Here is a 128,292-nt window from a genome sequence, read left to right as displayed (position 1 = left end):
TCAATGTGGTTCAGTTGGGGCCAACGTGTGATGGATTCAATTTTGCTAGGTCCACTGTCACCCCTGTCCCTGTGATGATATGACCCTGATAGGCCACCTGAGATCTTCCAAAAAAACACTTGGAGCGTTTCAAATAAAGATGATGTGTACGAAGAAGTTGGAAGACTAGGTGTAATAAGAGTGTTTCATCTTATGATATTGTGGATATGAATGTCTCTCAATCTAGAAGAAGCTATCAAAGTAGTTTTGTCGGTTTGGAATTTCTGTTAACCGAGACCTGTCCATGATTAGATTGTTGAAAAAAAAATCGTGGGAACAAGATTTCCCTAATATATAAGATTGATATTTAGTCTATTATGAGTGGTTATTTGCTCATAAAAAATCAAAATAATGATTGTTTAGCGTCAATGCTAAATTTCTCCATGTACCAAGTTGTTTGAAGAATACTTGGATATTTTGATTATAATTTTTTGGAGATTATTTTCGTTGAAGTGCCTATTATGGCTAAAGAAAATGTGAGTAGCAAATGTGGTATACTCAGAATTACCACAATACCCTTACAAAGGGTATCAAATTTTATGAGTTGGTCCACATCGATTAGGAGGTTTCTTAAAACAAAGGACCTACTTGGTCATCTCACCAACCGTGGACCACCTATTGATCAAGAAGACATTTTTTATAACAAGTAGTTAAAAAATGATACCATTGTGATTAGTTGGCTAATCAAAAGCATACAATTTTTTTGAAAGAATGCACTCATTGTGGGAAATATAGCCATACTATCGATACATGCTTTTACAAGGAAAGGAGTTACTATGGAAAAAATGGTCACTATAGAGAAATATGTTATAATGCCAATGACAACTCAGACTTGAAAATGGCTTATCAAGCCTTGGTAGGTGATACAAAGGAGGATCAACGCACAAAATCAACTAAAAAGAAAAATTTTACTGATGAAGAATTTGAGTTGTTTCAGAAAATGATGAGTTCTTCTCCAGGTTCCTCATTAAATGCTGCTATCACCACTGCCTCAGGTATGCTATCTGCCTCATCTTCATCCTGGATAATTGACTCAGAAGCCTCCGAGCATCTTATAGGTAACAGACATTTATTACATTATGTATCTCTGTGTCTTTCACATAAGTTTGTTACCGTAGCTGACGGTTCTCAAACCAAGGTTCAAGGCAAAGGATCCACTTCCGTTACACCATCTTTTCCGCTCACTGATATTCTATTTGTTCTGACCTTCCCTTTGAATCTGTTATCTGTTAGTCAGCTGAAAAATTATTTTAATTTCTCTATCACTTCTCACCCACTTTGTGTGCATTTCAGGATCTTATAATGAACCAGGTGATTGGTGGAGGTCATGAACAAGGGGGACTATACTACCTGGATGTGTCAAAAATAAATATTATTTCCACCAATGAAAATGAGACAAGGCTATAGCACAACCGGTTGGGACATCCATCTTCACAATCTCTTCATTATATGTTTCCTACTCTTAAAGTCAGGTCTGAGTTTAATTGTGAAGTTTTTCAACTATGTAAACATCAAAGGAGTACATACTTACCTCGTCCAAAAGTCAAAAGTATTACTCCATTTTCATTAATTCATACTAATGTATGGGGACCCTTGACCATCTCAAATATTTCTCAAGTCGGGTATTTTTATTACATTTATTTATGACTTCAATCGTACCACTTGGTTGTTTCTATATAAGGAGCGTTCTAAGATACCATTGATTTTTAAGTCTTTTCATGCTATGGTACTCACTCAATTTGGTCAGAACATAAAAATACCTCGATATGATAATGCCAAAGAATACATTTCCAAAAAACTTGACTCTTTTTTTCAAGAAAATGACATTATCCATTAAACATCATGTGCCTACAATCCTCAACAAAAAGGTGTAGTCGAACGAAAAAATCATCATATTCTTGAGGTAGTTCGAGGTTTATTGTATGCCAAAAAAGTTTCATACTTCTATTGGCCTCATGCAGTCCTTACCGCATGCATTCTTATAAATTGTCTACCATCTTCCGTTCTTGGTAATAAATCTCCTTACTCTATATTATTACCAAATGATGATCCATTTTCACTGCCCTTGAAAATCTTCGGTTGTCAATGTTTTGTCCATATTTCCTCCCCAAAACACAGTAAAATTGATCCTAAATCTATCAAGTGTATCTTTCTAGGATACTATCGTACACAAAAGGGTTATATTTGTTATAATCCCACTCTTCAGCGTTTACTCGTATCCAGGGATATCACATTTTTTGAAGACTCTCCATACTATTCTGACAATACTCCTCCAGGTTTATCTTCAGTACCAGGTTCTCCTCGACCGGTTGCGCCCCGTGCTACAGAAACTTCTCAGCCCCCAGAAACACCGGCTAACACCACACGTGTTGAGTTTATAGATCCCACCGAGGTAAGTCCATCTTCTCCAGTTATTTTTGTCCCACAATATGATACTCGTCCAATCGCACAAAGAAAAGTACCCAGATCATACACCATACCCTCTACATCTCATCCCATATCAAATTTTGTGTCTCATCATTGTTTGTCCCCTGCATGCTGTCAATTTCTCTCTTCTATTGGTTCCATATCTATACCACAGTCCTATCAGGAGGCTCTCAAACATCCAAGGTGGAAGGTAGCAATGGATGAAGAAATGCAGGCACTTTATGAAAATCAGACATGGGCACTAATCCCACTTCCATCAGATAAGAAACCCGTCAGTTGCAAATGGGTGTTTACTGTGAAACACAATCCAGATGGGTCTATGGCTCGATTGAAGGCTCGCCTCGTGGCTAAGGGCTATACACAATGTTATAGAATTGATTATGAGGAAACTTTCTCTCCAGTGGAAAAAATGAACTTGGTACATGTATTATTATCTCTGGCAACTAACTCTTCCTAGCAAGTATATCAACTTGATGTGAAAAATGCCTTACTGAATGGGGACATCAAAGAAGAAATTTATATGCAACAACCACCTGGGTATGTGGTTGAAGGGGAGTCAGTATGTCGACCAAAAAAAAAATTTGTATGGTCTAAGACAGTCCCCTCGTGCATGGTTTGAAAAATTTAGTCAAGCCCTCAGACGAGTAGGATTTTACAGATGCTCTGGAGATCACTAAGTTTTTATTAAAAACAAAACCTTGAGGCAAGGTAATTCTGGCAGTATATGTTGATGATATTATTTTAACTGGTAGTGATTCCAAAGGGATCCAGGAAACAAAAGAAAAGATTGTGCTAGATTCAAGACAAAGGATCTTGGACTACTCAAATATTTTCTAAGTATTGAAGTATTACAATCCAGACTTGGGATTGTGCTATCCCAAAGAAAGTATGCCCTTGATCTACTGGAGGACACTGGAATGCTGGGATGCAAACCAGCAGACACTTCTATGGACTCAAATACAAAATTATGTGCAGGTACTAGAGAAGATGTAGACATCGGGAAATATCAGAGACTAGTGGGAAGACTTATTTACCTGTGTGTAACAAGGCCAAATATATCATATGTTGTAAGTATAGTGAGTCAATATATGCACAAACCACAACTTAGTCATTGGCAAGCACTTGAAAGGATATTACGATATCTGAAAGGAGCTCCAGGAAGAAGACTTCTCTATAAAAATCATGGTCACTTCAACATCGAAGGATTCTCAAATGCAGACTAGGTCGGATCCCCAAATGATAGGAAATCTTATTTGGGATTTTGTACTATGGTTGGAGGGAATTTGGTTGCATGGAGAAGCAAGAAGAAAAATGTACTAGCACGGTCAAGTGTAGAAGCAAAATACAGAGTCATGGCACACACTGTTAGTGAACTCCTATGGATAAGATCTCTTCTCACTAAATTGGGATTCTACAAAGAAGCTTCAATGGATCTATAATGTGATAATCAAGCAGCAATACACATTACATCAAATCCAGTCTTCCATGAAAGAAAAAAGCATGTTGAAGTGGACTGCCATTTTATACGAGAAAGGTTCCAAGCAGGTCGTTTATCTCTAAAGCATATATCATCACAAAGTCAAATTAAAAATATTTTCACCAAACCGGTCACTCACAAGATTATGTCCACCATCTACGGCAAGTTGGGCATCTACGATATTTTCTCACCACCAGCTTGAGGGGGAGCATTACAATGTGGGTCCCACCATGGTGCACGAGCTGGTGTGACCCACCATGAGGACGTGGGATGCCAAGAAGAGTCCTCACCCAAGATAGCACGAGTTAAGAAGATAAGTAGCACAAGCTGAAATGAGTTAGAAGACTTGAAGATCAAGTGGGACCCATAAAGATACCACGAGCCGAAAGATCATGTGGGACCCACAAGGATAAGGCCACAAGCTGGCCTCCTCCCTCATGTCCATGTTCTTGAAGAAGCGTTATAGTTCAACTTGTATTTGAACTCTATTAGATTGTGTTATCCTTTCATGACAGACTTATCTTAGAGAGTTAGAGTTGGAATGTAATTATGAGATTTAAAGGTTAATTGTATAAGGGCTCTATCACTTCCTCTACAAATAGAGGTGTTGTAATTTGGAATTAATCAAGTTCTACAATTTTGTCTTGACTAAATCTCTCTCTCTCTCTCTGCTTGGCGCACACCTTGTTCCTCTTCTCTTCTTCTCTCTACCCAAGAGCCTTCTTCCCCTTTTCTCCTTTTTCTTTCTCTCTTCCCTTGCTTGAAATAATGGAAAAGGGATCCAAAATTCAACAGTTATTAACTCAGTGAGTCATTGTCGCTTCCTTTGGGTGACTCGGTGAGCTATTGAGTCCTCAACATCTACCCTCTAGGGAAAGAGCTTGTCCTCAAGCTCTTAAGTTGGTAGACTTGTTTGAAGTTGGCCACCAGTTCCCATGTAGCAGCCTCTGGTTCGGTATCCTACCATTGGACAAGAATCTCCCACTGGTTATTAAGACGATTGACACGTAATACCGTAGTTGGAGTAAGAATAACCCATCCATTGTCCACCGGAGGAAGTGACGGGATTGCCTGAGGAGGTGGACCCTGAAAGGGTTTAAGAAAGGAGACATGGAACACATCATGAAGTTTGACCATTGAGGAAAGTTGTAGTTGATAGGTGACTGGCCCGACGCGACAAATAATAGAGAAAGGACCAAAGTACTTTGGAGAAAGTTTATGACGGTGTTGGCCCGCTAGTGAGTACTGACGGTAAGGTTGGAATCGTAACCAGACATAGTCTCCTTCCTTGTATGCGATATCCCGATGTCCCTTGTCGTAGAAGTCCTTCATACGAACTTGTGCTTTGAGGAGGTGAGTCGAAATATTTTGTAGCACCTGGTCGCATACAATGAGTACTTGAACAATAGGGTCCACTCGAGTGGAGCCCAAGGAGGATCTCTTCCATATAGAATTTTGAAGGGAGTAGACTGTAATGCACGGTGTGGAAGGAAGTGTTGTAACAATATTCAGCCCACGGTAGCCATTGAACCCAATTTTTAGGAAGAATCGCCAACCAGACATTGGAGATACATTTCCACAGTGAGATTAACTACCCTTGTTTGGCAGTCTGTTTGAGGATGATAGGAGGATGACAATTTCAAATTGGTGCCGCATAGACGAAAAAGTTCATGCCAAAAAGAGCTGGTAAAGACTGCCTCACGATCACTGACAATCGATTCGGGAATACCATGTAACCAAACAATATGCTCGAGTAATATATGTGCCACTTTGGATGTCATATATGGATGTACCATGGGGATAAAGTGAGCATACTTGGAGAACCGAGCCACCACCACAAATAATATCGATTTGTCGGAAGATTGTGGAAGACCTTCGATGCAATCCATAGAAATATTGGCCCACACCTATGTAGGAAGTGCCAAAGGCTGCAGAAGACCCGCTGAACTTAATGTTCGGCCTTGTTATGTTGGTACACAAGACATGATGTTACATATACTGCAATGGAGGTCTACATAGCCTGCCAATAGAAATCCACTCAAATTCGATGCAATGTTTTTTGTATGCCTTCATGAGTGTTGTCATGGTATGCAGAGATGATGGCTGAAACCAAATCTAAAGTGTGTGGTACATATAATTGCAATTTGTAGTAGATAAAGCAAACCTGAATTGCCCATCTAGAGTCTAGTGCCCCCTCTGTAATTTTCTTGTGCATATCGAGAAGAACCAAATTACTGGCATTTTCCTCCTTTACCAAGTATAATAGAATAAAATGAGGCTGGTTGATAGCATAGAGAAGTCGTGGAGTCTCCAAACGTCGTGACAAGGCATCGGCCACCTTGTTTAACCGTCCAGAGCGGTATTCCACTGTAAAGTCAAATTCCATCAATTTACTGATCCAGTGTTGTTGAGAAGAAGTTGTGAGGTGCTACTCCAGCAAACAATTAAGACTGTAATGATCAATGCGAATGAGAAATGCATGGCCCCATAAGTACGGTCTCCAATGTTGGACAGCTTTGGCCAACCCAATTAACTCGCGTTATTACGCTGGAAATTTGTGATGTTGTACTGCCATGAGATCTGAGAAGGATTGTGTGGCCTGATCATTCCAAATAAAGAAATTTTTCGTGAGGAGACCTGTCAATGGAGCTGCTAACGGTCCATAAATCTTAATATTTTTTTTGTAATATCCTACCAATCTCAAAAACTCTCTCAAAGTAGAGGTATTCATAGGTTGAGGACAATCGACAATAGCTTGAATTTTCTCGGAATCAACCGTGACCCCATCATGGGAAATAATATAGCCGAGATAGGCCACATGTGATGTCTCAAATGAACATTTAGATTTCTTTAAATATAATTGATGTGCACACAACTATTGAAATACCAATCTTAAGTGCTCTAAATGCTGAGTTTTGGACTGGTTGTAAATGAGTATGTCATCAAAGAAAACAAGTACAAATTTGCGAAGATAGTTGCGGAATACCTCTTTGATCAACTCCTAGAATGTAGTGCTGCATTGGATAACCCAAATGGCATGATCGCAAATTCAAAGTGGTTGTGATGAATGCAGAAGGCAGTTTTCTCAATGTCATCTGGATGCATACGAACCTGATGATATCCAGAGTGCAAGTCCAAGTTGGTGAATATATATGACCCATGTAATTCATCTAGATGCTCCTCCACCGCCGGAATAGGGAACTTGTATTTCATAGTTTGGGTATTCAAATCTCGATAATCCACACAAAAGCGCCATGTACCATCATGTTTGGTGAATGGCTATTGCGAATAAGGCCTTGCTATAGCATGGTTTGGCACTGTCTTTCGATTTTATCTTTCTGGAGGTGTGGGTACCGATAAGATCTTTCAGAGCCCTGTTTTAAACATATACTAAGGTCACAGTGCCTCAAGGGAGGCAGCCCAGAGAGCTCTTGGAACAAGTCCGAGAATTCATCTAGGAGATGTTTTATATTGCTTTCCAGATTGTCCTATGTATGAACTGTATGAAGGTGATTGGGCTTGTCCACTTGACTGCCTTGTAATAGTACTTGTTGTTCACCCATTTTAAAACTCATCGTTAAAGTAGAAAAATCCAAAAAATTAGGGCCTAAGGTTTGCAACCATTTAATCCCTATACCATATCGAACACAGCTAGAGGTATGGCAAAAATTCTGAATGAAAGAAAGTCGTACCGATTGAGAATTTTACTTTTTTATTGATGTCGTAGCAAGGAAAATTTTCTCCATTGGCAACCGAAACCGTTACTGTTGAGTGTGGAAGTATTTGTAGTTGAAGGTGTTGATCAGCTATGAAACTGAGAAAATTATGTGTACTTCCTGAATCCACAAGGCTGACAAGGTCCTGTTCCATCACCTGAGTCCGGACTTGCATAGTTTTGGCAGAATTCTGGCCTGTAATAGCAGGCAGAGAAATTTCTGGTGGATCTTCATCAGGAGGATCATCAAGTTGTTGTGATTCTATGATTTCATCGACCTCTAACCAGAACAACCTTTTACACTAATGGCCTGCCCTATATGGTTCATCATAGTTGTAACATATGTTCTTTGCCCTGCAGTTTGCCATCTCCAAACTAGTTAATTTTTTAATATACTGGACGCGTGGGTTGTTGGGTCGTGTTTCTGCTGTAGGAGTAGTAATGGGATGATTTCTGACTGTTTCTATGCTAGAAAAGGTATCTGAAGATTAGTGTTGCGCCTCCCTTGCCAACTATTGGAAGTGTTTTGATCCCCTTGCCATGTTGTCCTCTTGTTTTGAAATTTTTGTCGAGTTTCCAGTGCGTGAGCTAGATTCATTGCTCAAGCTAAGTCAGCAGGTGCGTGGAGCTCTACTATTATGGACTCCAAAGCCGATCGAGTGATTAGTAGACATCGGGGGTAAATCATGTTATTTTCCCAGGTTTATAACTTTGTTGGTTTAGATGTAATTCCTCTTAATTTCGTGGGCCTTTGCTTGGCCTTTGCGGTGTACGTCAACCCTATTTCTCTCTTATAAGGAGGACGGGTGCGTGAATGAAAAATTAAGCATTGATCATTAGTTTAATCTTGAGATCGGATTCTCTCTCCCAATGAGGTCCAAGGTGCAAGCTTCCTTCGAAAGCTTGGTTGTTCTCTACAATAGGGCATTCCAAAATCCCAAGTCTTCTTCAAGGTAGTCTCCCAATTCGGAACCAATAGGAGATCGTCGGGTGACTCAATCATGGCTAGGGAGCTTAACAACGTGGTATTAAATAGGACCATCGTCGGTGATTCTTCTTCTCCAAATGAATTGAACAATCAGATGGATGAAGCGCAAATTGAATCACAGACCATCAAAATGGAAGTTATGGAACTTCGGGACACTATTCATCAACTCAGTCAACAAATGCGAGAGTGGATGGCTCGGGATTCAGCTCTTCCAAGTAGCGCCAACCACCCCTCCGACCAACAACCCCCACCTCCTCCATCTACACTGCCTCCTCTGCATCCAGCACATCATAGCCCGAGGGGTCCACGTACCTAGCCACTCCACCATGCCCAGGTACACAAAACTCGATATTCCAAGTTACGATGGCTCTTCCGACCCTTTAATATGGTTACATGGATGTGACCAATTTTTTTTTGAATCAAAGAACACAAGCGGATGATAGGGTTCCTTTAGCCATCTTCCACATGCTCGACGAATCGCTGCTATGGTACCATCAATTTGACTTTGAACACCATATCCAGGAATGGGATATTTTTAAGGACTATTGCACGTTGAGGTTCGGTCTCCCTGTCCGAAGTAATCCTCTGGGAGATTTGGTGAACCAAAAACAAACCAGTTCCATAGAGGTTTATCAAAAACAATTTCAAGAATGACTGGCACGAGCCAGTTGGTATGTGCATCCTACTCAGTATGTTCATTTCTTTACTGCTGGCCTAGTGGAAGCACTTCGCCTGGAAATGGAATTACATGATCCACCGGACTTAGCACAGGCTATGAATTTGGCCCGTACCTTGGATGCCAAGCAGATGGTCTTGAAAGAATCTTTGGGGCGTAGACCTCCATGGCAAGGCTGTGAGACCACTAGTGCACCCCCACACCACTACCCTCCCTCTGCCCCAAGGCCAAAACACCTCTCCAACATCGGAAGCACACAAGTTAACACCACCGGCCCAATTCACTCGCCGCCTTTCACGGCCAAAAATGGAACAGAGGAAAGAAAAAGGGCTTTGTTTCAATTGTCATGAGCAATACCTTCTAGGGCATCTATGCAAACGTTTGTTTTTGTTAGAGGTGGAGGATTCAGAAGACCCAACACCAGTTGAGGAAGAGGAAGAACCAGTAGTGGTCGAACTAGCAATTTCCCTACATGCCATGACAGGGTTGCAAAGTACAAACACTATGCAGGTTCGCGTCATCTCCAACACCTCATATTACTGCCCTTAGTTGATTCGGGCAGCACCCACAACTTCATCAGCCAACCAGCATCACAACAGCTTGGCTTGATGATTCAACAGAATTCTGGCTTTTCAGTTTCGGTAGCCAACGGGGAAAAGATTTCCAATGCGGGAGTTTGTTCAGCAGTCCCTTTTGTTATTGAAGGCCACTCATTTGTGGTGGATTTTTTGGTCATTCCATTGGCAGGATTTGACTTGGTTTTGGGTATTAAATGGCTGCAGTAGTTGGGTCATATTTTATGGGATTTCAAGTCCCTCACTATGAGTTTCACTTCTGCCCAGCAACTCATTATCATTCACGGGACTCATGCATTGTTCCATTGCACTCTCCAGCATCTCCAAGTTATGGACTCTGACTGTTGTAAGTTAAACTCACTTATTAAAGAATTTTCTGATTTATTTCAGGAGCCAGCAGCACTCCCACCTATCTGAGCTTGTGATCATTGGATTCCTTTGAAAGTGGGCACTGAGCCAGTAGTAGTGTGCCCCTACCGCTACCCCCATTTACAAAAAGATGAAATCGAGCGGCAATGTCAAAACATGTTGGCGCATGGCATTATTCAGCCCAACCGGTCACCATTTTTCGTCCCTAGTATTATTAGTTAAAAAACATGACAACACTTGGCATTTTTGTGTGGAATATAGAGAAATGAATGCACATACAATCAAGGATAAATTTCTAATACCAGTGCTGGACGAACTCTTGGATGAATTACATGGGGCATAATTTTTTACTAAAATGGATGAGAGATCTGGGTACCACCAGATTCGGATACACCCTGCAGATGTGGAGAAGACTGCCTTTCGCACACACCATGGCCACTTTGAATTCCTCGTCATGCAATTTGGGCTATCCAATGCCCCATCCACATTTCAGGGCTGTATGAACGAGTATTTCTCCCTCTCTTAAGCAAGTATGTTCTGGTTTTCTTTGATGACATTTTGATCTATAGCAAGTATTGGGACGAGCATATTCTGAATTTGCATCATATATTCAACCTCCTGCGTTCACATCATTTATTCCTCAAGCAATCCAAGTGCTCCTTGGGTACCACCGAGGTGGCATATCTATGACATGTCATATCTGCCTCGGCATGAAGGCAGACAACAGCAAAATTCAAGCAGTCAACTCGATCCATGGCTAGGGAGCTTAACATCCACCTCTAACCTTAATGACTCATTAAGGCCTGCTGTAAATAAATTGACCTGCTGGTCTAGGCGAACCATTTGACTGGCTCGTGCCAATTTTTCTTGGAACTATTTTTTATATAATTCCACTGCGCCAGTTTGTCGTAACAACACCAAATCTCCAAAGGGGTTACAGTGGGTTGGAGGACAAAATCGTATAGTACATAATTCCTTAAACTCTTCCCAATCCAGCACCAATCTGTCCAACTCTACTTGATGAAACCAAAGTTGTGGTTCATCGAGCATGTGGAAGGCGGCCAGTCCCACCATATCAATTTATGATGTTCTTTAATGGGTAAAAAAAAATTTGCACCTATGTAACCAAATCAACGGGTCGTCTGACCCATTAAAAGTAGGAAGTCAACTTTTGTATATCTGGGTGTGGTGCCTCCTCCGTGGTTGAAATTTTGCGTCTGGCCAAGAAAGGCAGTGCGCCTTGTAAACTGGACTCCCCCTCTGTTGTGCGAGTTGTCCTCTTCTAATTTTAGGGTTGAGTTTATTCCAACCGTAATATTTCCCATCATTCTAGAAAGTCTATCAATCTGATGGTGCATATTTTGAAGTTGTTTCAATTTCTCCATGATTATGGCAAACTTTCTTTCATTTTATGCTTGTGTTTCTGCCTGTGCCTACTACCCTCTGATCATCAACTTTTCAAACTCACCATTGTTGGGCTCCCCCTTGTTACCCGCTCTGATACCACGTTGTTATGGCCCCTAGCCATAGATCGAGTAACTCGGCATGGGATTTGAGAATCCAACATGGTAATAGAGTTGTTGCTCTCAGTAAGGGCGAAAAAGAGTATCTTTTCTTGGGTTGATCTCGGTAAGGATGAAAAGGAGTCTCCTTTCTTTGGTTGTTCTCAGTAAGGGTTGAGAACCCTTGCTACTCTCGGCCAAGAAGGGGTTGAACCCTTGGTTTCTCACTACTGAGAGGGATTATGACCCTCTTGGCTAAGTGCTACTATTCACGTTTGAGAGATTAGGTGTCCCTAATCCTGCTCCTTGCTGGATTAGAAGCTGAAGCACCTCACTAGAGGTTGCTCTCGGTTTGGGGTTGGGAAAGCCCTACCCTTGCTCAGAATGAAGGATAGAAGCTCCCTCTTGTTGTTGTGGACGTAGGAGAGGCTATAGCCTTTGATTGAACTCAAAAAAAGGAACAACCCTTCCCCCTTGGCTTCGGTAAGATTAATGCAAACCAGAATTCAAAAGGGAAAGAATAAACCCAAAATCAAGAAGAAACTATACCTAGAGCTTGTCAAGGAGACCTCCCAAACCCAAGAGCTCAACAAGGAGAACTCCAAACCCTGTTTCACCTAATTCAATGTTTGCCTTTCTTCTATTTCTCGTCCCTCTAAATAGGGTTTGACGTCATTAGAGTTTAGGGCTTAAAATTGACAATTCTGCCCTATGACCTGTATCCATACATACTTAATGAAAAACTATACTTAAAAGCAATGTATAATGTGAAAGTAAAAGTAATTAACTCAGTGAGCCATTGTCGCCTCCTTTGGGTGACTCGGTGAACTATTGAGTCCTCAACATGATGTTTTAGGAGCTTCTTCTTACTCATTTCTCAGAGGTAATGGCTCTCACCCTACTATTGATTTTTCTAATTTTAACTCTTACCGTTCTGTTGTGTTTTGTGTTTTAACTGTTTGGTATGAATGTTTTATGTTTGTCTTACATAATCGCATCGTGTGCATATATCAGATGAAAGGGGGTTTCAGTTTGCATAATGTTTAGTATGTGTTTTAGGGCTTTTTAACCATCTACCTGAAGTTTAATCACATCGTGTGCATATATCGTATAAAAGGGGGTTTTAGTTTCAGTCATATATCAGATAAAAGGGGATTTTAGTTTTAGTCATATTTCAGATAAAAGCGGGTTTCAGTGTTTGATTTTTAGCAACATGATGAGAGGTAGAGCTTCATCTGGCCAGGTATAAAACCTCCTGACTCTGGGAATTTTAAAGGTAGAAAACTAGGAGCTTTAATAAAATTAAGAGCCAATTGAAAAGCTATACCAGACAGTTTATCCGGCTCCCTTTGTACAGTTTGAATTGAGTTCCAAAATCCATTGCATTTAAAATCTCCTCTCAGTTCTCTCCTTCAATTGCGTGTACAAAGGGAGTACCAAACATATCATCACCCCAAAATTGTATTGATTAGGGAGTACTAGATAGATTATTCATTGGAATGTCTTGGTCCCCATGGAGAGGAGGTGTTGAGGCCACAAATTTATTAACTGCATTTTTTTCGGTAAATACCCAGTTTGTCAATAAGTTGGTTTATTGGAAGAAGGTCAGGCAACTTATTGGATTTTTTGTTTTGGTGGTGGTGTTTTAGCCTTGGAGATATCGGGGTAGAGGTGGCAGAAGGCAAAAGTTTTTGTTTGTTTTAATTTGCTGGTTGAGGCTTTGAAGCTGAATTACCATTCGCTTGAAGGTACCAACTAAAATTTTAAAAGGATCCTCAGTTTAATGATCAATAATCAAGATTTAGGATAGTGTGTACTTAGGAATTTAAACTAGGAAGAATAACTAGCAGTTTTCAGTCCTGATCGATCTTTTTGTATCTATCCGGTTCAATTGGTGCTTCAACCTAGTTTGCATTGAACTACTAATATTGTTTGGATTTATCTTTGTTGTTTGGATTTTTTTTCTTTATGTTTTTAATCTGTAATTTTATTTTATTTTTTTTAGAAGTAAGAATGTCAACACTTCTTGCTCAATTGACATCAATAGTTAACATTAGTTTTAGTGTGGTCATAGATAATGACCCAACTCCACTAGAGTCATATGCCTCTAGAACTACTAATGTAATAGAAGTGATCCTCAATGAAGGTACCCTAAATGAGGAAGAAGGTGACTCTACCCATAGTTCAAAAAGACAAAAAAGGTCTCATGTGTGGTTGAAATTCAAAGAAACTCACTTATAGATGGTACAAAAAAGGCTCAATGTGTTCATTGTAAAACCAATTTGAGTGTTGTTAGTAGTGGAGTGACCACACATATGGGTCAAAATTTGAAATATTATCATAGTAGAAAAGTGGCAATGACAAAACAAAAAACCATAAACTTTCAACCAATGGAGTCTAATGTTGATCAGAGTCCATCTGGACTTCCTTTTATGGATTTTGGAGGTAAATATGATCAAGCTAAAATGAGAGTACTCATTGCTCATTGGATTCTTATGCATGAGCATCCATTCATGATATTAGAAGAGGAGGGATTTAATTTCGTAATGAAGATGGCAAATGTGAATTATGAAAAAATATCCTATAAGACCATTAAGGAGTGTATGGAGGTGATCAAGGCATAGAAAAAAATTGAAATTTTTATTAATAGATATTAACAATATTAGTCTTACCACGGATCTTTAGAAGTCCCAGAATCAAAAGATTGAATACTGGGTTATTATTGGACATTTTATTGACAGCAATTAGAAGCTGCAAAATCGAGTCTTGAGTTTTGTGCATGTTCCTCTTCCTCCTCGTGGTGTTGACATAGCATATACTATTGATTGAATTTATGGAAAAAAATACTTCATTGACTTCATTAACTTATTATAATCAGAGTACATGAACCTCTATTTATAATAGAGGAAGGTAGTAGAGTCCAATTACAATAAAACTATTTTTGTCCCAATTACACCCAAACTCTAACACTTAAGGATAAGCCGTAGGATAATTAAATAACTCAATATAAATAGAAGGCAAGCATAACTCAAAATAGAACTCTTATATGACATGACCATATGACAAAGATGTCAGCTCGTGGTTATCTTTGTGAGTCCTTCTTGATCTTCCAACCAGCTTGTGGTTATCTTTGTGAGTCCTTCTTGATCTTCCAACTTATGTGATAAGGATACCAGCTAGTGGTAATCATGGGGGATCCTACTTCTTATGGGGATCCTACTTCTTATGTGTTTGGGCCCATCTTGTGGGTCTTCCTTGGTCATGTGGCCCATCTTATGATACTCTTAGATATGTGGACCTTCCTTGGTCATGTGGGCTGGAACCCATCTTCCAACACTATTTACAAGTGTTTGAAAGATTGGGAAATTGAAAATAAAGTATTTATTATCTTAGTTAATAGTGTTGAATATAATAATGTTTGTTTGAGAGTTTTGAAAGAACATTTTTCAAGAAGAAAGAATTAGTTTGTGGTGGGAAGTTATTTCATGTGCGTTGTCATCCTCATATTGTGAACTTATTAGTCCAAGATGGTCATGTTCAAATTAAGGATATCATTGAGAATGTGTGTGAGAGTGTCAAATTCATAAATCTATCTAAGGCTAGACTTTGCACTTTTTCTAAAATTTTACAACAACTACATCTAGGTAAAAAGAGGTTGGTTATTGATTGTTCAACTCGTAGGAACTAAACTTATGACATGTTGTCTTCTGCATTAAAATTCAAAGATGCATTCCCTAGATTTCAAGATAGAGAACCAACTTATAACTCTTTGCCAAGTCTTGATGATTGGGAAAAAGTTGAAATGGTGTGTGCGATTCTATAAGTTTTTAATGTAGTCACTAATATAATTGCTCGAAGTGACTACCTACTTCTAATTTGTACCTTAGTGAGGTATATAAGGTAAAAGAAGTTCTGAATTTTCATTCTACAAATGATAATGTTTTCATTAGGACAATGGTTAGTAAAATGAAAGAGAAATTTGAGAAGTACTGGGGTGAATGCAATTTGTTGATGGTTGTTGCTTCAGTTTTGGATCCAAGGGTCAAATTAAGGTTGATCCAAATATGTTTTCTAGAGATGTTTTCTGAGGAAGAAGCTACAATGAATATAAACTTAGTTCGACAGACCTTATATGAGATTTACGATAAATATGTATCCATATATAATGTGGAAATTAGTAATGAATGGATTGCTTCAAGTATTAGCTCTATGGGTGTTTCCACAAGTCGTAGCTCACTTTCTTCATCAAGTTTAGGTTGGTCAAAGTTAATGACTTATGTGAAACAAGCGGAAGTAGTGAATTCACCAAGGTCAGAATTGGAAAATTATCTTGAAGGTGTGTATATTTGTGATGTTTAAGAATGGTGAAAAGTGAATCATATAAAATTTTGGGTATTATCTAAGATGGCAGCAGACATCCTTATAATTCTCATATCCATAGTAGCTTCAGAGTCTACCTTCAGTGCTGGTGGTAGAGTAATAGACCCATATCATTCTTCCTTGGCACCAAATACAGTTCAAGCTTTGATTTGTGGCAATGATTGGGTTTGGGTTCTTCACAGTGTCAAGAAAATTAAAAGGTGAACGTCTTTTGAATAATTATTTATTATGATTTTTTAAGTATATTTTTAAGTTTTATTTATTAATTTTTGTTTTATGATTACAACCTAAGAAGAAGATTGTGGAGATAATGCTACTAGTTACTTGATTTTTCATGTTTTTCTCATCCTGGTAATTTTAATATTTTTAACTACATTAAGTAGTTTGTAGTGGAAGAGTATTTTTTATCAAACAATAATAAGTTTTATTATTTTTTTTGTCATAGGTGGAGAGTTTGCTCATGTGAAGGGGATTTCTTATATTGTTTCCTTAGTACAAAAAAAAGAGCTAGAGTTTATAAATTTATACTGGATGTATAGTTTTTATTTGGGTGATTGAAAATTGATATTGATATTTCAATGATGTTTTTGTGTTTCATTATTGAATAAATTTTATGCATAATTATGCAACTTTATGAATAATTTTATGCAGAGTGTATAGATAATTTTATATATAATATTTTTACATGTATTTTATGCAAAGATTTAAATATAGGTGGAAGCACAAACTCAGCTTCAGCTCGAACTCAGTTAAAATTATTTGACTCAAGCTCAATTACAATTTTAGGCTCGACTCGAGTTCGAGTTCAAAATATTTAAATCAAGCCTGGCTCGAACATAGGCAAGTTCAAGCTCGGCTCAATTCGATGCCACCCCTAGTCAACATCTTCTATTCATTTGATATCTGTAGCTAACACTAGTTATAGTGTCGCCATAGATAATGACAACTCCATTAGAGTCTTATCCTCCTCAAACTACTAATGCAATGAAATGGATCCTAGATGAAGGTACTTCAAATGAAGAAGAAGGTGATTCTATCCAGAGTAAAAAAAGACAAAAAAAAGTCTCATATGTGGTTGAAATTCAAGAAATCCCACTTCTAAATGGTACAAAAAAGGCTCAATGTGTTTATTGTAAAACCAATTTGAGTATTCATAGTAATAGAGTGGCCTCAAATATGAATTTGCATTTGAAACATTGTTCGAGTAGAAAAATGACAATACGAAAGCAAAAAAATTTAAACTTTCATTCAATGGGGTCTAATTTTGATCATAGTTTATTTGACCTTCTTGTTATAGATTTTAGAGGAAAGTACTCATTACTTATTGGATTCTTATGCATGAGCATCCATTTATGATACTAAAAGCGGAGAGATTTAATTTTTTAATGAAGATGGCAAATGTGAATTGTGAAAAAATATCCCATAAGACCAATAGATACATCTATGCTCGGAAAACCCTTCTAAAATAGGTGATTTATTATAGAAGATAGCCTTATTCAATTGAATAAGACCAATGTGTCAACCTGCATTGTTGTCTATTGCAAGCAACCTAGGTACGAGGGTCGTTCTCCCTCTAGTTCACCACCCCTATAGGCATGGGTTGACAACAAAAATCCCAATAGGTTAAGGTGCCAACCAATTATTTGCCTTTAAAAAGGTTTGCATAGAGATGTATGAGATAGTGAAAAATAAATTAAAGACTCCATTAAAAGAGATTAACAAGATTAGTCTTACCATAGATCTTTGGAAGTCTCAAAACAAAAAAATTGAATACATGTTTATTTTTTTGGCATTTCATTGATAGTAATTGGAAGCTACAAAAATGAGTCTTGAGTTTTGTGCATATTCTTCCTCCTTGTTGTGGTGTTGACATAGCAAATATTATTTGCACGTGTTTGAAATATTGGAAAATTATATTTAGAATCTCAATTGATAATACAATGTTTAATTATGTTTGTTGGAGAGTTTTGAAAGATAGATTTTTCAAGAAATCCGAAATTGGTTTGTGGTGGGAAGTTGTTTCATGTGTATTGTTGTGCTCATATTCTAAATTTATTTTTCCAAGATGTTTCACACTTTTTTCTAAAATTGTGCAACAATTAACAACTAGGTGCAAAAAAATTAGTCATTGATTATCCAATTCTTTGGAACTCCACTTATGACATGATGTCTTGTGCATTAAAATTCAAATATGCATTTTCTAGATTTTGAAATAGAAAGTCAGTTTATGATTTGTTACAAGGTAGGTTCCACCAAGTTTGCATGAGTTGGTGGGACCCACCATGAGGATGAGGGATGACTTGATGAGTCATCACACGAGCTGGCATGAGTTGGAAGAGTTTAAGATCAAGTGGGACTACCACGAGGTGGCTTTCTTATCTCATAAGTTGGAAGATTAAGTGGGACTCACACATGTTGGTTGGAAGATCAAGAAGGACTCCTAAAGATAACCATGAGCTGGTTAGAAGATCTAGTGGGACCCATAAGGATAGCCACGAGTTGGCATCGTATCCTAAAGGTCTCGTCCTCATAAGAAGGAGCTAGAGTTTGAGTTATGTTAGACTTCTAGTTTTACGTTAAGTTATCTTATCATGATAGGCTTATCTTTAAGAGTTAGAGGTTAAATATAATTAGGAGAATGAAGTGTAATTATACATGGACTCTACCACGTTCTCTACTATAAATAGAGGACCTTGTACACGGATTATTATCAAGGAAGTAGTTTTAAACTTTTCTCTTTCACGTGAAGAACTCTTCTCTTGCTTAACCTCTCTCGTTTCTCTTTCTTCGGTTTCTCTCTTCTCCTCCTCACCCAAGAGCACTCTCTCTCCTCTCTTTTTTCTCCCTCTCTCTTCTTGCTCGAGATTTCATAAAAGGGTTCCTAAATTCAACATGATTGTTTTCCAAGTCTTGATGAATTTGAAAATATTGAAACGATGGTAGATTTTAGAAGTTTTTAATATAGTCAGTAATATCATTTCTAGCAGTGATTACCCTACTTTTAATTTGTACCTTAGTGACATATATAGAATAAAATAAAGTTTTGAATCTTCATAATATGAATGAAAATATTTCATTAGGATAATGGTTAGTAAAATGAAAAGAAAATTTGAGAAGTATTGGGGTGAATGCAACTTGTTGATGATTGTTGCTTCAATTTTGGATCCAAGGGTAAAATTAAGATTGATCAAAATGTGTTTTCTAGAGATATATTCCGAGGTGGAAGCTAGAATGAATATAAACTTAATTCATCAAACCTTATTTGAGATTTAATATGAATATGTAGCCATGTGTAATGTGAAAATTAGTAATGAAGAAATTGTTTCAAGTGTTAGCTCTTTAGGTGTATCCACAAGTTATAGGTCATATTCTTCATCAAGTTCAGATTGGTCAAAGTTAATGACTTATGTGAAACAGGTAGAATTAGTGAATTCACCAAAATTTGGATTTAGATAATTATCTTGAAGAAGATAACTTTGTGAGAAAACTTTGCAATATGACTTTGATATTTTAGAATGGTGGACAAATGAATAACTTGAAATTTTGGATATCTTGCAATTCTCATATATACAGTAGCGTTGGAGTTTACTTTTAGTACTAGAGGTAGAGTAATATACCCGTATCGTTATTGGCACCAAATACAGTTCAACTTTGATTTGTGGAGGTGATTGGATTTGGTTTCTTCATGGAGTCAATAAAAATAAAAGGGTGAACTAATATTTAATACTATTCATATGATATTTTCTTGTGAATATTTTAGTTTTATTTATTAAATTTTTATTTGATGAATGCAACCTAAGAAGAAGGCATGTGGAGTTTATGCTACTAGTTACATGAATTTTAAAAATTTTCTTATTTTGGTAATTTTAATATTTTCCATTACATGAAGTAATAGTCAAAAAGTATTTTTTATTAGACAATAATAAATTATTTCTTTTTGTCATAGGTGGAGATTTTACTCGTGCATTTGAGGGAACAAGGAATTGACATATTATTTTCTAGCAAGAAGAGAAAGAATTGGAATTTTATTTCCTTTTGTTTTTTTTTTTCAATTTTGTAATTGTGAACAACAACATTACAAAATTTTGAGCTTAATATTATGTTCATAATTTTGGTCTGGGTCATCCAACTTTATACTTCATTTAAAATTTTATGTTTGATTATTAATAGTATTTATCTAGAGTTTGTATAAAATTTTATGTCGAGTTTATGTATAGTTTATTTAACATGTATTTTATGCAAAAAAAATTATATATAGGTTGGAGTTTGAACTCAATTAAAATTTTTGAGCTCGGCTCGAATCCAATTTAAGGCTCAAGGTTGAGCTCAAGTTTGAAGTATTCAAATCAAACTAAACTCAAACTTGTATAGGTTTGAGCTAGGCTCAACTAGATGTCACCCTATCGAGAGTGATCAATGAATTAAAAAAGAGAAGCCAACAACTACTAGAAATAATGGGACTCAGCAAGGTTTTCAAGGGACAATCAATGGCTTCATTTACTCGATTCTTTAGACGGTTATCGAAAAATGCTTTATAAAGTCCAGAGTTAAGCTCTGAAAAATTATAGAGTTGAGAGGTAGCCTGATTACATTAAGTAAAATGAGTTCAAATTGGGAGAATATTAACTCTTTCATTAAAAGAAAAAGAGAAAGAAAAGAAAAGCCACAACCATACTCTATAAGACTCCACAGACCGGGAGACCCAAAACACAACAGGCATGGAGGAGGGGCAACCGGCATGGGGTCAGTCGTGGGCAGAAGGCGCGGCATTAGTAAACACCAAAACGGCTTTCCCTCTTGACTTCTTCCTCGCGCGACTACTGATGCTGTTTGTGGTGGGCTGGGCTTGACCAAAACAATCCGACGACTCGCGCGCTGGCTCTAGGGCTCCTGCTTTCTCTCTCTATCCATCAATCCAGTCCAGGCTCCCGTCTCTCTACTCTCTATCAGATCAACAAATCGATAACAGCGTGAGAGAGGAAGAAGGAAATAAGGACAAAAAAACACCGTCGTTTTCTTGCTCATTATAGGATTGGATTGCTGATGGAGTTGTCTTAGTGTATAATGACCCTACTCCCGACGCGGCGATGATGGCGATGGAGGAAGCTACTTTTGTTTTCACATTACCTTCAAACCGCATTCTCAAGATACAATGACCTTCACATCGGAGCTTCGAAGAAGAGCATGACTGATTTGGTGGCCCGAACGGGTCGGCATCAGCAGCGTTACGAAGCTGGTTGTCGCCTTGTTGCTGGGTCCGTACTACTTCAGCGCCCACCTCTCTCTCTCTCTCTCTCTCTCTCTCTCTCGCTCGCTCGCTCTCTCACTCACCCTCTCTCTCTCTCTCATTACGTAATAAGACATCTATGATTTTCGACGCATGCCATTCAAAAAAATAAATAAATAAATAAAGAGAAGGAAAGGAAAATCTCAAGGCATATTAATGTCAGTTTTCTTCTCTCATATTTTGAGGCGCTTAGAAGTTATATTGATTTTTAATCTGTACTAGAGAAATATTTATGTTCAATGTGGAATGTGTTTAGTTCTTTCTGTATTTGTGTTTTCCTACGCAGTTTGTTATCTGCGAAAATTTTGTCCAGATTTTACGGTAACCCTATTATGCTTGTTCTTCGTTTTTTACGCTGGTTCCATAGGTCTGGGGACTATTACTTGGCTGAGCAGCTTGTGATTTAGCTATACTTATAATCTTAGAGTTGAGTGTGGGCTATTAATGAAAACCTTAGAGAGAGGTGAATGTGATTGCATTTTTAGATACCTAAATCTCAAAATGACTGAGTAACAGCAAATTATTCTGTTTAAGAGAATGTGGAGCGATTAAGAGCTCTGTGAGAAATTTTGAAGTGGTTGTATGATCTGCTATTGAAAAGACAAATGTTTGTGTTGTTTGCTATTCAAAAAAGAAAGAATAAAAGAAGGAAATTAACTATTTCTGAGGATCCTTCATTGAAGATTGTTATGTCATAAGTTTGAAAGATCTATGATGTGGAATGAGGATTCTATAGAAGTGGGAAGCTCCTTTTAAAAATAAAAATAAAAATAAAAGTAGGAATCTGCTGGTTGTAATGGTGGATTTTGACTGAGGTTTACCTGATTGGAATGTGATTAGGTAAGTTTGCTATTAGATCCATTCATAGAGTTGCCTAGGGTTAGATGGCACTTGAGCAGATAATGATGATGTGCTGAAGGAAAAAACTTCTGGCTACATTACAAATTGGGGCAGTGATGCACCAAGATGAAAGGTATTAGTTACAGCGGAGAGTATGCCAGTGCTTCATGCAATCCTTATGCAGTCAATTTATTCATTTTGTTTCATTCTCAGTTATAAGACATTATGCCATCTTTCATCTTGCTCTGAATTGAGAAACTATCACAAGGGACAGGCATTATCTTGGTTGCCTGATAACACTGTTTTTCTCTTAATTTTTCTCATGAAACCTATATCTAGCCCACATAGTTTATGTACACCTGCATCACCATTTGAGTTTTTTTTTTTTTTTTTTTAATTTTTGGGTTTAAACTTCTAAAATTGTCTAGGTAAGCATTTTGCTTTTATTTATGAAAAGAAAACTTATTCAATTTGCAGCACTATATTATTTCCTAGAAACAGAATCCTTTTTCAAAATGTTTCACACTGTCTATAAAGTTATTTACTTGTGGATATCTTTTTCTTATTATATATAGTGTAGTTCAAAAATTTTGACAAGTCACATGAATTGCCTGTGAAATAAACTTGCACATGCATCAAATAAACTTGGAGTGTATCTGTCAGAATTTTGACTAGTTAATGACATGTAGAGTTTGTGTGGAGGATATAATTCTCTCAGGATGCATGCTTCTGTATACTATCAAGTCTACTTCTTCCATCTTTATTCTACTTTGTATGGTCTGTGTGATAAAACTCATATTGAGTGCTGCCATCATTAGAAAAGTTTTTAATTTACCTTTTAAGCTTGTCTAATCAAGATTGTGCATCTTATGAGCTTGGTCCATCTGCCAGTTCCTTGTGTTTCAACTGTAATGGTTTGATTGTTTCTACATTTGTACTGGACATCACTATTCTCCTCAGTTGTTCTGTTAAAATGATAACTATATGAGCTGAATAAACATGTTTTGTTGCTATTTCACTGTGGGAGCAAATACTTGAATTCTCATTTGATTACCCATTCTCGTCAAGTTAAATGAACATATGCTGACACTTTTGATTTTCAATAGGTGCATACCTTTTAGGTATACAAATGATGATTCTGGTTCTGAGTCCAAGAAGACTGTTGAAGTACTTATGATCAACTCGCAAAGTGGACCAGGGCTTCTGTTTCCAAAGGTATTACATAGCAGATTGTTTCTCATTCTTGCATAGATGATCACATTGTGAAAAAATTTCTTAGTTCATAGTGTTTGAAGTGAAAAACTTCATCCTCTGTGATTTTTCTCAAGTTCTTTGTCATGAGTGTGTACTTGGCTTTGGATTTATAGCTGCTGAATTCTCAACTGGTTTTCTGAGCCATTCAGTATTGAATGGTGGTACTATGAAGGCTCACATGTCAAGGTTTCAGTTTATATATTGACAAAGAAACAATTAATATTTATGTTGTCTCATGTTCTAATTATGCTGTAACGGATAGTGGAAAGGAATCTATATGTGCATGCATAATTACTCTGATGTATGAGAAAGAAAAATTGCTGTAGGCTTATTTATTTTAGTTATTTTTCTTTCAATACACTTGTCTATTTCATTCTATCATTAGCTCTTATTAGGGTACACAATGTGCTTTCGTATTCTTCTTCACCCTGTTAGATTTGTACTAAAAAACATCTTTTGCCAGGGTGGATGGGAAAATGATGAAACAGATAAAGAAGCTGCTGTGCGAGAAGCTTTAGAAGAAGCTGGAGTTCGAGGAGATATAATGGTTAAAGATTTACACAATTTAACTTTTATATCCATAAAATTATGGGGTATTTAAGACATTTTATGGTGTTGTGGTAGTTGATATAGATTATGTTATTGATTCTTTGTAGCCTCTAAAACATGCTTTCTGGTATTTCTGTCTTATATGATAATGCTTTTCCATTTTTCTTGTTTAGTATAGTGGTACTATTTTGTCTTTATGTCACTTAAAACTGTTCAAAATGCTACTGGATATGCTGCTTCATAGATTTGAATCTAGTCTTTTATTAACCTCAGTGTCATCCATAAAAGTAGTATTCCTACTACTCACTTTCTTCCACTTAGTATAAAGAAATGTCATTGGTTTGTTTGCTTAAACATGTTTTGCATGCAGTCTCTAAAAGTTGCTGATCTGTCATGAGCCCCACTTGAACTTGTTGAAGTGGTGTTTTGCCATCTCATAAATATTTTACCTGTTTAAGCATGCCAGCATTGCACAGGTTTCATTACTTGGACATGCAAGTGAAGTGATGATCATGGTTTTCTGACTAGGCAAAGGAAGCTACCAAGTGAACTCAGGGGGTGGATTTGACCCTTCTCTTTTTGGGCAATTTCCCCATGAATCAGTCTTGAGTCCTAACTTGGACTTGGATGACGAGAGCCACTTGGACTGGTCTGACTTGGATTTCTAAATGATCAAGTCAGTTCTTTAGTCCGAGTTGGATGTCCTCTATAGATATTATGTGGAGAGAGTATGTTTTTTTTATTGACACTATTCCTTATATAAGCTCCCTGTTTCTCTTTTGTTGTGTTGTTCTAAGTAGGTATATGATGGAGCAACTAATAATAAGCTTAAAAAGTAACTGTTTACCAACCTTTGTTATTACTCAGTGTTCTGTTAATGGTTGTCTACTATGGCAAGTTGCTTAAGTAGGATTCTTGTACGTAAGCTGTTTTTGTTTGTCATATTAAAATTCAAGCTTCCCTGTTTTGACCAGGGTTTTTTGGGGCACTACAAGTTCAAGAGTAAAACGCACCAAGATGAGTTCAGCCCAGATGGATTATGTAAAGCTGCCATGTTTGCTTTGCACGTCAAGGAAGAGCTTCACTCGTGGCCGGAGCAGGACACGCGCCAAAGAAGATGGCTGACCATTCCTGAAGCAGTACTGCATTGCCGACATGCATGGATGAAAGACGCACTTGAGCAAGGCTTTGCCAAATGGCATGCTGATCACTAGATTGGTAGTTCGGAGACCAGTTTTCTTCCCCAGATTGAAATATGAGATTTCTACAAAGCTCAAAAACACGGTTTAACATCTTTGGTTGGCAATTTTTTTGTTTAGAAGCACCGAATGTTAGCAGTGGATGGGTGCTCTTCTAGTGTCTCGTCGAAATTGCCCCATGTTGCCTTTTTTTTTTTTTCAGTTTTTACTTATGAGACTGTTAAGCAATTTTGTTTCTATGTAAAGAAAAAAATATTTGCAGGGATATGGATGCACCATCTGTGCAGGCAAAATCTCAGGAAATGGGCGTGACCGAGGACATCATCTGGAAGCCCAACAGGCAGCAAATTGAAGAAAAAGTTGATCATTTATTTAACAGGTAATTTCCTATGGGTGTCTAAGGCTGTAAACTACAGACCCAACACCAAATGCTCTATTAATATAACCAAAATTATTTTATTATCAAATTTAGTATTTATTAAAATAAAATTTCCTATAAAATAAATATATATGGTACCTACCAAAATTAGCACTAGGTGCATTCAACGTCATCTTCCGTGAGCCACATTACTTGGTCTATCTTTATTTGCTTGAATCGGCATTTAGCAATTACAAGTCTTTTCACCTTCCAGATGGCACTTGTTAAATTTAAACTACCTAGAATACAGAGATTTTGGGTATATTATAGGGCATGTAGCCATGAATTGAGACCACATTTCGTAGTCGACTTATAGAAGGATTCGATCACCAAAGCAAATGTGCTTAAAATAACAAAAAAAAGTTACAAGATTTTAAGGGATGTGAGATTCAACCTCTACGCAAACTTGATTTGAGCTGACTAACCTCAATCTTGTAGCTAGTGGATTTGTAACGGCTTCAAAGATGATAACAAAGTAGTGAAAAAGATAATTGTTTGTTGCTTCCTTCATTGTAGGAACCCCTCAAGGATTCAATTAGATTTGAGATTTAAGGTTATCTGGAGTACCCTTAGAGCTTTTCTTTTCTCACAAATAGCTGAAACTTGGAGACACTCTCCAACAATTTTTTTCCTTAATTTTTTTCTTCCCGAAAGTCCCCATTAACCCTAGAGGGTCTTCACTTTGTACTGTAGTGGCAGTCATCCATGTCTCTTCCTTATCTTCTCCCTCTCCCTTTGACTAGGTATCTATGCAAAGAGAGAGACATGTGGCAAGACTTCTTCTTTCCATTAAGGTATGACACCTTATTGTATCCATTAGAAATAGTGTCACATCTTTCCTTTAAGTGGAGTATTCCTATTACACCATGTCTTTAATGTGCCCCAACCTTTGCTTAGGTGGAACTTTCTTGCAAAGCCACATGTCACCCATTTGCCACTTCACTTGCTTATGTGCCAATTATGTGGCAATTTTCTCTACTTTGATTTCTACTTCATTTTGATCGTCTATTGGGCTTTGATTTCAAGAATCTATCTGTATTTTGATCAAAACTCTGATTTTGACAATTCATGAGTTGTTTCATAAAATTTATATACTTGGACATTGACCAAGGGTCAACTAGAGATTTGGTTCCTTCAATCTTGGTCATTGATCAATATCGACGATCTGGATCATTGATCCGGGTTCTAATTTTGATGATTAGACTTTTACATCTATGGATGCCCCCCTTCAAGTTTGTTTTTTTAAGTAGATCCCCACCATATTAATCTCCTATTTGCATGTGTCTTCAAAGGTCTCAAATACGAAACACGCCTTGGTCTTTCTTATTTCTTCAGGTTTTTCAATCTTACTTGAAAAATCAACAAGTTCAACACTTCGGAGGGGTTAGTCTAAAATGAACCATAATGAATTACTCCCGCATTACTTAGTTCATTAGATTAAGGTATTAGTGTGGAATGAATTCCACTTCTTTTAAATCACGTCATTTCATTCACTCAGGTAAAAAATGGGGAATCCATATTCGGACCTTTTTTTGCCGAATCATTCACATGTGAAGCTTGTGCGAGATGCACGTTTCTCTCCCCCCCCCCCCCCCCCCCCCCCCCCCCCCCCTCCCCCCTGTTGAAAAATTCCTTGGCTCAGCCTTCCTCCCCTAATTTTTTTTTCTCTTCTCCCTCTCGACTTCCCTCTCCTCTCCCTCTCGACCTCCGTCGTAGAGCATGGGAGGCCGAGCCTTTCGGCCTTTCGGCGTACTGTTGTCGTTGCCCGCTAGCCCGTCATAGTCCCCTGACGTTGAGGCAGATGATGGTTTAATTTTTCCTAAGATAAACCATCGTCATAAAAATAATAATTTATATTTTTTATTTATAAAATAATTAATTTTATTTATTTAATATATTCATTTTATAATTATTGTATTAAATTAGTGATTTAATAGTCATAATTAAAATACATATTTGATAAATTATTTTGGTTTAATTATCCCATTGTTATAATTAATTAAACTAATGGTTTTAAATTTTGTGAGAATATATTATTAATTAATAATACATAAAAATATATATTATGTTATTGATAAATATATATATATATATACATATATTTTATTATTATTGTATTAAATTTGTGGTTTTTAATGTTAAAATATATCTTATGTTATTAAAAAATAATTTATTTATTTATTATATTCACTTATGTTATTTTTTACTTTTATTTATTTATTTTTAATAATTTATTCTAGTCACACGTAATTATTGTATTAATTTATAATAAACTATAATATAATATAGTTTTTCATTAATTAGGATATTAATATATTTTAATATTACACATTAAATCACTTATAAGTGTAGTAACCATGTTTATTTTGGTTAATTATTTGTTTAGGTATATGTTCTATTTAAGTATATTATAAAAGGTTACTCATTCTCTTGTTTATATCATACTTTTCATTTGGGGGCACTAACATGTTATGGTCATAGGGTTAAGTACCTATGTCTTCCGCTCCTAACCGGTCGGTCTTTTGGATAGTATTGGCTAGGTATTTAACATTTGGTATCAAAGTCAGGTTCCCACATTGCAAGTTCGAGTCTCGGGGCGCGCAAAAGTTGGATTAAAATTACTAGTAGGTTCGAAAGGGGTGACCTAGCGAAGGGGGCGACTTAGAGAACTGCGAAGGAGCACTAGGAGTAGGCCGCCGCTAGAGTAGGCCACCGGGTTGGGCTAGTGTCATTGCGCCGCCGTGGTCTTCTGCTCACGAAGGTGGGGTATGATGTTATGGTCCTGGGGTTAAGTACCTATGTCTTTCGCTCCTAACAGGCCGGTCTTTTGGGTAGTATTGGCTAGGTGTTTAACATTTGGTATCAAGATACCAAATGTTAAGCACCTAGCCAATACTACCCAAAAGACCGGCCTGTTAGGAGTGGAAGACAAAGGTATTTAACCCCAGGACCATAACATAACATTGGATCTGTTTTCCAGTGCACTTGAACTTGTCTACAATAACACCCAAGGATGAGTTGAAGTTGAATCAATTCATTTAAGATGAATTGAATTCTTCACTTCATTTCAAGTTCATCGTACACTAATGCACCCCCCCCCCCCCCCCCCCCCCCCCCCCATCTTCTTAAATTTAAACTCTATCTTCAATTGCCAAGATAAATAAAGGAGAAATTCGAACTTAAGTACTACATGGTAAACATTTTTGAGTTGCTCTCGATCTCTTCTAAAATAACAAAGGGAGCTCTAACAAAGGTAGAAATATCTTTGTTGACCTAGGTTAACTCTCATACATATTTTGATGATAATAAAACTTAATTGAACTAGTGATTGTAATTTAAGAATTTAAGATGTTATATGCCTTCAAGAGACACAATTTCAATGCTCTTTGCAAAGGAATAGACAAATTCATCTCAAGACCTCTAATTCAAAGAAGTCTCAAGCCATCTTGAAGAAGCACCTACAAAAAGTTTGAAGACTTGAAGACTAGAGTAAGTCAAGTAGAAATATCTCAATAACTTTAGAATGTATAAAAACAGTCAACAACCTTCAATCCAAAGGTACACTAGAAGTTTTGGAGCTTTACGACAAAATTTTTCAAAATCATGTTTAGTCAATACATACTAATGGTTAAAACTTGCTAGAAAAATTTAGGATAAAATTTATCATGCTTAGAAGCATTTTTAGAATACTAGCAATAGACATGATTGTTCATGCTACTGATCATGATCAATCATTCAAAGTGAAATTTGGCATGCAATATAAACCATGATCATTCAACCTAACTAGATTAATCGATCATCCAGTATCCCGCCAAAGTGAGCTATGAAGCATGATAGATTATCGGAACAGGATTGATAGATCATACTAGGTCCAGGCATAATGAATTATAAGTTTGATCCAACATAACAATTGACTTAATTGATCAAACAAAAGTATGGCATACAGAGACGTAGAGGATTATCAATCATACCCCTTTACTTGATCGATCATACTAACTTCTATATAGCAAAAGCTAAAAAGCATGATCGATTAATCGTGCAGGGTTGATTGATCGTGTTTTTTTTTGAAAGACATGAAAACCTATTGATTTATCAACAAACCTAACGAGTCATAAAAATATACTCGCTACACATAATTAATCAATTATAGCTTTTCATGGATCAATCAATATGTTTGATAACTTTTGCGAATGGCTAAAAACCAAATATTTTTATTGGGAAACTTATAAATAGCCACTACAAAATAAAATTGGCTTTGTCAACAAAACAACTCACCAATGAAATTAAATTCGCTAGCGGCAAGACTTGTACCAACGGACATTAAGATTCATTGGAAGAGATACAAGTTCTCCAAGCGAACTAACAAATTCGAAGGCAAAATCCACTTTATGTCAACGAATTTATTAATTTATTGGGATAAATCAAATTCCAAAATATTCTACCAACGAATCAATAAAATTTGGAGGGAGGCCTAAGGGAGTATATACCCTCTCCTAGCATATTACAAAGATTTGTTGAGAGTTCTTCCTCGTTTATTTTTTTCTTCTCCTCCGATCTTTCTTTTTCCTTTTACTCCTTATTTCCTCGTTTTCCCTTGTAGAGGAGGGCAAAATTGGAAATTTTGGAAATTAGATTTGGGTTTCTCTCAGTGAATTGAGAAATTGACTGGGAGAGCTTTTTTTTTTCACTTTTCCTTTTTTTCCTCTCCTTCCTTCCTCCTCCCCTTCTTTCATTTTCTCTTTTTTCTTCCTTTCTTTCTTTGTCCCTCCTTTTTTCCTTTCTTCCCTTTTTTTCTTATCCTCCTATTTTTTTTTATTTTCTTCCGCCTCCTATTTTCTTTTCTTCTCTCTCTTTTTTTTTTCATTTTCTTCTCCTTTCCTTATTTTTCTTCTTCTCTTTATTTTCTTGTAGAGGAGAAGGGCAAATTTGGAAATTTGGGAAATTAGAGTTGGGGTTTTCTCAACAAATTTGACAAATTTTCTCAGAGAACTTTTTTTCCTTTCTTTTACTTTCCTTCATTTCTCCTTTTTACCTCCTTTCCCTTCTAGAGCTTTTATCCCTTTTTCCCTTTTTTCCTTTCCTTCCTTTCTTCTTTTCCCCCCCTTCTTTCCTTTTCTTCTTTTCTTTCCTTTTCCCTCTTTTCTTATTTTTTATTGACCAAGCATTGACTCCCTTCTTGATTTTGATGATTACAAAACTTAATTGAGCTAACAATTGTAAATCTAGTTTTTCAGATATATTTTCTTCAAGAGACATCAATTTCAAGGTCTAAAGCATTGAATCAAAACAAATTTCTCAAAACCACAAACTCCATAGAATGTCAAAGAACTCTTGAAGAAGCACCCTTAAAAGATGAAGAAAAATTGAAGACTAGAGTTTTAGAATCATTGAATTAAGTTAAAATCTCAATTTATGTAAGAGAGCAATCTACTTCATCCAAAACTGGAGGTAGAATACAAATTTGGAGCTTTAGAACATATTTTGCATTCAAATATGGTTTTACAAATGTATACATACATTTTATACATGCTAGAATCGCTTAAGATCATTAATTCACATGCTTTAAGAATCCACATGATGAACTAGCACTGGAATAATCAATCAACATCTGCCAATGAGCGATCAACCAAAAGTGCACATGCAAAAAATATAAAGCATGATTAATCAACCAAGGTCGATTGATCGATCATCAAGAACAAGACCAAAGACCGATCAACCAAAAGTGCACAACCAAAAAATATAAAGCATGATCAATCAACAAAGGTTGATTGATCAATCATCCAGAACAAGACCAAACTATGCAATAAAGCATGATCGATCAACCCATTTGGACTAATCGATCAATATTGTCCAGGCAAAGCAAATTCATGTTGATTGATCGATAAAACACTAAGACTAATCGATCATACAAAACTTTGCCAATCAGAAACATAAAGCATGATCGATCATAGCAAAGCCATTGATCGATCAACCCATTTGGACTAATCGATCAATATTGTATAGGCAAAGCAAATTCGTGTTGATCAATCAATCAAACTCTGAGACTAATCGATCATACAAAACTTTGCCAATCAGGGACATAAAGCATGATCTATCATAGCAAGGTCATTGATCGATCGTACTTGTAACGCATTGTCAGTGAAATTTTTGATTGATTGATCATACCATGTACATTAATTGATCATACCATCAATCAATAAGTAACCTTTTGACAGAAAATAGTCATCCCACATCGATCATCCACTTCCTTGTAGAGGAGGAGGGTAAAATTGGGATTGATCAACTAATATGTCTGCCAGCCATTTCTTAACAGCTAAATAATGGCAAATTATTAGAAAACTTATAAATAGCAAACCAAACATCTCTTACAACATTGACTGAATATTTATTTGCAAACAAAAGCCTTCAATAGCCATTTACTTGAAATTCTTACTCAAATCCATTTTTAAGAGGAAAGGGTTTGATTTTGAAATTCCTTTTCAAATCTCTCAAAATTTCCTTGTGTCTTAGTTTGCCCAAGCTTCATCAAATTATGTCTTGTCCTCGAAAAGATTAAAGACTTGGATGTTCCAAGGAGAAGGCTGATTCTCCTAACTCAAAGGTGTAACTTTTCTTTTTCTTTTATACTTCCAACTTGAATTTCTATAAAGGTTTTCTAGAACCTCAAATCTAAGAAGGGAAGGATCACAAGAGCTAGGATCTAGTTGTATAACTCTTTGATAGAGTTTGTAATAGTGTAATCGGATATTATACTTGGTTTAAAGAAAGCCAAAATCTTTTTGATATTGTAATTTCTAACTAATAGAGTGATTAGTGGAATTTTCCTGAGCAAGGGTTCTTGAGCGGTGATTACCAATAAAGGAACATCGAGAACAAACATTGTGTATTCTTTTGTGGTGTGTGATTTCTTATTTCATGATTTGAATTAATCTGCATTAAATGCTAAAAAATTATTTTGTATATCTCAATTCGCCCTTTCTTGAGAAGTCACCTGCGCCAAAATATCTTGGTTCTCAAAACTTTGAGCACACGACTAGAACCCATCTCAAAGTGTCATTGGTTGAGTCAAAAGTCAAGTTTTTGGGACCCAGTCCTATAGGCTTTGAGACTGATAACGTGAAAGTATTTTATCATTGATTTTCCCATTAGTTTGACTCAATCTAGAAGTGTTGTCCCTTCTCTTGGAAGAAGGTTGATTAGCATAGAGATTCTTAGTCATCATAGAGAGACTAGACCAACACGAACTATGGAAGTGATAAAGGATAAGCATAATCCTTTCAATTATAGAATAAGATCATATTGGATTTATCCCATGTTGTATTTATCTTATCATATAAAGTTTATCTTCTCTATTCTAAATTGTATAAATACCACCCTAACTCAATTATAAAGGTGTGCTTCGGGTCATCCTCTAATATGGTTCAGTTCAATATCTTACATGGTATCAAAATAAATTGATTTTCTACATTTGTCATCCTCCAAAATTTCTTTTCCGCTTCCTCAGCCTCTCTACCCAGAACTCACTCTCTGCCACACCCTCCCAAGCTGAAACACCTTGACGATTCACTCTCGATTCTGCTTGCCTTGCCCTTGCCCTCTCCCTCTTCACTATTACCTCGCTCTTCGCCGATATAGAGAAAAAAATTCTCTCCCTGATCTCTGCCTCACCCTCTTCCACCATCGCACTGGGCCCGACCTCCACCGGTCGCACCTTCAGAACGATAGTAGGCCACCAAAAGCAGCAGTCGTCACCTATCACCGATGGGCTCTTTCTCTCCCCATCGGGTCATGCCAGTGCCTCAGCCGCCAAATGTCATTTTTTGCTCGCAACACCGCTCTCAATCCCCATCGGGTCTCATCAGTGTCTCTCTGCTTCATCCTATCCCCACCGGCATCCCTGGTCCGACTCCTCTCCCATCGGTTGTCATCATCTTCGCCGCTCCCTATCGCCGATAACGACCATGTGCCCTCTTAAGCTAACTTAAATCCTTGTGAACCAATCACTCACTCTCTCCCACTATCATCAGGGCCCGACCTCCACCCGTCGCACCTCCAGAATCCCTTCCTACCGTCACCCCATGTCTGTCCGACTACTCTCCTGTCACCAAAGACCATCCTCTAACTTCACCGACATTGCCATAGCCATTGAGCTTCACCTCCGTCGTTGTTGTCCACCTTTCCCACTATCACCACCCCCCCCCCCCGACGCATGCGAGTTTCGTACAAGCGAAAAAAAATACTCATTGCAAAACCTCTTCTCCCCATCCAAACGATGTGATTCCGTCTGCCCAGGCCACTACCAATACTGCTGCTCTTCTACCTCTCTTCGCTGGACAATGTGATTTCGTCCACCCCAACCACTACCAATGCGCTGCTCTTCCACAATCTCTTCCCTGAACAATGCAATTCCATCCACCCCGGTCGCTTCCAGTGTTGTTACCCTTCCACATCTCTTCACCGAACGATGCAATTTCGTTTGCCCCACCTGCTACCAAAGTCGTTGCTCTTCCACATCTCTTCATTGGACGATGTGATTCTGTCCGCTATGAGTATTGCTATCCTTCTACATATCTTCATCAGATTATGATATTTTGTCTTCCCAAATCACTACCTATGTTGCTGCTCTTCCTTGCTATCAGTGTTGTTGCACTTTCCGTCCTTTTACTTACAAGAACCTCAAAACAAATCTCCTTACATAGCCAATGCCAAGTTCACAGTTTCAGTTGCTACGAGACAAGATTGACCTCTCTAACAAGTGGCCTATCTGAAGGGGGCATGATAATGGATAAGCATAATCCCTTCAATTATCGGATAAGATCCCATTGGATTTATCCTATGTTGTATTTATCTTCTCATGTAAATCTTATCTTCTCTATTCTAAATTATATAAATACCACCATTACTCAATTGTAAAAGTGTAGTTCAGTTCATGCTCTAATGTGGTTTAATTCAATATCTAACAAGAAGAAGCATCAATAGGTGTCCCTTTTTTAGAGAAAGGAGCACTCTAACTGGCTTGAATAGCGTGGGTAGGTAGCAATCGTATCAAAGGGCCTCATTCTTAGGCGAGTAGAGGTCGAGTAGGTGGCGTAACTCCCTTTCATGTACCATTGCCAAAAGATGTAGAGGGACCCACCAGTTATACCAAAAATGTCAACATATAAATGTATGTGGTCCATGAAGCTGCATGATTGTGAGTATAACAACAACAACAAATTTACAAGATTTTGGGTGATGGGTGTACTAGTAGTATTTGGGCTAACTAGCCTCAATTTTGTAGCTAGTAAGCACTTTGTGCTTAACAAGAAGTTTTGATCTTGTATTGGTTGTAATGGCTCCAGGATAGTAATAAAGTACACCAAATATGATAGTTTGTTGCTATCATTATAGGAATCTAATAGGTCTTTAGGCTGATTTAATATGTGAGGTATCAGAGCATAATTAGAGTTTTTCTTTTCTCATAAACATGCATGAAAACTTGGAGAAATTCTTCAACAATTTTCTCTCACAAATAGTTTTCGTCTTCTCCAAAGGCCCCCCTAACCCCATAGAGGGTGCCTATTTATAGTGTAGTGAGATGTTCAACCACCTCTCCTTTTCTCTCCCTTATCTTCTCCCTCTCTCCTCGACTAGGTACTCATGCAAAGGGAGAGAGATGTGACAAGACTTCTTCTTTTCATGAGAGTATAATACATCATCTTATCCATTTAAAATAGTGCATTTCCTCCCTTTAGGTAGAGCATTTACAACACTACATGTATTTGATGTACTACAAATTTTGCTTGGGTGAGGTCACATGTCACCCATGTGCTACCTCACTTGCTTATGCAGTACTTAAGTAATATTCTTCTCTAATTTGATTTTGGTAGTGGCTCCACTAGAAGTCACTTCATCTTGACTGACGATTAGGCTTTGATCTCAACAAGCAATCCAAATTTTGATTGAACTCCAATTTTGACAATTGATAGTTATTTGACAAAGTCTATATAGTTTGAAACAATAAGATCTTTAACTTTGACCATTGTTCAACTGGCGATCAGGTTCCTTCAATCTCGATGGCTGATCAATGTCGACGATCTAGACTATAGGGATTATAAAGTGGAACTTACAGATTTTTTTAGTGGATTCAAGATGCGTAATCAGGCTATCATTAATGGTATAACTAGTATTCATATACAAGAAATTGTGTGATTTGAGTGTTCATCGAAAAAGTTTTTAAAGCCCTATTTTTAGTCTAAGCTCTATCTACTCTCATAACTTCAACTTTCAATCTGTGAAGTCAAATGTACTACAAAGTGACAAACTAACATTAGTAAAGAAAGATATTTGATTGATTTTTTATCTTGCGTTTTACAATTTGGATTGGGGAGGGTCCAGTCCAAGCATATTGAAAGGTAAATAGGACCAATAGTTTGTCTTCTTCCTATGTAAAAGGTTCACCTTTTTTATATGATTTAAAGGAACCAATCCTCTTACTAGCCCATGATATATTTCAGTTCTTATCCGCTTACTCACTAAGCCAACCTCAACACCAGATGTGTAAAATTTCTGTATTTTTCATCAATATGTGCAATTTGGGATGCTCTATTTTCAAGCTCAAGCAAGAGATAACAGGAATAAAAGTTGGCAAAAAAGAAAGTATAGTAGAGAGGAGGGAATAATACCAATAGAAAGATGGCAAGTAAAAACAAAAGGGGAGAGCAAAGAGCTAAGAAAAAGCAAAAAGTACAGTGCAAACATGTGGAAGAGTAGATTCTATTTTTCACAATAATCTTGCTGAAGCTTGAAAGCGATATCAAACAATAAAATACTGTTAATTTTTTTTTTTTTTCACGTACATCAACAAAGAAAAATATATTTCTCTTTTATTTTCTCTCTCATCCAAGGTCGCATATGTTTATAAGATGTTCAAACCAAACCAGGGTTATCAAACACAGACTGGCCGCTAGATTGTTCTTGTTCTTTTCTAGGTCAGAAAACATGAAAACTTGGGTAGGCGAAAGGTCCAGAAACCATGCTAATCTGCACCAAATCACCTCTTTGCAAGAGAAGGATGAACTCAGGGAAGGATGAAGGATCCCTCCCACGCCACGCACGCATAAAAGAGGCCAAAGCAGAGGACCCTCCCTCCCTAGGTTGCAAGCACGGCAGCTCTCCACCACTGCACAGAGGTATTCACACTAATTTCAGCTTCAGCGTCAGCGCCAGTTGAACCACAGAAATTTTGCAAATCGAGTCCAACCCACCCTTTCGGGTCAAATGACCAATCCAGTGGGAAGAGGGGCTAAAAAGAAAAAAAAAGTCAATATGGCTTATAAAGAAACATGTTTTTCTTCATCTGTACATGGTTGCTAAGAATAATACATAATCATGTGACGTCAACTAAATACACTACTAAAAACACTTTATATGAATACATAGGCCCTGGCAATAAATTTTTTGTCATCCTCTGTTTTGGACTTCATGGCAATGAATTTTTGCGCTACATCTATTATGGTGGGGGACCATCTCTCTTTGGCAGAACCCTTCTTTATACAAGCAAATGAAAGAGATGAGGAAAATGAACCTGAGTAGTAACCCATCTCTTCGCCCAATACGCTCATCAAAAAGAATATGATCCAGGAAAAGTTTGCAGCAACAAATGATTATAGACCATAGGACACCTTTCCTTTTATGATGGGCCTCTGATAATCCTCATCAAGAACAATATCAGCTGGGTCCCCGATCCACCTCCCTTCTCTCCACTTAAATCTGATCCTGAGTTTTCCATTTGCATCAACCCCCACAACCTTTCCTTTACTGGCGTAAGTCTCCATACCCCACCCCCACCTTGGAGTAACCAATCCTGGCTTAATCCTCACCTTGTCACCTACTCTAAATGGCCTCACCTTCTCCATCTCCCATGCCTTACATACCCACAGTCTCTCCATAAAGCAGAAAGCTACCCATAGCTCTCCTTCTTCCATCCGATGTACCACCCCCATACTCGAAGGACTTACTTCTCCCCACTGATGTGTTGGTGTTCCTACCGATGCTTTCACTCTAACCCAGTCCCCTATGTGCATCTCCTCCTCCTCCACTCTTTCTACATCTGCAGGGTCTAACATCCATGCCTTTGACCCGGCTGGTGTATATATTCTCAGTTTTCCATCTGCATCTATCGCCGAAATGGTTCCTAAGCTAACATGGCTGTGGCCAGACCACCCAAACCTTGGCTGCTTCACAGATTTCTTCACTCTCACCCGCTGCCCAATCATCAGAGCATCCGATTTTTCTAAACTGGAAGCAGGCCCCACCCATCTCTCCTGCTCCCCACAGAACCCGACAAGGACATTTCCATCCCAGACATTCTCCTCTGTATAACCAACCCCTTGCACAATTCCTATGCTACCTGGCTTCACTGATTTCCAAACATTTGAGTCATCTTTCAGTTGGACCCACTCACCCACCTCAAACATTTCCTCCTCCTCAAGATCTGCAGGGTCACCCCTCCAAAGTCCAGACATCCCAAAGAATGATATTCTCACTTCCCCATCAGCATGAACACCGGCAATTATTCCTCGAGATTCAGCCTGGGCCTCCCTCCAGCCCCACCGTGGCTCAGCCAACCCAGCTCTGAAACGGACATACTGACCAATCTTCATGGGTGAAACCTTCTCAACATCAGAGTAGTGAATCATCCACCTTCCTTTGCGGAAGCATCCAGCCAGTTCTAAGTAACCACTTTCTTGTACACTAAATACAACCGCTATACTTTCTTTGCCGATACCATTCCAATCATAACTTGGTCTAGTTCCAAGAGTTGGTTTTAGGCGTACCCAGTCACCTACTTCAAATCCAGGTAGCCTTTCTGCATCACCAGGAGCAACTTTCCACAAGGTACTTCTCCCAGCCACCTTCACCTAAGACAATAAACAGACACTAAATTAGATCATTTGCATATGTAATGTACTTCCTTTAACACAAACAGATACCTACGTACATCACTGATATCAATGCAGGTAAGATAACTATTGATATGATAATCTACGAAAAGTATAAATAAATATGTAAAAGACAAAGTAAACAGATATTGTTTCACATATCTCATATATTGCTTTTGGATGGCAGTAAAGTGAGTTGAAAAGGTAACGCCTCTCCATTGAGGGATTTAAGCCTTAAACCACATCCTTGCATTGGAATATGAAATCCTACCTTGCTGGCAGCCCATTCCATGAAGCAAATTCCCTTCCAGTTCACTTTTGACTCATCTAGTTTTTAAACTACATACCCCCACCCCACCCACCCAAGCACTGTAAACATGGGTTAAAATCAAACATATTATAAGCAAATCAACCTCTATAATCTTACAGGGACCCTACTCACTCTTTCGTAGCCTAAGAATTGTAGGTTGTCTATCTGGATATGTAGGAGTTGTTTAGTTGCATAATTTATTTTGTGGGGAACATGAAATTCTGGTGATCTAAAACATTCACCTGAAGCTAGATATGAAATTCAATGATCTCCATTATAATAACTGTCATAAGTTGGCTTGCCTTTTGGCATTACATTATATTTTCCTATGGAAACCCAAGAAATTTTATACCCATCCCTGTACAGAAATCTGAAACCCGAGCTGTCAGCCCATCCCATGAAAGAAAGACCCTTCCACATAAAATAAATAATATCTCAAAAATATTACTTCAACTAATGAAATTTTGCATGGAAAATTTCTCAATTTATGTGTCATCCTCGCACAGTACACAAAAAGAAGAGTGATTTTCCATGGAACCAGCTCCATATCATACATAATTGAAGAGATGAGCTACATAAAACTCACATTGAGGGTGCCATCCATGTCTATCCTTGAAATCTTTCCAATGGTAGCTGCAGTTTCATTTGACCATCCAAGTCGAGGCTGAGCAATTGATGACATTATGTGAATCTCTTGTCCAACTTCGAAAGGTGTTACCTTCTCCATATCTGTCACCGAGCAACGAAAGGGCTTGCTCCTGAAGCAAAAGGCAACACCCATGTCCCCATCCTCCTCCAAACTATGAATTACTCCAATACTATTTCGAGTAACATCCTCCCATCCATATTTTGGGGAAGACACAGAAGCTTTCACTCTCACCCAATCACCAACCTAGTCAAAATCCATAAATGAATCAGAGGCTAAAGCCACAGTAAAGGAAAAACTATTTGAATCTCCTACTATTTTCTTTTATTTCCATACCTTGAAATTTTCCACTTTTTCCATGTCAGATGGATCAGCTTGCCATGGAATTGGCCGTTTTGGAATTTCAATTATTAGTAAACCATCAGATTCAATCTCACTTATTCTTCCCACACTATGATGGGTTTCACCACCCCAAGCATATCTTGGCTCCGCAACAGATCTCTTCACACATACTTGATCGCCTATCTGGTAACACAGAGCACCAACTTACAATCTAATCAACAGGAAAAAGCCACATAACAACAACAATGGTTCATGAAGCTCATCGAATGCCTACCCTGAATGGCTCTACAGGTTCAACTTCTTCTGGTTCGCATTGCCATGGACTAGGAAGGTAACTCAGCTCTAATAATAGGCTATTATCTGGTCTGATACAGTATACTATACCAATACTCCCAGGAGTTACAGCTCCAAAACCATGTTTTGCAGTAGTTAGAGATGGACGTATCCGGACCCAATCACCAACCTTGAATTCTTCAACTCTCTCCATCTCTGAAGGATCAGCTTTCCATCCTCGAGATGCTCCAGGAAATCCTACACGTAGAATCCCATCATCATCAACACAGAGAACCGTTCCAATGCTGTCACGAGACTGGCCCCGCCATCCATACCTGACAACAAATTCACATCCATTTCACATTACACAACATTGAACGAGGATTTCAAAGTAAAAAAATAAGGTATTGTTTCAAAATGGTGACAACCATCTTTCTTTACTGGAAAACAAAAGCAAGAAAAGTATCCATACCCAACAAAACCAAAAGCAAACAAAGAAAACATTTTGAGAGAGAATTTTATATAACTAAAGAAACTTTCTTCTATTTACTTCTATTCTCATAGTCAACATTGATATCTTCGAGAACTGCAGTATTTATCAATGTCCAATGCACAGATAACTACTTTAACAGAGACCAAAAAATGGCAGCCTAGTTTGCCATATCAGTACTGCCACCTGATTTCCAATACATATTAGCTGGTACACCCAAATGAAGTTTCACATTAATCAGTATTAGCCAATACAACTGTATCAATTCTGCAATCAGATACATATTGATGATATTGCCAACCTTGATGGCCATACATAAGGGACATTAAGTTGATGGTATTGCAAAACACAGTGGTAAATAAACTTGTCAAGTTATTAAAGAATACAGCAGAAAGATTAGGAAGGTTCTTCCTACCTTGGCTCTTTAACTTCTGCTTTCAGCTGTACATGTTGTCCTCTGTCCAAAGGAATCACTTTTATGACTTCACTAGCCAAAACATGGGCCTCACCAGTACAAAATGATACAATAAGATTATCCCTATCTTGGACAGTTTGAACAAAACCTACACTCTTGTGCCTCGCACCTTGCCATCCATAAGCAGGAATCTTCACACTTCTTCTGAACTTCACCCAGTCTCCAACATTATATCTAAACAATAAGCAAGATAAAATATTTAAAGGCAAAGCCTCCCATACAAGACCATATATAATACTTCAAAAGAAGAAACAAAGACAAAGGGCAATGAGCTTCAAAAGCCACTGCATACATACATTGTAGGAGAGAGATGAATCCCCTTACTGGTGAGTGCTTCCATGAGATCTTCAGAGATCCATTCTCGAGGCAGTGCTTCTAAAAAGTCTCGCAATGTCTTACCACTATTCCACTCAAGTAAACCATAAAATCAGTCCAAATCAATAATGCCAGTGGCCTCCATGAAAATGTTACTTGATATAGCTTTTTTTTTCTTTCCCTATCTGTTATTTGTTTCATCCTTCCATTTAATAGTTCTACAATCATCAAAAAACTTTAAAAAATACTGTTTTATGTATATGGGATATATTGCAGGAAAAGTAACACACAGATGCCTACCTAAATATACCACAGGATAGGTAGCATAACATAGGTTTATCTTCATCATTCAAAAAAATCAAAAGGATTTAGGACTTTCTTCAAATTATCTTTTGAAAGTGAAATACCATACAAATTACAAGAATCACAAATTTTGAAGAGCAAATTTAGGCTGAATTTGTCTACCCTCTTCTATAGAGCCTCTCTTGGGAAAGCCTTTATCAAAGAGTTCTTCTCAGTGAATACCTCTTTAAAAGACGAAGTATTGTTCGGCTAGAACTATTTCAAGAGTGCATTACATAAAAAATTTGGCTTAGATTTAATTATAACAATAGAAAACATATTTTTTAAAGGTAAATTATTAACATACCATTAATACCTTAAGTTTTATAACAAAATAAAATAATAAATCAAGATATATTTTTGAAGGTAAATTAATAAAATACTTTATTTGTGCATAAAGTTCTATGACAAAATAAATAAAGTAGATTGCATAACCAATTCAAAGGCTAGATTATGGGCCCACCAATTTGCAGGATTAGTCAGTCCCACAACATGTGAAACCATATTAGGTTAGCCTATTTTGCGTATGATTTGTTTGGTGACTCTCACACAAGATGTATGAGCCCATGTAAAATGCGAGATTTCTGCTATGTCAACCATTCATATAAGGCATATGTATGAGGTTTGTAATATTATAAAGACATATTCGTCAAATAAATACTTATTATATCCTTTTTCCAAAACAAAAAATCTCTTTAGAAAAGCTACCTTAACAGAAAAGTAGTTTTCTCCTCTTCAGAAGATGAGCATTTTTTAACACTAGAAGTAACTCTTTGATTTAAAGAGCAGCTTTAGGGCTCCAAAGAGCCACACCAAACACTACCTTAACATACATAAACTTCATGGTCTTGATGATAATGACCACTGTCATCATCAACGCATTGTCCTTATGATGTCAGTTTCAAAAGTTTCCATATAATTTTCAAATCAATTTAATATCCAATATAATTCACAGGGATTTATCTTGAGGCTGTATACCTATGGCTATAAATTATATATAAACAGAATAGAATAAGCTCTTCCATATACCATTCAATTTATATATACAGTATAACAGTAAACTGTATTATCAGAATATAGAATAAGTTGTTACATATACCATTTATTGACCTAGTTATTGGACAGTGGAACGGGTAAATAAACGGAATAATAAGAAGAACGACTTAAAACTTTATAAAACCATAAAAAGTATAAAGGAATCATATTAGCATATACATTAAAGCCTAAGAACAATGATTCTAATATATAAAATAATATTATACAAATTCTTAAAAAAAACGTTTAAATCATTTTTTATCTCAAACATACAATCACTCAAATAAAAATTTATCGAATTACTCTTATATATAAATGGGTAATCAGTGAATCGGGAATGGAATAATCCTTACTCATTTCCACTCCATTTAATAAACCATAAATGAGTAATCAGATAAAATTTTAACCCTCTAGTATCATATCCAAAAGCATAACTATCTAATAGAGGTTTGTAGTTTAAAAAATGTCATGAAAAACTAAACATATCAACCACAAACACGTCAACAATACATTTTTTATTCTCTGCAGATTAGGTGTTAGTGGGGAAGGTGATGTTCATCTTCCTAGTATGTAGGTGTTACTTGCCTGTGGTTTCGAACTTCAATTGCAGCATCAGGAAACTGGAGCATGACAACAATCCATTGAAGATTTTCACGAATCATTTTTGCAGCATCAGCTGCTATATGGAAAGCATTGTCACCTTCATCATCCTAATGAAAATATGGAAGAAGTATTATCTGAAGTTGTACAAATAAGTGAACATAAATCAATGAATATACATTAACATATTCACACAGCAAACAATTTGGATAGAGAGTGTGGGACATTCCAATTCACATTCCTTTTAGTGAGTTCAAGGTAGTCATAACATCACACTTTAATTACCTAACAACACAAATTATCAAGGCACAATATAAATTGTTTTTTTAAATGGAGGATTTCCAATAGTGGTAAAGCATCACGTTAGATGCATGAAGAAATGTGCGGCAAAGCATGCAAAATTAGATTTTCAAGGAAAAATGTAAAAGAGCTCTCCTGTTCTAAGCACCATATGCAACAGACTAAGACATCCAAGAAGGTAAAGAAGACCTCAAAGGCCAGGTCCCAGATAGAAGAAATATGAGCCATTTGCTCATGAAAGTTAATACATGTAAGAAGCACAAGGAGTAGGTCAAGTGAGCAAATATGGGCTCCATCGAAGAGCTTGATAAAAAGCATCAAGCTTTGACCATGAAGATAGCATCTAGTACCCACCAAAAAATCAGTAACTTATTTATAGCTATACTTTCAAAGAATGGTTCTTTTAGGAAGAAACTTGTGGATGAAAACCACAAACACCATTTGTTCCCAAAGACCTTTAGCAGGAACTTGCAGATACGAGGTAACAAGTACATTTGTTCAAAGGGCTGTGAGCAGCATAATTATTTTACCTAGCTCATTAGAAGACAAATTTGAACAACTACACAACTTCTGCAGATGGTGACAGAGAGCTTAAAAAAGAAAATCTTCTAGTGAAAATAGCGAGAATTTTATTAAGGAAAGAGGCCCCTGCCAAATAGTAAGAATATTTTTAGATGGCCCAACAATTCCATGTACAGGACACTAACGGAACATAGTATAGTGTAAGAATTTTTTACTGGGCCATTGACTATGGAATTCCAACTGGCATGACGCAGGACTCCAGTTAGCATCTGAGACATTGTCTTCCTTTTTGAGATATTTAATGCCTTCTCCTTGGTTTCTTAAACACCAGAGGGGGGGCAATGTTCTGCAACATTAATGTGATTTGCCCCATACAGTAAACACAACAAAGTTTACCATTTCAGCCATTAGAGCAGCACCAGTCAATTATAGGCATTCACCAATGATCCTACATCAGTGGTGGATGCATCAGTCCCCAGCATGTTCTGAGAGCTTATTGGATGCAAATCAAATTGATTCTATGCACTTGCATCAATATATATTTCTGACTTTAGATTTCCCAGAACTGGCTGGTTCAATGCTGGCCTCAATTTTGTAAACCTTCAGAAAAGAAAAAATCCAAACACTGGGTCCAACTCACTATGTATACAGGCCATTTGTACAGGTAAGCAACTCAGATCATTACACTGATGCCAATTTAAAATAGGTGTACGTGCATCTAAATCAACAACTTTTTGCATCATTTTTTTTTAAGATGGCACATAGCTTTTATTCAAAGAGCATCAGAACCTTAACATACAACATAGGATACAAAGCTGGGACAACCTTCTCTAGATAACAAGTGAGGGCCCAGAGCAAAGAGAAAACTTTAGAAACTCCATATTTAGCAAGCTTGTCAGCCACTGAATTGGCAGACCTAGGAATTTTATTACAGGCAATATGTCATTCTGATGATAAGTTCAAAATCTCGTCAAATATATTCCTGACTCAAGGGGCAGGACCCTTATTGTGCCTCCAGCCAACAACTAGAGTAGAATCGCCTTCTAAAATTAGATGGCCATAACGTTTTTGCATCATTTGAAATGACCAGCACCAAGATTAGCCAACTGCATCAGGAATTACATGAGTAACATTCTGGAAATTATGATTACCTGAAAATTGCAGTCTGCACCGGCAGATAAAAGCAAACCAACGCATAGTTTTGCTCCTCTAGCCAAAGCAACATGAAGAGGTATTGTCTTGTGCACATTTGTAATGTTCACATTAACACCGCCATCCAGAATAATCTAGTAAAAAAAATCAACAGTGAGACAACATGAGAAAAAGGAGGTTGAAGAGAGAAGACAGTGACTTAGACTCAGTATCTGAAACTTAAAAAAAGTAATTATTTACCTTGACCAGCTCAACATCATTTGCCATAGCAGCAGTATGCAAAGCTGTTCGTCCATGCTGTGTTTCTTGGGCCATTGGATCAGCTCCAGCAGCAAGTAAGATTCTCACCAGTTCCCTACCCTCTGTGAAAAAAGTAAGGAGAGATGAAGAGAGAATGAGAGAGGAAGAGAGAGAGCTGAGAAGAAGGCTCAAAAATGAGCTACGTTGAGAATCGTGCACGACCACATACCTATTTAACAAGTGATTATGATGAATTTACAAAATTACCCCTCACTTAAGTGAAACCCTTATATCTCTCATTCTATATGTCCTATGAAACTTGGACCATAGACATAATTCAACATAGAGAACAAGATTACAACAGAATATAAATGTGAGGATAAAATGAAATGACCAAAATGCCCCTGTACTAATTTTTCAACACACTGCAACATAGGCCATCAAATATCAGATAATTTTTAGACTAAAAAAGACTTTTTTACCTAAAAAATTGGTATTGTTATGCATTAGACAGATATGGTTTCGAAGAATATACATACCAATCTCATGGTCTTTCTTCAGTGCAGCAGCCATACACAGTGCAGTCCCAGCTGGACTAGGTATATCAATTGCAGCGTCAATTTCATCCTGAGTTGCAACCTCTGCCCACCTTCTCACAACTGCCACATTCCAAGTTGAGACACACAAATGCAAAGGACTGGGGCAACACAAACAAAAAGGAAATGTAAGAATTTTTAAAGGAAAACAATCTATGATCAAACAAGATACAGCAGAATTCCAGACCAAACATATAAGTAGGCATGGAAGGGAAGGCACTAAAATACCAACATAAAAGGCACTAAAATACCAACATATAACTGAGTCTTCCTTTTTCTTTTGAAAGGTATTCCATATCTAAGTCTACTGAGAACAGGGGAACAGTCTTACGTCAATCTTTTCGAATTCAGTAAACCCATTGATCTGCAGCCTCCATTTTCCAATATCACAATCGCACATTCTGTATATTTCTTGGAGATGGCTCTATGCAGCACAGATTCACCTTCATCATCTATGGCATTAGGGTCTGCCCCAGCCAATAGTAACTCCTGTTAAGATCAAACATGTTTACGTCAGACAAGAAAAAAAAAACCACAAAAAGAGAGAAAAGATTTTGGAAATTAGATTTGCAGCTTGAGATAGTAGAATTGCACAGAATTCCTCCATTATTTTCTGTAGCCAAAATCTCTGGAGATGTTTTATTTCTGTGGGTTGTTCTGTGAATGAAATTTTTTTACTCTATATCAAATATCCTGCTACAGAAAGAATCCCAAAATGTACAACAACTTATTCAAAGAGAGGATAAAAATCCTTGGCAATAAGGAGCAGAAAGGAGACTCCCTCGGCAAATCATTCACCAATGGAGTTGGCTAATATTGGACCATGTGACAGGTCTTTAGAGAGCAGGTTTATCAAATATATGCTCCGGCCTCCAAAAATGAGGATTGATTGAGAGAAGTAGAAGCCTTATCCAGCTAATCACAAGCTTCTTAAGAGAAGACAATGAAAAGATTGTCATCCGACATGTCTATTTCTTGAATGCCTAAAATAACCAAGACACCATATAGGTGCAACAGTGTCCATGAAAGGTCCACAACCAGCCAACTAATTTGAGACAGGTCCAAATAGCTTTTATTCAGGAACCAACTACCATTTGAGAGTATTACTTTCAGCAAGCCGATTAATCAATGGACATCATGTAGGTGCAGAAGTGCCCATGAAAGGCACCTAATCAGCCCACTACTTTGAGACTGGTTCAAATAGCTTTTATGCAGAACCAACTTCCATTTGTGAATTTATTATTTTCAGCAAGCTGAGGCACAAGTCATAGTATCCATTACTTATCATTTCCAGAGGTACGTTTTCAGGAACAAGTGTTGATGCATATAATAATTTGGCTGTGAAGTGGCACACTGTGTGTGTGTGTGTGTGTGTGTGTGTGGGGGGGGGGGGGGGGGGGGGGGGGTTTCTATTATCCACCTTCTTACAACTTCTGACAAGATGAGAACTTACACGCATGCAATCTGGCTGGCCATGGAAAGCACAAACAAGAGCAACTGATGGACCAAAACCTTCTCTTAGCCTTGAACTAACATTTGCTGATCTTGTAATGAGAGCACGAACACAATCAGGAGATCCAGCAGCTAGAGCATATACGATTGGAGGGTCTCCATCTTTGTCAAGGACATCTGGGTCCACCTCTCTGTACTGCAAAATAGCTTCAATCAGCTCTGCAGAACCACGTCTGCAGGCCAAATGCAACGCAGTCTGGCCATCAGAATTTTGAGCTTCTAAAAGAGATCCAACTGAGCCACTATTATTCTCTGAAGCAGCTTTAGCAAGCAAATTTCTACACAAGAAATCACAATGACTTCAGTATAATATGTTCAAGCCAAACACATTTTATGAACACCTGCTACCCACCTGAAACCATCAAGATCCCCTTCAGATACAAGTCTATGTAAAATATTTGGATTTCCTTGGAAAACCTCCAAGACAGATGTTGGAGATGGCTCCGCATTTGTTACAGGTACCCTGAAGAAATCACTGTGTTTAACAAGCCAAGCAGAAAGATATCTATAGTTGAGTTATCTACAGTATTAATCTCAAAATTAAACAAATAATTGCAGCAAGATGCACTTCTCACTTCTCAGGACTAGCAGGTGGACTACGTGGAACCTCTTGCAAGTGGCGAAGAAATGTTGCCAACATAGCATGGAAAGTTGGCCTTCTGGAAGGCTTAAACTGTAGACATTCACCAATCATCTTCCACAGTTCCCTTGGTATTCCAACACCCACTACACTAGCATATTGAGGTGGCAAGCGTCGAGCCTTGACAACAGCCTTATAAATTTCATCAGAACTTAATCCAGCCCACCTGCATGGACAAGACTCTTATTACCAATCCATTTAATGTGCTGTTGCTATGAAAGAACCAAAAGGTCACAAATTTCATCTCTAGAGAAATATCATGCAATATTTGGTCTCAAAAATTTTAAACCAGTTAGCTTTCCTTCAGTCAATCATCCATAAGAATGGAAGAAGTTACAGTCATCATTGGAAAACAAAAATCAAAGATAAAAAAATTACTGTTTGATAGAAAATGTTCCTTTCAAACTTTTTTAAGTCATCAAAACAAAAAACAACAGTTATGACATAGCCAAATGCTTAAGATGTTTTGAAAATTTTTCAGAAATTCTTTTATCATCATCATCATCATCATAACTATCATCTTCTTCTTCTTCATCATCATCAAAGGCTTGTTGCAACTAGGTTAGGGCTGGCAAATTCAAGAAACTCCCCACCTTCAAATCCATTCTCACCAGGCAAACTTTGTGATATCCAGGTATTTCAAATATCAAAGAAATTTGTTACTGTGATAGAATAAAAAAGAAAATGTTACACGACGTACGGAATGGAGCCAGTGCACATTTCAACAAGTGTACAGCCAAAACTCCAGGCATCAGACTCCGTAGATATACCGCTTCCGTCATCCCAAAGAAAGTTCAGTGATTTCTTTAATGGCTCCCATGCTTCAGGAGCAGTGTAGTGGGCACTCAACATGGTGCAGTCCATACAAGCATGCATCTTCAAAGAATCATCCTCAGGGCCAGGTCGAGCATTTCGGCATGAAGGCTTCTTGAGGATCTTAAGAAGCCCATAATCTGACACAACTGCACGACCTCTCCCATCCAAGAGAAGATTGGATGGCTTGAGATTCATACAAATTACACCGGCAGCATGGAGTTCTGCAACTCCTCGAGCAACATCTGCCCCATATCTGTTATATATAGCATAAACAAACACAGGTTAAACAGATGGAACCAACTATCTGGATTTATTTCTCAAAACAAACCACAACAAGATTCAATCAGATAGACATGATCAAAGAAATAAATAATTGAGAGAAGTATTTTATATGCCATCAATAACAGTAAGTCACAGAAATGAAGCAGGAGAGTGCCTCTCACTCTTCTAAATATCCTTTTTTTTTACAGAATGAATATCAGAGGCAAGTACAAATTAACAGTGTCATTCAAAAAAATATACAAGTAAACAAAATACTTAAACAGTCTACACAGTACTAAATAGCAGGATTTTGCTCAAACTGGTACTGGTTCATAAATACTAACATTAAGCAGGTCATGAAAGAAGTTGATTGATTTTTATGCAGAAGTACTTCGTCAATTCATCGTTCACATACATCAATTGAGAACTTGGAAGAAAATTATCATATGATCAGAACTATACATGGTCATTGTAGACTCAAGAAAGCATATTCACAGAGTGGCTTGCGAGTGTTTAGAAGAAACCTCAACAAATATACTCCAATCATTATGAAGTTTATGAGGTCATGATAACTAATGATGACAGAGAGTGGAACAAGTGTGATTCCAGTCACTGTGGACTTAAACCAAGGATGACTTCAAATGCTCATTTTTTTAGGACTTATCATGGATGTGCTAACATAAAAATATACAAAAGATCCCTGGCATCCTTTTTGCTCACTAGTTGCCTTTGCATGGGGGGGGACCTCCCTATAGTTCTCTTATATTAATAAAATACAATCATTCAAATATATTTTAAACCAAGGATCATCCAAATGTTAAGTGAAAAACATACAGATGGCATAAAGAAATTATGAAAATGGGTGAAGAACTTTAAAATTCAGGATTTCAAAATAAGCAAATCCAGTGTGGATTGATGGTCAAAGTTTACCCCAAAAGACTGTTATCTATGAAGTCCGAAAGACGAGAGTGAATAGGGAGTAGCCTCTAAAATGTTTAATTGACAGGGCAAAACCTAAGAAGGTTAAAAGATGGAACATGACAAAGATGAGAATATCGAAAATCAGTCTGTGGTAATAAATGAGCATGTGATAGAACACTGTGCAAAGGTACCAAAACTTGTTGAGTCCTGATACATATTGTGAATCAGCCATTACTCGTCAGGCTCATGGGCACAAAGTGCAATTTTGAGTCAGTCATGGAATCTATCTAACGATTCAAATTCTAGGAACACCACTAATACCACCTCTTTCTTATCAAAGTCCAAGTTTTACTATTATAGATTATTCAAGCTGGATTTTCACAACATGCCATTAAGTTACTTTCCTATGCACCTGATTTTCAGAAATTAAACTTTTGATTACCTTGGAAAGCTAGGTACTGGATATTAAGCATTCAGCTACAGGAACACAAGCCTCATAGGAGAAGCCAAAGAAAAAAGTGACAGAAGAAGAGAAAAATCTCATTAGAAGAATGAGGAATGTCCAAAAGTTAGGTCCATCAAAATTCTAACAGAGATGACTGAGCCCTTTAATACAGAGATTAAAATTAGCCTTTCGAAAATAAGAATGTTTTTAGATTTAAAGTGAAGATCAAATGCACCAACAGGTCAAATCATCATTTCCCTCCATCAGAGACTTGGGCCGTGTGGAAGCATTCTACTTGTTTCCTCCCTAAAGTTGTACAAGGAGGGCAATTCTTCCCCAGACCTTTAGAGACTAACTCCTTCACATGAATTAATGAAATTGCTAACCTTAGTAAGCCTTATATTCATTCAGTAGTTATCCTCTTATCCCTATCATAGGCACAACAGAACTCCAAATTATTTATGTTAATCAATTGACGTAGATGTCATGTGTTGCTAGAGAGGATTTCCTCATTTGATTGCCAAAGTTTAACTGGGCATTTATGACAAATAAACACAGTTGTTTACCAATTTCTAACCTACGGAGGATCATATACTGTTCAGACAACATAATAACGTAATGAGAGCAAAACATATCTAGCGCTCATGCTTGAACATATTTAGTGATCAATCAGCCAGACTGTCAGACAGAGGACAAGCAGTCAGACCAAATTGGATCAATGAACGCATTGGTGTCACCCAAAGTAACCAAAAAATCCTGAAGATTGTTATCATACTTCCTCGCTGTATTCTACTTCATTCACAGTAGAAACTGATCTTCTCCACTAAAGTATAGTCAATATCACATCTCTACTATTGGACAAAAAGCGAAAAAAGATATCAAAAGTACAAATTGTTCGTTTTCTTTAAAAGTTACAAAAATCAAATCAGTTAGAGCAAGATAGGAAACATAAGATGAGGGCAGCAAAAACCAATGCTTAAAACCAAATAGATGAGATAATCAGAAAGAGGTCTATTTTTACAGTAGACAATATTATGGAAGTTAAATCGACAAGAAAGTTCCATCTTCTCCAACTAAAGCTTCATTTTTTCGTAAGTGAGGGGGAAAAAAAGAGAGTAGATCAAAATGGGATACAACAAGCGCCACACTTGCTGTGGTAGAGTAGATCAAAAGCGGAAGGAAGGTTAGAAAGGAAAACCTCAGTATTTGCTCCAAAGTGAGACGACCCTCGTTCCGCTGCATCTCAGACTGAACAGACCCACGGTAGCGATCCATAACAAGACATAGGCGACCCTCCATTCGAGTTGCGCCATGGAACGTACAGACGTTCCTACACCACATGGAGGCGCGACGCAAGCTCTCCAGCCGGGTTTGGGCCCACACCAAATCCGTATCTTCCAAAACAGTGATCCTCTTAACAGCAACCCGGTGACGACAGCGGGTGGAGCCAGTGGAAGAACTCCCGGGGTCGCCAGAGAGGAGGGCGGCCCAAACATCCTGGCCGGCTCGCGGGCCCTCACCCAGAAGCCGCACAAGGCGAAGGTCATGGTGAGAGGCAAGGTCGATGGTAGAGCCGGAGCTAGAGGCATGAGAACCACGGCAGCGTGAGCGGCCTCTGGTGTGGAATTCATCCAGCTCGTCATCGTCGTCATCGTCGGTGGCAGCGTCATCTTTGTCTTCATCGGTGAAGTCACAGTCGAAGGAAGAGGGGGAGGAGGAGGCGTTGAGAAGTGCGAGGACGGCAAAGTTCTTGCGGAGGGCCTGGACGCTGTTCCCAACGGTGGAGATATGCCGGCACCTAGGACAAGATAAGGAGGTGTCGGTGGAAGCGGAGAACATTCTGGACAAGCAATCCCTGCAGAAGCCATGGCCACATTGAAGGAGAAGCGGGACCCTCTCCTCCTCATCATATCTCATCTGGCAGACGGAGCAACAGGGAACCTTCATCTCAGCCTCTCTCAGTTTCTCACCCTCTCTCCTCCCAAAAGTAATCTACACAGGTTTCACTCTAGGGGGTTCTCGAGAGAGGGGAAAATAGCAGAAGATTAGGGTCGGAAGGGAAGTGGGAGATCCATCATTTGAGATGGATTACGTAATCCTCCAATTATCAAATCGGGAGCAAAAAGGTGAAGAGATGAGGGGAGAGCCGCAAAAATGCAAAACAGAAGAAGAGAGAGAACGGAAGAGAAAGCAGAGAGAGCAGAGAGCAGGCAGCAGCAGCTCTTTTCTTTCTTCCTTTTGCCCCTTTTTTTCCTCCTCCGCCCACCCCATTTCTGTCTTTCGCCGCTTATAATTTATATTTTATTATGCAATATTTTTCTTAAATAAGTGACATATATTGTCGAGCTTACGCATATCCTACTTTTACTTACCGTCCGTATACGCTATTTTATCAGATGATGAGTTTAGTAAATATCAACGGCGTCGGTATTTTTCCATATTCTTTTCCATCCACTCTCCAGACTCCAGGAGAGGGACAGTAAAAGAAACAGATGTCTTCATTTCTCTCGCTGCGTCAACCTTCCTAGCCTCGGCTCTCGCCTCGACATCTCACGCCCTCGGCGCCTCGCCTACATTATCTAACTAACGAATTTTACTGAGCAGTTCCTTTTTCTTCACTGGTTGTTCATCGCCCATTGAAGGCTCCACCGGATCACCACCAGACTTTGATCTACTAAGTCTTTCTGACTCTCTTTTAACTTCACTTTAAATTCCAATTTTTCATCTGTAATCCAATTTGGTGAAGCAAGTAAATCATATAAAGTTCAAAACCAGGAGGAAAATTTCCTATACTTAGATTTGGTTAATAAATATTTCACAACAAGAGAACAGAAGAGGTTTGACCCCATTAGGCGCCGGTGAGGTGAGGCACACGTAAGAGAGTACAGTCGAATGAGGAGTAAGCTCACATTTGGGACAAATTTCATGCCTCCTAACGTATGAGAATGAGTCTTATTATAATGTTTCACTAACACAAGAAATCGGATCCTCTCAATGGACGAGAATCGCAGACCAGTAATTTTTGTCTTTAAACAAATAAGCATAACTTTGTATAAATAGCTATTGATTTCGGTTAAATCAGGTTAATGCCCTCTCTAAGAAATTTAAGAAAACTATTTCTATAAAAATTAGTTTCCAAAGAGTTCAAGTAACCATTTGTTTCGTGAAAAGAGTATACTAATTTTTACAAATTTTTACGAGATGGGCCCAAACACATAAGAAGTAAGACCCACCATAATTACCACCAACTGTCATCCTTATCACATAAGTTAGAGGATCAAGGAGGACTCACAAAGGCATCTTTATTTTATGGTCATGTCCTAGAAGAGTTCTAGTTTGAGTTATGTTTGTCTTTTATCTATATTGAGTTATTTAATTATGTTAAGACTTATCTTTAAGTGTTAGAGTTTGGGTGTAATTGGGACAAATGTAATTTTATTGTAATTGGACTTTACTACCTTCCTCTATTATAAATAGAAGTTCATGTACTCTGATTATAATAAGTTAATGAAGTCTATGAAGTATTTATCTTTTTCATAAATTCAACAAAGGTCACTAGAGATATATTTGTTTTTTCATTATCACGCCGAAGTACTTTTTTTTTGTGCCAAATTGAATGACTACCATAGCATTAAAGGATTTAAAGATTGATGATATTTTATATCTCTCTTTAAAAATAAATAACCATGTGGTATGAGTAAAACAATCAATGAAGGCAATAAAGTACTTAACTCGAAAAATATTTAAGACGCTCTAGTGTCCCCATATATATGTGCAAATTAACGAAAAATGAGCAACACCTTTAAGTTCATGCCAAGGAGAGTAAGTGGTCCTCTGGTGTTTGCTTTGTTGACACACTTGACAATTTAAACTTGACATATTTTTAAAAGTAGGAAACAAAAGATGAAGAGATTGGAAAATGGATGTCCCAACCGATTGTGCCATGGACTAGCCTCTGTGTGCTTGGTTGAAACAACATTGATTTGAAGCACGTCTAGGGAGTAGATCTCCTCTTGTTCATAGTCTCCACCAATCACTTGTTTCGTTGTAAGATCCTGAAACACACAAGAAGTGGGTGAGTAGGTGATGGAACAATTAAAATGTTGAGTAAGCTGACTAAGAGATAAAAGATTCAAGGGAAAGGTAGGAACAAAGAGGATATTTGTCAGCGAAAGTGATGGGCTAACAAAGGTGGATCCTCTCCTGAGAACTTTAGTTCGGGATCCATCAACTATGGTAAAAAAATTATTCAAGAAACAAAGAGAGACAGAGTGGAGTAGACTTTTGTTACCTATGAGATACTCGAAGGCCCTTGAGTTAATTATCCATAATGAAGAGAAGGAAGTGGCAAAGAGCATACCTGAAGTGGTGGTGGCAGCAGTAGTGGAGGAGGAACTTGGAGGAGAGACCATCAAAGTTTTTCATTTTCTGGAATAAGTCATACTCATCATCAGTAAGGGTCTTCTTTTCTATTGGTTGGACAAATTTGTCCTCCTGTGTACTACTTGTTGAGGCTTGATTAGCCTTGGCCCATTATGGAGTGCCATGGATTTTCCAACACTAATCGATAGTATGGCCATATCTCCCACAATGGGTGCATTCCTATTGTTCTGGATGAACCATTCTTTCCACCTCTTCCTTGGCCTCCTCTATAATTTCTTCCACTGCGTCGGCAGCGGTCGGTTGATGTGCCCTTATTATTGGAGTATATAGTTGATGATACTTTAGTAGGAGAAGGACAAGAAAAGTCCGGAATGCGGAGTTATGTGGCACATACATCATCAAAAGTGGGAATTACAGAGGAGTTAAGGAGTTGAGTTTTAGCAACCTTGAGATACGGCTTAATATTTGTTAGACAAATGGCTGTGGTTAAGGCTTCCTTATGTTTGTATTGGACAGAGACATCAGTGGAGTTAGGCGGAGGTGACTTCCATTCTTGAAGAAGGCCTCTGAATTGAGCCAAGTACTCATGGATATTTTCTCTTTGTTTAGTATTAAACCTATTTAGGTGAATATCATATGACCTTTGTTAGTTGTCGGAGTTAGAGTACAACTTAGCACGTCTCCCAAAATTGCTTAGCGGTGTCGAGATGAACAACATAATTAGAGACAAGCTCTTTTATCCTATTGATGAGCCAACTAATCACCAAAGTGTCATTTTTAACCACTTAGCATAAACAACATCTTCTTCATCAATGGGTGGCCCAAGTTTGGTTAGGTGACCCAGTAGTTCCTTTGTAATATGGAACTATCAAACCGATTTGGACCAGCTCAAGTAATTTGATATCCTCACAAGGGTATGGTGGTAATCTTGAGAATATCATTCTTACTACCCATGTATTCTTCAGCCATAAAAGACAATTTAAGGGTAATAGTTTACTCAAATGTGAAGTAGCTTAAGTAAGAAACTTGTAGAACCAAGTGAGGCCACTTACTAGCTCGGGTATATGGGACGAGAACCCGAACTTAACCAGCCTTTTAGGCAAAGAGGGAACCCACTTAGGCAAGGGAACTTGCTGTCCAAAATTTGTTATAATCATTTCTCTAGTCTTCCTTTGAGATAATAGCAAAAAATCAATCAACAATCAGGGAATCAAGTAAGGCAATATGGTATGCCGAGTAAGATCTTTCCAAGATCATTCCAAAAATATTTTTGACGCCAACTTGGAATAAAACCAATCTAGATTCAATCCCTCATGAATTAGGCAAGATACGATTGATTTAAAATTAAATAAATAAGGCCTAATCAAGAAGATATTGATTAAATGTAAGATCTCAAAAAATATCAACTTGCTTCAAACAGCTTGGCGCTAACTTGACTTTCCAATGGACCACTTCCTTAATTTTTTGTGTTTACTTCCTTTTATGTAAAACACAATCTTCTATCCTTTATTTCTCTTGAAGATTGAGGCAATAACAAGCAGCTAACTCATGGTTTTGAGTCAAACAAGATTCAACCTTCTCTTTTTTTAAAAAAATTGCACAAAAAATCTGTCTTCTTCTTTCAGCTTCTCCTTTCATTTTTTCAATCAAAATTGATGAACCTTGGCATGAAAGATGAGCAGATCTCTGTACTGCTCATATGAGGTTCGAGACCTAAAAAAAATGCACAAAACCTAGTAGAGTTCCAACTCTTCAAACAACTCGGTTAATGAATAAACTTAGAATAACAACAAAGTAATAAGATTTTTAAAATCCAATGGATAAAAAACCACTCATAATAGGCTCAAGAAAATTATCCTTCATCATAAAATCTTGTACCCACGAAATAATAACCTTTAATGCAAAAAATCTCAACATTAACGAATTTTCAGCTAAGAACTTGCAAACTGACAAAATAGATTTGACAAACTTCTTCTAATCCGAGATACATACATCTCAATACTTTCATTTATTTGACTTTCACGTACCCCTTTGGTTAACCACCCTTTTTATTTATATGGATATTTTAAATCCTTTGTGACTTTTTATTGGTACACATGGGTCTTTTATTGTCGTCTTGTGAATGACATACATCACTCACTTTACTTTTTATTGGTACCCTTGGGTTTTTTTTTATTGTCATCTTGTGAATACCAGACATTACCCACTTTAGTGATTATTATCATATATTTGTTCGAAATTCTTTGAGGTTGGTTTCAACTTATATTTTCTCATCAGTTTTTACTCTTTGAGAGTCGGTGCTTGGTGTTAGGACACCATGATGGAAGATCATATTAATTCATTTACGTTATCTGGTTCAAGATGAGATCATTGCCATTACCTCCTAGCTTGAGGGGGAGTGTTGGGAGATATGATGTAATTAGGGTGGCACTAATGAAATTAGTTTATGATTTATGTCTTTTATTCACTAGTATTAGGGTGAAGGGTATTCTTGTAATATTATTATTTTGATATTTATAAATACAACTTAACTTAAGGGGGAGGGTTTGGACAAATCCATTACCCTAATCTTCCTCCTCTTTTCTCCAAATTTATCACTCTTCCTTTTCTCCTCCTAAAACTTTCTCTCCACAACTTTTCTTCTTCTTTTCAACACCTTAATTCAATGCTATTGTGATCATACATCATGAAATCCTAAGTTTCAATAAATTTGCACTTTATGTTTTTTGTTACTCAATAAGATTGCATTACATATGTTTTTATACTCAACTTTATCATTTATTGAACTATTGTTATGAAACGGTATGTTTAATTTTAATTTATAATATTTTAGATTAATATGATGAATAAAGAATTTAATATTAGTATTAAATTAAATTTATTATTAATCAAGGTCATGTTGTAAACTTTTTATTATTATTTAAAATTTATGAATTATATTTTTTTGTCTTAATAATAACTTATATTAGATAAATATTTAATTTTTTTATTTTTATTTTATCGTTATTTTTTAATTATAAATTAATATTATTACTTTTAATTAATTTATTATGAATAAAATTTATTTAATTAAATAATTTTATCTATAAATTAAATTTATTTATGTTATTTATAATTTATTACTATTATTAATATTTTATCAATTTTTTTTTTTTTAGCATTCAACTTTATATATATATACCTGTATCGACCGAAACGTCCCGCATTTTGAAGTACCCGAGACGTCTCGACGTCTCGCATCGCTACTATACACATCCAAGATGTTGTATCGCTTCAAATGGGTTGATAATGCTTTGACACGTTGCCTAGAACTGATAATGATTTGAAAAGTTGCCCAGTGCCAACCTTGTTGGGTGCGTTTTAGACTTTTGAGTTCGCTGGACTGTCATTATTTTCGTTATTCGGCCCAGAGAGTGTCGCGACTGCGAGCCTGAGACTCGTCGTGACTCCGGGACTCCGTGACTCGTGACTCGTGACTCGTGACTCGTGACTCGTGACTCGTGACTCGTGACTCGAGACACCGAGACTCGTGTGACGCGTGACGCGTGACACATGACACGTGAGGCACGACTCATGATGTGTTCCGTGTGACTCGTGACTCGTGAGGAGGGAATCGTTGACGCTGATGTCGACGTGGATGGTCGTCGATTGCTTCTCATTGTGATTGAGGCACTGCCATAAGACCGAGTTGTAGAGTTTACAGTTGTTGCGATCACGGAAGCCGCGGATACTGGTTTCACGTTTACGCTTTTCGTTCACCTGCAGAAAAGCAGCTGCCAAGCAGTGCCTCACGCTGAGCTTCTACTTTGCTTCTTGGCCCATCCTAGTGTGAGTCAAGGAGAAGTTAGGTGAGAGTGTGAGGAATCTGAATTTACCGTATTGAGCTATTTAATTTGTTTTTGTTTGAATTCGAGCCTTCTGGAAGCAGAGGAATGATTATTTTGTTACTACTGCCAATGGTTGCGTATAGAGGAACAGAGTGGGAATGGGGGAAATCGGAGGAGGGAAGAATAAGGGAATAGCCAACAGGGATGGCTATCTGCACCGGGATGTTTCGAGCTGCAATACTTACAACTATGGAGATGCACTCTATTGGGATTCTCGCTACATTCACGAGGCAGGGTCATTCGACTGGTACCAGCGATACACTGCACTTCGACCCTTCATTCGAAAGTACTGCCCCATTTCTGGTCGAGTCCTCATGGTCGGATGTGGCAATGCGGGTATATTTTTTAATTCTGTAGTAGAAGGCAATTTGTCTCTGATTGAATTTTCAATTTGAGATTGTCCTTTTTTTTTTTTTTTTAATGTTTCTGTTGAATTGCTGACATCGAAGTAAAAAGAAGGTGAATATTGGTTGGGAGGATAAAAGAAAAGTCTTCATTGGTGCTATATATTTGTACATCGTACATATTAGCTCCATACTTGAAATTTTCCAGTGTTTTCTCCTAGGAATCTGATAGTTTGCCAGGATCTTTTTGTAAATTTTTAGCATTGATTAGATAGGACTATCGTGTTTCTCTGCCGTACAATCTTTGCGATTTGTTATAACTGTTTGCAAAGTTCCAGTATTTTTCTTAATTAGCCTGTAGTAATGCTGTATTCTTTCCTTGCTAATACGATTTAGCTTGGATCTTTCATCCACTCCGAGTGGGTAACCAATGAAAGGGATTAAACAGGGGGAGTTGACTGAATCCTTGTTAACATGCGAAGGAAAAAGTGTCAGAGGTCCCTTCATGTAGACAATTCACTCACACACAGGTTTGATTTAAACACTGATTGGTTGTATACTTCTCACTTCACTATTAGTAACATGATAAAGTATTCCACTTCATGCAATACCTTGGATTCATCTTCAATTTCTCTTTTCACAGTTCATTTACCTTCTCCACGTAGATAATGCTTAGAGACATTCATTTTTAAGGCTGATCATGAAGACTTGAAGTTTTGGTTTAAAGGAATTCATGGCCAAAAATTTATAATCAGTGAAGGGACTTCCTGCCACTTTATATTGAGCAGCTTCAGCTCAGAATAAGTGTTTAAGGGCTCTAAGGGCATAATGGATCAACTGATTATTTGATTGCTTCAAACCTCAGTCTGGTTTCAGAAAAACATCATCGTTTTGGATGGAAGTATCTCTTCCATGGATTTCTTGAAGTTCACTAAAGCTTATGATACTGGGGAGAGTTTTCAGGCTTAATTACATGGTCGAGGTTCAATTGGTTGATTGTGTTCTGATAGGCTTATGTTCTCTACTCACTTCATGAGAAGAACTATGTGGGTTATGGAAGAATGGCATCCAATTTTAAAGTTCAAGCCTGGAGTGGAGAGTAGACCTTAATCATTGTATCTCTTGAAGGAGTTGCATCTGAAATGGTTGCTCACAAATATTAATACAGACATTAAAATATAGATAGAGGTCAACCTAAGTCAACCCCCCTCCCGTCATCCACTCCCTGTCTGTAACTAACTTTCCCCTAAAGGATAGGATTGGTGTTGCCAAGTGGAACTTCCTCAATGGGCTCTGAGTCTCCTTCCAACTTCCTCCAACTTCTTTCCTCTTTTACCCCTCTTGCTGCAGACTTGAATTATCGGGGGTCTATCACAGTTCCACCCATTACAACTGATCCCTGGAGTAGTTTGCAAGTCATATTTGTTAATTGTATGAGTCATGGGCTCTGTATTTGGGTTGTATTTGGGCCCCAACACATCACTGAATGATTTCAAGTGTGGAATGATATGTATATGGAGGTTTTGGAGAGGCCTGGTTCCTTTTTTTGTATAAGGTACAGAAACTTTGAATATGGATAATAATGGGCTATCATAATCCCCTCTTGCAAAGATGTTGTCATAGTTTATGAATTTATCATTTTCTTGGCTGTAGTATCTTTCAATTTCTTACCAGTTTCTGTAAATTATGATAATGAAATCGTTACTAAATGCAGAACAAAGTCTTTCTTATTAAGTAAGTAATTTGCACTCTGGGATTGTTCATACTCACCATTCATTCTAATATTGGCCATACCAAGAAGAGAGAGAGCTGTTGTCATGTGAAATATTGGTTTGAAAATAAGTCAATACTGCTTTCTAATTGTGTTAGTCGCATGATTCCAACCCGAAGGTCAGTCACATTGGTGTTCTTTCTATTCTCACTTTTGCCTTCTACTACCACCCTTCATCCTTGCACTCTTGCTGCATATGACATATACTTGAATAAGTCACATATGGCACATCGATCAAATTACATGCATCAATATCTTCGTAAAAAACAAATAGATATGGTATAGTGCCTTTTTTTGGCGAACATTCTGTTGAATAGTTTTCCAGCTTTCAGTGTCACTGCAGTTGGTGGTGTCTATTTGACCTCTTTAAGAGATCAAGCAGAAATTTGAAACAGAAAATACTACAACATTTATCTAATCTCTATTGTAATTTTCTTTCTATTTTTTTTATTTCTATCAGTTAAAAGTGAATTATGAACTGAAAGAGAAGAATTATTGTACCCATTTGTTGATGCAAAGAAAGAAACCTTTAGCCAATTTAACTCCACATCATATTAATAAGTCCTTATCTGCAGTTATTTCAGAGGACATGGTGAACGATGGCTACAAAGAGATTGTTAATATTGATATCTCGTCTCCTTATCTGCAGTTATTTCAGAGGACATGGTGAACGATGGCTACAAAGAGATTGTTAATATTGATATCTCGTCTGTTGTAATTGAGATGATGAAAAAGAAATATGAAATTCTTCAACAGCTCAAATGTATCCTTTGTGAAAGAACTTTTCTAGCGTCTTTTCTTTGGTTATTTTATTGATGTGTCAACCTAAGATCTTTCTCCTTGAGTTATTCTTGATACATTTGCTAGACTTGCAAATGGATGTTAGGGACATGAGCTTCTTTCCTGATGAGTCTTTTGACAGTGTTGTTGATAAAGGTATCTATACTTTCAGCATGCGTCAATACTTTCTTTGAATTGCAATATAACACTCTTTCCATTTATTTCTTGCTGGCTAATATTCTTGGACTTGGTGGATGTTGATTGTTGATGCAGGAACTCTTGATTCTCTCATGGTAAGGTCCTTATCTAGTGCATTGCACATTACTTCTTGATCCTTTATTTCAAATGCTCATTAATTACTTTTCTGTTGTGCTCACGATGCTAGTGTGGAACAAATGCTCCAATTAGTGCTTCTCAAATGCTTGAGGGAGTGAGCAGGTTTTGGTTTCATGACCTCTACAGTTGGATATGAACTGTAATTTACTTATTCGTGAACCTGGCATGTCTATTTAATTAGGTCTATGTGTTTTTTAAATCTCATTTTGGTTACATCCATCTTATAATTTCTTCACTGATATTTTTTTATGTTCACCTGTAGGCTTCTTAAACCTGGAGGGACCTATATGTTGGTAGAGACTGCCATTGAGTATATAGCTCCTTTATTCTTGTTGTATTTTTTCCTAAATGTGCCAGTTTGACAGAAATTTACCGATTCTTTTTGCAGATAACATATGGTGATCCTTCAGTCAGGATGCCGCACTTGAAGAAGCCTGGATATAACTGGAACATTATTTTGTACATTATATGTGAGTTTAAGCACTCTTTCCCTTTCGACAAAGAAGTAGTGAGTTTTTTTTGGCATTTATTTGGCTTATGGTTTCTGTTATCATTTACTTTTTAATTTAATTATTTTTGTTACTATTCAACTGTCCAATAAGTTATGTTTGTTGGACTGCAATAAATTGGGTGTGTTCCATCCCCAAATGACTAGCTGATGTTATGGGGCCTATCCCAACTTTATAAGTTGAGAAGCTTTGGAACCGACAACTGATATGAGAGTTTCGTCCACTAACTCCTGGGCTTAATGCAATAGATAGGGCTGGAAATATAAATCAACAGGCACACAAGCAGGCTTAAAATGTGGAACATATGGAGGCAAAAAAAAAGAAAAAAGAATTAGGCTTTGGACCTGTCCTGTTATTATAATAATGTATTTTTTATCTCAATATAAGTTGCTTATATTCGAAGTCTATTCTCAACTTGGTGTAGGAAAGTCCTTGCCCACAACTGGCGTGGAACCTTAACATCCTATGAAAATGTAACTAGTTTTGGAGTATCTAATTCTCCTTGGAAATATCATAACTCTAATCTTTGTCATCTATCTGGAACTGCCCTTTGTATTAGTCAAAAAGGTATGTGCTACTGCAGGGGAGACTGAATTGACTCTTCATTCATTACCTTTTTTTCCTATTTAGTGGCTATTTCTCACAATTTAGTTTGAGTGTTTGCCTTTCAGCCTCGTTCTCTGGTGCACTACAGTCTGGAGTCTGGACAAATCCTCTAGCAGTCATCCTTCGTTGCTTTTGATTGGGCTACAAGAGAGAGAGCTATTGATGCATCTTCAATGGGACTTGTAGGCCTGCTGAGTGTGTAGAGAAAATCATTTGCCATTTTTTGGGCTAGTACACTTCAACAGGATTTGTCATTTCCCTCATGCTGTTAACAGAGATAGTTGAAGTTCTTGTAGCCTCCTATGATTTGCTACTAGGCATAGCCCATGACCCCTAATGAGAGTCCCCTCAACTTGAACCGTAATTTGAAGCTCTGGGGGCAACCTTGGTCCTGTTAGCGGAGATGGGTTAACACTTGATGACCTGGTGAGGATCGAACTTGTATATGCCCCTTTATTTGGGGTTATTGATGTTGATTTTTGGGACTCCATGGATTTAGCTCATGAAGAAAAAGAGAGAAGGACTCATAGGGAGAAAACCAGAGGAAGAAGAGGTTATGGACTTGATGTCCTAACCCTCCCCTGAAGCTCAATTTATAGATTAATCAAACTACTGTATTACAATAATACCCCTGAACTTAGGGTTTAGGGTTTAGGATTTTAACCTTGGAAATTTAACCTAATTACATCAATGCCATCTCTATGAGATGACTCTTTATTTACCATCCTGCCATCTTTGTATGTGGGCCTATGGGCCTTCTCCTTGATATATGGGCCTTTAGCCCATCTTCCATATCTCTTGGATGTGTGGGTCTTCCTTGGTTTTATGGGCTTGGGCCCATCTTCTAACACCCTTGGATATGTGGGCCTTCCTTGGTCGTGTGGGATTGGCCCCTATCTTCCAACACTCCCTCTCAAGTTGGAGGTGAGAGAACAACATGAATTCTCACTTGCTGCAAATGATGTATAGAATTTTTTATTATAAAATGGCATGTCTTCCAATATGCCTTCATTTTCCAACACTCTCTCTCACGTTGGTGCGTCCTTCCATGAGGCCCTGCTGGCAGAGTAAAAATCACTCCTAACCGCTACGACATTGCTCCATACTCCAGTCTTAACTCATGCTGGATGTACGACACACTCTGTCTTCTGTAGGTAGTGTGTCTATCGGCATTGCTCTGAAGTGTAAAACTTCTCCACCACCATGTCCCTCCACAAGACAACGACTCTCAAGTGGTAGGAGTAATAAAAACCATTACAGGGGGAGTAGTGGGCTCATTTATCATGGTGTCCCAATTCGGACACTGACTCTCATGGTGTCCCAACCGTAATATTTTTGAGAGTTAAATAAATGATGGTGTCCCAATCCGGGCACCGATTCTTATGGTGTCCCAATCGTGATATTTTTGATAGTCAAATAAATTATGGTATGAGAAAAGGTACTGAGGTCACCTCTTCTTCAATAATAATGTCTCATCCAAAGAGACACAATAGCAACAGCTGAAATGGGCTTCGGCCCATATAACACGAACCAAAATAATCCTTGTAAAATTGACCCATAAAATAATATAATGCAAATATCCGTACCAAATAATATGCTGACCAAAGAATAATCCGTCAATACTTCAAAAATAGTAATCTAGCCATAGAAAAAATACCGAGTCGTGCCGAAATATGAATAAATTTGGACACGTATACCGAGGCAGAAACTAAGTGGCCACGTTTGAGTTGACTCACTGAGTTGACCCAGACTGGGTTGACTCGGTTCGAGTTGACTCGACATACTGGTGCAGAAGCAGTAAGCTCGGGTTACTGGTTTGCCTCGGGCGGGTCTGGTCTGAGATTCGGCAGGCGCTGAACCAGCATGGGCCGACTCTGATTAATCGAGATTTCCTAACTTAGGAAACATGAAATTCTTCGACGGTGCTTCTTCTTCCCTGATGCCGAAGGTCTCTCGACGGAAACAGTCCAGAAAAAACTCAGCAAGGATAATATATTCACGAATTCAATTCGGTTTCCTAACTTAGGAAACTTTTATTTGGGAAACATTACCTTTGTCTTCTCCTTGGCGCCGAACAGAGAGGGAGACCAGAGACAATCATGGCAGCCAAGTTGGCGATGAGAGGAGTTTCCGAAATAAGAAACATAACTGAAATATCAGCAGTGTGTTCCTCCAGAAATCGCAACACAGAGGAAGGAATTCAGCGAGTCGATCGCTGGATAACAACAACTTTAGTAATCGACTAGAAAATCCCGGGCAGACACGTCTCTACAAGTGGCAATGGAGGTGGCACTTCGGCAAACTTACAGAAATATCGTCTTGCCACTGGAACGTGAATTCCAGCAATGGAGTGGAAGGAAACTGTCCAAAAGTGTACCAAGGATATCTAGCAGCTTAATCCGAGCAGAGTCGAGCTTCCACTCAATCACCGGCGCAAAATAATCTCGCGGATTTCCTGGCTTTCATCTTCGTCTTCCTCGACGGCAATAAGACGACAATGAAGAAATTCAGAGGAGCCCATGCTGTCGTTGGAAAATTGGTTCTGATGCTTAATGAGGCTATTGGAAGGCTGGTAAAGAGTCGGCCGACGAAAATAAATTTCAGACTTCCTTTGTTAATTGCGACAAGATGACCAGTTACTGATTCATCTGCTGCTCCCCAATGGCTTCTACAAAACAGAGAAGATACCGAGAAGCAACATGATCTGATAAGCAGCAGATAGCAGCACACCAACAAGATAAACTCTGAGTGCTTATTGGAAGATAATCTCTGCTGTGTTCCTCTCAAAAGAAACCAGTGAAGAAAGCAAACTCTGAAGCTAAGTCAACGTCATAGCTGAGAACTCAATACAACAGCAGCAAGATCAAGATCAAAATTCCGAAAATCAAGTGGCAATAAATCAGCAGCAACGGCACGATGACAGCAAGACCAGCAGAGGAGTCGTCGTCTTGAAGCGGAAACCAAGCAAGATTAATTTTCTGGATTGACATGGATTACGGGATGAGTGATAGCTCAGTGACTTCCGAAAAAACAGCAGCAACGATGTGCTGGGATTTCGACAGCGGGAAAATATGTCGATTGAAGAATAAGATCAATTTACGATATTCGCCAACCTGGGATGGACAGCAGCAACGGGATTTTCTCAGTCTAGGGAGCAGAGTCGTCTTCTCCGGCGATGCTGGCTTCCGAACAGTTATTCTCTTTGAAAATGTACTACTCGAGCTTTTTTTAGATCTCTTTATCAGTTTTGCCAGCCTGAATCTCATCACGAATCAATTCTCTGAGAAGAGTAGCAACATCTGCTTGAGAATCTTCAATGGACTGATAGCAGTGCAACGGACATTGTGATTAATATTTATAGCTCGAGCTTCTACCGTATGCACCTTCTTTGTGCATCAACATTTCCTTCCTTTCAGGAACTTATTCAGATAACTCTCTGAATCAGCACGGTTGTTCTGTCGGTTGCAACAAACGGCGGGAAGACGAAATAGTAGGATGACAGAGGAAACTGGGCTTTACGAAGCAAACCAGACTTCAAACAAAGCAGAGAAAAAAATTAAAAAAATAACAATAATATGACGGAAAAAAACTAACAACAATATGAGCAAATAAAAAAATAATGGGTTTCTTTGAATCTGAAAACCATAGTCAAAATCCTGAAAATCAAAGCTCTGATACCATGTTGATTTTCAGGACTCCATGGATTTAGCTCATGGAGAAAAAGAGAGAGGGATTGATTGGGAGAAAACTAAAGGAAGAAGAGGTTATGGACTTGATGTCCTAACCCTCCCCCTGAACTACTGTATTACAATAATACCCTTGAACTTAGGGTTTAGGGTTTTAACCCTGGAACTTTAACCTAATTACATCAATGCCATCTATATGAGATTACTCTTTATTTACCATCCTGCTATCATTGTATGTGGGCCTATGGGCCTTCTCCTTGATATATGGGACTTGAGCCCATCTTCCACATCTCTTGGATGTGTGGGTTTTCCTTGGTCTTATGGGCTTGGGCCCATCTTTTAACATGCTTGGATATGTGGGCCTTCCTTGGTCGTGTGGGCTTGAGCCCTATCTTCCAACAATTGATATTGCAGAGACTGAGTTGTGTGCCTTTCTTCATGTTTGACCATTTTTCTAATTATTTCCATATTTAATTAGTTTTGGAGTATCCATTTCCAAAAGTTTTTTATGGGAAGCTTCTTGTACATCTCATGTGTCCTATTGGATGATTTGTCATCCTTCCAACCTTGTTGCTTCAGACAACTTTGAGCAAATAAGATATGGTTTTGCCTTTTTTGCTGTTCTCTAAACAAATCAGTCTTGTTTGTGTATGAGCAAATCACACTCCTTTCGAAGGTGCTTTTGTCTTCTTTCTTTTAGATCCTTTGGTTGTGAAAAAAGTAAGAAGAAAGAATGTTGAAGAGAGAGAATGAGAGGGAAAGAAAGTGGAGAAGAGTAAATTGAGAAAAGAAACTGAGATGACGTCCCCCATCTCCTATTTATAGCTTAGGGTTGAGTACAATTTACAACATTGCATCTATTTTAAGTAAAACCATAATTCCCTATATTTCCTATTCTACGTGTCCTTGTACATGAAATTTGGTCCATAGACATAGTTTGACATGTAGAATAAGATTACATCAAGAAATATAAATAACGACAAGGTAAAATGACTAAATTTCTCTTGTTCTTGTTTTTTAATACTCCCCTTCAAACTAGAGAGTATATGTCGAACAATCCCAACTTGCAGCACAAGTTCAAGAATTCATGCTTTCCCAGTGCTTTAGTTAGGATATTGCCGAGTTGATCGTCCGACCGAGTATATGGAGTGGCTACTTCTTTCCTCATTACTGCATCTTGGATGAAGTGACAATCTACCTTTATATGCTTTGTTCTTTCATAAAAGACTGGATTGTTTTGCAATGAAGATTGCTGCATGGTTATCACAATACATAGTCATAGGATCCATTTGATCGAGGCCAAACTCTTGGGCAAAAAAATTTATCCACAATAGCTCACTGATAGTTTGGGCCATTGCTCTATATTCAGCTTCTGTACTGGACCGAGCAACAACATTCAGCTCTTTAGTATTCCAGATGACTAGATTTCCTCTTAGGAATACACAGTATCTAGTGGTTGATTTTCTGTCAAGCTTGGAGCTTGCATAATCAGCATCAGAGAAAACTTCAATCCTCAAGTGAATATTAGGTTTGAAAAGGAGACATTTTTCTGGTGCTCCCTTTAGATATCTCAAGATTCTTTGTGCAACCTCTAGGTGAATCTTACGTGGATGCTCCATGAACTGGCTCACTACACTTACTACAAATGAAATATCTGGCCTAGTAACTGTAGCATAGATGCCTACTAGCCTTCGATACATTGTTTTATCTTTCAATTATGGACTTTGATCATCATGAAGATCAAGTCCTACATCCATAGGTGTATCTGCAGGTTTAACCCCAAAAGACTTTATTCTTGAAGCATATCAGTAATATATTTCCTCTGAGTCAGTGCTGTTCCTTCTTTGCTTCTCGCTACCTCCATACCTATAAAATATTTCAATTGACCTAGATCCTTTGTCTGAAAGTGATTTGCCAAATGGGATTTAATTATTTCAATACTTGATCTGTTACTTCCAGATAGGATGATACTATTTACATATAACAGTAAGATAATAATTCTAGATGGTCATTTCAGAATAAATAATGAGTGATCACAATGGCTTCTACGAAATCCCATGGATATGACCACCTGACTAAAATTTTCAAACCAAGCTCACAAATTCTGTTTTAAGCCATAAAGAGCCTTCTTTAGTCGATATACATTTTTTTCTGAAACGGTGATGATTTTATTACGAAGGAAAACAAAAGAATACATCAATGAAGGCCTTCCCTAACAACAAGAAATTGTAGGGAGGGGCCCAATTTAACACATAAATAAGCAGCCGAATTGGCTGATCTAAGAACATGGGACCAAGTACAAGAGGGAGTGGAAACAATGTCCATAATATCAAGAAAAAGCTGCCAGTGACGCCACGGGAGGAAGGAGGCGGTGGAGCACCAGCCAATGACGACTTTGGAGTCACCCTCCATTATCAGTGGACCTCTAAAGTGATTTTGGTAGATGAGAAGCCCGTGGAGGAGGCCAGAGAGCTCAGTAGTGGTCGAGTCCGCAATGCCTAGAGGACCAGAGTACATAATAGCTGTTCCTCCAAGATAAAAAATCACCCCCCAAACCCAGCCAAACCTGGGTTCCCAAAAGAGTTGCCGTCAAAGTTGATGTTGTAATATTCGGTGGGGGAGGCTTCCAAATCTCTACTTGGCAGGGCGCTGAGGGATTGGACATCTGAGCAATAATCTTCAAGTTGGTGCGGGAAGGGGTACATGATAGACAGCTAAATTTTTTCGAGTGCGAATCCAGGTAGAGATAAGGCTCGTATTAGTGCAGATCACCTCAGTGGCAGAGCGCAAGGCATGATTAAACCGTTTGGAATTCCTTTCAATCCAAAGGCACTAGGGAATGTAAGCGATGCAAGCAGATAACAGAAGCTTATCGAGGCTGGGGAGACGAGTGCCGTGGTGCTCAAGTTAGGGGGGATGCAGAAACTGAGGCCCATGCTGCCCATCATAGATGTCTACACCTTCCAGGCAAAAGCATAGTGGAGGAGAAGGTGACTGATGGTATCGGCTTCCACCCCACAGAGGGAACATTGAGGGTTAAGAGCAGTGTTTCCATGTTGGATAAGATTGTCAACAGTGAGAATCCTGTTGCGGCAGGCACTCCAGAGGAAAAATTTCACCTTTGAAGGAGCCAAAAGCCTCCAAGCAAAATCAGCTTGGTGAAGGGTGGGAGGCAATGTCCAACCCATAAGGTGATGATAGGTCGAGGAGACAGAGAAGTGCCCACTGTCATCAGGGAGCCAGATCAGTTGGTCAGTCACTTGAGGTCGAATCTTAACACTGTCAAGTCCATCAGATATGGCCTCCACATCATTAAGGCCTCGTCTTAGACGGAGATCCAAGGAGCCGTTCCTCCATGCATCAGAGACCGAGAGGTCACGACAAGAGGTGATCTGAAAGAGAAATGGGTGGGAAGAGGCAAGAGGACCATCGCCTGACCACCAATCTGTCCAAAATCGAAGGCTAGAGCCATCCCCAAGGAAGAACCTTATAGCATCACGGAATGTGGCAAAAAGATGAAACATGGCTTTCCAGACCTTCTTATGTGACATACCTTATGTGCCTTCCCTTGAGCAACATATCCTGGAGGTTGCTTCATATAGACTTCTTCCTCAAGGTCACCATTTAAGAAGACAATTTTAATATCCAGATGGAATAGAGACCAACTATGATGGACTGCAACAAAAATAAGTATACGAAAAGAAGACAAGCGAGCAACCGGAGAAAAAGTCTCAAACACATCCACCACAATGTTTGTGTATACCCTTTGGCAACAAGACGAACCTTATACCTTTCATCTGATCTATCTGAGTTATATTTAATTATATAGCCCCATCAACACCCAACTACTGTAGAATGTGTCAGCGAAAAGCGATGGGAATCGTAGTGTCGATCGTAACGAAGGACTATGGAGCGAAACTCGAGAACTCATCTCGGGGCTTCCCTCTCCCCACTCTCACATTCCGAAGAATCCAGACCTCTCAGAAGCTCGCCCCCTCCCACAACGTCCCGAAAGCCTTCGGTGGACGCCGGATCGAAGGAGAAGACGCACCACTGCGTTGCAGCGGAGGCCTCCAGATTGACAGAATCGTCTGACGAGGAAGGATGGCAAACTGTAGTAAGCCGCACATCAAGAAGGAGAATCAGATTGGACAACCCAGAGGCTCTTCACTTCCGAAATGGCTCTGGAGCTATTTCTCTTCAGAAGACGACAGACCGCTTTGGCTCCTTGAAAATCGTCTCTCGTGCAGGAGTGAAGCAATCCTTCGTCTCCATCCCAATCGAGGCCGTTGAGCTTTCAACTTCGTATTGGAAAAGGTCTTGGAGGGGAAGATCGGTTGAAGCTTCGGCTACTCCCTCTTCACCCGGGATCTAGAGTTCCAGATCCACACCCAGTTCCATGGGGGGAAGCTCGAGTGTTCGATTTCCCTGAGGCGAGCAACTAAAATCATGGGCATGATTTTTATACAGCAGAACCCAAACTTGGGATTGGGCTGGAGACAATTCATGTCTTCGATATTCCACCTCTCTCAGAGTCGAGCCCCAGAAAAGCCACCCACTGCCTACTAGAAAAAAACCCCACCTTGTCGCTTCCCGTCTCCACCCCTGCAAAAAACAAAGAATTCCCAAAACTCACTATTGGAAACCCTCCTACTAGCCCTCTCAATCAGAAAACCCTAATACAACTCCCAAAGGAAACTACCCCTCCTCCCACCCCCCACCCAAAAAACAGACACCCACGAGAACCATCTATCTCTCATCCTCCCCGAACAACCCCTAGAAGAGGGTAGGAAAAGGTTATCTTCTGCTGCAATTCTAGCTGTTGCGAATGATCGCAACTCAATCATGTCCATCGGAGCTTGGACTAGGAAAATCCAATGGCTAGCGAGGGCCACCTACATCCACGATTTACTTTGGATGATAGCCTTCAATTCCCCAGAAGACAGAGAGGCGTTCCTTAGAAACAAAACTGAAGAAGGATCCCCCATTACAGGCAAATGGCCTTGGGATTCCGGCTTATCATGGATTGGACAAAGAGTAACGGTGCACGACATACCGGCGGAACTCCGATGTAAGCAAACGATTGAAAGCACAACCAATTTCTTCGGTGAACTCATATGGGCCGAGGACAATCCTCAGGAATTACTTTGGGAGAATTTCTACATTAGACCAAAATCTCCGGTAAGAGGACTTAAAACTCGTCGAGCTTTTTTCTGGTGACTTTTCCGTTTGGATCTCACTGGAATTCGGTGACCTGTGCTGCCCCCTTCCCCCATGGATCCCGACTCGCGACTGACTCACCAAAATCCCCAACCGAGTACTGAGACACACCAGAGCTACTCTAACCCATTGATATGGCCTGAGTTCATTGGTCCAACTCAAGTCAACCCGGGCTCCCCACCCGGAATCATCTCAAAACAAAATACAAATTTCAAAATCACCACTTCGATCACGCAACCCATCACTTCACCGCCTGTTCCAGAACCCGAGAATACTCCACCTCACTCTACCCTCACTTCCCTCTACAAATCCCAAAATTCCTCTCTATCACTGCCTGTCCCAGAACCCGAGAACCCTCCACCTCACGCTACCCCACTCCTCTCTATAAATCCCTGCCAGAAACTCCCAGCTCATGCCTCCTATCCCCTCCACATCACCTCATACCTCTTTCCAAAAATCCTTCTCTATCAGAAGCTTCCAACTCACGTCGTCTATCCCCTCCACATCACCTCATATCTCCTTCCCTGATCTCCTCTCTGAAACCAAGTACCACCCTCATCCCTACTCCCACGGCACCTGGAATGCCCGAATCATTGCCCCTCCCCAATCTTGATCTTCTGCTCCTAGAGCCCATAACTTTGGTCCTGAAGGTCATTCATCTACCACATCCTCCATCATCAAGCACCTTCACCCTCCCCCATCCTATCAACCACTCCATTCCCGAACATCGCCTCCATCTCCCTCTACAACCATGTCAGTCTGACACTGACTCTTCCTATCTCTCTTGCAATCTTCCAACCCTAAACCCAGAAAACCCCCTAAACACTCTAAACCCATGCCGCCACCCCTTAAACACTCTGGTCCCGAATGTCATTCATCCACCACACCCTCCATAACTTTGGTCCTGAAGGTCATTCATCTACCACATCCTCCATCATCAAGCACCTTCACCCTCCCCCATCTTATCAGCCACACCCTATCCGATGCAGATTTTACCTATCCTAACGAACCCCTCCAAACAAATGATTCTTCCACCCCTCCTTCGGAAACCCAATGGTATCCTGATCATGATGGAAATATTTCTCGAGAACCCCTTCCCCCCCTTCCCGAAGTCTCACCTTCTATTAAAGGAAATCCCCCCACCCAAATCAACACACCACCTCCCACATCCAATTCCATTTTCCTTTTCCACACTCCACCAGCAACAATGAACCCCAATTCCTCAAACAATTCACAAACCCCCGCCTCTTGCTATGGTAACATTAATAATTCTCCCATCACCTATTCCAGGCATAGGCCCAAGCAAAAAAAGCCGCCCGCAACCTCCATCAAAACCTACTCCCGAAGGAAAACTCGCAACAAATCCAAGGACCCTACCACATAATCCAGCAACCCTCAATAGGACCCCCTCCCCCCTCGCTCGGAAGACCTCAAAGACTACTCTCACCCCACCCGGGAGGAGCATTGTAAAAACATGCACACATGGATTATGAAACACTCGGCTGCAATGTCTCCCCTCATAGACTCGAGAAGATGATGGAGTACTGCTGGGACTTCTCCAAATATTACAATGGCCTCTTCTGCTACACGGACGAGGATATTCATAGAATCTCTTGGCCATGAAAGTCTTATCCTGGAACGCCCATGGAATCAATTCGTCCTCCAAGCGAGACCTTATCAAAGCTGCCCTTTTTGAATGTAAGCCTGATATAGTTGTATTTACAGAAACTAAGCTACAATCTTTTGACCACTCTGTTGCGCACAGTATCTGGTTTAATACTAAACCTGAGTGGGCAGTAATTGAAGCAATTGAGCACTCAGGAGGCATACTGGTCATCTGAAACCTGAATTCAGTTGAAGTAGTTTCTACATACCTCGGTCTTTTTCCCCTCTGCGTCCGCTTCCGGGACAGATCGCTGGGATTTGGATGGGCCCTCGTGGGGATCTATGGACCTTCGGGTAATGGAGATAGATCCATCTTCTGGGATGAAATACTAATTAAAGTCCAACAATAGAATGTCCCCTGGCTTCTAGCCGGGGATTTCAATGCCACCCTACGTTGCTCCAAAAAAAACCCTCCCGCAAAAAGAATTACCTCCACAATGCGAGCTTTTTTTGACCTAATGAATTGCCTTGAACTCATTGAAATTCCTCTCGCAGGGAAAAAATTTACCTGGTCCACCCCCCCCGGTCTTCTCCAAATTAGACCGTTTCTTGGTTAATAATGAATGGTTGAATCTCTTCCCCAATACTGCTGGTCAGGTTCTCAACAAAACTGGCTTAGACCATTGGCCTATCCTCATAAATTCTCAGCCCCCAAAATGGGGTTTTTCTCCATTCCGCTTGCCTGACTATCGGAGGATTCTTTTTCTTCAAACATGAAGAATTGGTGGGAAGATCTCCCTCATCATCCAAACCCTGGGTTGGCGTTCCATTGTAAACTCAGAGCTCTCAAATCAGTTATAAGACCTTGGGCTCGCTCCCTTATGACTGATGTTAGGGAACAAAAAGCCTCCATCTGTCTACGGCTCTCAGATCTGGACCTCTTGGAAAAACAAAGAACTCTCTCTCCTGGAAAAACAAAAAACTTATTTGTAGAAACAGTCTCACACATGATCTCTCAAAATTTCTAATCAATGAAACCACTCACTAGAAGCAACGCTCCAGATTCAGATAGCTCTCTGATGGGGACGGAAATACAATTTTTTTTTCATGCTATTGCATCCGGGAGAAAAAGAACTAATAGTATATCCTCCCTCATTATCAACGGAGAGGAATGTACAACTAGTATTTCTGTTGCTAATGAGTTTGCTAAGTTTTTTTCAGGTCTTTACACAGAGGAATATTTTGATCTACCTATCCTAGATCAGATCAACTTTTGTCGGATCTCGGAATCTGAAGCTTCTCATCTAGAAAAACCTTTCTCCCCAGAAGAAATTGATGCAACAACCCTAGAAATGCCTAGAGATAGGGCCCTGGGCCCATACGGTTTCAATGGGGAATTTTACCGTCAGTTCTGGGGCATTATCATAAGCGATGTACACAACTTTGTGAACAATTTTCTCCATGTAGGTATCACCTACAAATCTATTGGATCTTCCTTCATAGCTCTCGTTCCAAAAAAATCTTGTTCCATTCATGCCAAAGATTACAGACCCATAAGCCTCACTACTAGCTCTTACAAAATCCTGGCCCGTATCCTAGCCAAGCGCCTCAAGTCTGTTCTCCCTAACATCATCAGCCCAAGTCAGAGTGGTTTTATTGCTGGTAGAAATATTGTAGACTCGTCTATAGCCGCCCATGAAATCCTTCATTCCTTCAAGAAATTGAATAACCCAAGAGTGGTTATCAAACTTGACTTTGAAAAAGCCTTCGACAGAGTTAACTGGAAACTACTTGACCACCTCCTCTACAACATGGGTTTTCCCACTCGTTGGAGATTCTGGATGAGGAGCTGTATCTCTAATGTCTCTTACTCAGTTCTGATTAATGGCAAACCTTGTGGATACTTCAAAGGCTCTAGGGGACTCAGGCAGGGGGATCCCTTATCCCCACTTTTGTTCACTCTCTTCGGAGAGCAATTAGCCGCAATGATCCGTCGGGCTAAATCATCTGGATGGCTAAGCCCCGTCTCCCCTAACCCTGTTCTTGATATTAGCCTCCTCCAATACGCAGATGACACTATTCTTTTCTGCGATGACACCCCCAATCAAGTTCATAATTTAAGTGCCTTGCTGATCTTATTTGAAATCTCGTCTGGACAAAAAATCAGCTGGGAGAAATCTTCTATATCTGGTTATAATATTGAGCCTGGTCTTCTCAACTCCATAGCCAGTTATCTTGGCTGCCACATTGAATCATCCTTTGGAACCTATTTGGGGCTTCCTCTGACCCCACGTCTCCCCTCTAAGGCATCTTGGCACCCTGTCATTGAGCGTTTGGAAGGGAGACTTCCCACCTGGCGAGGAAATTGTCTCTCAAAAGTAGGCAAGTTAACTCTCATCAAATCATGTTTGAAAGAATATTTTCTTCACTATGATTCCTAAATACCCCCCTTTAACTTCAAAATTCAGTTTAATGCATTAGACCTACACTTGCCCATTGTTCTTCTGAAAGGTGTTAAAAAAGGTATAAGTTATCCCTTGTCTCATTTTGTATTGTTTGATTCTCTTTCTGAACGGTACTGTAGAAGTTATGATCCCATGAGAAGGACTCTAGGTTATTGTTGAAGAAGAAGGAGAGAAGAGAGAGAGGAGAGAGGAAGGAGAAGGACGTGAGAGAGGAGAAAATGCGTCAAGGGAGAAGAGAGGGTGGCTGGACGATTTCTGAAAGAGAGGAGAAGGCTTGAATCCCTTACCTGTTAGCCAAAGCTATTATTTATAGTGTTACAATGTCCTTAGGGCTACAACTCAATAGATTAAAAGACCTAATCAGACAACGTATTTACATCTTTATGCCATCCTTATGGAACTTATCATAAATTACCACTTTGCGACTCCTTTGACGTGTGGGCTTCTAGCCTTGAGCTTGTGGGCTTGAACCCATCTTCCAACACTCCCCGTCAAGCTGGAGGAGAAAATACATCATAAATACTCAGCTTGCCACATATATAAGATAAAATTTTGGATGTAACCGGTTTGGTGAGGATATCAACTACTTGCTCTTGAGATGAAACATATTTAAGAGAGTTTATTTCTGCTTGAAACTTTTCCCGTATAAAATGACAATCTACCTCAATATGTTTAGTTCTTTCATGGAAGATTGGATTTGATGTAATGTGAATAGTTGCTTGATTATCCCATGGAGCCTCCTTTATAAAATCCCAATTCGGTAAGAAGAGTCTTTATCCATAAAAGTTCACTTACAGTGTGGGCTATACCTCGATATTCTGCTTCAGCACTAGATCTTGCAACCACGTTTTGCTTTTTGCTTTTCCATGTGACTAAGTTCCCCTCAACAAGGGTACAATACCCACACGTAAATTTTCTATCATCGGGTGATCCAACCCAATCTGCATCTGAGAAGCCTTCTATATTGAAGTGCCCATGTTTTTTATATAACAATCCTCTTCCTGGAGCACCATTTAGGTATCATAGTATTCTCTCCAAAGCTTGCCAGTGAGTAATTTGTGGTTTGTGCATGAATTGACTTACCACGCTCACATCATATGATCTATCAGGTCTGGTTACCGTGAGATAGATCAATTTTCTCATGAGTCGTTGATATTTGCCAATGTCAACATCTTCTCTAGTCATAACACACAATTTTTCATTCGAATCCATAGGTGTATCAACTGGTCTACAACCCTTCATTCCTGTTTCTTTAATAAGATCCAAGGTGTATTTTCTTTGAGACAATACTATCCCATGTTTTGACTGAAGGACTTCTATACCCAGAAAATATTTGAGCTTACCCAGGTCTTTAGTCTTGAACTCTTGACATATCATATTCTTCACTTCTTGTATACTATGAGCATCATTCCCGGTCAAGATAATATCATCAACATACACGGCCAATAATATCTTCCATTTGATAGTATCTTTAACATATATTGAGTGGTCAACCGAGCACCGTTGAAAGCCAAATTGTAGAAGCACTTGACTGAATTTATCAAACCAGGCCTGAGGGGACCGTTTAAGCCCATATAAAAATTTCTTTAATTGGCATACGGACTCCCCCTCGATCACATATCCTGGTGGTTGGACCATGTAAATTTCTTCGCGTATATCACCATTTAAAAATGCATTTTTTACATCAAGTTGATATACGGGCCATGATGAGTTAGCAGCAATAGATAGGATGATACGTTTCGAGTTCAGTTTTGCAACTGGAGAGAAAGTCTCTTCATAATCTATCCCATAGCACTGTGTGTAACCTTTTGCAAAGAGTCGTGCTTTAAGATGAGCAACTTACCCATCTGGGTTGTGTTTCACCGTAAATACCCATTTACAACCAATCAGTCTTTTACCTTTTGGGAGTGGTGCCAATGTCCAGGTTTGATTTTCATATAATGCATGCATTTCTTCATCCATAGACTCCTTCCATCCTAGATGCTTCAGGGCCTCCTGATAGGATTATGGAATGAAAATAGATGAAAGAGAAGCAAGAAACTGAATACACTCGGAAGATTAGCGATGAAAAGACATAAAATTGGCAATTGGATGAGACATAATACAAGAACGGCGTTCCTTTCGTAACGCAATAGACTGAGTATCAAATTCAGGCCCAAACATAGGAGGAGAAAGACTTACCTTGTGTGGATCCGACAATTCTACAGGTAAAAGGACGGCCGGCTCTTCAGGGGGTTGAATAATATCTCCAATATACGACACGAGCAGGCATGGAGTGGTAGGAGGAAATGTAAATCCTGGAGGAGCCTCATGTGAGGAGTAGAAGGAAGTGTCTTCAAAGAAGGTCACATCCCGAGATACCATCAACCTCCGAAGGGTAGGATTATAGCAAATATATCCTTTCTGAGTTCGAGAATTTTCCAAAAAAATACACCTCAAAGACCGAGGATCAAGTTTACTCTTTTGTGGTGAAGTATCATGAACATCACATGTGCAACCAAACACTTTAAGAGGAAGAGAAAAAAGGATCTTCACCTTGAAACAAAACAGAATACGGAGTTTGATTGCTAAGCAATGATGAAGGTAACCTATTGATGAGAAAGCATGCTGTAAGAATAACATGAGGCCAATAAAAGTAGGGTACCTTCATGGAGTAGAGGAGGCCCCGAACAACTTCAAGGAGGTGACGATTCTTTCTTTCAGCAACACCATTTTGTTGAGGGGTATAGACAGTGATGTTTGATGAACAAACCCTTTACTCTCACAAAATGATTTAAACTCATTAGACAAATATTCCTTAGTATTATCGGATCTAAGGATTTGAATTTTTTTCCCAAATTGCGTCATTACCATTGCATGAAAGTTCTTAAAAATAGAAAGAGTTTCTGATCGTTCTTTAAATAAAAACAACCAAGTCACTTGGGTAAAATCGTCAACAAAAGTAACAAAATATTGAACTTGAGAAATGTTAGAGACCTTTAAAGGTCCCCCTACATCATAGTGTATTAATGCAAATGGAGCAGCAGTGGTAATTGTAAGAGGAGGAGAATATGTACTCCTAATATGATTATTTAATTGACATGCCTCACAATTGAAAGTAGACAAAGATTTAAGAGATGGAACTAAAGAACGAAGCGACGAGATAGATGGATGACCAAGCCGATTGTGCCAAAGTTAAGCCTCGGATATAGTAGATGAAATAGCAGCTACTGGTGGAAGAGTAAAATAGTATAATCCCCCTTTTTTATGGCCGCCACCAATCACCTGTTTCGTAGTTAGATCTTGATATGACCACGAAGATGGTGAGAAGGTGACAGAGCAATTCAATTGTTTGGTTAATTGACTAACGGAGAACAAATTTAACGGAAATTGAGGAACAAACAATACATCTTGAAGTGGAATAGATGTGCTAAGAGAGGAGGAACCCTTGCCAACCACCTTGGTTTGGGAATCATTAGCAATAGTGACAAATTTATGAGGAAGACATGGAGACAATGAATGAAGCATGTGTTTGTTACCTGACAAGTGTTCGAAAGCCTCGGAGTCAATGATCCAAGTGGAAGGGGTTGAAGAGGAAGAAAGCATACCTGAGGCAATGGTAGTGGCAGCAGTAGGTCTTGGTGGAGTAGATGACTCCAATAAGGATTTCAACTTCTGAATTGCAGCATAGTCTTCCGCAGTAATAGTCACATTCTCGGAAGGAGAATCAACCCTTTCCTCCTTTTTCTCAACATTATCTGAGGCTGGATTTCCTGTGGCCTAATCAGGCTTGCCATGGGGTTTCCAGCATGAATCTACAAGGTGGTTCTGACCACCACAATAAGTGGACAATCGAGGCTTAGTGCGGGAATGAGTCAGACCTGTTCGACCAACCCTATTGCGGCCTCCTCTTGTATTTCTGCTGCGTCATTGGGATTGGGATGATGTACCCCGATTACCAAATAACATAGCCGATGGAGCATCAATCAGAGAAGGAGGAGATGGATCAGGAATCCGTAACACTGTAGCATTGATGTCATCAAATGAGGGAAGAGCAAAGGAACTAAGAAGCTGAGTCTTAGCTACCTCTAGATAAGGCTTAATATTGGTAAGGCAAATAGTTGTTGCCAGGGCCTCTCGTTGTTTTTCTTGAACAACAATGTCAGTAGAGTATGGTTGAGCAATTTTCCATTCTTGGAGAAGGCCACGAAACCGGGCCAAAAACTCATGAATATTATTTCCTTGTTTGGTAGCCAACATACTTTGGAAAACATCATATACTCTTTCCAAGGAGGCGGTACTTGAATAGAGCTTAGCACATGTATCCCAAATATCCTTGGATGTTTCCAAGTGGACTACATTGTTAGTTACATGCTCTTCCATACTGTTAATTAGCCAACTGATAACCATGTTATCGTTTTTAACCCACTTGTGGTAGGCTTCATCTTCTTCATCAATTGGAGGAGAGATTTTGATAACATGATTGAGAAGGTCATGAGTAATAAGAATCCTCCGTACCGATTGTGACCAGCTGAGGTAATTGGAAAGACATCGTAGTGAAATTGTAGTAATTCGGAGTATGTCACTCTTATTACTCATATGTTCACTCTCCATGCTGACGCAAATCAACTGTTGAGGTCAATTTTCAAAGGGTTTCTTCAAATAAAAATTACACAACATAATTTGAAGCATCCGTAGACCAAATTAGCCACCAACAAAAAACAAGTAGAGAATATTTTCACGAGAATAAGCACCAAATCATGGAAAAAATTTGTGCTTTTGTCAAGTGATTACAAGAACCAGCCACTACTCAACTTCTCTTATATTTATCTAACAAATAAAGAGAAGAGAATAGATGCAACTCTCATCCTTAATCCAAACTCAACCACAAAAGCGAGAGCAAATTTAGATAAGGCCTTTCTTGGCAAATCGAGAGCATTTTCTTGGCAAAATAATTTCCAACTCGTGGGAATACTTCAACAAAAAAATTCAATTGCTGAAGTTCAAAAGTAGAAAGAAACAATAGGAATAAGTAAATGCTGAACCAAATGACGGTCATCCAACAACATAACCCAATCTCATGAGTAAAATTAGATTATAGAATTGACAACAACATATGCTCGAATCCCATATCAACGATGTTTGATACAAGTCACATAAAGGTAACTGAATCCAAATCATAAAAAAACAGAAAAAAACAACTTTTGATCAATCATGTAATTTTGCTACAAGATGATCAAGACTATAATATCCTTTTAGTCATAAAAGATAGATCTTCACAATGTTTATGAAGATTATCCTGACTTGACGTGACTCAAGAATTAGAGAATAGAAAAAAATTGAAACTGTAAAGAAGGAATATGAAAAAAAAAACAAACTTTACCTATCTCTTCATGGCAAAACTCCTTCTATAAACAACTTCTTGAATGGATGACATAACTACTTGAATAAGGATCCTAAACTCCAAATTCTGATACCATGTAGAAGTTAGGATCCCATGAGAAGGAGTCTAGGTTAACGTGGAAGAAGAAGGAGAGAAGAGAGAGAGGAGAGAGGAAGGAGAAGGACGTGAGAGAGGAGAGAATGTGTCAAGGGAGAAGAGAGGGTGGCTGGACGATTTCTGAAAGAGAGCAGAAGGCTTGAATCCCTTACCTCTTAGCCAAAGCTCTTATTTATAGTGTTACAATGCCCTTAGGGCCACAACTCAATAGATTAAAAGACATAATCAAACAACGTATTTACATCTTTATGCCATCCTTATGGAACTTATCATAAATTACCACTTCGCTACTCCTTTGACGTGTGGGCTTCTAGCCTTGAGCCCATCTTCTAACAGGTACAAACAATTTGTCTTGTTCTTGTTCTCCTGGATTGTTCTTTCATTGGTGCAGGATGCTCTTTCCTCCTCTTAGTGGAAGAAAGCTATGGATGTTGAGATGGAGGCGTTTTTAGATATAGGTATCTAGCAACAATGTGATCTACCCACTGATGTTACGATTAGGGGTTGTAGATGGGTATACATAGTGAAGTATAAGTTAGACGGTTCTATTGAACGATACAAGGCTTGGTTGGTTGCCAAAGGTTACACCCAGACATATGGGGTTGTTGTCTTTAAAATTTTTTCTCCTGCGGCATGGCTGTCTTTTGTTTAGATTTTGATGTTTATTGTTGTTAACCAGGGGTGGCCACTGTATCAACTGAATATTAAAAATGCTTTCCCATATGGTGATCTGGCTGAGGAGGTATATATGGAGCAACCTCCTAGGTATGTTGCTCAAGGGGAGAATGATAAGGTATGCTGACTAAAGAAAGCCATATACAACCTCAAATAAAGCCCACACGCATGGTTTGAGAAGTTCAGTCAAGTGGTCATGTCAATTGGATTTGTAGGGAGCCAAATGTGACCATTCACTATTTGTTATGAAGAGTTCGTCTGGCATTGTGGTAATACTGGTATATGTGGACAACATCATTTTATCTGACAATGATGTTGAAGGTAACAAAGTAAAAGCCCATCTGACACAACACTTTCAGGCTGAAGACTTGGCCTCACCAAAATACTTTGTTGGCATTGAAGTAGCTAGAAGCAATAGGTCTAGTGCTGACTTGGAGGAAATATGTCACCGACATGTTACATGAGTATGGACTATTGGGTATTAAGCCAGTTGAAACTCCTATGGAGGTTTGACATGACCTTCATGATGTACAGTATGATGAACTCTGGTTGGAAAACTCATATATGCTACTGTCACCCATCTTCACATATCCTTTCCTATGAGTGTTGCTAGTTAGTTCATGGAGTGTCCTTACAAGATTCATCTGGAAGCTGCCTAGGGGATCTTGAGATATTTGAAAAAAGGGCTCCTAGAAAGGGACTGTTCTTTAAACCTCACAATCACATGACGATAGAGGTCTTCTCAGATGCTGACTATGCTGGATCTAAACTTGACCAAAATCTACTACTGGCTACTATGTCTTCCTGGGAGGTAAACTGATTAGCGGGAAGAGTAAGCAACAAAATGTTGTTACTCGTTCTAGTGTTGAAGTTGAATATAGAGCTAATAGCTCATACAGTTAGTAAACGAATGTGGGTAACGTTTTGTGGTCAAAGAATTGAAACTACAACAGGAAGGGCCGATGATTATGTACTGTGACAACCAAACTACCATATTCATTGCAGGAAACCCTGTGTTTCATGAATTGACGAAACACATTGAAGTTGACTGTCACTTCATTCGAGATGCTGTGATGAAAAATGAAGTCATCACCCTATGTATGGTCCGGTGATCAAATTGGAGACATGTTTACAAGAGCATTGGGTAGATGTGAATTTGGTGTATTTTGCAGCAAGTTGGGCCTAATAGATATATATGCTCCAACTTGAGGGGGAAAGTTAGAAAATCCATCGAAGGGCAATATCATCATGTCACATTGTCTATAAAGTTCAATAAGTACATTATATTCTTTGCACTTTGTTTTATCTCTGGTTCAATTTTTATGTAATTTTGACATGTAGGGAGATTTAAGGATTAAGTGACTAGGGGTATTTTTGTAATTTAAATCTTAGACCATTATAAATAGCATTAGGGATCCAGCTCCCCCACACAAAGTTATTTCAGCCTCTGATTGTTTCCATCTCTTCTCTTTGTCCTCCTCATCCAAAACCCTAAACTCAATTCTTTTACAATACTTAGTACAAAAGGAGGGAAGTACAAAACATAAAAATAATTACAAGGCCAATAAGAAATGAAAGAAAATTTCAATCATGGAGTGAGCTATTGATGGCCAGATCCTGCAAGAAGCTCTTTCCCTTTCAAGTGAGTCCGCAATAGTGTTAGCTCATTGAGGAATGTTCTAACAATTGATAATCATGGTCTATAGTTGTCCTTTATCTCATCAAAATACATAAATAATCTTTTTGGTGGAGCTTTCTTCCCTGAGGCCTAGAAAATGACAATAGTTGTGTCTCTCTACCATGAGAGGGGAGGAGAACCTCTAAAAAAAACAGTCTAAGGCCTGTGGGAGAGCTTCTAACTCTACCATCATGGACTAAAACTATCTTAAAGGAGCAAAGAAGACAAGGAGTATTCCTCCTGATGAATCCTGACTTACATCACTGCCAGGGTTACCTTTGGAGTAAAGCTTCAACCAACCATCTTGAGGAAGCCAAACAACCAAGTTTTCAATCATTTGAGGAGAGGTATTGATGATCATTCTCCAATTCCTTAGGATGACCGAACTAGGGAGATGGGATGTCTCATGATGCTTAACAAAACTAGTATCCAATGCATTATATTGTCAATTACTTGCCCAATGAATGCTCTTTATTCTCAAAATACGGTTATTATGTTCTTTCTAAATATTCCAAGAGATTGCCACAATGGTGATTTTCCAAAAAGTGTTTCTCGTTTTTTTCCATAGTACTCAAAAGGAAAGCTGTTAAGGAATAGTCTCACATGGATAAGTGAGTACAAAGATCTAGAGTTTATCAGTTGTAAAAGAGGCTTCTTAAGTTGGCTAGTCATTTCAAAAAAAAAAGTTGGCTAGTCATTTTGGGACGGGCCTTGGACCCAACTTCACATGGTATCAGAACATGTACTCATATGTGGGCGTGCACCTAAATTATCCACTTGTAGAGCCCCAAAAAAGATGGCCTACACCTAAATTATCTACTTGTAGGTCACAAAAGAGGGGGCCTACACCTAAATTATCCACTTGTAGAGCCACAAAAGAGGGCCTATACGTGAGGAGGTGTTAAGGAATAGTCCCACATGGGTAAGTGAGTACAAGGATTTTGAATTTATTAGTTGGAAAAGAGGTTTCCTAAGTTGGCTAGTCATTTTGGGATGGGCCTTGGACCCAACTTCATAAAAGCAGTGCAAAAAGTGAGGAAATGAAGCAAATTGGAGGCTAAACTTGAGGGTAAAAGCTGCCCATACCCTGTTGAGAAAAGGGACAACAGAGTAAAAGATGATTCATATGTAGCTTTAAAGTTCATCTTCAATCGTGTTTCCCCTCTTGTGCAGTTGGTCTACTGTTAGTGTCCTGTCTTTGACTGCACACTAGAGGAAATGGGTGACTTCGGGAGGGGCTTTTAATTTTCAAAAACCAGACCTGCACAAGAATCATTGTCAATGTCTATTGTTGATAGACACAAAGATGAGAATAATGAGAAGCTACAGCATATGTGACTGAACGGGTTGCTGTAAGACAAGGGGAACTGTCACTATCAGCTCTGAGCTTTAATTTCCTCAAATTTTCTTGTCAGTGATATTTATTAACTGAGCTAATTTAAATGACCATTTGAATCAATTTTCCTGGTTATTTTACACGTTAGGTTGTGCATTACAGAAAATTTTCATTCCCTAATGTGGCAAAAAAAAATCGATCTTTATGGAAATTAATTTATTTTGCATTAATAAAGGAAAACTGTCATTTTTATATGCTACAAAACTAGATCAGTCTGCCACCCAGAAATGTAACCAGTCCACTTGAACATAGGTCAACTATGTCTGACAATTGACCTAGTGCTCGCATCATATTTTTCTAAAAGTTAAAAATAAAAATTCAAAAGAAAAGTAGGGAAGGGATGAGTGTTATGATTTCACTTGCATGCAATGCTTTGCGAAGATAAGAGTGACCTCATGTACCTAGTAGAGTTGTTGCAGGAAGGTTTCAGTGAAGTTATTATGTGAAACTTTCACAAAGAAGTCTTGTTAAAGTTGCAAGTGTCAAGGGTATTTTATATACTTGGTTTTCCTCCAGTGTTAATCTACTTATTATGTACATTGGGATCAATTTTCAGGTTTATATGATGTATAGATATAAGAAATTGAGTCTTGAGGGGCATTTATGTCATTGTACTAAGTTTTCACTTAAGTGACCTATTTAATAAAGAGGGAGGTCGAATTTTGACCTATGAGAAGATTACCGCACACTGCAGCTCATCTCAGTTCTCTTCTTCTTCTTCTTCTTCTCTCTTTCCTCGTTCTTTTCTATTCTCTGTCTTCCACTCGATTTTGCAAGTCTAAATTGCGCAGAAGACAGATTAAGGATTTCTGTGTTCTCACAGTATAGAATTGGACTGGGGACTCAGACAAAAAAACATTGACTATGGTTAGATAGATGGGAGAGATAGGAAGACAACACTAAAGGTTTTGTGGGAATCTGAGAACTAAGTATTTTCTGACTAGTGCTTAGGCAAGACAAAAACTGGGGAATTAGGTTTCTGCAACTGAGGGACTTGGAAGAGACGACTTAAATAGACTGTTTGGACTTTTGGGACGTTGAAGGAAGTATCTAGAGAGTTTGTGAATGCTCTAGACATGTTTTGGAAGGAAATAACTAGAAAACTATACTCTACTATAAGTGGCACCAATTAAGGAATCGAATAAGAAAACTCTGTGACTTGGAGAACAAAGGGTGCACGTTTTGGGTAAGAGAGATTCTCTGGAGTCTAGGAAATGAAGTTGTTGAACTCTAGACAAGAATAGAAATGTCGGAGTTGGAGATTATTAGAGGGAAGGTTGTTATCCTTCTCACTAAAATAGGCTTTCCTAATTTAGACTCAACTCATGGGGTAGGCTAAATTAGGACTAGGACACTTTGAATAGGACTCATGGGTGACTATATGGTTGGACAAGGACTCCTAGGACTGAGATGTAGATAGTGGTAGGCTCGTGCAAGAAACTTAACCTATTGAGATTCTTCTTTAACGTGTAATTTACTTACATTAGCCTTACTGACTTAAACTACTTATCTCAGATTGGTACTAACACACTGACTTAATGCCTTGAGACTAGGACTATATATTAGGATTGATAAAGAGCTTGAAAGAAAGAAGCCCTAGAGCCAAGCGGAGACTCGTATCTGCCCCGTTAGTTTACAAGTGCGCTGATTGTCCTTGCTTCTTTGGCAGTAGCAGATCACAATCGGGACCTGTCGGTCAATCCATCTTTGAACATATAACCTCTAGTGATGGTATAATCATAATGAAAATACTTTGCCACTAAGTCAATAAGATAAATTATGCACACATGATTACACTAGAAATTAACTAAAGACCAGTCTGGAATGGAATAATGAGCTGAATTGGCTTACCTTTGCCAAGGTAGAATCTCCTCAGGGGAATGGGTAGAGTTGGTGAGTCTCCTTGCACCAATTAGACACCCTTTGATCTGGAGCTGTCTCCCTAAGAGTTTGTTGGTAAAGATGCCTTGATCTAGCCGAAGCTTGATAAAGAGAAACACTTAGCTACTTCTACCTACGTGGATTAATAGTTCCCACAATTTCTAACATAAGCATCAAGCAAGCTCTCTTTCAGACTCATCTGTTCTCTTCCTACCTCATGTGGCGTTACTAGAGAGTTCCCTCTTTCTTGAGCCTTACATGTGCACAATTTAAATATGAAACTTTAATTACAAATAAAGATAATTGCTGAAATTAAAAGTACTACTCGTTTTCTGGATCTCACACATGGCTGCATGCATCATCACTCCTCTAGCCATCCTCCACAACAAGGCGGAGCCTTTAGAGGCTGAGTTTGTGACCAAGTTGAGGGCAGAGTCTGGGGCTGGGAGATTGGCTTCATAACAATGAGCCTCCCCTCTTTTTCTTCCTGGAGCAGGAGCGGAGCCTCCACTGTCATGTAGAGCTTCCTCACCTGCAGAAAATTAAGGTGTGGGAGTGGGGACTACCTTTTTGTGGGCTAGCAGGGGGAAGGATTCCCCACCTCCCCTCTGCTGTGCAGAGGTTTCTTACAGCAGTGGAGCCCCATCGGTGTTGAAAGCGAGGAGAGGGAGGTGTGCCCTCTCCCCTGCTGGTCACATAAAGGAGATGAGGAGACACCCCTCCTTAATGCTTGCCAGTGGGGGAAGGGGTGTTGAAAGAGAGGGGGAGAGGGGTGAGCTGGGTCGGCCAAAAGCCCGTTGGTTAATCAGGTTTTGACTGGTTTCAGTCCTCTGCAGTATCAGATCCGGTGGAGGGCTTAAGTCCGATTATCAGGTTCAATTGTCTTCCAGACCGAGTCTGATAATACTGACATCCAGAATAGATGGTAAAAATCATTCTTTTATATTTTTTTTATGATTAGTGATGACATTGTTGCTTGCTTTTGCAGCCAGACCAGGATTCCAAAAGCCAGGACAGTCTAGTTCACATGCAAGGTCATACACGGAACCTGTACCACTTACAGAGGATGGTACTCTTCCAGCAAGTTTTGTACTGGAGGATCCAGATTCTCACTACATTTATATCTGCAGAAAGATGGGTAATCCTACTGCAGTCAGTAAATGAGATACCCTCTGAGACCTTACTTTCTCTCTGTGGTAAGTTTACCAGGTAAGAGTGCAAGTGAGAGACATCGGAATCAACTATCTTGAACATGCAAAAAAGTTTAACGTCACATTTGTGGTAACCATTGCAAGTTTTTAAGTAAGAAGCAAGCTTTAACTTTTGGTCAGAATTGTGGTTTTGAAATGTGAGCAATAAACTTCAGCTGGGAAAAACCAAAGCCACTGTTACCATTTGTTACTACTGGAAGGTCTATAAATCATATTCTTAAGCATGTATTGGTTTTCTAAGACTTGCAACCTGCAGACAAGAATTGTGGTTAAACTGATCTATGATGAATTCGTAATTTTGTGGAAATCAAAACAGGACCAAAATGCGTAGAATGGTCTCTATTTTCAAAGATTGCCACTTTTCTGAACGCTTTCGACGGAATCTTGGGAACTTTGTCTAACGTGGCCTCTTCTTTTCTATTCTTGGACAAATGAAGAGGGCTTATAAATGTACATAACGTGGGATATAATTGAGGCCCGTTCTGGAAGTGTATATGCAGCTACGGTTTTAAATTATTAAAATTTAAAAGTTTTTTAGCTCAAAATATTATTAGTTCCAAAGTATTGAACCAGTTTCGAAATCCCAAGTTGAATCAGGCGAGGGCGTCAACTACTCCAATCGGCTGGTTTGATTCGAGAGGTTTCTTTGAGTGAGAAAATGAAAAATAAATATAGTTTCTCTTGTTTGGATACATATAAAAAATAAAAAAAATATAATTTTTTAAAAAATTCGCTCAAGTTTAAAATTAATGTATCTAATCGACAAAAATAGTTAAATTGAAAAATACGTAACAATACACTAATTATTGTTATCTTTGTATATTTATTTATCACTCATTCATTTTTTATACACCTAATTGATTTATTTATTATGTTCTTTTAAATTATAGATTATATAATTATTTTAATATTAATTAACTGTCAATATTTGTTAGTAAACGATTCTTACTCTAATTTTATTACTTATATACTTGTCATATATTTATCTCTTATGCTTCTATATAGTTCATTTTAATTAACTTTTAAAATAATGATTAGTACCATTTAAAATATTATTTTATGAAATAAATTTATTATTAATGACAATAAACTACTACCAATAATTATTTATTAAACATTAGTTATTTTGTAATTGATAATAAATTTTTATTTGATAACATTAATCAACTATTAAATTTCAACATACTTCTATCAAATACCACATAAACAAAATGTCAAACCCCATAGAGTAGCGTTGCACATCTTGCCGAGACGGATTGGGTATCGTCCGAAACTTCTTGAAAAATGGCTTAAGCGTTATAGGTTACACCCCCATATCGAGGTTAAAATACGTAATGCTCTTAGAAAGTGAAAATTATTGATCGAGTGTTGACTCTCATCCATGTTTTATGATAACAAAATATAATTGAACTAACAATTACAAATTTAGTATTTCAAAGGTTTTTCTTTCGAGAGACAAAAATCAAGGTCTATGCAAAAGAACCAACATATGCATTTCAAAACCTTGAACTCCATGTGTCAAGTCATCTTGAAGAAACACCTATAAGAGATGAAACAAAGATTAAAATATTAGAGTCTAAGTTGTCTAGTAAAACTCAAGAACTCTATCCAAGTGAGCTCCCCCAAATCTCCAAAATTGAGGTGCGCATAAATTTTTTGAAGCTATAAGATATTTTGTATTCATAACATGTTTTACCGGTGCATACCCAACTTTAAAATATATTAGAATCACTTAGGACAATTTTTCTTCATGCTTTGAAGGCTTTGGCATGATTGATCATCCAAGATATGTGCACTGGTTGAAAATATAAATCATGATCAATCAATCGGGGGGGAGGGGGGATTGATTGATCAAACATAACTTTTCTAGAATGTGCTATAAAGCATGATTGATCAATCCTAGTGGATCGATCAACCTTATCCAGGCATTAAAAAATGATTAAGAGTGATCGATCATACTTGTTGATTGATCGGTCATACAGAAGAATGCCAATGAGGGACACAATGCATGATCAATCAGACCTATGTAATTGATAGATTATACATGGTTTTGCACAACCAGTAGGATCAATGTATGATTGATCAATCTAGGTGGATTGATCGATCAACTTAAATTCTTAGACCTGGCAAACAAACATTGATATATCAATTAGCCAAATGTCTGACAAAAGTATAACTACTATACATGATTGATCGATCAATAAGCCAAATCTCTGTAAAAAATCTAGTTTAGTTTGGGGAAATAATGTCCTTTTGCAAACGATCAAATAATGAGTTTAGTTTGAGAAAACTATAAATATCTCATCAAATGTTCCTTTGAGAGGTTACCGAGCATTTATCGGCAAACCTACCTTGATCAAAGCATTTAATACTTGAATTTCCTTATGAAAATTTTTCGTGAGAAAAAAAGTGCCATCCATATTCCAAATCTTTTATTCCTCCCAAGTTTTCTCTTAGTATTTCATCCATACGAACTCCAAATTCATTTTAAACAGTGCATCAAAGTTGGAGACTTAGAGGTTCTAACGAAGGCCGTCTCACTACAAAATACTAAGGATATACGCTTTTCTTCTTTTATATTTTCATATATCTATTCATACGTTTATCTAGGACCTTTAATTCTAGATAGAAGAGCTTACTAAATCTAAATTCTAGCCAAATCTCAGGGCATATTGTCATAATTGTGTATTTGAGCATACATGTGGCAAAGAAAACCAAAATATCTTTTGTGCAAATAGAGCTAATTAGTGAAATTTCCCAAAAAAAATTTCTTTAGCGGTGAATATCACTAGGGGAACATCGATAACAAAACAACTTTGTGTTGAATGTGGTGTGTGCATATTTTATCTTTTAATTGCTTCAATTTTCAAACTAACACACTTACTTTAAAAGTTTACAAATTCAATTCACCTTCCCTCTTGAGAAGCCATCTAGGCGAACAAAAATTGGGATGTTACGCATTACGTCTCAACCATATTGGCTTAAACATAGTTTTACATAACACGATGAAACGTGTAACTTCTAAAATTTCGTCATAACATGTTATTCCGTTTGAAGATTCCAAGCATTTCACCTCTTGTTTCATTTCCATTCGTCATCGAAAGGAGGAGAATGAGCTGTTGAGAGCCGCTCCAGGAAATCTTCATTTTGTACACTATCTATTTTTCATTTTTCTATCAAATAGTAGTATAAGATGTTGATTTTTTTTAATATATAAGTAAAGGAGGATCAAATATACAACATACTTGAAAATCACAATGAGATTCTTCCAAAAATAGAGACATAGAAGTCAAAAGTTTCACCTGAAAAATCACATGTCTGTGTCTATTAATTGAATCCGGCTATATTTTTGTACTTTGATAAATGAAATTTTAACCTAAATTATGTACTTATGGTTGAGCTTGTATATATAACTTTTCTAATAGTAAACTTTAAGCTTCTAGTAAAATAAGTTAATTAAAATATATCATCCGTTGTCATTATAAAATTAAATCTGAATAAATTATGTTAAATTTAAGTTTGCTTAAGATTACGTTGTAATTACAAATCAATTACATAATTTAACACAATAAATCATAAATTTATTAGATTTAATATTCAATATAATATGTAACAAAAATAAATTATTCAGTAATAAAATAACTATAATTTATTTAAAATAGACTTTATTGACCAACGAGTTATAATTAATATGAATAAATAATAATAATAATAGATTATAATTATTTTTATATAATAAAATTTTTATAAATAAATTTAAATAATTATGATAATAATAATAATTATAAATGAATAATATTAAATAAAAATAAATTACAATCTATTATTAATTAATTAATTAAATATAATTAAAATGTAATTAATTATAAATAACTACATTTGATAAATTAAATTAAAATTAAAATTATGAAAAAGGATTTTAATGAATAACTAAAATTAATTTTAACTTAATTGTTACTAATAAATTATATTTAATATAAATAAAATAAATATATTATAAACTAAATACTTTAAAATTTGGAATCATTTCTACTTGTTAGGATGAACTCAATATGTTGGTTGGATATTCTGAACTATGTTTATGAATGAGGCATGACAACATTTGGCATAATCATAGGGACATGGGGATACAATAGATACATGGTTGTAATATATTGGGCTCTCACCCTAATCACTCCCACTTGTACCACACAAACACATTTTTCTCCAAGCCATGAGTTGACAACAATTTGTATCAAGGTTGCCTTCTTCTTGAAGGTAGATTGACATATGAGGTTCTATTTTATGCACCCCAAATACATTATAATTGTGACCAATTGTCACTTATTTATGATTCTTTTTTACAAACTAGTGGTGGTCGTATTGTATTGCTGAAACATATTTGCTACCCAAAATCTGATACATATATGAGTGTATGGGTCGGTAAACCCCTTGCATTGGCTTGTATTTGCTAACACAACATGTGTCAAATATCTCAAAATATGAGACATACTGATCAATACATGGCAACCATGTTAAAGCAACACACTCTTAGGTCTACGTTTTCTCTTAATCCCAATAGACTTAAGTCGCTAACATTATACAACAAGTGTATCTCCAATATATTTTTATTTTTAAGCATTCAACCTCATATATCTATCCATATCTATATCTGTATCTATCTATATCTATATCTATATCTACATCTCTCTCTCTCTCTCTCTCTCTCTATCTATATATATATATAAGGGATGGTTGGCTATAAAACTGTGTTTTGTGTTATAAATCGAAATGGCTATTCTAGCCGTTTGATTTTGATCAATGATGAAGGTGAATAATCCCCGCTCTTTCCCTCTCATTTTGCCTCCACCTTCGCCTAACCTATTGCCTCGATCCATCACCTCGCCTTTGCCTAAGCCATCCATCACCCTTGCCACGCTTCTTCGCGCCGTCATCATTTGCTATTTGCCACTTCCTAGCATTCATTGACTTTCACCTCTTCCTCAAAAGTCCTTTTTAGTCGCCTCTTATTCCCTCTCGCTAAACGTCTCCATCGCCGTTGCCGTTCACTAGAGCTCAACCTCTTGGTCGCCTTTCATTCCCAGTGATGCCTTTCATTCCCTATTCATTCTTGCCTCTGCTAGCTATTGATTCCTAGGGCCAACATATAAAAACAAGAGATCTCAGGGTAGAGATGAACTCTAGCTCTTAGGAGAGAGGAGAGAAGAAACCAAAGGAGAGAAAGTAGAGTAAAAGAGAGAGAGAGGTGTATGGACGAATTTGAGCCAAGATGAAGAGGCTTGAATGCTCTACCCCATGCCTTGAGTCTGTATTTATAGTTGTGGGAATGTATTTACAATGACTAAAATACCATTAGCACTATATGATTCAAAAGGAAAAAGACACAAGAGGACATACACACTCTTGCATAATTATAAGTCTATGCCATCTCTATGGAATTTTTTCTTATTTATTAGCCATGCCACCCCTACACATATGGGTCTCTTTTAACACTCCCCTCAAGTTGGTGTTTGTAACTTCACTTGCAAATAGTCTTGGTTAAGGAACTTGTGCTTGAAAAAGAAATTTTGATTGACTTGCTTTGATTCATCTTCTTGTTCACATCTTGCTTGTAGTCTTCATCTTGATCTCAAATTGTCTCTCCCTTTCTTGGATATTCTAGCCACATAAAACTTGATTACCACAACACATGGAATTCTTCATCTCCTTCAATCCTCACCCAAAGGGTATCAATAAAAAAGTCTCAATGGACTTAAAAACACCCATATATAAAAAATGACCAACCAAAGTAGCGCACCGAGCGGTTAGCCTAAGAGGGTAAATGAGAGTAAAAAAAGGATGGTAGGAGAAAGGCAATCGAGTAAAAGGGTAATGGGGATTTAAGGAAGAGAAAATAACCACCACTGTAATAAGAAGGAGATTGTAGTGGTAGTACTGAAATAACTTAAAAATTTTTAGATGGAACATTATAATAATTTTTTCTCTCTAAAAATAGACTTCTCATACAAGGCAATTACTTATTAATACAACTTGACCAATTTTCAAAGAAAATATTCAAGTGATAATTTATAGAATTAGAGAGATTTAGGACACCCTTATTTTAATTTGAGCATACAAGACTTTCTAATTCAAAATTTCAGACATTGTAAAAAAAGGAAACTAAACTCAAAAAGGAAAAAACTTTTCTTAAGGAAATTACTATGATGTGAGATCAAAGAGAGAAATTTTTTACTGAAGGAAAGATACTCAAGTTGGTAAAATATTGACAAGAGTTTGAAAACAAATAGGAAACTTAATCAACATTAGCAGCTAAAAAAGTGAAGTAAAAAAATTTGACTTTTTGCATCCAACAGGATACCAACATGACCTTTGATTCTTCCAATGTATATATCTCTATCTAGAAAGATCATATTGAGAAAATATTTATTGGGATAGAAATTAGACTTACATAGATTTTTGCTGACATATATTTCTCTATATAAATTCTCATTTATGTTGGTACAAACTGTTTGGAAATTTGAGGCTTTCTATTTTTACACGAAACTTTTTTGCTGCTTAACCTTTGCGACTTTAGATGTCAATTTCTCTTTGTAGAAAAATCTAATTCCAACAATTCTTCTTGAGATGAAGAACTAGAGTCAAATATATTTCCAAATTTATATAATTTTCTATATAAAAAATAGGGAAAAAGAGGTGAGAAAACTAATAAAAGAAGGGATTGGGAAAGAAGACTAAAGGAAAAAATGAAAAAAACTCCCTTTTTTTCTTTTTCTTCTTCCTCCTTTTCTTCTCCATCTTCTTCTCCTTTTCCATCTTAAATCTTTGCTTGTTCTGTTACCATGTTGATTTCTAGGGCCAACACATAAACACAAGAGATCTCAAGGGAAGGAGAGAAGAGAAGAACTCTAGCTCTTGGGAGAGAGGAAAGAAGAAACCAAGGAAAAGGAAGAAGAGGAAAAGACAAAGAGGTGTATGGAAAAATTTGAGCGAAGTGGAAGAAGCTTGAATGCTCTATCCCATGCCTTGATGTTGTATTTATAGTTGTGGGAATGTGTTTATAATAACTAAAATGCCCTCAGGGCTACATGATTCAGAAGAAAAAAGACGTAAGAGGACATACACCAACTTTCATAATTATAATTCTCTACCATCTTTATGAAATTTCTCCTTATTTACTAGCCATGCCACCCCTACACATGTGAGTGTCTTTTAACACTAACCTTGCTCTATCTGTCACCTCTTCCTCGAAAATCCTTCTCAGTCGCCTCTCATTCCCTCCTGCCTAGTGTCTCCATCGCAGTCATCGTTCAACACTGTTTGGTTGGCATTGCATTGCAAGGTAAAGCTGTTTAATCAAACTTTTACCTTATCAATTTATTGGTTTATTTTTTATTTATTCAAAGCTCTTAGAATAATTTTAGTATTGAATAGTATGAAATGGATTCCAGAAAACTCAATTCTTTGATTTGAATAGCCAAGTCAGGTCTCTGCTTATTCATTCCCCTCTTTTTGTTTCTTGGTATGAGAATAGAATCCCATTAATTTAATTTGAGTAGCCAAGTTTCAATTTATTTTATGGTGATTCATTGCCAACAAGCTGTTTTAATATGAATTTCTTGGAATCCTATGTTTTTGTTTACAACCATTTTGTGTTGATAAATTAAAAATCTTTTGAATGTTGTTCTTGATTTCTATCTTCTTCGTGTTAAATGATAGGTTTTTGTTGGTTAACTTGATATTCTTTCTATTGAATCATCTAGAGTCTATTGCAATTGGCTCATTAGCAAAATAAACTGGAAAATTTAGTGAGGAAATGCTAATGCCTTCATAAACTATTCTTTTCCAAGGATTCTAAAAAGTATTAGATACATAAAAGGATTTCCATTGATATCTAATAACTTAAGATTCTTTCTACCCTAACATTAAACCTACAAGACAAAAATACCTCTTCCTACTGTGCTTGTATGCGTATGTGCTTGAGTGATAAAGGGACAAACTAGACGAGCATGTTGAGAAGAGAGCACCAAAATGTCTCTTAAATTCCAACAAGAAAATAATCCAAATGATGACAATAAAACCAACCAATCATGTTGCTAAAGAATTGATGCTACTAAAATGAGGGAAAACAAATCATATTCTGCAAAATAATTTTTTTAGGTTTCCAATACAAAATTTGACAATAAGAGCCTTGAAATACCTCTGTTTGTTGAGGAGATCTCTTAATCCCATTGTTATGGTAGTTTCCTACCTTAAAAATATACAGGAAAGAGTTGACTGAAAGAGTTAGAATGGTATATATTATTTGGACTAATGTCTTGTGCTAACAAATGAAGTACTAACTTTTTCTCATATGAGAGATAGCATGTGATTCATCAAAGTTTTTCTCTATGAACCACACAAGCATGTAGTTGCATTAGCAGATGCCTACTTCTTTCCACCTTTCCACCTTTCCATCCATCACTACTTCCAAAGACAAAAGTTGGGCTTACTATTCCTAGTAAACTTCCTCCAAGGCGTGCAAGGCTAGTCTACTACACACGATCAAATCAGGCTAGTATGTGGCTTGTTGAACTATCTAAAGTACATGCAACCACAAGAGATGGTCATCATGTGGGAAAGGCTATGTTCTCAGAACTTATCTCAAATGTTCAGCCTCCAATGGTATTCCCTCTATCTTGTTGCATATATGAATCACTTTTATATTCACCAATTACACAACTTCAAAGTGTCATTATAGGGATTGAGTGAGAATAGTGTTCATCATTTTGAAGCATCCTTTCTAGTCTTGGTTCATCAATATATAAGTACATATGTCATTATGTACAGGTATAAGAGTCTCTTGGAAGGTGGAGTTACAAATCTGCTTATGTAGGTATTATGAAGAAGAAATTAACCAGATGCTTAGTGTCCATCTTGATCTTGCTTCAAGTTCACTGTTTTTTAAGCTTCTCGCGGTTGATATACTATTGATGTAAATGCAGTTTTCTATGTACTTCTGGTATGTTTGTAGAAGCCTTTATTCTCTTTAAAATTGGAAATAAGCTTTGTTGTTGTAAAAAAAATTGGATATATACTTTGCGATCATATGTGTTCTTGATTCAATTCATTTTGGTCTAGTTCTTTTGAAATAGGAATGGCTTAGCCTTTTATTTTGCTCTATCTATCTTTAGGACGTTGTTCAACATGCTGAATGTGAGGTTGTTGAGAAGGACTATCCTCCATTTAAAGAAGCAATGAAGATGAAAATGTGGATCTTGTCATGGTAGATGCCTAGTAGGTAGTCCTTATCTGATCAGACATTTCTCAAAACTTAAAAACAATTGTGTTTAGAAACTGATAAAGGAAGGTTCTCACTACTTGATGCTTAACTTTCTAAAATCCCTTGGTGTTTTTTCTTTGGGTATGTTGGCTATCACAGTGAAGCTGAAGCTCCAAGTCGTAGACTTGCTAAACCCCTCATTTTTTGCCTAACTGAGAGTGACAGCCCTATGGAAAAATGGTTATGTTAGTCATGTTGAAGGGATCTTTGTTCTTGCTGACATGCAAAATATGATAGTGGTTGATTTAGAAGATCGTAATTTGGTTCTCCTACCTCCAATAGACCCACTAAGAAACTATACTCCTAGTGAATCTGGAGGAGTGTTGATTGCAGTGACGTAAAACCCTTGCATATTATTCAGCCAGAAGGTTAAATTTTTTGTGTTAGTGGGCAACTGAAGGTTTAGGCATTGAGATTTAAATTTAGAACTTATTTATATAGTATTGTGAAGTTTGAAATGATTCAATGTATGTGACAACAATGGAATTTTTGAATTGGCTTCAATCCTAGAGAGGGGCTTGTGATATATTCTATTGTATATGTTGATGGTAGTCGTGGTTGAAGGCTTGTTGCCCAAAGTTTGAGTTTTGTTGTGATTGTTGTGCCCTATGGAGACCAAATGAGCCAACACTACCGAAAGAATACATTTGATGTCGGGGAGAGATTGGGAAAAAACACGCATTCTCTTAAGAAGGTCAAATTACTTGTCATTTGATGCCTAGTCTGGGGATGTTGTGATTCTCATATTTTAGTTTAGTTGCATTTTTCTGATTGGATTTATTTATGCAGGGTTTTGATTGTTTAGGCTACATCAAATATTTTGATGCCCATTTTGAAAACTTCATTGGAGGAGTCGAGACAATTGAAAACTATGTTTACTTGCATGAAGAAGATCATGGAGTACTCTGGAAGCATCAAGATTGGAGGATTGGTTTGGTTGAAGTGTGAAGGTCTAGACGTCTTTCAGTATCTTTTATATGCACTATTGTGAACTATGAGTATGGGTTCTATTGCCATTTCTATTAGGCAAATCCTCATGATGTTAGATTAGTTTTTTTATTGGATTTTATTACTTAGTGTTTGTTCATTCATCAACTACTTCTACTAAATCCTTTGTTATATATTTCTCTCTTTTCTTATTTCAGGATGGTAAAATTGAGCCGAAGTTGAACTGACTAGATTATGAGCTTAGGAGTATTATAGCCTGGGGAATCAAGGAAATATGGAACTAATATTGTTCCAAGGCTTTATGTACTTATCCATCAACACTTATTTGTTACTCGTATGGATATGGTGATTGATCAGAAGCCTGTTGAAACATTTAATCAGGTGTGTCTGGTGAGTTTACTGTATATTTTCATATGTTAATCATGAGTGTATGAGAAACTTAAGCGTATTATTTTGCAGAATATGATTTTTTCCCTCATTTTTGTATCATCGATTCTTTGGTGACATGATTGATAGGTTTTACTGTCATCATTTGGTCTATTCTCTTGTTGGAATTTAAAAGACGTTTTGGAGCTCTCTTCTTCTCTATATGCCAATCTAGTTTGTCCCCTCTATGACTCATGGAAATTCACATACATGCACTAGTAGGAAGATGTATTTTTTGGGTTGTGGGGTTATTGTTAGGGCTTTATACTCCTATAATTTGTGGTACTTAATTTTTTCACAAGTATATGATGCTATTGCAGCTGCTAGAGATGATTATTTTCTTTGCAAGTGTCTTGAAGTGTTATTGTATATATAACTGGCTGCCTTGACTTGTATACTAGTTGTATTATTTCCATACTATTGAGAAAACTTTGTGGCCGAATGGTATGACACCATATGACACCAGGCAATTGGAGATCTGGGTTCAAATCCTAGTTGAGTCACAGTGTATTGAAATATTTTAATTTTCGTGGACAACCATTTGGTGATATTGGTTTGAGCTTTCAATCGCATATTTTTTCTTTACTTATTGTTTCTTGTGTTTTTGCTATTGGCCTCCAAGAGCAGTTTTTTGTAAGGATTTTGACACAAATGACTTCTAAGACTAGCTTAGAAGCAAATTGGAATCTATCTATCTTGTTGATTTCTGCTTTCTATAGCTTTGTGGGAATTTGGACCAATGGTTACATCTAAATGAATTGGTTCAATGATTGGGTGAAGGGTGATAAAAAGTATGGACATTTTGAGAGCATCACTCATATCATTTCAAATTCAGATTTTTGAAAGCCATGATATAGACATAGAAACTGATGACTAAGAGAAATGCTTGAGAGCTGGCTATTTGTTGTTTAAAGTATTATTGTTCTAAGTGTGTTGATTGTAAATAATTGTATGTTGCATAACTTTGCTTACTATGGTACAAAAATTTGACTTGCTAGCACAAGGCAATCCAAGATGGAAGATACCACAGACGATGACATCTTGCTTTTGATGGCCACCTCATCTACCAGCATAGCAGAATATCAACTTAAGAGAGCAACGGAAAGCTAATAGTTGGGGGCATAGGAGATATCTGCAAATTCATGGCAATAGGAGGTGCAATAGATAACTCCAAATTAGTCTCATCCATATTCATTGACAAGCTCTTGGTTGCTTCATTAGTGCAATCAGAAAAGGACTTCTCCATTCTACACGTTAAAGAAGATGTTTCATCACATTGGCCGAATGATAGTGGTCCAATCAAGACTGCACATGAGTGCTTGGCTCTTGCCTATCATTTTGCATAAGAAAAAAAGGACAAAATATCAAGAATAGTAAAAAATAATACACAACATGTAGGTGAACTTACCAAACATGCACTTACATTGTAAATTCACACATAGTTCCAATATCACTTGATTTACAATGTCCATTGTCTTTGTTGGTTATTTGTTAATCATGGATATGTCTATATTTATTTAGATCTCAAGACACCTTATCATGCAATATATTTTGTAAGAAACCCTAAACATATAGATAAACACCAATATGCATTCTCCACATAAGATCAAATAAATTTAACGACTTTGCTGGGAATTGAACCCAAATTCTCTAGTTAAATTGATGCCTATCCATTAGGCCACACAGTCTTCAATGGCTTTTAAGTCTTCCATTACAAAATTCATGGATTGCCCAATAGCTAAACAAAATGCAGGTGGAAGGATTGGGTTCAAATGGTCTTGCATTTTAAAAGCATACAGATAATTGTACTTTGGAGGTGATTTCATACTACACTAATCTTTTAGAAATTCAACCACACAATCTAGTTTTGGGTCCATAAGGAATGCCACATGCAAATTTTATTTTAGATCATGTCACAAATCTCAGCCGTGTTTATGATCATGCTTATCTAACCCATCTTAAGGTAGAATTTTAGATAAAGCATGTGCCTTCTCACAGTCTCATTGGCACTTGCAGTTCTATTGTTAACAAGTACTTGTGCCGCAAGTCAACGTAACAATTATATGAGCAAGGAAATTCCTTCTTTTGTATTACTCTTCATACCTAAAACTTGCAATTTCTATTGATAAAAAATGTGGTGTTTAATAGAAACCAAAATGTGGAGTCTAAAAAATTACTTTTTCCAAAAAAAAAAAAAAAACTAACAAGTTGATTGTTGTGTTTATATTCGGAATGGAACATGTTTTCTTCCAACTTGGTTGGTAGAAGTTCTCCAAGATCTTTGGTTGAGGCAAAATGGTACCACTTCGAATGCAAAGTTTTAGAGACACAAATGAAAATTCCCAATAACTTAGACATTGGAGACACCATATTTTAATGGATTAGGTATAACACAAAATGGTGCTCCCCCAAACAATAAGTTATAAAAAAATTGATCAAAATGATAGAAAATCAAGTTGTGTGTTTTTTAATATGAAAGAGAGAAACATACAATGAGAAGAGTAGTCATCAACGGTGCAATTTCTGCAATGATAGACATTGACAATGCAATAAGCAATGACAAAGAATTACTCCGCCATCAAGATTTAGGATGCAACTTCAAACTACCATTCAAATTCCTTGCAACTCCAATAATCACCGTGAGTACATAATCTTGAAAGTGGGCTGCTCTTGCATGATACACACATAGCATTCCAACATGGAAGAATTGTTTTATGCTGAAATTCAAGCAGAAGCTTATGATTTAGAACAAACACTGATTAGCATGCCTTGATTGGTATGTCTTGAAGAAAAAGAAAAACATAAAGGATAAAATTTCAAAAACACTTAGTACCAATACTTTTAAGGCCTTGAATATGTTATGCCTTTTTTCTTTTGGGTGAGAATGTCTATATAAAAAATAGAAAAAAAAAACTCAAGTGAAAGTGAAACAATTCAAGTTGGCTAGTAGACACAACAAAATGCTTCTAAGAATGGAGATAAGCAAACTAGAGACAATAAAATTAACTTTACATAAGTACATAAGAAAGTCAATGCTTTGGAACCTGCAACTTGCCTAGCCTTTGCAACCTTGCTGAAAGCACCATTGAGCCAATTGCTTCCCATAGTAATATACCTGTAGACAACCATACAAACCAGGAAGCACCTTAGAAAAGATATTGTTTTGAATTTACTTAGATTTACTTTTTGTTTGATCAAAAGTTTCAATTTCTTGAGTAAAAAAGATTTAATTTCTTCCTAACTACGGGTATAAGGTAGAAACTTTACAGAACTGAGTTCTATTCTATTTGAAGAATTAGAAGGACTTTTGGAGCAAACAAACTTGCCTACTGACTTTAATGAACGACTGAATCTATATGTGACAAACTTGCCTATTTACATTAATTTCACATCAAAATTCAAATATTTGGGCACTAAATATTTCATAATGTGAACATAAAGAAAAAAAATCCGATCATTTTAAGATAAAAAATACACTATCAAGCATAAACACATGCTTTTTTTAGGTAAAACTAATCTAAAAGAATATTACATAAATTCTACATGTACTAGATATCAATTTGATAGACAAAAAAACTAATAACTAAAGAAATATTAGAAAGGAATCAACATTCTTCAAGTTTTACAACCATCCCCACTTTAGAGATACTATAACCAGATTGAAGGTGGAAATAGATAGGCAAAATAAAAAAAAAATCTTGAGAGTTGGACATTTGGCCATAGTAGGTTAATATTTCCCTAGTCTCTACCAATCCCAAAGATAAAAAAAAACCCTCACCTCCCTTCAAAGCAACCAACAAAGCATATGGAAACCCAAAAACTAGATATTGTCCTTCAGATGAATTTCTTGCACAACTATTATGTAAACCTTTAAATAATATAAGATGTTGATTTCATGTGATTAAATTGATCAAGTAGATTGGAAGTCACTTTTTGATATTGTAACTGAAGGTTGTGCCTTACATAGAAGGGGTTACCCTATGCTACCCAATAGGAGATAGGTGCTTGAGAGACCTATGAGGACTTCAAAGTCAATCATTGGAAAGTCATTTTATTTTAGTTTATGTGAAATGAACTTTTACTAATGGTGAAATTCTAAAACTCATGCATCCTTGAAAACAATAATTTAGTGGTCATATGAATCCATCAGAAGAGCATAAATGAGTTCTTTTGCAACTCAAAATCTTGCTAAGTTAACTAACAGATGATGAGAGTCCTGAGAGGGGCATTTGAGAATTTCACCGATTTTGACATAAATTCCAAAAACATATTTGTCCAACATGTAGTTCTATGGTTAATAATTCTTTTTACAATTGTTCATATGAATCCATCAGAAGAGCATAAATGTGAGTTCTTTTGAAACTCAAAATCTTGCTAAATTCACTAACAGATAATGAGAGTCCTGGGCATTTGAGAATTTCACTGATTTTGACATAAATTCCTAAAACATATTTGTTCAACATGTAGTTCTATGGTTAATAATTCTTTTTACAACTGTTCAATATACTTGGAGAAAATGATGGTAACTAAAGTAGAAAAAAACGAATCCTAGAATCAAAATATTAAGGAGAAATAACATAGAGGGCACAAATAAATATCAAGCTATATCATATAGAGGTTGGCCATGACTTCATTCTAGACAAATTTACAACAAGAGATTTCTTGTTGTTGTCTTCTCTTCCAATTAACACTCAAAAATCTTTACTATATATAGGCGCATTAAGCGATTCTTAGAGGCCGCTACGTCACCCATATTGGCTGAGACGTCTCTCGTATAGGCCACCACGCCCATTACTATCCCCAAATGCCAAATTGTTCAACAGAAAGCAGATAAACACAACATTAAACAAATCATTTATAAGTTATTTACATAATCAGCCACTGCAAATAAAAAATATTAAAACATTCTAAAACGCCCAAAATCAATAGATTTCAAACTTGAGAGAGTGGAAGAAGAAAGAAGAGGTGGCTGTAGAACCTCTTCATCAACTACCGTGAGCAGATCTGGCGATGATGATGTAGATCCGGCAAGAAAGATGCCAGAAGATCAATGAACAAGGTCAAAGTCAGAGACAACCGAGAGATTGGTGGAGAGTGCTTGGAGTCGGAAATGGAGGACTCTAATGAAGAAATGCTCGATTGAGGATAAAAAGAGGGAGGAGATTGGAATATGGGGAGAAGAGTCATCATGTAGGCTCCCATGCCACGCCCGACCCGCGCTGTGCCCTTTTGAAGTTTTATTGAATCATAATGATTTTTTATAATTAAGCTTATTTATAAACTAAAAAGGATTATTTAATTCTTTAAATTATTACATAATTTAGTTCTGTATATTTTAATTTTAAAATTAATTTAATTTCTCTCTTAAGTTGACAGCAAAGAAACACAGTGGCCTGTTAGATTACAGCTCAACGAATACAGAAAGGAGAAAAAGGAGAATACTGCTTGGAATCTGCAAATCCAGGAAAACCTTTACCAAGAACACATTTTTTGTATGCAATAATTAGTTAGGTTAAAAATATAAATCAAAAGAAAGTAGTGATCAGTTTGCTTTCTTTCTGTCAGGATCTGCAGCAGCAGAGAGAATCGAATTCTGTCGATGACAGAAACAAAAAAGAAACGGAATCAGTAACAACAAAACGGCACAGTACATCCTTCTATTGGAAAATTTAAATAATTTGAAATAGAAGAACCAGAAAGAGAAAAATGAGAAAGAAGAGAAAGGATTAATCAACAGATGAAGAAAGACAGTTCTTCTCGGCTGAATGGTAGACAGTCCTCTGCCACAAGATCATATCATTAGTTCCTCATGCCACCCAGAAACAAACGCACTGACTTCTTCGAAACGCCCTCGGTCACCCCTCGCGACTAAGCATCTGACCCTGAGACTACATCATCATCATCGTCCCCGACAATAGGAACAAAGATCAGGGAGAAGAGGGAGGACAGGGAGGAAAGGGAGGAGAGGATTATCACCCGTAGATGGAGGACGGAAGCCTTGAGAAGAGGAAAACACCTTTGGGAGAACAACGTCTACTCGAGGAAGATGGGTTTCTCAAATTATGTCGGGCCCGATGTTTTTCCAGTTTATTCGTTTTCCGGTCTCTCTTGGTTGGAAAATATTGGGTGGAAAATTATTCAATTTTTCGGATAAGAATTTCCATTAGATATATATTCCCTGGAAAATAATTGAATTTGTGAAACCTTATATCATGTAAAGCAAATGATAAAAAAATAGAATTTAATTATTTATATAATTTATATATTTTGGTATTCTTACAGAAGCGGAATCCGGCGAATAAATGCGGCATGAATGTCGGAAAGGAACTCGGGACGATCGGATTTGGTGGAAGAGATACCATTGGCGATGCGCCACGTAGAATTGTGCGATTCCGCAAAAACGGGCGTGAAATGAGGCGCCATTCCGATTTACGAACACAAATTCTGAAAGCCTGTGCTTCAAGGGGGAATCTCAAATTATCAAATCTCCTTTTTTGTCTTTTTTCTTTTTTTTTAATCCTACAGATCTATTTTCAAGACAGGTACGAAATTGCTAAACCAAATGAAGTACAGACATATCCTTGGCAGCCCAATCGGATCACATGCGGACGAAGTAAAAACCAAGAAAACGGCCATTTCTGCACTCGGAAGTGAGCGTTCCCACTCGCCGTGCCGGTGGTGTATGTGGAGGAGAAGACATCTTCTGCCAGACTGATAAAGACTGTACCAGAGAGCAAATGCATGCCAGCCGCTTCCTGTTACCAGAACCGGGTAAGTCGTATTTGTGGTGAGGAAGAACTCGAGTCCTCTTTCGGCCTTCCCCACGTTTGTCACCGTTTGTTTTCCGGCACCGCGTTAAGGGTACTGGTTCCTGCACATCTGTGTGACTGTTTACTCGGCGAAAGATGACAACGTCGAGGGAGACTTTTTCAACTGTTTATCTTTATCTTTTGATTTTTCTCTTATAATATTTGATCATAATAAGCAAACCGAATTACAGATGCAGAATAAGGTTTTGTGACGTTTATCTGTGATTATTAATTCTGTAAAAAGTAAGAAAATCTTGGTTTTTTATGTTTAATTATCTCTCACATGTTTTGGTAGAAAGCAACAGCTCCTAATTAGTTCACTTTAATTTTCTTCCTTTTTGACGCCGCTGCTTTGTTGGCTTCAAATTCGATGCCTTGATTCGCTCCTTTGAATTCCTTTTTCTGGTCCTAAAGCCTGAATCACCATCAACTCTTCAGAAGAGGTGTTTTCTGTAGGAGCTGACGGGGAAGGTGCTACTTACATCTGCTGCTAGCTGTGTAAGCTATTTCTTTCCTGTTTTTTTCCCTGTAAGATGATGCTTTTCTCTTCTGTAATCTTCCGCCAACCACAAGCCAACTTCATTATCTGCGAGTCTTTGGCTTCGCAGACACGGATTTGACCATCTGATTTCTCTCTCCGCACGCCACCTACCACAACGGATAAACACCCTGTAATCCTTCGGGTCATTCGCCCATCGTTCTCGACTATTTCTTCTGGTTCAAGGTCTGCTCTCCAATAAAACCCACCTTTCTTCGAGCTTCTGAACGGTTGACGGTTCCCTCTGAGAGAGGTAGAAGTCCATTTCCTCTGTATCTCGTCTGGGAGTTCCTGTCGTTATTTAATACAAAGTAACAAGCACAGAGATGGTACATCACTACCGTCTTAACCAGCTTCGGAAGGGCGATGTGGAAGAGACACAAGATTCCGAGGCTCAAGCGCTTCTGACTGATTGCGGCAAAAAAACAAGACCCAGGCTCCTCCCTCTGCTATTGCTTTTCTCCCTCATCTCCTGCAGCCTCGTCTTCCTTCCTTGTTTCTCCAACCTTCCCTTCTTCTGTAAGTAACCTCTTTCTCTCCCCTCGATCAGTATCGCTTTAGTACTTTATTCTCTCTCTTTCGCTCTTTTTTCATGCACCTTTTGATTTTGGGTATTTTCTTCTCTGTCCACAGATTTCGGGAGCGAGTCCCCGTTGCTCACAGACAAGCAAAACCCTCTACCATGCTCTGATGCCGATGCCTCAGATTGCATCTACTGCGACAGAACAGGTTACCGCTCAGATATCTGTTACATGAGAGGTGATGTAAGGACTCACTCCCCTTCTGCATCCGTTCTGCTCTACTCTTGGAATGTGACTGCCTCGATGAGCCTGGAGAAAATCAAGCCTTACACCAGAAAATGGGAGATGAGTGTCATGGACACCATTGATGAGCTCCGTCTCGTAAGGAAGAGCTCCACTGGAGACGCTCAAGATTCCTGCCAAACCAATCACACCGTTCCAGCAATCTTCTTCTCAACCGGCGGTTACACCGGTAACGTGTATCACGAATTCAACGACGGGCTTATTCCCCTTTATATTACTTCCAAGAAGTTCAACAGACAGGTGGTGTTCGTCATACTGGAGTACCACAACTGGTGGATGACCAAGTACGGCGACATCCTCTCCCGTCTCTCCGACTATCCACCGATCGATTTCTCCGGGGATAAGTCTACCCATTGCTTCCAGGAAGCCATCGTAGGTCTCCAAATCCACGACGAGCTGTCCATCGATCCCGCTCTAATACCTGACAGCCAGACAAACATTCAAGATTTTCGGAGGTTACTGGATGAAGCATACAGGCCAAGAATCAGATCGCTGATCCAAGAAGAAGAGCAGCAGCAGGTGGCACAGGAACAACGACAAGTGCAGCCACTGGAAGTGAAACAAATAGAGAGAACTAGGAAGCCGAAGCTAGTGATTCTGTCAAGAAACGGGTCCCGTGCCATTACGAACGAAGGCGAGTTGGTGAAACTGGCAGAGGAGGTGGGTTTCGAGGTCCAGGTGCTGCAGCCGGACCGAACGACGGAGCTGGCCAAGATTTACCGAGCACTGAACGGAAGCCAAGTGATGATAGGTGTCCACGGAGCGGCGATGACCCATTTTCTGTTCATGCGGCCGAGGACGGTGTTCATACAGGTGGTGCCACTGGGGACGGAGTGGGCGGCGGAAGCCTACTACGGCGAGCCGGCTGTGAAGATGGGTCTGAAGTACATGAGCTATAAGATAGGGCCCAAAGAGAGTTCATTGTATACACGGTACAGGAAGGATGACCCAGTCTTGACGGAGCCCATGAGGGTGAATAAGAAAGGTTGGGAAGTCACGAAGAGCCTTTACTTGGACGGTCAGACCGTCAACTTGGATCTTTCAAGATTTAAGAAAAGGCTGCTACGCGTTTATACCTACTGTAATTACCAGACAAATACAGCCATGTGAATTCTCATCTGTTTTTGTGCTCTACTTGTGGAAGTGGAGTAGTGCTTTTGTGTAAATAAAAAAATTGCCATTCCAACATTTCAAAAGAAAATAAAAATTAATTTGTTTGTACTACCTAGAATCACATTTTTACATCCTCACAATAATCAATAAATGAAACCTTTCAATTGTATGAGCCTTATGACCCTTGTCTTTACTAGAGAGCTTCTTTTTTTTTTTTTTTTTTTTCTAGAGCTCAATTTTAATGGCTAAATTTTTAAGAATTTAACCTATGTAGGCAGAACATAAGTACTGTCTTCTCATACTTATATCTTGAGATCTAGGATGTGAAGGGACACCTTAAGATATGGTTGGAAAGATGGATGAGTAAGGAATGAAAAATATAGGTTTGTGGGGATTGGATATGGGGAAGTGCGTGAAATAGGCGTTTTCTAACTATTCTTTGGAATGACTCAAGGGACTACTCAAAATGACATTAAAGAACTTTCTAGAATGATCAAAATTACCTAGATACTTTCAGATTTAATAGGAAGTGACATAAGTAAATCTCATTGATTGATGCTGTTACAACTTAGGATTCCATGATGTATGAACAAAGTAGAAGAGGATTAAGGGGTGAGAAGAAGAACAAGAGTTGTGGAGAGAAGGTTGAGGGGAAGAGGAAGAGTGACAAATTTGGAGAAGGAGAAAGATGCTAGAGAATGAGGGTTGAGTTCAATGCAATAAACCCTCCCCCTTAACCTTTATTTATAGATGTCAAGAGTACATAAATTATAAGTATACCCTTAACCTTAGAGAGAGTAAAGAAAAGACAAAGGTCATAAGATATTTGCAACAATGCCACTTAAGCTAGTCTATGACTTTCAACACTCACCCTCAAGTTGTGTTAAGTTGTGGAACCTAATTAACGCCTTATACTGAGTCGGTACGCGGATTGACCGTGGGGGGTGGAAGGGGATGGGGAGCTCCAGCCAGATCCAAGATATATTGACTGCTATTTTATTAAGGATAGTTTGGGGATTTCACACTTGTGATCCAGTTGTCCTAATTTTCTCTTTATATTTGGAAGCACCGTGGTTAGGGTTTCATCATCCGTTGTGAGATCATAGAGAAGAATCATCAATTGCGACTGAGAGTGGTTAGAGAAATGATTTCTCTTGTAAACTATTTCATCATTATAGTGGAATTGCAGTAGTGGAAGACATGACGTAGTCTCACCTTGAGGCAAACCAGTATAAATCTTGTGTCTTTCTTCGTGCTCGTTTTCCCTCTTCTGCATTTATTATTATTGCTCTCACTACTTTAGAATTAGGGAGTCTAATTCCTAACAAGTGGTAACAGAGATCTGGTTCGTGATTGAGAGCAATGGCTGGCCAAGAAGGATCAATACTAGGAATCAACTAGTTTGATGATATGGATTTTTTCTTATGGAGGATGCAGATTGCAGATTATCTATACAGTAAAAAGTTGCACTCAGCACTTCTGGATATGAAACCAGAAGGCATGAAAGACGATGAGTGGAATCTCCTTGATCGATATGTGTTGGGAGTAGTTCAATTGACACTGTCGAAGAACTTCACTCATAATGTGGCGTCGAAGAAAACCACAATGGGGATGAAAAAGATTCTGTCGGATATGTCTGAGAAGCCTTCCGCAAATAATAAGGTACATCTAATGAAAAAATATTTCAATTTAAAGATGACAAAAAATACATCAGTGGCAACGTATTGGAATGAATTTAGCATGATTGTCAATCAATTGACCTCGGTTCAAATTAAATTTGACAATGAGGTTCGTGCTTTAATTCTTTTGGCGTCTCTACCAAATTGTTGGGAGCCTATGAGGGCTGCCATCAATAATTCTGTCAGCAACATGAAGTTGATCTTTAATGATGTTCGGGATACCATTCTTGTTAAGGAGGTTCGTAGAAAGGATTCCAGAGAATCATTGACATCTAATTCTGCCCTAAGTGTCGATGCTAGGGGTAGGAACTTCAAGAGGAATTCCAACAAGGGTAACAATAAATGGAAGTTAAGGAATGTGGAATGTTGGAATTGTGGCAAGTGTGGTCACATAAATAAGAACTTCAGAGCACCGAAGAAGGATGTAAAGAAAAACGATATTGCAAATGCGGTGACTGAAGAAGTACAAAATGCTTTACTCTTGTCGGTTGAGAGCCCTATTGACTCTTGGGTGTTAGATTTAAGAGCTTCTTTTCACACCACTATGCATCGTGAGATCATGGAGAATTATGTTGTTGGAGATCATGGGAAGGTGTCTCTTGTTGATGGAGAACCTTTGGATATTGTCAATATTGGTAATGTCAGTTTGAGGATGTCAAACGGGTTAGTGTGGAAAATTCACAAGGTGAGACATGTACCAAAATTGTTGCGTAATCTGATCTCAATAGGGTAGCCTGATTGATGGAAGTCATAATGTGACTTTTAATGGTGCTGTCTGGAAAGTCACTATGGGAGCCATCGTGTTGCACGAGAAGTTAAAACTAGAACTCTTTACCTCACTTCCAGTTGCAGAGGCACGGTGTTGTGGACTCAATAGCACACCGAGTCACACAACGAAGAAGACAACAACAACTCACTCAATAGGATTTAATTCTTATATTTATTTGAGTAGGATTTATTTCTTATATTTTTTTAAGTAGGAGTTATTTCTAATTACTTTATATGTAAGGGCATTATGGGAAATTATTGTAACCCTAACCCTAAAACTCCTTGACATGACCTATTTAAGGGAAATGTTTGAATGAAATAGGTAAACTTTGAGATTTTAGAATAACCTAGTCTAAACAGGTTGAGATCACCTCTTGATCTCGAGTTTAAGGTTTACACCCTCCATTGCCATCCATCTTCACCCAAAATCATCCCTCATCATCTATACTAAGAAAAGGAGCTTCCTGCCCCTTTTCCGAGCCCAAAGAGAGGATCTTCTCTCATCACCAGCGTCAACAAGAAGTTGGGTTCCATTCCCTCTTGACGAGTAGCAAAAGAGGAATACTTCTGGTTCTTTCATGTGAAGGGTTATAGCAAATCTTCTTGCTGGGAATTCATCACGAAAATAGAGCAAGGACAACCATCAATGTGAGCCAAGGCTGCCCCACCAAGCTAGGTCTGCAAGTCCTAGAACGAGCTGCATCAATTCAGGGTTGAAACCCTGATTAACGTGAGCAAAACAGGTATTTCTCCATTCTTTCTCCACCTGGATTACTTCCATTTTAGCTATAACTTTAGCACTAGAATGAGACCATAAAAAGGGAGACTGATCACTAGTGGAAGAGTACCCAGAGAAGGGACCTTTAACCCTCCTTACCGAATCCAGCAACTCAGTACCAGTGCTGGATTCACAACTCCCACGATGTGTTACTCGATCCATGACCCGGGACCGTAACACACGGTTGTAGGTATTGATGGTGTTACTGATTCTGATTTGTGGCATTATAGGCTCGATCACATGAGTGAGAAGGGAATGAAAGTGCTTCAGTTCAAAGGGAAGCTACTATGGTTGAAAATTGTAAACAACAATTTGTGTGAAGGTTGTATTTTCAGCAAGCAGAAAAGGGTCAGATTTTCTAAGGTTGAAAAGGAGCAAAAGACAACAAAATTGGAGATGGTTCACACTGATGTGTGGGGGCATTCAACTGTTACCTCCCTTGGTGGTTCAAATTACCATGTGACATTTATTGATGATGCAAATAGAAAGGTATGAGTTTATTTCTTGAAAAATAAATTTGATGTTTTTGATACATTCAAGAGATAGAGAGCAATGGTTGAGAATGAGACAAATTAGAAGGTGAAGTGTCTATAGTTAGATAATGGGGGAGAATACACAAATGATGATTTCAAGTGGTATTGTGTTGATAATGGAATCAAAATGAAGAAGACCTTTCTTGAAAAACCTCAACAGAATGGTATGGTTGAGAGGATGAACAGAACTTTGAATGAGCGTGCTAAGAGTATGAGATTACATGCGGGATTGCCAAAGTTGTTTTGGTCTGAGGCTATTAACACCACTGCCTATTTGATCAACAGAGGTCCCTCAACCGGTTATGTATGCAATAAAATTATTAAGAATTTTATTAATTATTTTTCTTTAATTTACTTTATTTTATTTCAGTTAAATAATTAATAGGCCACAAGGGCATTTTTATAATATTTTATCTACTGGGGTATCTTTATAATATTTTATCTTAAACCTTGTAAGGGTGAAACCTATTTAAAGGGTAATAGGGTTTGGAGTTCTCGTTGACGAGCTCTAGGGTTTTGGAGGTCTCCTTCACGAGCTCTAGGTATAGTTCTCTCTTGAATTTGGGTTTATTCTTTTTTCTTTGAATTCTTGTTTGCATTGATCTTATCGAAGCCAAGAGGAAGGGATTGAATTACTTTTTTTGAGTTTAATTAGAGGTTGTAGCCTCTCCTACGTTCACAGTAACAAGAGGGAGTTTCTCTCCTTCATTTCGAGCAAGAAAGTGGGGTTCCTCAATCCCCAAACCGAGCAGCAACATCTAAAAGAGGTATCTTTGGCCTCTAATCGAGCAAGACAAGATTTGGACTCCGAATCCCTCCTACGTGAACAGCAACAACCTTCCAAGAGGGTCCTACCTTCTTAGCCATGAGCAGCAAAAGGGTTGAACCCCTTCTTGGCCGAGAACAACAAGGGATCTCATCCCTTACCCAGGAAGGTCAAGAAAAGGAAACTCCTTTTCAATCTCACCAAGAACAGCCAAGAAAAGGAATCTCCTGTTATCCCTACCGACATCAACAACTCTATTCCTAGATTCACAATTTCCACATTTAATTTATCTATGGCCAGGGACCATCACTATTTGGTATTAGAGCTCAATAACATGGGGAATTCCAGCAATGGGAAATTAAGAGGGGATTGAATGCGCACACAGAGGCGGCAGAGGCAGAAAATGAGAGAAGGTTTGCTTAGATCGATGGGGAATTCCACCAATGGGGACGAAAAACGACTCCCAGAACGGAAGACGAAACAATTTCCAGCGTCATCTCGAGGCATCTTAGCGGCCCACGCAGAGGCAATAGGAACCCTTTCTCATGGGAGGAAAACGTCTCCCAGAACACGAGACGCAAGAATTTCTAGAGTCATCCCGAGCATGGAAATCAGACGCGGGGACTCAGAAATTCTGAAATTGGAAGGGTATTCAGCACAACCCTCGTCAGAAAATCCTGATTTGGGTTCGGCATCAACCCTCTTCTCATGGGACGCCATACATCTCCCAGAACAGGAGACTCATAAAATCCGAGAGCCCTCTGTCTCGAAAATTCTCGAAGTGGCGAAGCCCCAAAGGGCTGCTGTTAGCCACCGGAGAAAGAGGAGGCTCCGTTGGACAAAATTCCGGTGGGCAGTAGCTCCAGAACGACACTTCTTCTGCTCAATCTCCCCCTCAGCAGCCCAGCGGAAAACAAATTTCAACGCATTTTGGGGTAAGTTTCGGAAACGCCATCGATTTTTAGGTCAAAACGATTCTTCCATGGCGTTGATGTGGCTCCAAGGGGTTGAGCAGCAACAACGCTGCTCAAAAATTGGGGACGGAGGTTCTCTGTTCCGTGAAGCAAAGCAACAAAACGATTTCTCCATTTTTGACGGAGTTCGGGTGGTAGTGTCTGAATTGAGAGATGGTAATTTTTTAGGGATTCCGAGAATGCAAAATTTTTTTTTGGGGTGATTTGTTTTTCTGTTGGTGCGAACGGTACCTGTGCGGCTATTCTTGGTCAAATTGAAAACATTGTGCTTCAATTGTTGGGTTCCATATTTGCAGCTCCGGCACTGTTCATAGAAATTTTTCACTTTGGTGGGAGTTTTGAATATGAGAATGTAGACAACGTGGGAAAAACTGGAGATAAATATTTTTTGGGTGTGCTGGGAATGGTGTTGTGGATGCATTATTTTTCTGTGGCTGGGTTGGACAGTAGGACGAATTGTCCACTGGCTACTGCTATTACAGTGCAGAAAAGGGCTCTAGTAGTTAGCCGGGGTGGCACTAATTGAGAGGAGATATTTGATGAGTACAAAAACACTTCGCTGGGATTGTCTGGTGCTACTGGTTCTAGCTTCATCATTGGAGTGCTCTGTAGAGAAGGTATGGTGGAAATGGCAGCTGCCCTATTTTTTGAACTAAAAAAAATGGGTTGCCACTGCATGATTTTATTTATATGAAATTGATGGATGCCACGTTTAATTAAGGTGGTAAAGTGGGTCTCTTTGAGTTGCTTCACTGGACTGAACAATTAGATTTTGAGAAACTTGGTTAGTTGTATAATGATGCTATTAGTTTTTTTTTTTTGCAAGAAAGGTTGTCATTATACAGCTTCTGGTGTTTACTTTGTAATGAGGTGAAGAGGCATACTTGTGCTTGGTGGTTTTTCTGTCATAGGTGCCATGGAAGTTGCACTTGCATTTTTTTATCGTGGAATTATTCTCAAGGAAATTAATGTGCTTGATGAAATGGCTGAAATAAAGGTGGAGTACTGGAATCTTATGTTAAGGAGTTTGATGTTTTTGGGAAGAGTAGATTTAGCAAATCAGGTTTTTGACAACAAGCTTGTTAGAGATTGAGTGTCGTGGAATTCCATGATTATGGGTTATGCAAGATGCATGAATTGGATTGAAACAATTGATGTTGTTTTGGGTACAACCATGGTTGATGCCTATGGCAAAAGTTCGTCTATTGAAGCCTCCAATTTGATATTCAGTTCCATAAAGAAAACAAATACAACTACCTAGAATGCACTGATTTTTGGATATAATCTAAATGGCTTCACATGTAAGTGGATTGATCTTTCCCTTGAAATACTTTACAAAAATGTGGTGCCAGATTCTGTGTCCTCAGTGAGTGTGGATGTTGGAGCTTCGGACTTAGATGGAAGAATTCAGGAAAGGAGACAGGAGGAAGCTGCTGGTTTTGCAGCACTTGGGTTCTTCCACAATTTTTTTTGTGATGTTGCTGTGGCACTGCAGCAACCAGTACTGACATGAGTGGCACTACTGAAACCAGTGATGCCAACCAGCCAAGCAAACAATGCTGTTGTGCAAGTCCAGAATACATTGCAGCTAGGCAACCAAGGACACCGTGCTGCAATCACAGTGCAGAAAAGTTTGCTGCTAGCCAGCCAAAAACCACTGCTGAAAACAGTGATTTTTATGCTTAACAGTTTGGTTTTTCTGGAAATGGTGGAGAATATACTGTGGAGAATGTTTTTTCATACTGTGGATAGAAAACAAATCAAATTCTGGACAATCTCATGGACAACACTGCTACACAAAGAGGTCATCCTAGCGAGGCCATAGAGCTCTTGCCAGAAAAGAAGTGGGAAACTATGGATCCCATTTTTGTCACTATATCTGGCCTTCTTTCTGTATGTTCACTGTTAAGGAAGGTGAAAATGGGTCGAGTAGCACAACACGTTGGCCAATGCGAGGCACTGGGATTGGCTCCAATGAATGCAAACTGTGATTACCGGGTGGCTGTTCTCAGTACAACAAAGTATGCACATAACAGGCCACCTGAAGCAGCACATGAGTTCTTCACCAAATTTTTTTGTGTTGTTGCTGTGGCACTGCAGAAACCAGTGCTGACAACAGTGGCACTGCTGAAAACAGTGATGCCAAATAGCCAAGAAAACAAAGCTGTTGTGACTAGGGGTGGCATCGAGCCGAGCCGAGCCCGAACCTACCTATGTTCGAGCCGAGCCTCGTCTCGAGCCTATAATTGTTATCGAGCTCGAGCCCAAAAATCTATCGAGCCGAACTCGAGCCGAGCTTCGAGCCGAACTCGAGCCTCAACATACATTTAAAAATTTTCAAAAAATATATATCAAATTAATTATATATAAAATTATACATACATTTTACATAAAATTGGACATGACCTCTACAAAAAATTAAGCATAACCTATATATATAATACATGTATAAGATTGAGGCATAACCTCTTCTTAAAATTGAATATAATTTATGTATATAATACCTGTATAAAATTCGACATGACCTCTAATTAAAATTGGACATAATCAATATACATAATACCTGCATAAACACTCCATAAATACTCCATAAACACTCCATAAACACTCCATAAATATTCCATAAAATTATCTATACATTCCATAAACACTTCATAAAATAGTCTAAACATTTCATACACTGCATAATATTATAAATAAACTTCATATAATAATCAAACACAACAAAATTAAATGAAATATCACTATCAATTTACAATCACCCAAATAAAAACTATAAATCCATTATAAAATTACAAACTATAATTGTTTCTCTTAATGCTAGAAAATAATATAGATCCTTGCACGAGCAAAATCTCCACTTACGACAAAAAATAAAAATAAAATTAGTTATTGTCAGATAAAAAAAATACTCTTCCATTACTAGTTACTTAATGTCGTTAAAAATATTAAAATTACCATGATGAGAGAAACATGAAAAATCATGTAGCTGGTAGCATTATCTCTACACTCTTCTTCTCAGGCTGTAATCATAAAACAAAATTTTAATAAATAAAACTAAAAAATATACTAAAAAATATCATAATAAAGAATTGATCAAAGAAATTCACCTTTTGATTTTTCTTTACACCGTGAAGAACCCGAATCCAATCACTGCCACAAATCAAAGCTTGAACTGTATTTGGTGCCAAGGAAGAATGATATGAGTCTATTACTCTACCACCAGCACTAAATGTAGACTCTGAAGCTACTGTGGATATGGGAATTACAAGGATGTCTGCTGCCATCTTAGATAATACTCGAAATTTCATATGATTCACTTTCCACCATTCTAAAACATCAAAATCATATTGTGAAGTTTCCTCACAACTATATACGCCTTCTTCAAGATAAATTTCCAATTCTGACCTTGGTAAATTAACTGCATCATTTTGTTTCATATAACTCATCAACTTTGACCAACCTGAACTTGATGAAGGCCTACGACTTGTGGAAACACCCATAGAGCTACTAGTACTTGAAACAATCTCTTTATTTCTAATATCCACATTATATATGGATACATATTCATCGTAGATCTCATATAAGGTGCGTCAAACTAAATTTATATTCATTGTAGCTTCCTCTATAGAATATATCACTGGAAAACACATTTCGATCAACTTTAATTTGACCCTTGGATCCAAAACTGAAGCAACAACCATCAATAAATTGCATTCACCCCAATACTTCTCAAATTTCTCTTTCATTCTACTAACCATTGTCCTAATGAAAACATTTTCATTTGTAGAATGAAAATCCAGAACTTCTTTTACCCTATATACCTCACTAAGGTACAAATTAGAAGTAGGGTAGTCACTCCGAGAAATTATATTAGTAACTGCATTAAAAACTTCTAAAATCTCACACACCATGTCAACTTTTTCCCATTCATCAAAACTTGGCAAACAGTCATATGTTGGTTCTCTAATTTTAAATCTAGAGAATGCATCTTTGAATTTTAATGCAGAAGACAACATGTCATAAGTAGAGTTCCAACAAGTTGGACAATCAATAACCAACCTCTTTTCACCAAGTTCTAATTGTTGTACAATTTCAGAAAAAGTGCGAAGTCTAGCCTCAGACAGATTTATGAATTTGACACTTTCACGCACATTATCAATGATATCTTTAATCTGAACAAGACCATCTTGGACTAATAAGTTCAAAATATGAGCACAACAACGCACATGAAACAACTTTCCACCACACACCAAATTTTTTTTCCTTGAAAAATCTTGTTTCAAAACTCTGATACAAACATCATTATATGCAGCGTTATCAACTGAAATACTAAAAACTTTATTTTCAATCTCCCACTCTTTCAAACACTTGTAAATAGCATCTGCTATATCAACGCCACGAGGAGGAGGAGGAACATGCACAAAACTCAAGACTCGTTTTTGTAGCTTCCAATTACTGTCAATAAAATGCCCAGTAATAACCATGTATTCAATTTTTTTATTTTGAGACTTCCAAAGATCCGTGGTAAGACTAATCTTGTTAATCTCTTTTAACAAAATTTTCAATTTCTTTTTCTCTGCCTCATACACCTCCATACACTCCTTCTTAATAGTTTTCCGGGATATTTTCTCATAATTCATATTTGCATCTTCATTAAAAAATTAAATCCCTCCTCTTCTACTATCATGAATAGATGCTCATGCATAAGAATCCAATGAGCAATGAGTACTCTCATTTTAGCTTGATCATAATTTCCTCCAAAATCCATAAAAGGAAGTCTAGATGTACTCTGATCAACATTAGACCCCGCTCCCACTGGTTGAAAGTTTAAGGTTTTTTGTTTTCTCATTGCCACTTTTCTACTAGTGCAACGTTTCAAATGTCGACTCATATGTGTGGTCACTCCACTACTAATAACACTCAAATTGATTTTACAATGAACACACTGAGCCTTTTTTGTACCATTAAGTGATACTTCTTTGAATTCCAACCCCACATGAGACTTTTTTTGTCTTTTGGAGGTATGAGTAGAATCACCTTCATCCTCATTTATGGTAATTTCATCTGGGCCCACTTCTATGACAGAGGGTAGTGACTCTGGTGGAGTTGAGTCACTATTTATAGTTACACTAGAACTAGTGTTAATTATTAATGTCAATTGAGGAGGTGTTGACATCTTACTTCTACAAAAAAACAAAATTACAAATTAAAAACATAAAGAAAAGAAAGTTATCCGAACAACAAAGATCCTACACATAATTTAAGATACTTGTTTATTCTTAGAGGAAGGTACGTGACATTGTGACAATCGGGAACGACCCTTGTCTTTCAATGCAGCGGGGTCTCTTTGAGCCAGTAGCCCTGCACCCAATAGTTTCCAGTCCAATATACCGATCATTTTTTTATATATAAATTTAAAAACTTCTAAGATAAGGAAATAAGCACACCAACATTCTCTTCTAATATTCTGATGAAATTCAACCTCAATACCAAGAAATTAATGATAAAAATGAAAAAAAATGAAATTCAACCTCAATACCCCACTATACCAAGAACAGCAGTAGATATAAGTTCAATGAGAATTAAGAAAGAAGGACAAAAACTAACTTTTTTTATTCTTTTTTATAATAAAGAGAAGTTGGATGCAATTAAGAAAGCTCCTGATTCCATTAACTATAATAGAGTATTATTGAACAGAATATGTTATTAACACTCAAAATCATGAAATAAAATTCCATTGCTAAAATATATCAAGTAACAATTTGAATACCATTGCTGTTTATTGCTGAAATATATGATAAACGTACAAAATTTTATAAGAGGCCAGACACCTAAAAATAAGAAGGCAAAAAAGAAACAAGATCCCACCACATAAAAATATTTGAAAGTCTAGAATAATAACTTCATTTATGAAGAACAATAGAATTTGAGCAAAAAAATCATTGACAACCAACCAACTATTTTCCAAACATTATAGCAATTGAGCTTAGTAAGTCATTCTGAGATATACAAAAACATAACAAATGACAAGGTGGGGGATTTTTCTCCCCCACCCTTCCTTTCCTTCTTGAATGTTAGCTCAGTATGAAGTTTCCTGGCTCTCAGCCAGCTAGAATGCAATTGATGGCACACTCAAGCAAAAAAATAAATTAAGAGAATAAAATAGGTCAACCTTATACAATCTGTATAAAATGATCTTCTTACATTCTACCCTTAAATCAAGAACTCACCATTTCAAAAAATCAAACAGTATCAACACTCAAAATCATGAAATAAAATTCATACCAGTTTTCTTACAATGATTTCTTCCCGAGTGTATTTGAACTGTCAACTGGAAATATCGAAAAAAAAAAAACAGAGCTGAGTTTGCTTACAGAAACAGAGTGTGCCGTTCGGATATCCAAAACAACTTTCCAATAATGAAGGAGCACTGCTAAGAAACGAAGCTGAGAAACGAAGCTGAGAAACGAAGAGAGAGTTAGAGATTTTTTAGGTTAGCTCGGCGACGAAAAAAACAGAAAGATTAAATAAAAATCTTACCTCCTTCTGTCGGACTGTCGATTTCGTCTCGTCGGCGAGGAAAAGCTTGGATGAAGAAATCGAAGAGGAAGACGAGAAAGAAATCTTTGAGGAAGGAAGATAGAAATCGTAGAGGAATAAATCGAGGAATCGAAGAGGGAGAGGGAGAACGAGGGATTTGAAGACCAAATCCCCCATTTCCCCTGAATACCTGTCGACGGACAGCGATTTCCGCAAGAAATCACGCTGAAACGGCATGGAAATGGCAGACGGAGGTATGGGTTTCGCAGAGAAATTTCCCGATCCCCGATCCCTGATCCCCGATCCCCGATCCTGAATCGCTCGTTATATTAACGAGTCGGCTCGCGAGCCGACGAGCCGAACCGGGCTTTGCTCGAGCTCGACTCGTTAATGTAAACGAGCCCATCCCTGAGTTCGAGCTCGGCTCGAACTCGAAATATAACGTTTCGAACCGAGTCGAAACCGATCCGAACTCGATCGGCTCGCGAGCCGGCTCGGTTCGAAGCCACCCTTAGTTGTGACAATGGACAAAACAGTACTGCACTACATTTTTCAACATGATATACCAGTTCTGCTGTTCGGTGGTGCTACTGCTATTGCAGTAAGAAAGGTGCCAAACATTAGAACATGCAACCTGAGAGAAAGGTTTTTGAGGCAGCTAAGCAGAAGTTCTTAACTTCAGCGACTTATTCATTGTCTTCAACAAAGGTAGCTGCTGGTCATTGCTTTGGGCAGCTGGGACTTTGCTGAACAGGGATTGGGTCCAAAGATCACACAAGGGCTGTTCATATCAAACCAGAAGTTGTCAGTTTGGAGCAGGTGATAGTTCAACTTGTTGTTCGGTTGCTTATTCGTATTGGGGTATGCTACAACAAGTGATGTTGGCAGAGTCGGTAAAACAAAATTGCTTCTCTAGTAGGATGCTCTAGTTTTGTCATCCAGAGGGCTGACACAAATACCGTGGATGCTACTTGAGAACAGGTGGAGACGTCGGCACGGGCAAGCAGACCCTACCTTAAAGCTTGAGGACAAACTCTTTCTCCCGGGGGGGGGGGTGTAATTTTATGCACACAATAACATTATTAAGAGTCTAATTAATTGTTTTTATTTAATTTAATTTAATTTATTTCAGTTAAAAAATTAATAGGTCATAAGGGATTTTTGTAATATTTTATCTACAGGGGTATCTTTGTAATATTTTATTTTAAACCTTGTAAGGGTGAATCCTATTTAAGGGGTAAGAGTAATGAGAAAAAGCAAGCATTGATTTAACGTAAACAAGGGTGCGCGTTCTCTTCAAAGAACCTAGGATTATCAAGCTTCCCTTCGGCTTGATTTTTGTCTTTCTCTTCTTCCTTTCTACGAATCGCTGTGTTAGATCCGGGACCGTAACACAACCCAATTCAGCTAGAAGATATTTAATCCATAAAAGCTCACTTACCACATGTGCCATAACTATGTATTCTGCTTCTACACTAGACCTTGCAACCACGTTTTGTTTTTTACTCCTCCATGTAACAAAGTTGCCTCCAACTAGAGTATAATATCTTGAAGTAGATTTTCTATCATCTGGTGATCCAGCCCAATTCACATCGACAAAGTTTTCAATAATGAGATGACCATGACACTTATATAAGAACCCTTGTCTTGGTGCCTTTTTTAAGTACTTGAAAATCCTCTCCAAAGCCTGCCAATGAGACATTTGAGGTTTATGCATATTCTGACTGACCACACTGAATGCAAATGAAATATCTGAGTCACAATGAGATAGATAAGCTTGCCAACTAGCCTCTGGTACTTCCCAACATCAACTTCTTCTCCCTAACCAGCACAACTTTGTATTTGTTTCCATGGGGGTGTCTGTAGGGTGACATCCCATCATTCTAGTTTCTTCATGTAAGTCAGGAACATATTTGCTTTATGATAAGATAATACCATGTTTGGATTGAAGCACCTCAATACCGATAAAATACTTAAGAAGTCCCAACTCTTTTGTCTTGAATTCATTGCATATCTTAATTTTTACTTGACTGATGCTATCAGAATCACTACCCACCAAAATAATATCATCCACATATACAAAAAATACTACAACTTTTTTCTCAATATGTTTGACAAATACAAAATGGTCCACAAAGCACCTTATAAACCCAAATCGAATCATCGCTTAACTAAACTTGTCAAACCAGGGCCGCAGAGATTGTTTCAGACCATATAATGATTTTGTAAGATGGAAAAATAACTCTCCCTCAACCACATATCTTGGTGGGTGCTACATATAAAGTTCCTCCTTAATATCGCCATTAAGGAAGACATTTAAAGACATGCCATCGAGAATTAGTAACTAGAGATAATGAGAGACGCGTATAGTTGAGCTTGGCAACTGGGGAATAGGTTTCCTCAAAATCAATCCCATAACATTGGGTTTAACCTTTAGTTACAAGTCGGGCTTGATGGCAGGCCATCATGCCATCCTGATTTTGTTTGACAATGAAGACTAACTTATAGCCTATCGACTTTTTACCAAATGATAAGGAAATAAAGCGCTAGGTTTGATTCTTGTGAAGAGCTGCCATTTCTTTGTCCATGGCTGTTTTCTATCTTGGATTCTGAAGGGTCTCCTGATAAGATTGAGGATTAACAACAGATGAAATAGAAGAAAGAAACTGACAGCAAGATGGTGATAACCAATGGGTAGATAATAAATGAGCAATGGGGTGAGAGGTAGAAGGTAGGGTACAGGTCCTAGGTTTTTTTCGAAGAGCAATAGGCTGGGTACAGGGGGGTGGGGAAGGAGAACTTACCTCAGAGGAATCTAGAGACTCCACGGGTGTAGTGTCAACCAACACTTCAGGAGGTAGGGCAGATACATCATTATGGCCATGAGGTGTGAGGTCATCAATTGTCACGACAGATTTAGGAAACTCATTGACTGCAAAAGATCCAAGTGGAGCACCAGTGGATGGATAAAAAAGTTGATCCTAAAAAATTGTAAGGTCACTAGAAACAAACAATTTCCGAAGAGACATTTTGTAACAAACATTTCCTTTCTGAGTACGAGAGTACCCCCAAAAGATACATTTAAGTGCCTTGGGGTCCAATTTAGTAATATGTGTGGAAGTATTATGAACAAAATAGGTATACCCAAAAATTCTCAAAGGAAGAGAGAACATCTTATCACCAGGAAAAAGACAAGAATATGGTGTCTGTTGACCAAGTACTGAAGAAGGTAACCTGTTTATAAGATAACTGGCGGTGAGAAGAGCACGAGGTTAGTAGAAATGGGGCACATGCATAGGATGGAGTAGAGCACAAGCAACCTTAAGAAGGTGTCTTTTTTTTTCTTTCAGCCACACCGTTTTGTTGTGGTGTGTAGGCACAAGAGGTTTGGTGAATGATGCCTTGTCCTGGCGAAAGGTTTAGAAGTCTGAAGACAGGTATTCCTTGGCATTATAGAAGTGAATAGTCTTTAAGGTAGTGTTGAACTGGGTAGACACCATGACACAAAAAGACTTAAAATGAGGTAAGACTTCTAATATATCTTTTAATAGGAACAACCATGTAACTCTGGAGAAGTCATCCACAAAGCTAATAAAATACTTTGATTGAGAAACATTAGAGATGTTCATAGGGCCCCATATATCAGTATGATCTAAAGAAAATAGGCCAACACTCTTGGTTTCACCACGAGGAAAAAAAGTACTCCGCTAGTGTTTATTCACTTGACAGTCTTCATAGTTGAGACTGGAAATGAACTATAATGTAGGAATGATCTGTTTGAGTGACTAAAGGGAAGGATGTCCTAACCTATTGTGCCATTGAAAGGCCGTATGCTGAGCACTATTAGTTGTTATTAGTGTTGGTGAATCAAGGTACTAGAAACCTCCTCTTTTACAACCTCCACCAATAACCTGCTTTGTCTTCAAATCCTGAAGCACACACGAAGTTGGAGAAAAGGTTATGGAACGGTTAAATTTTTTGATGAGTTGACTCACGGATATAAGGTTAAGTGGAAATTCAGGGACAAATAGGATGTCTTTTAAATGAAGAGTAGGGATAGAAAATGTGGACCCCACCCCATGTACCTTGATTTGGGATCCATACGCTATAGAAACAAACTTGTCTGGTAAACAAGGAGCTATAGAATTGAGGAGGGTACCATTACCTGTCAAGTGCTCAGAGGCTCTAGAGTCAATGATCCAAGATGGAGAAGTGGTTGAAACCATACCTATTATAGAAGTAGCACTAATAGGAGAAATCTTTTTGGTCGTGGCTTGGTAGTTTGTATAAGTCTTATCACTCTTTATCTTATGAAGCAAAGCAAATTTGGTGGCAGAGACAAACTTCTGGCCTCTAGTGTTCTTAAGGGCCATCGTAGGGCAAGCCGAGAATAATAATCCAATTGTAACAATCGATAACAATCCAAGGTAATAATTAAGTCGAGTAGTCAAGTAGATAGCAACGTTGACTCAAGCTGAGGTAATGAATTAATCCTGAGTTAATTTGAGTCAAATATGCATCATGCTGAGTCAAGAGACCTGGTTGAGAAGGCCAAGTTAGGCTGAATCGTGAGTCCAAGTTAACCCAAACAAGCTTAGAGCAGATATGTAGTTAACTCATGATTCACTGGTTCACTAGTCTGAGTTGCCTGATATGTAGTTATTCTCGGCAGAGTGAGAATATGTAGTTCATAGGCAGAGTGCTTATTCTCGACAGAGTAGATCTTTCTGAGCTGATTTTAGGCTTCAGATGGAAACCAAGACTGAAGTCTGCCAGATAGTAAGCCACCAGTAGTACCGAAAACAACTGGTGATGTCCAAGCACGTAAAATCCTCTGCTAAAAATACTTTCTGATTGGCATTTAGTAGTCTTCCAGAAATAGGATAGATGGCAACAAAACGAAGGCAATTTTCCAAGATGATGATTCTCTAGTAGATACGTCTTGCTGGATATTTGGTGATATGATAAAAAAAACAAAGCTATTTGCGGAATCAGACACCAGATTCCAGCCAGGGAAGCTCCCGAATGATGATGTCAACCAACTGGTCATTTTCCGAAGGTAAGAAATATCAACCTTCCATGAATAATGCTATGATACATAGATCATAGCAGGCTGGATGTACCAATGATACCAAGCTGGAAATACTTCTGGATCAAGCCAGCCACGTTCTGACATCCAAACTCCAACCGTGCAAACAAATCAAGTTACAACTCCAAACAGAGTAAATGAAGCCAGGCTACGTAATGCTACAATGATCAAAGGAGATTGACAGCCAGTTCTTGTCTGATGAAGATACTAGAGATTCGACGATATCAACCTACCAGCTTGACGAAGATACCAAAGAACCGACGATGTCAATCTACCAGGTGTAACAAGTTACGGAAGTGATCAATTATTGAGCAAATGATTTATTCCAGCAATGGCAGAGCAAAAGTTAAGGCACTGATACTGTTTTCGTTGGGCTCCCATGAGATTACCAGAAACTAGAAACACAAGAGAGAAATTCCGGTCTTGGTTGGGCCCTCCAAGGCAATATGAGAAATTTTCATGTACAACGATGACAAAAGGCAACAAAAAATTCACGAGAGAAACAAGTTTTCGCGGACTCCCTTGTATAGAGAAAATCCTATGGCAAAATCCTTCAAAACAACAAATCAGGATGCAGAGAATGGCGAGATAAAACCTTAGAATGGGTCAATTGCCTCAGCAGGAGACAAAGATGCACTCTAGCGTTTTATTTTTTTTGGCAAAAACCTTATGAAAATGCACTTAGGTGCAGTTTTGAAGAAACTAATGTATGAGACACGTATGACTCATTTGTAAGTCTAAACTACTCTACTTGGAAGAATTATTCCTCATCATACATGGCTAACATTCCAAGCCAATTCTCACACATAAGATAATCCAAGCGTATCGGCCAACTAGACTAACAAAGGTTACCATGCATTTAGAGAATGATTAAAGGCCAAAAACATCAACGTTGTTTCTATTGTTTTTGATCTCATCTCTCTTAAGATTCATACATATCCAGTAAGAAAAATCAATGTATGGCATGATACTTTTCTAACATAATCTGAACCATGATAGTTTCAATTAAAAAAACACACCTTGTGTAAGTCTTGATCAAAGCATAGTATAATATATTCCTGTAACTAACCGAGTAGAAAAAAATGGAATCCTAAGCTCTCTGCTCTAATACCATGTTACAACTTAGGATTCCATGATGTATGATCAAAGTAGAAGAGGATTAAGGGGTGACAAGAAGAAGAAGAGTTGTGGAGAGAAGGATTAAGAGGAGAAGAAGAAGAGTAACGACTTTGGTGAAGGAGAAAGAGGATGGAGAATGAGGATTGCATTCAATGCACCAAACCCTCCCCCTTAACCTTTAACAATGATTCGATTTGGGTTCACAAAGTGTTCTATGGACCATTCATAGTATCAGTCAATTAAAAAATGATATGCAGTGAATTCAAGATGAAAGATTTGGGACTTCTTAAATATTTTCACGGTATTGAGGTTCTTCAGTCCAAATAGAGTATTATCTTATCCCAAAGGAAATATGTTCTTAACTTTCTTAAAGAAACAAGAATGATGAGATGCTGCTCTACTGATACTCCCATGGAGACAAATACAAAACTATGTGCTGGCTAGGGAGAAGAAGTTGATGTTGGCAAGTACCAATGACTAATTGGCAAACTTATCTTTCTCACTGTGACTAGACTAGATATTTCTTTTGTAGTCAGTGTGGGCAGTCAATATATGATAAACCTCAGATGTCTCATTGGTAAACATTAGAGAGGTTTCTCAGGTACTTAAAAAAGACACCAGGATAGAGTATCTTATATAAGTGTCATGGTCATCTCTATATTGAAACCTTTGTTGATGTGGATAGGGTTGGATCACTAGACGATAGAAAATCTACTTTAGTATATTGTATTATAGTTGGAGGTAACCTTGTTACATGGAGGAGTAAAAAATAGAATGTGGTTGCAAGATCAAATGCAAAAGCAGAATATAGACCCATGGCACATGTTGTAAGTGAGCTTCTATGGATTAATTCTCTTCTAGCTGAATTGGGATTCGACAAAGATGGCCCCATGGAACTCCTTTGTCATAATCAAGCAGTACTTATCATTTCCTCCAACCCAGTGTTTAATGAGAGAACAAAGCATATCAAGGTGGTTTGTCACTTTGTGAAATAAAAATTACAAGTGGGAATCATTAGCCTTAAACATGTCTCAACTCATAGACAACTTGCTGATTTGTTCTCGAAGTCAATCAACTCCAAAATTCTCTCCACTGCATGTACCAAGCTGGGGTTATACAATTTTTTTAACCACCAACTTGAGGGGGAGTGTTGAAAGTCATAGACAAGCTTAGGTGACATTATTAAAAATATCTTATGTTCTTTGTCTTTTCTTCACTCTCTCTAGGGTGAAGGGTATACTTTTAATTTATGTACTCTTGACATCTATAAATAAAGGTTTAGGGGGAGGGTTTGGAGATCTCC

General features: G+C 38.0%; 4 protein-coding genes and 1 pseudogene across 7 annotated transcripts; 4 read left to right on the top strand and 1 right to left on the bottom strand.

Annotated features, from left to right (window-relative positions):
- The first annotated feature begins 21,080 nt into the window (after positions 1-21,080).
- Positions 21,081-25,571, top strand: LOC137956610 (nudix hydrolase 16, mitochondrial-like). Of its 2 annotated transcripts, none has more exons than XM_068804165.1 (4): positions 21,081-21,403; positions 23,382-23,490; positions 23,993-24,076; positions 25,053-25,571. In XM_068804165.1, exons 1-4 carry the CDS (start codon positions 21,333-21,335, stop codon positions 25,290-25,292), a joined length of 504 nt encoding a protein of 167 aa, XP_068660266.1. In that variant the 5' UTR covers positions 21,081-21,332; the 3' UTR covers positions 25,293-25,571. The 2 variants fall into 2 exon arrangements, with proteins under 2 accessions (XP_068660266.1, XP_068660267.1); XM_068804166.1 differs by lacking the exon at positions 21,081-21,403 and adding an exon at positions 21,522-21,593.
- Positions 25,572-36,988: 11,417 nt separating this feature from the next.
- Positions 36,989-53,107, bottom strand: LOC137955372 (E3 ubiquitin-protein ligase KEG-like). Of its 2 annotated transcripts, none has more exons than XM_068802283.1 (16): positions 52,050-53,107; positions 49,109-49,477; positions 48,344-48,574; positions 48,121-48,243; positions 47,710-48,046; positions 46,588-46,745; positions 46,200-46,357; positions 45,661-45,782; positions 45,420-45,554; positions 43,432-43,556; positions 41,451-41,555; positions 41,095-41,328; positions 40,191-40,524; positions 39,911-40,099; positions 39,515-39,820; positions 36,989-38,597 (listed from the first exon to the last, which is right to left on the bottom strand). In XM_068802283.1, the coding sequence occupies exons 1-16, from the start codon at positions 52,796-52,798 to the stop codon at positions 37,341-37,343; spliced, it is 4,932 nt and encodes a 1,643-aa protein (XP_068658384.1). In that variant the 5' UTR covers positions 52,799-53,107; the 3' UTR covers positions 36,989-37,340. The 2 variants fall into 2 exon arrangements, with proteins under 2 accessions (XP_068658384.1, XP_068658385.1); XM_068802284.1 differs by having other exon boundaries at positions 48,121-48,231.
- Positions 53,108-58,951: 5,844 nt separating this feature from the next.
- LOC137956990 (uncharacterized) lies at positions 58,952-89,070 on the top strand. Its single transcript, XM_068804680.1, has 9 exons — positions 58,952-59,082; positions 59,205-59,457; positions 61,886-61,999; positions 62,104-62,172; positions 62,290-62,309; positions 62,402-62,454; positions 62,615-62,645; positions 62,741-62,822; positions 88,541-89,070. Exons 2-9 carry the CDS (start codon positions 59,220-59,222, stop codon positions 88,714-88,716), a joined length of 783 nt encoding a protein of 260 aa, XP_068660781.1. The 5' UTR covers positions 58,952-59,082; positions 59,205-59,219; the 3' UTR covers positions 88,717-89,070.
- An 8,043-nt stretch (positions 89,071-97,113) lies between these two features.
- On the top strand, positions 97,114-100,299 carry LOC137954851 (amine oxidase [copper-containing] zeta, peroxisomal-like; annotated as a pseudogene).
- A 5,731-nt stretch (positions 100,300-106,030) lies between these two features.
- LOC137955969 (xylan glycosyltransferase MUCI21) lies at positions 106,031-108,847 on the top strand. Of its 2 annotated transcripts, XM_068803218.1 has the most exons (4): positions 106,031-106,227; positions 106,680-106,763; positions 106,874-107,322; positions 107,437-108,847. In XM_068803218.1, the coding sequence occupies exons 3-4, from the start codon at positions 107,130-107,132 to the stop codon at positions 108,735-108,737; spliced, it is 1,494 nt and encodes a 497-aa protein (XP_068659319.1). In that variant the 5' UTR covers positions 106,031-106,227; positions 106,680-106,763; positions 106,874-107,129; the 3' UTR covers positions 108,738-108,847. The 2 variants fall into 2 exon arrangements, with proteins under 2 accessions (XP_068659319.1, XP_068659318.1); XM_068803217.1 differs by having other exon boundaries at positions 106,680-107,322.
- The last annotated feature ends 19,445 nt before the right edge of the window (positions 108,848-128,292 follow it).

The sequence above is a fragment of the Aristolochia californica genome, unplaced genomic scaffold (genome assembly GCF_029961685.1).
Source record: "Aristolochia californica isolate CCGP_79_NKW_82.1479 unplaced genomic scaffold, dmAriCali1.0.hap1 SCAF_2, whole genome shotgun sequence".
NCBI classification, from domain to species: Eukaryota; Viridiplantae; Streptophyta; class Magnoliopsida; order Piperales; family Aristolochiaceae; genus Aristolochia; species Aristolochia californica.
This window is presented reverse-complemented; position numbering and strand designations above follow the sequence as displayed.

Coding starts and splice junctions, on each gene's coding strand:
- LOC137955969 (XM_068803218.1), top strand. CDS start 107,130: ATGGTACATCACTACCGTCTTAACCAGCTTCGGAAGGGCGATGTGGAA. Junction 107,323..107,436: donor CTCCAACCTTCCCTTCTTCT/GTAAGTAACCTC, acceptor CTCTGTCCACAG/ATTTCGGGAGCGAGTCCCCG.
- LOC137956990 (XM_068804680.1), top strand. CDS start 59,220: ATGGGGGAAATCGGAGGAGGGAAGAATAAGGGAATAGCCAACAGGGAT. Junction 59,458..61,885: donor GGTCGGATGTGGCAATGCGG/GTATATTTTTTA, acceptor CCTTATCTGCAG/TTATTTCAGAGGACATGGTG. Junction 62,310..62,401: donor GAACTCTTGATTCTCTCATG/GTAAGGTCCTTA, acceptor TCACGATGCTAG/TGTGGAACAAATGCTCCAAT.
- LOC137956610 (XM_068804165.1), top strand. CDS start 21,333: ATGACTGATTTGGTGGCCCGAACGGGTCGGCATCAGCAGCGTTACGAA. Junction 21,404..23,381: donor GGTTGTCGCCTTGTTGCTGG/GTCCGTACTACT, acceptor GATTTTCAATAG/GTGCATACCTTTTAGGTATA. Junction 24,077..25,052: donor GAGTTCGAGGAGATATAATG/GTTAAAGATTTA, acceptor TGTTTTGACCAG/GGTTTTTTGGGGCACTACAA.
- LOC137955372 (XM_068802283.1), bottom strand. CDS start 52,798: ATGAAGGTTCCCTGTTGCTCCGTCTGCCAGATGAGATATGATGAGGAG. Junction 48,244..48,343: donor CCACCTGCTAGTCCTGAGAA/GTGAGAAGTGCA, acceptor TGTTAAACACAG/TGATTTCTTCAGGGTACCTG. Junction 48,047..48,120: donor GGGGATCTTGATGGTTTCAG/GTGGGTAGCAGG, acceptor TTTCTTGTGTAG/AAATTTGCTTGCTAAAGCTG.